This window comes from Scyliorhinus torazame, chromosome 21 (genome assembly GCF_047496885.1).
Source record: "Scyliorhinus torazame isolate Kashiwa2021f chromosome 21, sScyTor2.1, whole genome shotgun sequence".
NCBI classification, from domain to species: domain Eukaryota; kingdom Metazoa; phylum Chordata; class Chondrichthyes; order Carcharhiniformes; family Scyliorhinidae; genus Scyliorhinus; species Scyliorhinus torazame.
Window position 1 is genome coordinate 87,190,175 of NC_092727.1, and position 138,280 is coordinate 87,328,454.

Below are 138,280 nucleotides of genomic sequence, written 5' to 3' on the forward strand. Positions count from 1 at the left end.
CTGCCAGACCCTAGCCCATTCACCTAACCTATCCAAATCCTTCTGCAGACTTCCGGTATCCTCTACACTTTTTGCTTTACCACTCATCTTAGTGTCGTCTGCAAACTTTGCCACATTGCACTTGGTCCCCAACACCAAATGTAAATTGTGAACAACTGCGGGCCCAACACTGATCCTTGAGGGACCCCACTAGTTACAGGTTGCCAACAAGAGAAACACCCATTTATCCCCACTCTCTGCTTTCTGTTAGTTAACCAATCCTCTACCCATGCTACCACTTTACCCTCAATGCCATGCATCTTTAGTTTATGCAGCAACCTTTTGTGTGGCACCTTGTCATAAGCTTTCTGGAAATCCAGATATACCACATCCATTGGCTCCCCGTTATCTACTGCTCTGGTAACGTCCTCAAAAAATTCTACCAAATTAGTCAGACACGACCTACCCTTTATGAACCCATGCTGCGTCTACCCAGTGGGACAATTTCCCTCCAGGTGCCCCGCTTTTTCCTCCTTAATGATAGATTCCAGCATTTTCCCTACAACCAAAGTTAAGCTTACCGGCCTATAATTACCCACTTTCTGCCGAACTCCTTTTTTAAACAGTGGTGTCATGTTTGCTACTTTCAAATCCTCTGGGACCACTCCAGAATCTAGTGAATTTTGATAAATTATCACTAGTGCGTTTACAATTTCCCTAGCCATCTCTTTTAACACTCTGGGATGCATCCCATCAGGGCCAGGAGACTTGTCTACCTTTAGCCCCATTAGCTTGCCCAAAACTGCCTCCTTAGTGATTACAATCATCTCAAGGTCCTCACCTATCATATCTTTATTTCCATCAGTCACTGGCATGTTATTTGTGTCTTCCACTGTGAAGACTGACCCAAAAAACCTGTTCAGCTCCTCAGCCATTTCCCCGTCTCCTATTATTAAATCTCCCTTCTCATCTTCCAAAGGACCAATATTTACCTTAGCCACTCTTCTTTGTCTTATATATTTGTAGAAGCTTTTACTATCTGCTTTTATGTTCTGAGCAAGTTTACTTTCATAGTCTACCTTACTCTTCTTTATAGCTTTTTTAGTAGCTTTCTGTTGTCCCCTAAAGACTTCCCAGTCCTCTAGTCTCCCACTAATTTTTTGCCACTTTGCATGTTTTTTCCTTCAATTTGATAATCTCCCTCACCTCCTTAGATATCCACGGTCGATTTTTCCCCTTTCTACCGTCTTTCTTTTTTGTCGGTATGAACCTTTCCTGAACACTGTGAAAGATCGCTCGGAAGGTTCTCCACTGTTCCTCAACTGCTTCACCAGGAAGTCTTTGCTCCCAGTCTACCTCAGCTAGTTCTTCTCTCATCCCATTGTAATCGCCTTTGTTTAAGCACAAAACACTAGTGTTTGATTTTACCTTGTCATCCTCCAACTGTATTTTAAATTCCACCATATTGTGGTCGCTCCTTCCAAGAGGATCCCGAACTATGAGATCATTAATCAATCCTGCCTCATTACACAGGACCAGATCTAGGACCGCTTGTTCTCTTGTAGGTTCCATTACATACTGTTCCAGGAAATTATCCCGGACACATTCTATAAACTCCTCCTCAAGGCTGCCTTTACCAACCTGGTTAAACCAATCGACATGCAGATTAAAATCTCCCATGATAACCGCTGTTCCATTTCTACATGCATCCGTTATTTCTTTGCTTATTGCCTGCCCTACCATCCTGTTACTATTTGGTGGCCTATAGACTACTCCTATCAGTGACCTTTTCGCCTTACTATTCCTGATTTCCACCCAAATTGATTCAACCTTGTCCTCCATAGCACCAATATCATCCCTTACTATTGCCCGGATGCCATCCTTAAAGAACAAAGCCACACCACCGCCCTTACCGTCCATTCTATCCTTTCGTATAGTCTGATACCCTTGGATATTTAACTCGCAGTCGTGACCATCTTCTAACCATGTTTCAGTAATGGCCACTAAATCATAGTCATTCACGATGATTTGCGCCATCAACTCATTCACCTTATTCCGTATACTACGAGCATATGAGGAGATACGCAGAGGCCCCTGTGGAGGGATTACTTGGGGAAAGGCGACGTCTCCAGACGGAGTTTGATCTGCTGGCCACAGGGAAGGCAGAGGCACAGTGGAGGAAGGCGCAAGGGGCGACCTACGAGTATGGGGAGAAGGCGAGTCGGATGCTGGCACACCAGCTCCATAAGAGGATGGCAGCGAGGGAAATAGGGGGAGTCAAGGATGGAAAGGGAGTCACAGTGCGGAGTGCGACGAAAATAAACGAGGCATTCAAGGCCTTCTATGAGGAGCTGTACAGATCCCAGCCCCCAGCGGGGGAAGAGGGCATGAGACGATTCCTACACCAATTGAGATTCCCGAGGGTGGAGGAGCAAGAGGTGGCTGGTTTGGGGGCACCAATTGGGTTGGAGGAGCTGAGCAAGGGTTTGGGGAGTATACAGGCAGGGAAGTCCCTGGATGGGTTCCCGGTGGAGTTCTACAGGAAGTACGTAGACCTGTTGGCCCCGCTACTAGTGAGGACCTTTAATGAGGCAAGGGAGGAAGGGACCCTGCTCCCGACAATGTCGGAGGCGACGATTTCTTTGATCCTAAAGCGGGACAAGGACCCACTGCAATGTGGATCATACAGGCCGATCTCGCTCTTCAACGTGGATGCTAAGTTGCTGGCAAAAGTGCTGGCTACGAGAATTGAGGACTGTGTCCCGGGGGTGATCCACGAGGACCAGACAGGATTTGTAAAGGGCAGGCAACTAAACACCAATGTGCGGCAGCTCTTAAACGTGATAATGATGCCATCGGTGGAGGAAGAGGCGGAGATAGTGGCAGCTATGGACGCGGAGAAGGCCTTTGACTGAGTAGAGTGGGAGTACCTCTGGGAAGTGCTGCGTAGGTTTGGGTTCGGGGGAGGGTTTATTAGTTGGGTTAAGCTCCTTTACAGAGCCCCGGTGGCGAGTGTGGTGACGAATCGGCGGAGGTCGGAGTATTTTCGGCTGTACCGTGGGACGAGGCAGGGGTGCCCCCTGTTGTTTGCATTGGCGATTGAACCCTTGGCCATATCATTGAGGGAGTCTAGGAAATGGAGGGGGGTAGTCCGAGGGGGAGAAGAGCATCGAGTATCGCTTTATGCGGATGACCTGTTGCTGTATGTGGCGGATCCAGTGGAGGGGATGGTGGAGGTCATGCAGACTTTAAGGGAGTTTGGGGATTTTTAGGGCTATAAGCTCAATGTAGGGAAGAGTGAGCTTTTTGTAGTACAGGCAAGGGGCCAAGAAAGGGGGATAGGCGATCTACCGCTGAGGAGGGCGGAGGGGAGCTTTCGGTACCTGGGGATCCAGATAGCCAGGAGTTGGGGGCCCGACATAAACTGAATCTGACGAGGTTGGTGGAGCAGATGGAGGAGGACTTCAAAAGATGGGACATGTTACCGCTCTCGCTAGCGGGTAGAGTGCAGTCGGTCAAAATGGTGGTGCTTCCAAGGTTTCTTTTTGCATTTCAGTGCCTTCCCATCGTGATCACCAAGGCCTTTTTCAGGAGAGTAGGCAGGAGTATTATGGGGTTTGTGTGGGCGAATAGGAGCCCGAGGGTAAGGAGAGGGTTTCTGGAACGCAGTAGGGACCGAGGAGGGTTGGCGCTGCCGAACCTAGGGAGCTACTACTGGGCAGTAAATGTGGCGATGATCCGTAAGTGGGTGATGGAGGGAGAGGGGGCGGCATGGAAGAGGTTGGAGATGGCGTCCTGTAAAGGAACTAGCCTGGGGGCGCTGGTGACGGCACCGCTGCCGCTCTCGCCGTCAAAGTACACCAAAAGTCCGGTGGTGGCAGCAACGCTAAAGATCTGGGGCCAGTGGAGACGGCACAGGGGTGCAATGGGAGCCTCGGTGTGGTCCCCGACCAAGGGTAACCACCGGTTTGTCCCGGGGAGGATGGACGGGGGGTTTCAGAGCTGGCATCGGGCGTGGATTAGAAGAATGGGGGACCTGTTCATTGATGGGATGTTTGCGAGCCTAGGGGCACTAGAGGAGAAGTTTGAGATACCCCCGGGAAATGCTTTTAGATACATGCAGGTGAGGGCGTTTGTGAGGCGGCAACTGAGAGAATTCCCGTTGCTCCCGGCACAGGAAATTCAAGACGGTGATCTCGGGTGTATGGGTCGGGGCGGGCAAGATGTCGGCAATATACCAGGAGATGAAAGAAGAGGGGGAAGCGCTGGTAGAGGAGCTGAAGGGTAAATGGGAAGAGGAGCTGGGGGAGGAGATTGAGGAGGGGTTATGGGCTGATGCCCTAGGTAGGGTTAATTCCTCCTCCTCGTGTGCCAGGCTCAGCCTGATACAATTTAAGGTGGTTCACAGAGCGCACTTGACGGGGGCGAGGTTGAGTAGGTTTTCTGGGGTAGAGGACAGATGTGGAAGGTGCTCAGAGAGTCCGGCGAACCATGTCCATATGTTTTGGTCATGCCCGGCACTGGAGGGGTTCTGGAGAGGAGTGGTGGGAACAATATCTCAGGTGGTGAAAGTCCGGGTCAAGCTAAGCTGGGGGCTAGCAATATTTGGAGTAGTGGACGAGCCAGGAGTGCAGGAGGCAAAAGAGGCCGGCATTCTGGCCTTTGCGTCCCGAGTAGCCCGGCAAAGGATCTTGTTAATGTGGAAGGAGGCGAAGCCGCCCCAGCGTGGAGGCCTGGACAAACGACATGGCTGGGTTCATTAAGCTGGAGAGGATAAAGTTTGCCTTGAGAGGGTCTGCGCAGGGGTTCTACAGGCGGTGGCAACCGTTCCTCGACTATCTCGCGGAGCGTTAGAGTAAGGTCGGTCAGCAGCAGCAGGAACCCGGGGGGTGGGGTGGGGGGGAGAGAGAGAGAGAGAGAGAGGGAGGGGGGTTTGCCTATGGGCTGTTTGAGCAAGAGAACACATGAAAGATTTGGGAAACTGGCATGTACGGGAGGGAGCCAGTGTACAAAGCTCTGTAACATCGTTTTACCATGTATATATCTTGCTATGTGCGTTTTCTTTCTATTTTGTTACAAGGGGGGTGGGTTATTGTTTGTAAGGGTGAAAAATTGTGTTAAAAAACTTTAATAAATATATTTTTAAAAAAGACCCCATCTCCTGTTGACTTTTATACTATTACTCTTAAAAAGTTTGAGCCGAGACATCAAAAAATGTAATTACCTGTTCTACATATGACTGCAGCAAGCATGGAAATCAAATTCCTCTGGAATATACAGTCAGCAAGAACTGTTTTACCAAGTCAGAGAGAGATCGGAACGATATACTAAAAGGCTGCAGGAGCCATTTGTTTCCCTCCCTTGGAGCTATTGAGCATAGATATTGCAGAGTAACCACCCTAAGAGGAGGAATCTACTGCAAACCAGTCTTTTAGGGATAAAACATGTATATCTGCTCTATACAGCTACATCCAGGAAAACTGAACAGAATTGGCCACAACTTTGAATTACCACATCGAGGCCAAAGTACCAGTTGACCATATATTTCTTTGATCGTTTATTTTCACAAACTATAGTCTATCCGCATATTCTATCTTGTGTGTGTGTCTGCGTGTGAGGCCCAGGGAATGTGTGTGTGAGAGGTGTGAATGAGGGTCACCAGGGTCATGAGTGATATAGTAGGACTCCTGCCATATTGGCAAAGGGCATTTTCACTATAACCACAACTGAACCCCGTTACAACTGGACCTGGAGTGGTAAATTAAAGTAGTAAATTTTGACTCCTTCTCACTTCATTGCAACAGTATACATAGCAGGAACGGGTTGGCAGGCTAGGTCTCTTCGCTCGAAAATGTTTGGTTGAGGGGTGACTTGATAGAGGTCTTGAAAATTATGCAAGGCTTTGATAGAGTGGATACAAAGAGAACATTTCCTTTTGTGGGTAAGAGCATAACTAGAGGCCATCAATAAGATTGTCACCAAGAAATTCAATAGAGAATTCAGAAAAAACTTCAACCACAAAATGGTAAAAATGTGGAGTGCTTGAAACGAATAGTATGGATATATTTATGGGGAAACTAGGCAAGCAATGAGGGAGAAGGGAACGGATGGTTGCAATGGTAGATTTAGATGAGAAAAGATGGGAGAAGGCTCGAGTGGAGCATAAACACAGGCATGGATTGATTGGGCCAAATACACTATGCAATCCTATGTAGTGGGGACATGCTCAGATTATACCAAATATTGACAGGCAGGACATTAGTTGAATCCTTTTGTTAAGATAGTCACACACTTTTTTGTATTTAAATCAGAGTCCCAAACATTCTTTGCACATTTAAAAATCAAATCTTTAATGACAACATTCTGTTAAGAAAATAGAATTGTCTATCGAGTGAGTGTTTAGTAAATCTAGTCATGAACTCTGATTGCAATGAAAGCATAAAGTCTGTAATGCCAAAAACCTGATAATACAAAAAGAAAAGTACAAAATTTATTATTATATGGCTTCTTTGTCCTGCTATAGTTGGAAGACCACAGGAGCAAGTGATAATTTACAAACTTGTAACATGAGCTGCGTAATAAATCCAGGGTGGCTCCGATGCATCCAGAATTTTTTTGTAGTTTTGAATTTGTGTAATATACATTGCAGCTCTGCAAACCTTTGCTGATTCTGGATTTTTTTCCTTTACTATTAAACACGCACCAAGTCCAGATTTGTCTGCCAGCATTATAAACACTAGGGTTGATAGATTTGAACGCAGACAGAATAATTTGCACCAAGCTGCACACAAAACCAAGATGGTTCATAAACGCAAATGGTGCATCACAACAGAGTGCAACAACTTACATTTTGAATGTTCTTGGTATTATTAAGGATTTAAAAAAAGTTCCTACAGGTTTAGCACCTTTGCAACTATTTTGGGCCAATTTACGTAGGAAAGTAAAGTACAAATTCCCATTGGAAATAAACAATTTCTTGAAAACTTTAGGTAGAAAATATTAAATTTGTAATGATTCACGCAGAATGTTTAGAAGCTGGCATTGAAATGAATTGAGCTGCCTGCTGATACAGATGCATTTAGAATTATAATGATCAGTAACTCAAATAAATGCTGTCAAGTCAACTGATTTAGAAACTGATCGACTATCTGCATTACTGTTACTCTCTTAAAACAAAAAACAAAACAGATAAAAAAAGGTATGAAATCTCGGATTAGCGTCAGACATACCAAGAAAAGTGCACACACCCTTTTGGCATAAGTGTTAATATACAGTAGACACCCACCTTAATGTTGGAAGTTTAAATATTTTGTGCGTATTTACAAGGATTAGTTTGCAAAGTGCAATTCAAAGCAGCAAGGTCTAACAAATCTTTTTATAGCTACTTTCATCTGTGAATACCATATGTACATACTATACATGCGCTGTACATTCAATATTCTCAAACTGGTGATACAGTTTACATGTTTAATAAATCTATATGCACGAGTTGAAAAATAACCGAAGCATTTCCATAAAAATGGAACTGTACAAGTCAAACATTTTCGAGCAACATATATCAAATGGGTGAGGTTGAACTCCATCTGCAAGCGGCCTCTATGATAACAGATCCCATCTTAGCAGTGTCCTGATGTCTAAAATTCTGAATCTACATCACCCTAATCACAGAGGAAAAAAAGTCGCACACTTAAGTGTGAGGACTGATAGTTCTCATGAAAGGAAATGGGGGAGAGGTTTCTACCTTCAGGAGTGATTGTGAACAAGTTCATATCGCGCCAGCCCTTGAAAGCTGCAGGAATTCCAAAGACACTCAGTACAAAGCTCATCTCCTTTCTATCACACATACTATCTTCAATGTAGATCAACAGTTAATGCTGCATCTTGCACTCCTGGTATCTTTGTTTGCGTACACAACGAGGACACGATAGGACCCCATCCTTGCAAACCTTGTGGAAGACAGTCCTGCACTCTTTGCATCTGAGGAGTGAAAGGAGAAGTTAGGTCATTTGTGGGGCTGTCAACTAATTGCAATTAGCTTTTTATTGTTTTTCCAGACTGATGTTTTTAAACACCGAAATCAGAAGTTATAGAAATAAAACTGGAGAGGGGAACTGATATCCATCAGGGCACATAAAGGAAAGCAGGAGGGTAAGGAAAGGGAGTGAATGCTGAAAGAACTTTTGAGGGTGGACAGGCAATATGCGGAGGCACCGGAGGAGGGACTGTATAGGGAAAGACAAAGGCTACACGTAGAATTAGACCTGTTGCCCACGGGTAATACAGAGGCACAATGGAGGAGGGCACAGGGTGTACAGTATGAGTATGGAGAGAAGGCGAGTTGGTTACTGGCCCACCAACTGAGGAAGAGGGGAGCAGCGAGGGAGATAGGGGGGGTGAGAGATGAGGAGGGAGAGATGGAACGGGGAGCGGACAGAGTGAACGGGGTGTTCAAGGCATTCTATGAAAGGTTATATAAGGCTCAGCCCCCGGAAGGGAAGGAGAGAATGATGTGTTTCTTGGATCAGCTGGAATTCCCTAAGGTGGAGGAGCAGGAGACAGCGGGACTGGGAGCACAGATTGAGATGGAGGAGGTGGTGAAAGGGATTGGGAGCATGCAGGCGGGGAAGGCCCCGGGACCAGACGGATTCCCGGTGGAATTTTATAGGAAGTATATGGACTTGCTGGCCCCGCTTTTGACGAGAACCTTTAATGAGGCTAGGGAAAGGGGGCAGCTGCCCCCGACTATGTCGGAGGCAACGATATCTCTCCTTTTAAAGAAGGAAAAAGACCCGCTGTAATGCGGGTCCTACAGGCCCATTTCCCTTTTAAATGTAGATGCTAAGATTCTGGCCAAGGTGATGGCGACGAGGATAGAGGACTGTGTCCCGGGGGTGGTCCACGAGGACTAAACCGGGTTCGTGAAGGGGAGACAGCTGAACACGAACATACTGAGGTTGCTAGGGGTAATGATGATGCCCCCGCCAGAGGGGGAGGCGGAGATAGTGGTGGCGATGGATGCCGAGAAAGCATTCGATAGAGTGGAGTGGCATTATCTGTGGGAGGTACTGAGGAGATTTGGTTTTGGAGAAGGGTATATCGGATGGGTACAGCTGCTGTATAGGGCCCCGGTGGCGAGTGTGGTCACGAATAGACAGAGGTCTGATTACTTCCGTCTTCATAGGGCGACGAGGCAGGGGTGTCCCCTGTCTCCGTTACTGTTTGCATTGGCGATTGAGCCCCTGGCCATGGCACTGAGGGGCTCCAGGAAGTGGAGGGGAGTGCTTAGGGGAGGAGAAGAACACCGGGTATCTCAGTATGCAGATGATTTATTGCTGTATGTTGCGGACCCAGTGTAGGGGATGCCAGAGATAATGCAGATACTTAGGGAGTTTGGGGATTTTTCGGGGTACAAATTGAACATGGGGAAAAGTGAGTTGTTTGTGGTGCATCCGGGGGAGGAGAGCAGGGGAATAGACGATTTACCGCTGAGGAAGGTAACAAGAGATTTCCGGTACTTAGGGATTCAGATAGCCAGGAATTGGGGAACCTTACACCGGCTTAATTTAACACGATTGGTGGAACAAATGGAGGACGATTTTAAGAGATGGGACATGGTGTCCCTGTCACTGGCAGGTAGAGTGCAGGCGGTTAAAATGGTAGTCCTCCCGAGATTCCTCTTTGTGTTTCAGTGCCTCCCGGTGATGGTCACGAAGGCTTTTTTCAAGAGAATTGAGAAAGGTGTTATGAGCTTTGTGTGGGCCGGGAAGACCCCGAGAGTGAGGAGGGGGTTCTTGCAGCGCAGTAGGGATAGGGGGGGCCTGGCACTACCGAGCCTAAGTGATTATTACTGGGCCGCCAATATCTCAATGGTGTGTAAGTGGATGGGAGAAGGGGAGGGAGCGGCGTGGAAGAGATTGGAGATGGCGTCCTGCAAGGGGACCAGCCTACAAGCAATGGTGACGGCGCCGTTGCCGTTCTCCCCGAAGAAATACACCACAAGCCCAGTGGTGGTGGCAACATTAAAAATTTGGGGGCAGTGGAGACGGCATAGGGGAAGGACGGGAGCCTCGGTGCGGTCCCCGATAAGAAATAACCATAGGTTTGTCCGGGGGACAATGGATGGGGGATTTGGAGCATGGCAAAGAGCTGGGGTAGTGCAACTGAGAGATCTGTTCGTAGATGGGACGTTTGCGAGTCTGGGAGCGCTGACGGAAAAATATGGGTTACCCCAAGGGAATGCATTTTGGTACATGCAACTGAGGGCTTTTGCGAGGCAACAGGTGAGGGAATTCCCGCAGCTCCCGACGCAGGAGGTGCAGGATAGAGTGATCTCAGAGACATGGGTGGGGGATGGTAGGGTGTCGGATATATACAGGGAAATGAGGGACGAGGGGGAGATCATGGTAGATGAGCTGAAAGGGAAATGGGAAGAGGAGCTGGGGGAAGAGATTGAGGAGGGGCTGTGGGCTGATGCCCTACGTAGGGTAAACTCATCGTCCTCGTGTGCCAGGCTAAGCCTGATACAATTCAAGGTTCAACACAGGGCGCATATGACTGGAGCACGGCTCAGTAAATTTCTCGGGGTAGAGGATAGGTGTGGGAGATGCTCGAGCAGCCCAGCGAACCACACCCACATGTTCTGGTCATGGCCGGCACTACAGGGGTTCTGGGTGGGGGTGGCGAAGGTGCTTTCGAAGGTGGTAGGGGTCCGGGTCGAGCCAAGCTGGGGGTTGGCTATATTCGGGGTTGCAGAAGAGCCGGGAGTGCAGGAGGCGAAAGAGGCTGATGTTTTGGCCTTTGCGTCCCTAGTCGCCCGGCAAAGGATATTGCTTATGTGGAAGGAAGCCAAACCCCCGGGCGTGGAGACCTGGATAAATGACATGGTAGGGTTTATAAAACTAGAACAGATAAAGTTCGCATTAAGGGGTTCAGCTCAAGGGTTCACCAGGCGGTGGCAACCATTCATTGACTACCTCACAGAACGATAGAGGGAATGGGAAGGCAACAGCAGCAACCCGGGGGGGAGACCCGGGCGGGTTCTCAGGGATATCTCTGCATATGTATAGATATTTGTATTAGGTAATGTATATTGGATTGTTGGATTGTATTTTTGGAGAGTTATTATTTTTGATAAGGCAGTTGCCATTTAGTTTTTTGTTTATATATTATTTATTTATTTGTTAAAAACTGGCCACTGTTATTTATATTGCTTTATTGTTGTTAAAAAGGAAAAACTTTGTATTGTTATGTTTGGCCACAAAAATTTGAATAAAATATATATATTTTTTTTAAATGAAATAAAACTGGAATTAAAATATGAAAAAGGATCCCTGATGTTCCATACTTTATTTCTAAACACCACTAAAGCTTCTTTTGGCTTCAAATATTAAGTTATTCAGCCTCAGACACTACTGCTTCCCAGGTGGGGTGGGGAGACAGTAGCTAAAAGAGCAATGGTGCTTGCCACTGGTGTTTGGCAGAGAGGTGTATTTCTGGTCAGCTGACGAGACAAAGACACTAGCTTTATTTAGTTGGGGTAGAGAAGGGCAAAAAGCCATCCTTAAAAATGTGAAGATTAAAATTGTGAAGTAGATCAAAGCTGAGTGAGAAATCATGATTAAAGTGGATTTTAAAAAAAGTAAATTCAGAGTACCCAATTATTTTTTTTCCAATTAAGGAGCAATTTATGACCAATCCACCTACCCTGCACATCTATGGGTTGTGGGGGTGAGAACCACGCAGACACGGGAAGAATGTGCAAAATTCACACGGACAGTGACCCGGGGCCGGGATCGAACCTGGGTCATAGAATCATAGGCTTTACAATGCAGAAGGTCCTCGGCTAAAGTGGATTTAATATTCAACAGAATGTAAATGAATCGAAAAACCCACATCAAATCAAAATATTCTAGCGTGAAGTGTTAAAAATAACGGATTTGTAAATGTGATGTAATATTTTATAAATTGCATGTTTTATTTGACAGAAAAACCAGTATTCACTGAAAAAAAAAGAGTTCAAATGTTATAGAAGTACACTTCACAATAAAGTGTCTGAGTTTTTCTATACAAAGGAGAAGGAATGGCATTGCACAGCATGTGGTTGAATATTTATCTGAGCATATAGATAGTTTGAAGCACACAATTTTAAAACATACACGTCTCTGGGACTTGGGTTCAGATTGAACTCAAATTGATGGAATGCAAGTCTGTTTGTAAAGATGTTGAGGGAAATTATATTTCCAATCTATTTATTATTAGGTATAGGTTCAGAGCTCAAAACTAGCCCAAATTGAGCACTCATGTAGAAAAGTTGCACTCGAGAAAACATTGCGAAAATGTGGCAATTGGGCAACAGAGGGGAGTGTTTGAGAGAACGGGACTAAAGTAAACTGAAGAGAACAGACGTGTATTCTGCCATTAATTGCACTGCGCATTGACTTGGCACTGCCTCGAAGCCAGTGTGTGTTGAAACAGACGTCATCTGAAATCCACCTATGGGCCCCAGTGGACTGGTTTATCCCAATCCTCGATACTAACAGGCGAACACAGACTAGAAAGACGGCCAGAACACTTTAACCACCTCCTCAATCGGCCTTCACCCATCTGTGAAGAAACAATCAATAGGTTGCCACAGGTTACCATCAACTGCTTTCTTAATAATTCTCCCATGTTATTAGAACCAATGAGCGGAATCAACTTCCTATCTAGTGACAAAGGTGCTTTGACAAAAAGTCATCCAGACTCAAAGTTTTTAGCTCCCTTATTTTGCCAGAGATACTGTCAGACCTGCTGAGAATGTTCAGTATTTTCTGTTTTTGTTTCAGATTCCAGCATCCACAGTAATTTACTTTTATCCAATGACTACAAGTCTAACCTGTGCAACCTTTCCTCATAAGACAACCCGCCCACTCCAAGTATTAGTCCAGTAAACATTCTCTGAACTGCTTCTAATGCATTTATATTTTGTCTTAAATGTGGGGGGCAAAACTGTACACAGTACTCCAGATGTCGTCCCACGAGTGTCCTGTACAACTGAAGCATAACATCCCTACTTTTGTAACCAATTCCCCTCACAGCAATAATTTACTTTTATCCAATAACTAAGAGCCTAACCTGTCCAACTTTTCCTCATAAGTCAACCCGCCCACTCCAGGTATTAGTCCAGGAAACATTCTCTGAAGAAGCATTTACATCTTTATATTTCTTGCTATAATTCTTTCGTACTCTAATTTTTCATTCCTCATTAATCTTTGTGTTATTCTTTTCTGCTCTTAATAATCTGTTCAATCTTCGGACCTACCACCCACTTTTGCTCAATTAAATGTTTTTTTAAGTTTGAAGTTGTCTTTAACTTTTTAGTTAACTATGGATGGTGGGTCCTCCCCTTGGAGTTTTTCTTTCTCATTGGAATATATCTATTCTTTGTATTCTGAAATGTCGCTTTATGTCTGTCACTACATCTCTATGATCAATCACTTAATCTCATTTGCCAGTTCACGTTAGCTAGCTCTGATTTCATGCCCTCATAATTGCCTCCAATTTTAAAATACTAATCTTTGACACTTTTCTCTCGCTCTAACGGAATGTAAAATTCATCATGTTATGATCGCAGTTGCATAGTGATGCCTTTATTATGAGGTTATCAATTAATCCTATCTCGTTGCACAATACCAGGTCTCATAGAGCCTGGTGTAGCATGCCTGTCTACCTGGACAAGCGGAATGGAAATGGCCAATCTTGCGACAATCACAGACAAATCTTACTCCTCTCCATGGCTGGAAAAATCTTCACCAGAATCCTTCTGAACAGCTTAATGCAACATCTCAACCAGGATCTGCTGTCAGAGAAGTCAGTGTGGTTTCAGAAAAGGTTGACGAACCACTGATATGGTGTTTCCATGAGAAATACCAAGAACAGAACATGGATTGTGACACCACGTTTGTTGATCTGGCCAAGGCCTTTGCAGTCAGCCATTAGGGCCTTTGGAAGGTAATGGAGAAATTTGGCTGCCCTGAGAAATTCATCACGTGGTTTGACAGTTCTATATGCATGCATGCGCATCCTGGATGAAGGCGAGTCATCTGACCCACTGCCAATCACTGATAGAGCTCAACAGGGCCGCATGCTAAAACCAGCTCTCAGAGAGCATATTTTTCTCTGCAATGCTCTGATGCCTTCCAGGACGGTGATCTTGGCATTGATATCTCATGGATGGGAAGCTGCTCGATCTGAGATAATTCTAAGCAAATGCCAAGTACATCAAGAACATACTTCACAATTTCCTATTTGTAGACTGTGTACTAGCTGCCAGTCCAGAGTTGGACATGCAATGTGGCAATGACTTGCTTTCTAATGTATGCATCAAGTTTGGCCTTATGATCAGCACAAGGAAAACTGAAGTCATGTACTTGCCTGCTGCAGGAAAGCCTATCTTGAGCTCAAGGTTCCAATCCATGACCGGTCAGTCGTGGATAAGTTCACTTTATCTTCTCATCACACTCTCTCTCTCTCTCTCAAGCTGTCTGTATTGCTGACGAGACACTTACAACCATTGCCAAAGCTACTGTATCCTTTGGCAGACTTCGAACAGCAGTCTCGTGAAAAGAGGAGCATGTCTGTCTTCCAAAGTTAAAGTCTATATAGAGCCCACTGTACTCTACACATGCAAGACTTGGACTGATGCCAAGAAGCACAACCATTTTCAATGAAGATGCTTTCAAAAACTTCTGAAGATCAGGTGACAGGACAAAATATCAGGCATTGAGACGTTCCCCTGAGTTAGCATGCCAAGCATCCACACCACATCAAGACAGCGATTATGGAGTTGGGCTAGTCATGTAGCCTGAATGCCTGACATTCGCTTACTAAAGCGAATCTTCTATGAAGAGCTTGAGCGGGGTGCCCTCTCAAGATGGTCAATGGAAGTGCTACAAGACCACTTTGAAGACTTCATTTAAGAGCATTTATATCGGTTCAGAGTCCTGGGAGAAACTTCCTCGGGATTGCTGCACCTGACGTAGCCAGATATAAAATATTGTGGCTTCCTTTAAAAGCAAGGCCATTATCTGAGACACAAAGAAAAAAAACGCAACCAGTATCTCGTCCAAAGCTCACATGCGTTAACCTGCCCTATTTGCAGCAGAACGTTTCAGGCGCAGATTGGCCCGAGCATTCACCTGCGTTCCCACCTGAACCCTACCAAACACCCCATGAATAATAGCATTTACTTGATGAAGGGGAAAATTGTACAGGTATGTCCTGTCCACAAAATGTAGGGAAAATCTGATGAAGCCAATTACCCCCTCATCACTCTTCTCGCAATCATCAGCAAAATGATGAAAGGTATTGTCAACAGTTTGATCAAGCACCATTTACGCAACAATAACCTGTTCACTGTTGCTCAGATTAAGTTGCGCCAGGGCTACCCGGTTCCATGGTGTAAATAAACTTTTGTTTGCAAGTTCATAAACCTCCTGCCAATAATAATAATAATAATTGTTTATTGTCACACGTCGGCCTCAATGAAGTTACTGTGAAAAGCCCCTAGTCGCCACATTCCAGCGCCTGTTCGGGGAGGCCAGTAAGGGAATTGAATCCGCGCTGCTGGCCTTGTTCTGCATTACAAGCCAGCTGTTTAGCCCACTGTGCTGATTAGAAGCGTTCTGTGCAGGTTTCCAAATGTTCATACAGAAAGCAATTAGGATAATGCTTTATAACAAGAATGTTAAGAATATGTTTGCTTACCTTGAAGTTGATTCAAACTCAAAAGGAAAGATGATGTCATTGCTATTACAGAGTTGGCAGATGAAGCCACGCTGAGTGCAAAGGTCACACATATAGACATGATTAGTGGCATAGTGAATGGCGTGCTGCAAGAATGCTTCAAACACTCCTTGTGCTGTCTGCAAGATAAAAGGAACATTGGATGAACAGAACACTGAAATGCAAACATCTTTTTATTTGGGCACATCTTGGAGCAGTCTGATCGAAAAATGTAGTGAACACATTTGGCGACCGAAAAATGTTAATGATTCAGCTACAGCAAGAATTGCTGCTGCAGGGAGAGGATGGGTGAGTGAGTCAAAAAGAGATTGGCTGAGTGAGTGAGTGAGAGAGAGCATGGGCAAGTGAGTGAGTGAGAGAGAGGATGGGCAAGTGAGTGAGTGTGAAAGATGATGGGTGGGTGGTGAGTGAGTGAGTGTGAGCATGAGGATGGGGGGAGGGGTGAGAATGGGTGAGTGTGCGAGGAAGGGGAGAGGAGTGAGTGTGTGTGTGTGTGTGTATGAGAGAGAGAGAGACCGAGACAGAGAGCCATGTGTGAGATATAATATATATATATATATATATTTAAAATTTATATTCTACATACATATACATTATATATTCACAGCTGGACACAATCTCATCCTTTAACACCCTAATGGTCAGCATTGTTGATTACTCATTTTTAAAATGATTAATTTGTGTTTTTCTTTGATCAGCAAGTTCTATCTTTTCTTACATCAGCTTTTTATTTGAAATTCATGTTTAATGTTTTGCCAAATCTCATCTTCCATAATTGTGATCTTTTTTAACATTAAAAAATAAACTTTTGTAATAGACATTGAAAGTAATGCAGTACATAATAGAATATAACATGGAACATAGGTGGACCATGTTGTGAGGCAGTAATGAAGAAAAATTCAAATGCCAACTAGCTTTGCCTTGATTGTTTATCATCTGTATATGAAGCACAAGACCTGATTCTGTTCTGAAATCCAATTTAACTCATGCTTTATGAAATGAAATGAAAATCGCTTATTGTCACAAGTAGACTTCAAATGAAGTTACTGTGAAAAGCCCCTAGTCGCCACATTCCGGCGCCTGTTCGGGGAGGCTGTTACGGGAATTGAACCATGCTGCTGGCCTGCCTTGGTCTGCTTTCAAAGCCAGCGATTTAGCCCTGTGCTAATCAGCCCCTTATCTACTCAGGTCGATAGATTGAATGATTTGACTTTAGAAAATATTGCATGCTGTACAGTATAAATAAGTAGTTGGACAATATTAGGCACTAACCTGTCGAAGATCAGAAACACTGTATAGGTCAGGTGACTCCAGGAGATATTTTTTCTGCTCCAACCTGAAACAGGAGATAACAACAGTTTTCAAACAACTAACGTCAGAGTCCTTTGTATTGAAGAAACAAAAAAGTTTTTTTGTTTCGTCTGTGGCTACATTAATAGCTAGGGATAAATAATTTGCCAGGGCATTGGGGAGAGCTCCCCCACACTTGTTTGAAATAGTGCCATGGGATCTTTTACATCCTTCTGAGAGGACTGATGGGGCCTCAGTTTAATGCCTCATCTGACAGATGGTCCTCCAACAGTGCAGCATCTTGTCAGTACTATACTGGGGTCTGTCAAGCCTGGACTTTTGTGCTCAAGTTCTGGAGTAGAACTTGAACCCACAATCTTCGGTCTCTGAGAAGGATGCGACCAACCAAGCTACACTGGTACCAAGAAGTGAATGTACTTTGGAAAAACACTTGACAGGGTTATATCCCTCCATGAGCTTTTTCTTTTGAGGATGTTATATTGAGTATTTTGGTTAAGAATTGCAAAACATTAATCAGACTCTGGACAGTTTGCCATTTAGTCAGGAATAAAAGATCAACTCAGCAACACAAGATGGAAATTTTAAAAAAACCTCTATATTGTGTCTTGGATGTCTGCAGAATGTTCCAAAGTGCTTTACAGCCAATAGATTACTTTTAATTATGAAGCTGAATTACTTTGTTTTGTGAGCAACTGCAGCAGCAATTTGCATGCATCTAGGTCCCAACACTTGGACATGGATCAACTATATGGGGCGCGATTCTCCACTCCCACGCCGAAGTGGCTGTGCCGTCGTGAATGCGCCGCGTCATCTACGCCAGGCCTTGTCGCCCGCGTAAAAGTGGAGCCACATAGATGACGCGGCCGGCGCCGCATAATGGACGTCATCCGCGCATGAGCGGGTTGGCCGGCGCCAGCCTGCGCATGCGTGGGTGCCGTCCTGTCCAAATCCGCCCCGCAAGAAGATGGGGGATGGATCTTGCAGGGCCGCGGAAGGAAGGAGGTCCTCCTTCAGAGAGGACGGCCCGACGATCGGTGGGCACCGATCGCGGGCCACCCCACATTTCAAGTGAAGCCTGGTGCAGGATCCCCCCTCGCCCCCCCCCCACAGGCCGCCCCCCCAGCGTTCACGCACCGCCCACGACTGCAGCGACCAGGTGTGGCCGCCCCCGGGGGAACCCGCCGTTTTGGCCTGGCCGCTCAGCCCATCCGGGCCTCAGAATCGCGGGGGTGCCGGAGAATCGCCATTTTGGGTGTCTCCGGCGATTCTCCGGCCCGCAAAACTCGACCGGGCCGTTCCCGCCGCTTGGGAGAATCGCGGCGTCCCCGGAAATTTTGGCGGCCCAGGCGATTCTCCCAACCGGCGTGGGAGTGGAGAATCGCGCCCATGGTTTTCCTGATAATGGTTGTTGAATAAGTGTTGACTCCAATTCCAAAAGAAATCCACTGCTCTTCTTCGAATAGCAAAGGGATTCTTTGCATCAAGAGGCTTTTGATCTAACATTTCTGAAAGATGAGATCTGTGACAATGCTTTGTTCCTCAGTTGGACACTAAATAATGAATTTATTGCCAGCTTACAGAAACTTTCTTGAGCAGAGTTGAATTTAGGCAAACACATTTCCCCTTCAAGATAAGTAAAACCTATTGAATCAGATAATTATCAAATGCAAACACTCTGGTTTCATCAATTTCAGAAATTAGAACTGCAATGTTTTGTAATATATTGAGAAAGAAATGTCAATACATAAAACTAAAGTTATTTTACGTTCAAAGAAATACTCTTAACATGTGGGGAAGGTACTTTCAGGGTGATTTTCACATTAGTGGGCAAAAATTGGAATTCAAACACTGAGCAACTAGTGCATTGTAAACTAAAAACATTCACTGCTTACTTTTTATAAAACTCCTGGACTGCACCACTCCGACAAGTGAGAAGATAGTCTTCCAACAACTTCAACCGATCTCTGCTCCTGCGGGCCTGGGCCATTTGCTCAATATACTGGTTCAGACTTCCATTTACCACATTAATATCAATGAATGGTTCATTTTGGATCTGCTGTAGGAATTTTGCAGCCATATCAGAAACCTTTGTTGAAAAACAGAAAATGTTAACTCGAGTAAAGGCAGACATTTTTACCTTATTGTTCAGTATGCTAAAGCTTCATTTTCTCCAATAATGTCAGTGGCTTTTAGAGATTTTGCACCACATTATTATAGCGAAATTTCAAGTACTTTTAAATTACTTATACTATGGATGAAAGAGGTTTCTGAACTTTCTGGGAATGAGTGAGGAACTGATAAAGAAACATCAGTTTTCAAGTATCCGAACTGCTGAATGGAGAGATCGGTATCACTTAACCTTACTTTTAAAACATTTTTCATATAAGGCAGGCCACCAGTCTATCAGGGAAAGCACAGATGGAAAGAAAATAATCAATGCCTTGTCAGCCCAACTTCTTTCTTCTGCTGACAAAAAAAATACACGTTGTCTTTACCATGCTGCAAATCCTCAACAAGTGCTCCCATTGTCAGATTACTCAACCCTAAACTGGTGGGTTACCTACAGAGTGCACATTTTACACTGATCATCGGTCATGTAATGCAATTGCCCCACAAAACATAACTGGGTCCCATACCAACTCCTCTGGGTAGTTGCCATGCACACCCCACCCTACCTTTTGACCGCAAATACACAAAATCACTTGTATGTGCAGTGGGAGCAGTGCATTATCAAAGAAGCTAGAAACAAACACAACGGTTACTCACCCCTTTTTTCATCAGGTCCCAGTTATGGATCATTCTGGAAGGGATAATTATTAATGTATCCTGATGACACATCTCACAGTAGTAAAGGCCGGAATAGGCACAAAGCTTGGGTTTTCCAAAAGAAAATCCAATTTGTTGATGACATCCTTCAAAATAAAAACACAATAAAAAATAAACTGAAGATTATTTAGCCCATTTAAAAATAACTGAGACAGCACAATTGATAATTTTATAATACAACAGAAACATAGGAACATATTTCCCTGTTGCTGTGTCTGATGCTATTTGGTGGTCTGAGCACAGGGAATTCATGAAAGTCAAGTCGAATGCGTGTGCCTAACAGAGACTGTCCAATTTGACATCCTTTATTTTAATTGGATGGCATATGAGTGACTCCCAATCTGATTTGTGTTATTTGAATTCATCATTTGTACTTTTAAAACTCTATTAATCTATTCCCGACCACTTGAGCAAAGCCATGAAAAGTAAAGAGAAAATTAGAGTGTTCACTTTTCTTTTCCCAAGGTGGTTAACTATTGTGGTATGGAATTCCCATATGGCTGTGCTGGCTTCTTCAGCGCTCAAAACTGGCACAAAAGGTCACGCAATTTTAAGTGTAAATTATATTCTGTGCAATTCTGCTAGTGCAATATTTTGCACCAGAAGCTAGTGTCAACCAAGTCAGATTAGTCATCACTGCAAGATTCCATTAACTGCACTCATTTGCAGGCCTTCAGGAAAGCTCTAAAAATGAGCTATTGTCCTAAGGTGCCAAGATGCTAATAACTATGTTTCAACAACTTTTGAATACTTTCTTTTTATTTAAGTTCACTCACAGATTACAGTACACAAATATAACTAGGCAAATAGGTTTGTATTTTTTAACGTCATTTCAGTTAATCAGATTACTCAGAGGTACTGGGCAAGGCACCATTAAAAACACAGTTTATGGGGAACCATTTTCAGCTTGATCAATTAAATCAAGTCAATACTTCAAGGATATTTTGAAAGCAAAAATATTTTTAAAATTATGTTCTAAAACACTGTCCGATTACACTGGTTCATGGCAGATTTTACATTTAAGGATACGCAAATATTTTTCAGTGGAAATTCCAAGAAAAAGAAACTAGCACAACTTGGGATGCAATTTGCAGCCGGATCACCAAATGCACCTAAAGCTGAGAATCAACTCCAATGCTTCAATTTGAACGCCAACATGGAGGAGTCATTTGGATGATTTCCCTCAATAGATGCGCCGGCGAGGTCTTTTAAGTATTGTCACATAGCAACCATTGACAGGATGCGGTAACTCCATTTACATTTGGCAGGAATCTAATAACTACCTCGATTGACGCCATCTCACTACCCCCAGCCTCCTTTGGGAAGGACTCAGTAATGACAGACTCAGTAATCTAATATCTGAAACTGTCAGAGACTGGCTCCTAAAGAAACCTGGAAGGTAGTGTTGAATTCCTGACAGCCAGTTGGCAAAGGATGGAATAGGGCCCATCTTTACTCAGTTGAGATTTATTCACAGTGAAATATTAATTCAACACACTTCCCAGTGTCAGTAACTCTAACTTTATATGTGCTCAATCAACAACACAAAAAATGCCTTCCACCTTCATAGAGTTATCCACAATTGAGCAGAGTATTTCTTCTGTAGGAGTGTGCCTTGAATAGTAGTGCTTGGATTTCTCTCCCCATTCTCATAACATTTGGAGTATCTTCACTTTAACCTACACCAACCTATATCATGTGATAGCAAATGGCACCAATTGTATTTTCAAAAATATTTTATGCTCATCAAATAAGGGACATTAATACGGAGGAATGGAACACATCACTTTGGACACTAACCACAGCATCGGTCGCATGTCTGTTTTAAGCGGGTTTGGCAAGCAACGCTACAGTACCAGTGTGACATTTCTTTAATTTTCCACACTAATCATCATGTACCAAGAGCGAGATCTATAATTAGGGACAATTGTATTCAATGCTCATGAAGAACTGGACTGAGACTGACCAAATCCATCTCACATGGGACAGTTAGTAAACAGTGAAGACGTTTCATTCAATCAGCCTTGGCTGGATTTGAACCTTGGTCCTGGAAGTGAAAGGTTAGTGCCTAACCGTTTGGGCTATTCAGACCCTTTGAGAATTTACGTTTAGACCAAGGAGGGTAGAAATAGCATACCTGCGCATCGGAAATCTTGTGCATCCAGCCCTTTCTCTATGGGTACAGCAGTTAGGCATTGAAGCAGATCGCTGTGCTCCCCCAAGCCGAGCTCCACAAGGCGTTTCTCATTTTTCTCTATGCCCTCATTTGCTGCCAAGGCATCTTCTTCTGCTTCCAAGAAAGATGATAGAACTGCTCGAATAAGTTCACGCCATGATTTTGCCTCTGTCGCACTTTCTGCCTGAAGCCTCAGAGTGATGTTGGATGTAATTAATTTAAAGTAAGCCGGACCACCAAGTGCAGTATCAGGTATAACATCTTTAAATGTCTCAATTCTGTAGCTGCTGCAAAATATTTTTTGCTGCCCCTGAAACTGGAAATATTTCAGCGCTTCCAACGATAAAGAAAAGATATAGGGTGTCCAGTTTTTATCTGTTAATAGGTAAAGTACAGTTTCTTTAATAGCATCTAATTGTGGTTCTGCCTTAGTAACCCAATTAAACTCCTCCTGGAAGCCATTTTCTTTCTCATGGTTTGACTGTTCAGCAGATTGAGGGGCACAGAGCTCAGTCACATGATGTAGTTTCACGCTCACTGAATTCTCTTCATGCATTGCTTCCTGTTTTGGAGGTTGATGAGGCCGGCACTTTACTAAAGCTTCCCGAATCCGGTCAATCCAATCCTCCGCTTCATCTCGTGAGGGTGCACGCAGATACAGCCTCTTGCCAGCAAGAACTAACTCAAACCTTCCATCGCTGTGGGCCGATCCCACATGTTCACATCTTAATAAAGAGCAGTTGTCATAACAATTGCGGTCGTCATCATTCTGGTACAGTCGGAACTCAAATGGTGATAATTCACAGTAATACTCCTTCCAAATGCCAACATGGCCTCGTCTCTCTAAATTGCCCAATTTCAGAAGACCCCGGAATGGGTTTGAAATACCTGTTCAAAACACAGTAATTCCGATTAATAAATAGCACAAAATAAAATATTGTTAGGTTGCCAAATCTATTCTTAAAAATTAACGGTGACGTGGAACTATCACACTATGGGAGCCTACTTGGAGCTAGAATAATCCATTTTAATTATTCTGATGGTCTGGCAGATACATTTACTTCTTGATGCTGTGTTAAGCATGAAGGTTAGGAAGGGTCCAGGCTTCACAGATGACCATTATTGTCTTCTGTCACGGTGAATCTATTGATGCTACATGAGGACTTTGCTGATACATTAAACAGTCTTGCTGAGATTCACATTCAAGGCTTGCACACAGCTGGGGTATTGTAGGGCTGCTGATACTTGCAGAATCATAAGACAGTATGAATCAGCTGCGGTTCAGTGCTAGAGTCAGAAACCCATGGTTCAAGTTTAACTCCAGTCTTGAGGGCATAATCCAGGCTGACACATCAGTACCATACTGAGGGAGTGCTGCCAGATGTGATGTTAAATCAAGGGCTTGTCTAGCCACAAAGAGAAAGGTAAAAAAATGAATATCCCTTGTCAAGAAACATCAGGGGAGATTTCTCCAGTGCCCCATGTTCAACCACTGAAGCTTTTTCCAATTTTGTGTGCTAGATATTCTTACAGGTTCAGTGTTAATAATCAATCATGAGTGAATCTATGTCCCTATAATTTGGAATGGATCTTTACAATGAGGAATTGGATATACACTGTTTTGTTACACTTTTTGTTGCATGCACTGGCTACTGTCGTCAGACACATATCACTGTGCACCTTCGCATCTTTCTGATTGACAAATGGAAAAGCACTACCAGATAAGTCACAAGTGTGAGCCAACAGCTTGGTTATGTTAAATACATGAATGAACAGTTTTCACAGTATGATCTTCCAGTGCTTATTGTTCCATGAAACAATAAAAATGTAAGCCTTGTCATTATGATGCCAGAACTCACTTTCGATCTAGCTGGTTCCTTAAGTTTTTTTCTTCAATCTGGTACATCTGCCTCTTACAGACGTGCGAGTACGTGAGTAAGAGATATTGGATCTTAATCTTAAATCTGTGTGTAGGGGGACAGGCTTCTGAGATTTTAATCGAAGTTATCACTCTTGACTAAAACGTTTGCCTTTGATACAAGAAACCTCAGCATCTGACGGGGTGCTAAGCCACTGACAGGTACAATGGAAATATACCTAGCTGTTTACGTTTGTGAAAATCCATTCCACCACGAAAGTGTTATTACCAATGACACCCCCATCACCACCCCATCATCAAGGTCTCTATCCATAGTTTAATATCTACTAGCTAATGTGAAGTAAAAATAATGCTGCATTTCTTCTCGAGCTCATTGTTTGGATATTCTTCAAATCAAAGTCCTCCACAGGCCACTCAGCGCAAGATCCAAAATATCAAATAGCTATTGGGTTACAATTCTGTATTTGTATGCACAACAGCAGTGATTGGATTAGTTGATTTAAAATGAATCAAATACCATACTATTTGGAGGCAGTTCTTTCTTCAAACCATCCTACAAACCATCCTACCTGCCTTTCGGCGATGAGTCACTTTAAAAGACGAGTCCCTCTGGCCACGTTTACACCGAGGGAAATTGGAGGCGGACTGTCCATGCTTGGTCAGCTGAGTGTTATTTTCATTCACTGGTCTTGTGCTCACAGAACATCCAGGTGAACTTTCTGTTGTGCTTTTTGGGAGCTCTTTTCTTGGAGATGGTTTGCAGAAGTCATCAGCTGATATCCAGCTACTTCTTTTCTGAAATCACAAAGTTAGACTTTATAATAAATTGTCAGGAGAGAAACATGGAACATTTCCAGCAGTAATATCATTATAAAATGAGCACTGCTATATCAATGGCTTCTGAACACATTCAGAGTAGAGAACAAAGTCCAAATCACAAACCCATCAATCCAATGTTAAATTGAATTGAAAACAAGGAGGGGAAACAATAAATTATTTTGAAAGCACCCAAGTAGCTCTCCTTTTTCATGGTGCTGCATAATTCTAAAATGTGCTGTTTGAACCCACGTTGTAGCGTTTGAGAAAATGCTGGAAAATCTCAGCAGGTCTGGCAGCATTTGTGGGGAGAGAAAAGAGCAACGTTTCGAGTCCAGGTGACTCTTTGTCAAAGCTATAATACAGAGAAAGTGGGAAATATTTATACTGTGGAGTTGGAATGAAAGATGACTAATAGCCACAGAAACCCAGGGAAACGGGGTGCTATTAAATGGGGTGCATCCCGTTTATTAGCACCCCGTTTCCCTGGGTTTCTGTGGCTATAACTCATCTTTCATTCCCACTCCACAGTATAAATATTTCCCACTTTCTCTGTATTATAGCTTTGACAAAGGGTCATCTGGACTCGAAACGTTAGCTCTTTTCTCTCCCCACAGATGCTGCCAGACCTGCTGAGATTTTCAAGCATTTTCTCTTTGGTCTCAGATTCCAGCATCCACAGTAATTTGCTTTTATTTTGTAGTGTTTGAGCATCTTCAACATTGTATCTTGCACAAGTTCTCCCCTCCCCCAATATATTTGATTAAAGTGTTCAAAAATAATTTTTTTTACCAATGTGGCAGATTTGTCAAAGTGAGGGAAAACATAATTACTCAGGAGTACACACATAATTGAAAATCCCTAGCTCCTTTAATTATAAAATGACCCAACTATCTGATGCAAGAAAGCTCTTAGAAAATTATGTTTTCCCCCCCCTATTTATAGTCCAATGGCCCAAACAAAAACAAGGAAATTCTTATGTTAAAATGTGTTAGAAGAATAAAAACTTGCCAAGTTTGGTAAAAATGTCAAGACATTGAGGTTTCTCATTCTACTTGTTGAATTGGGGCACACGGACTGGCAAAAATGTATCCATTGTCCAAAAGGAACCGAACATTTACTTAAAGGAGATGATTTTATGCTTTGGCTCAAATCTGGAAAATCGTTGTTGATTTGGTGTTTATACACAGTGAATAAAAAATTAACATGGGCAAACAAAATATTAAATATTATGTTATTTGTTTAAAATCAATGAGCCATAGACCCAATTAAAGTGCTCCAGACTGTAAATTAATTAAATGCTAAAACTTCAATTCAGGAATAAAAGAATTATTATTAGCAGCAACTCTAAAATGTGGTCCAAGAGATTAGCAGGAAAAAAACTAGCAGATTCAGATTGAATAGAACAAATTAATTTGATGATACTTTCTCTTTTCCTTGTTCTCTCCATTTTTTCATGCCCATAGACACATGCACTGTTAGCAGAAAAGTTGAGTATCTCAACTTGATATAAGGGCTTTCAGAATAAATGTCACTTACTGATGCAACATGGGTGCAAGGGAGAGATTAAATGCCCTCTCCAATTTATTTTGGTACTATTTGTTTCACTCTCTCCATTGCGAATAACAGAATTGCCCAAAACTAATCCCACTCTCCACAACCCTTTGCATGTGATTGTATCTTTGCCTTTTAGGAACATAGTTCTGCTTAAGACACAAAAGCTCTACAGTAGGACCCTGAATAGTCTTGAGTGCTACACTGCGGCATTTTGGAAATCTAATCAATAGAGAAGTTCCCAAAGGGGGTTGCCAAATTATTTTCGCTCATTACAGGATGCACTTGTAAAATGTGACATTGTCAGACTACAGTCGGCACAAATGAATCAACTCACATGATTATCTCTTGGTTCAATCAAGCGATTGCTGGGCACAGAGGTAATTCCTTCCCGAAGAGAAACTGGTTCTGCTGCTTCAGCGTAATTTTGGTCGGTTTTTACTTCCTGTTCTTGGCATTGTACAGATTGCAAAGTTCTCACCGAGCTTGTGTGGGACAATCTTTTAGTGTGAACGTGATTTGCTATCTCATCAGCAACAGGAGATGTGGTCTTGATGTCAATTTCCTTGGCTGGACGACGCAAGGTTGAAGCAGGAGCACAGAGTGGCGGTGAGGGTGCAACTTGTGAATGGCTTTCTTTAGTCCTTGCATTTGTTTCTCCAATACTTGTATGCAAATCTACCACTTGTTCAACTGGCTGAGCATTAATTAGAGAATCTTCTTCTGGAGGCTTTGAGGACAACTCGGACTGTGGCATAGAAATATAAAAATTGTGCTTCATGGAAACTGGTGTTTGATCTCCTTCATTGCGTTCATCTGGTGTCCTTTAAATAGACAGAATAATTATCAGCAAGCTGCTTAGCAACAGCCCAAAGGTGGGGGGGGGGGGGGGGGCTCAATGCAAACCTATGAAATCTCCAAATATCATCAAAAGACACGAGATGCTGGACCTATTTCCCACATCAGTAATAGGAGCATCAGAACAGGATTAGGCCATTCAGCCCCTCAAGCCTATCCTGCCATTTAATGAGATCATGGCTGATCTGTGGCCTAATTCCACAGACCTACCTTTGGCGCATATCCCTCAATATCTTTGCTTAACAAAAATCTATATCTGAGATTTAAAATTAACTGTTCTAACTTCAACTGCTGTTTGTGGGAGAGAGTTCCAAACCTCTACCACCCTTTCGAGTGAAGAAGTGCTTCCTAATATCTCTCCTGAACGGTCTGGTCCTAATTCTTGGTCTAGGCCCCCTAGATTTAGAATCTCCAACCAGTGGAAATGGCTCATCTTTATCTACCCTGCCTTTCCCTGTTAACATCTTGAATACTTCAATCAGATCACTCCTTAACCTTTTCAATCCTAGCAAAAACAGGCCTAATTTGTGTACCCTCTCCTCGTAACAATCCCTCTAGTCCAGGTAACATTTCTGTAAACCTATGTTGCACTCCCTCCACAGCCAATATATCCGTCCTAAGGTGTGTTGCCCAGGACTGTTCACAGTACTTCAAGTGGGTTTTGTATAGCTGCAGTATAATCTCTGTTGAATGGTCTCAGCTAAATTATAGAGCAGGAATCAAAATAAAGAGAAAAACAAAGGAATGGACAAAACATGAGAAATACAAAGAGAAAGGTGAGACAACATAGTGTCATGTGAGAGTACCTTTAAGAAATGTGTGTTTATCAAATAGCTGCAGTGATGTCAGAGTGTGGGTGGAGCTGAGCTGTCTGTCTGGTTTTACTTTCGTTTTTGAACTGGCAGCTACAGAGTGCATTTAGTTTAGTTTTCAGAGTTGGAGCTGCATCCAGCCAAACAAGGTATAATTTTGATCTCTTTCTGCATGAAAGCTATGTCTTTAGATCACTTGCTAATTTAAAAGTGATAACTGATCTCAGTAGAGAATTTAAAACTGATGTCTTTGTTAAAGAGGGTATTTGTCTTATGGATGTTGCTAGGAAAGATTAAAGGGTTACTTATAGAGTATTGTATTCTTTGGGGGAAGTATTTGAGTTGATAGTTGCTAAGATGTTTACTGTGTGTTTATAAAATGCTAACTGGATTCATATAATAAACATTGTTTTGTTTTAAAAGTACTTTAGATCTTTGTTCCATCACACCTGTAAAGTGGGCTCCTGTGCTCCCCATGACCAAAATCTATTAAAAGTTGTGTGTCCGGTGAACTCCATGATACACTTTGGGGTTCTCTAAACCCAGGCCCATAATAAAGTGGGGGCTTGTCCAGGATAAAAGTTTATCTTTCATGATTATTGGCTTAGTGAACTTAAAGAGGGGTGAGCATATTTGTGGTTGCTTTTCAGGTGTGGTATATCAGTTTAAGTAGGGAGCGTGTTGTGGACGATGGCTCTTTCAGAGGCTCGGAAGCTTTTGGGGGTGGAGAAGGCCACACGCAGTACCTTACGAACAGAGACTAAGAAAAGGCTTTTAGGAGTTCCGGTGGCGGCTATGAGGGAATAAGTCGCACATTTGGCGGTTCCCGCTCTGGCCGGACTTTTGGACCTTTTTCCCCGACTTTTCTGCGGTTTTGAACACTGGCTTCGAAGGAGCGGATAATTTGGTACTGAAGCCACACATTGGTGTATGGAACGAAGAACCCCTAGGGATCGAAAAGGAAGAAATAAGAGGATAAGCAAGGGCTGGGTGGAGGCTGCCGACCCCTGCTGTGACGGCCCAACCATCAACGGAGGAGCTGATGCAGGTCATCCAAGAAGGCTTTGCTAGACAGAAACGGGACTGCCTTGACCCGATAAAGGAATCGATCGATTGGCTGGATGCCCAGGATCGGGCGATTCAGAAGCTGGAGAAAGCGCTGGCAGACCAGGAGGAGCACCAAACGGTGGTTGAGCTGGAGGTGGGGATGCTGAAGGATCAGCAAAAAAGGCTACTGGAGAAGGTAGAAGATCTGGAGAATAGAGCTCGCCGGCAGAACTTAAGAATTGTTGATCTCCCAGAAGGGGTTGAGGGGGCTGATGCTGGCGTGTTTTTGGCGTCATGTTTTAGAAGTTTCTGGGGGAGGGGGATTTTCCCCGACCGTTGGAGGTGGACAGGACATACAGGGCGATGGCGAGGAAGCCGCGGCCGGGGGACCCCCCAAGGGCGATGGTGGTCCGGTTCCACAGATTTTTGGACAATGAGTGTGTTCTCCAGTGGGCCAAGCGTACGCGGAGCTGCAAATGGGACAATAGCATTTTGCTTGTCAAAGAACAAAGAACAAAGAAATGTACAGCACAGGAACAGGCCCTTCGGCCCTCCAAGCCCGCGCGACCATGCTGCCCGACTAAACTACAATCTTCTACACTTCCTGGGTCCGTATCCTTCTATACCCATCCTATTCATATATTTGTCAAGATGCCCCTTAAATGTCCCTATCGTCCCTGCTTCCACTACCTCCTCCGGTAGCGAGTTCCAGGCACCCACTACGCTCTGCGTAAAAAACTTGCCTCGTACATCTACTCTAAACCTTGCCCCTCTCACCTTAAACCTATGCCCCCTAGTAATTGACCCCTCTTACCCTGGGGAAAAGCCTCTGACTATCCACTCTGTCTATGCCCCTCATAATTTTGTATACCTCTATCAGGTCTCCCCTCAACCTCCTTCGTTCCAGTGAGAACAAACCGAGTTTATTCAACCGCTCCTCATAGCTAATGCCCTCCATACCAGGCAACATTCTGGTAAATCTCTTCTGCACCCTCTCTAAAGCCTCCACATCCTTCTGGTAGTGTGGCGACCAGAATTGAACACTATACTCCAAGTGTGGCCTAACTAAGGCTCTATACAGCAAATCTATCAGGATCTGAGCGTGGAAGTGGCCAGAAGGCGGGCAGGCTTCAATCAAGTTAAGGCAATCCTGTCCAAGAAAAAGGTGAAATTTGGGTGCGTCTTTGGGTTACGCACGAGGACCAGCACCATTATTTTGCGTCGCCTGAAGACGCAAAGGACTTTGCCAAGAAGAAAGGGCTGGTGCTGAACTGAGAACTTTTTGTTTTAAGTTATAACTTTTCTGAGTGATGTTTATACGTTTTGATTGTTGTTTTTCTTCTGCATTTGAGTTTGGTTGAAGATGGGGGAAATAAAAGTTGTTCGGTTTCTATGGGTTTTCGGTGTTTTGGTAGGGGTGGCTGGTGGGGTTTTGTACTTTTTATTACTTTGATTTGTACTATGGGGGGTGTGGGGTTTTTCGTTTTGGGTTGTCTCTTATGGTAATTGGCCGATTGTTTGGGATCGGTTTGATGAGGGAAGTGGTTTCATGGGGGGGGGGGGGGGAGTGAGGAAACAATAGGTGGGAGACCTCTCGGCGCCGGAGGCGAGGGCCACCAGGCTAGCTGGATGATCTAGTCTATGGAAGCACAGTGGGGGGGGTGTATATGATCAATATACGGCAGGGGTTAGGTTACAAAGCGGTGTTGCTGGGGGGGGGGCTACCCTGCTGACGAGGGAGGGACTTAGGATTCGGAACAGAGAGGAGGTCGGGGGTGGGGGCTGCCAGGGGGTGGGCCGATGGAGGCACGGCGCATGGTCTGGAGGCAGGCCCAGGAAAGAGGATGGCTGATCAGCGGAGGTGGGGGGGCACGGTGCCCCCCAACTAGGCTGATCATCTGGAATGTCAGAAGGTTGAATGGGCCGGTTAAGAGGGCCCGTATGTTCGCGCACCTGAGGGTTCTGAAGGCGGACGTGGATTGCTGCAGGAGACACACCTGAAAGTGGCGGATCGAGTCAGGCTAAGGAAGGGTTGGGTCAGTCAGGTCTTTCATTCGGGGCTGGACACCAAGACTAGAGGGGTGGCGATTTTGATCAATAAGCGGGTGCAATTTCAGGTGCGCAGTATAGTCTCGGACGGGGGATGCCATTATGTCATGGTGAGCGACAAGCTCAAGGGGAGGAAGGTACCCTTGGTTAACGTGTACACGCCAAACTGGGACGATGTGGAATTCATAAAGAGGGTGCTGGGGAAGATACCTGATCTGGACTCGCACAAGTTGGTTATGGGAGGGGATTTTAATACAGTCATCGACCCTGGCCTGGACTGGTTGTGTTCAAAAACGGGGAGGGTGCCAGCTGCCAGCAATGGCAATGGAACTGATAGGGTTCGTGGAACAGATGGGGGGGGGGGTCAACCCATGGAGGTTTGGGCAGCCAACGGGGAAGGAGTTTTCTTTTTATTCGCATGTTCACAAGGTTTATTCCCAGATTGACTTTTTCATTTTGAGCAGGGATTTGCTGGCAGGGGTGGTGGACTCACGGTACTCGGCCATCACTATTTCAGATCATGCCCCACACTGGGTGGAACTGCAGGTTAGTGAGGAGTGCTTCCAGCGCCCGCAATGGAGGTTGGACGTGGGCTTGTTGGCGGACGAGGCGGTGTGCGAGAGGCTGAGGAAGTGCATGCAGAACTACCTGCAGGTTAACGACATGGGGGAAGTCTCAGCAGCAGTGGGCTGGGAGGCGTTGAAGGCAGTGGTGAGAGGGGAGCTGATTTTGATCCGGGCTCATAGGGACAGGACGGATAGGGCAGAGACGGAGCGACTGGTTAAGGAGATCCTACATATAGATAGGAGGTATGCGGTGACCCCGGGGGTGGAGCTTTTAAGGGAACGTCGGAGGCTGCAGGCGGAGTTTGGGGTGCTGTCCACAGTTAGGGCAGTGGAGCAGCTTAGGAAGGCGAGGGGTGTGTTCTACGAACATGGGGAGAAGGCCAGCAGAATGCTGGCACAGCGGCTTAGGAAAAGGGAGGCGGCCAGGGAAATAGACAGGGTGGTTGATGGGGATGGGAACTTGGTAGAGGAGGCGGCAGGGCTAAACAGGGCATTCAGGGACTTTTACAGTAGACTCTATCCCCCACGGTGCCTGAGGGGATGAGACGTTTTTGGACGTACTGACCTTCCCAAGGGTGGGTAGCGAGCTGGTAAATGGGCTGAGGACCCCGATTAAGGCCGAAGAAATAGTTGAGGGCTTGAAGGCAATGCAGTCGGGTAAAGCCCCTGGGCCGGATGGGTATCCGGTGGAATTCTATAAGACATGCTCGGGGATTTTAGGGCCGTTGCTGGTCAAGGTTTTCAATGAGGCAAGGGATAGAGGGGTGCTGCCCCCGACGATTTCACAGGCCACTATTTTGTTAATATTGAAGCGGGACAAGAACCCGGAGTTTTGCGGGTCATATAAGCCTATCTCACTACTTAATGTGGACGCCAAGCTGTTGGCCAAAGTTTTGGCCTCCAGGATTGAAGATTGTGTGCCAGACGTGATTGTGGAGGATCAAACCGGGTTTGTCAAGGGCAGGCAGTTGGTGGCCAATATAAGGAGGCTGCTCAATGTGATTATGATGCCCCCGGAGCGTAGGGAAGTTGAAGTAGCTGTGGGAATGGATGTGGAGAAGGCGTTCGAGTGGGATGTGGAGTGGGACTATTTATGGGAGGTGCTTGGACGATATGGGTTCAGTAGGGGCTTTATCGGCTGGGTTAGGCTGTTGTACCAGGCCCCGGAGGCGAGTGTAAGGATGAATAGGACGACCTCGGACTATTTTAGACTGTATCGGGGGACAAGACAGGGATGCCCCCTCTCCCCACTGCTGTTTGCGTTAGCTATAGAGCCGCTGGCAATTGCTCTGAGAGCTTTAAGGGGCTGGTTTGGGGTGGGGGGAGAACATAGGGTCCCACAGTACGCGGACGACCTGCTCTTATACGTATCAGATCCAGGGGGAGGGATGGGTGAAATTATGGCGATTTTGGGGGAATTTGGCCGGTTTTCGGGGTATAAACTGAATATGACAAAGAACAAAATGTTTGTAGTCCAGGCGAGGGGTCAGGAGGGTCGGCTGGGGGAGCTGCCGTTTAGTTTAGTGGTGGACAGTTTTAGGTACTTCGGGATACAAGTGGCACGCAACTGGAACCGGTTACACAAGTTGAACTTGATCCGGTTGGTTGAGCAGATGAGGGGCGAGTTCCGGAGATGGGATGCGCTGCCGCTGTCGTTGGCTGGGAGTGTGCAGACAGTTAAAATGACGGTCCTACCGAGATTTTTATTTGTATTTCAATGTCTCCCAATTTTCATCCCGCGGTCCTTTTTTTTTAAAGAGGGTTAACAAAATCATCCTGGGCTTTGTATGGGCAGGTAGGTCCCCGCGAGTGAAGGTGATGCTCGAGCGGAATCGGGAGGAGGGGGGGGGCTTGCCCTGCCGAATTTCAGTAATTTCTACTGAACGGCTAACATAGCCATGATAAGGAAGTGGGTGGTGGGGGCGGGGTCGGTTTGGGAGCGGATGGAGGCAGCTTCATGTAGGGGCACCAGTCTGGGGGCATTGATAACGGCACCTCTGCCATTCCCACCGGAGAGGTACTCCACCAGCCCCGTGGTGGTCTTGGCCTTGATGACCTGGGGTCAGTGGAGGAGGTACGTTGGAGCAGTGGGCGCATCGATCTGGTCCCCAATATGTGTCAACCACCGGATTGCCCCGGGGAGCTTGGAGGGTTTCGAGTATGGCGAAGGATGGGAATTGAGAGAATGGGGGACCTGTTCTTAGAGGGGAGCTTCCCTAGCTTAAGAGCGCTGGAGGAGAAGTTTGAGCTGGCAAGGGGGAACAAATTTAGATATCTACAGGTGCGGGACTTTCTGCGCAAGCAGGTATCATCTTTCCCACTCCTGCCACTAAGGGGGATCCAGGATAGGGTAGTATCTAGGGGATGGGTGGGAGAGGGGAGCGCCTTGGACATCTACAAAGAACTTATGGGGGCGGAGTAGACGCAGACCAAGAAGCTGAAGCATAAGTGGTAGGAGGAGCTTGGTGGTGAGATGGAGGATAGCTTATGGGCGGACGTGTTGAGCAGTGTCAACACGGCTACAACATGCGCCAGGTTCAGCTTGATCCAATTCAAGGTGGTCCACCGGGCCCACATGACAGTGGCCCAGATGAGTAGATTCTTTGGGGTGGAGGAGAGGTGTGTAAAATGTGTGGGAGGACCAACGAACCATGTCCACATGTTCTGGGAGCGTCCAAAACTTAGGGGATATTGGCAGGGATTTGCAGACGTCATGTCACGAGTATTGAAAACAAGGGTGGCAATGAGTCCAGAGGTGGCGATTTTCGGGGTGTCGGAAGACCCGGGAATCCAGGAGAAGAGGCAGATGTTCTGGCCTTTGCTTCCCTGGTAGCCCGGAGATGGATACTGCTAGCTTGGAGGGACTCAAAGCCCCCAAAGTCGGAGGCCTGGTTAACTGACATGGCGAGCTTTCTTGGCCTAGAGAAGATTAAGTTTGCCTTGAGAAGGTCACTGTTAGGGTTCGCCCAGAGGTGGCAACTGTTCATCGACTTCTTCGCGGAGAATTAATCGTCAGCAGGGGGGGGGGTTAGGGTAGCGTAGAATAGGGGGTCAATTAGATGGGTCTTGGCGGGATTGGAGTCGGTGATTGCACTATGGTTATTGTTCTTTGTACATTGTTTTTATACTGTTGCCGTTTGTAATGCCAAAAATACCTCATTAAAATTGTTTATTAAAAAAAAAAGGCTTTTAGATTTGGCAAAAACATTGCAATTTTCGTTATCTGACAGCACACAAAAAGAAGAGGTACTTATGGCGTTAGCTGAGCATTTAAAATTGCCTGACTCATTAGAAATGGCAAAAATTCAGTTACAAATCAAGCAACTTGAACAGGAAAAAGAATTAAAGCAGCTTGAATACGAAATGAGTGAAAAAGAAAGAATAGCCCCAGCAGAACAGAAAGAAAAAGAGAGAGAGGAAAGAGACAAGGAGAAAGGGAGATATAGATCTGGGAAAAAGAGAGAGAAGAAAGAAACAAAGAAAGAGAAAGGGAGGAAAGGGAAAGAGAGAGAGAGTTTGAACTTCAGAAAATGGCTGAAACATGACAGTCAGTTAAAATTGGCAGATGTAAAGGGAAACATTCAGTTGGAGAATAGTGATGAGGATAAAGAGAAAGAGCGTCATAGTCGAAGGCTTGGTGGGGATCGATTTAAATATGTCCAAGCATTGCCAAGGTTTGATGAGAAAGAGGTAAAAGCCTTTTTCCTTTCATTTGAGAAGGTGGCTAAACAAATGAAATGGCCAACGGACATGTGGGTATTACTGATTCAAACAAAGCTGGTAGGTAGGACTAGTGAAGTGTTTGCATCACTACCAGAGGAGGTATCTGGGACATATGAGGAGGTGAAAAAATCCATCTTGGATGCATATGAACTCGTACCTGCCTACAGTCAAAGGATTAGAAATTTAAGGAAAGAACCTGGTCAAACAAACATGGAGTTTTAAAGGATCAAACAGAGTAACTTTAATAGGTGGATAAGGGCTTTGAAAATAGACCAAACGTGAGAAGCACTCAGAGAAATTATACTTTTGGAGGAGTTTAAAAATTCAATTCCTGACTTCCGGTGGCAGCTATGAAGGAGTAGGTTGCACATTTGGTGGCTCCCGCTCAGGTCAGACCTTCGGACCTTTTCCCCCGATTTGTTACTGGACTTGATTTGGAAAATTGATGGTAGAGGCAATTGTTTATTGGATTCCCACATCGGAGCATGGAGAGGTGGGCTAGAAGTGCTCGCAAAGGAAGAACAGAGAAGGCTTGGGCTGAAGCTGCAGGGCGGGAAAGCATAGCGGATGACCGCAGTCCCGGCTTGTCGACCCAGCAGTCAATGGAGCAACTGATGCAATTTATCCAGGAGGGCTTCGCCAAGCAGAAGCAGGAATGCTTGGACCCGATTAAAGAATCAATTGCACGGCTTGAGCTCAGATTGGATGCCCAAAATCAGGCGATCCAGAAAGTAGAGAAGGCGCTGGCAGAGCAGGAGGAACATCAAACTGCGGTGGAGTTGGAGATGCTGAGAGATCAGCAGAAAAGGCTCCTGGAGAAGGTAGAGGACCTAGAGAATAGATACTGCCGGCAGAACCCGAGAATCATCGGTCTCCCGGAGGGGTCCGAAGAAGCGGATGCTGGGGCATACATAGCGACCATGTTCGAGAAGTTGCTGGGGGATGGGATGTTCTCCCGACCCTTGGAGGTGGACAGGGCTCACAGGGCGTTCGCGGGAAGCCCCCCCCCCCCGCCGAGGGCAATGGTGGTGAGATTCCACACGTACTTGGGACAAGGAGTGTATTTTACAGTGGGCCAGGCAGACACGGAGTGGTAAATGGGAGAACAGTATCCTGCGGATCTATCAGGACCTGAGTGCAGAGGTGGCCAGGAGAAGAGCGGGGTTCAATCAGATAAAGTCGACCCTTTTTAAGAAAAAGATGAAGTTTGGTCGGCTGTATCCGGACCACCTCTGGGTCACGTGCGAGGAGCAACATTTTTATTTCGAGTCGCCCGAGGAAGCGATGGACTTTGTGAAAAGGAAAGGTCTGGTGGCGGACTGAGGACATTGAACTTTGCTGCAAAGTTCACATCAAAAATGTTTCTTGATTTTCGGACGTTATTTGTAATGCTTTCTGTGTTGGGGCCAGTTGCAGAGCTGAGTGAGTTAAAGTTTACATTAGCACTGATGGGGGGTGGAGGTGTGTTTGTTAGATGCTGGATCTTCTGTTTGATCTTTTCTTTGTTTATCGGTTTTTTTCTAGGGCAATTGTGTTGGGACTGTTGTTTTCATTTGAGTATGTGTGTATGAGCGGGGGAGGGGGGGGGGGAAATTGGTGGGAGAATGTCTGGCGCCATGGGCGGGGGTCACCAAGTTAGCTGGGTGGGCTAGCTCACGGAAGTGGAGTGGGGGGGGGGGGTGAGCAGACGATATGCTTGTTGAAGGGGTCGGCTTACATTGTGCTGTTATTAGGGGGGGGGAGATGTTCTGCTGACGGGGACGGGACTGTTGCTGAGGGATAGAAAGGAGGTAGGGGGCGGAGGCTGCCTGGGGGCGGGCCGGTGGAGGCGTGGGGCGCGGGCTGGGGTCTGGCCCAAGAAAGGTGACGGCTGATCAGCGATTTGGGGGGGGGGGGGGGGGATCAGCCGCCCAACTAGGTGGTCACCTGGAATGTAAGAGGACGAAATGGGCCGGTTAAGAGGGCACACGTGTTTGCACATCTGAGGGGACTGAAGGCGGACGTGGTAATGCTACAGGAGACGCACCTTAGAGTAGCGGATCAGATCCGATTAAGGAAGTGATGGGTCGGACAGGTTTTTCACTCGGGGCTGGAATCGAAGACTAGAGGGGTCGCGATCCTGATTAATAAGCGAGGGATGTTCGAGGCGGGAAGAATAGTTACGGATGTGGGAGGCCGGTACATTATGGTCAGTGGAAAGCTGGAGGGGGTGCAGGTGGTACTAGTAAATGTGTATGCTGGGAGTTTTCGGGTACAAGTTGAACGTGGGGAAGAGTGAGCTGTTCATGGACCATGCTAGGGGCCAGGAGGAGAGACTGGGGGAGCTCCCGCTCAGGATAGTGGAGAGGAGCTTTCGGTACTTGGGGATACAGATGGTTAGGAACTGGGATGCCCTGCACAAGCTCAACTTAACCCGGCTTATGGAGCAGATGGAGGGAGATTTTAAAAGGTGGGACATGCTCCCGCTTTCCCTGGCGGGACGGGTGCAGACTGTGAAGATGACGGTTCTCCCCAGGTTCCTCTTCGTTTTTCAGTGCCTCCCCATTTTTATCCCCAAGTCCTTTTTTAAGCGGGTGAATAGGATTGTTACGGGATTTGTGTGGGCGAATAAAATCCCGCGAGTTAAAAGGGCATTCTTGGAACGTAGTCGGGGAGGGGGAGGACTGGCTCTGCCGAACTTTTGCAGCTATTACTGGGCAGCCAATGTGGCCATGATTAGGGAGTGGATGATGGAGGAGGGGGCGGCATGGGGGCCACGTCATGCAGAGGCACCAGCCTAGGGGCACTAGTCACGGCGCCGCTGCCGTTCTCGCCGGCGCGATACACCACAAGTCCAGTGGTGACGGCGGCACTGAGGATTTGGGTGCAGTGGAGGAGGCACAGGCAGGAGGAGGGGGCCTCAATGTGGACCCCGATACAGAATAACCACAGATTTGCTCTGGGTAGGATAGATGGGGGGTTCCAAGGCTGGTATAGGACAGGCATTAGGAGAATGGGAAAGTTTATAGACGGGACTTTCCCCAGCGTGCAGGCGCTGGAGGAGAGGTTCAGCCTGCCCCCGGGAATACGTTCAGGTACCTCCAGGTTCGGGGCTTTCTTAAAAAGCAGGTGGGGACATTTCCGCTGCTGCCCCCATGTAGGAAACAGGACAGGGTTGTGTCTGGCATCTGGGTAGGGGAGGGGACGGCGTCGGACATATATCAGGAGCTGCAGGAGGCGGAGGAAGCCTCAGTGGAGTAGTTGAAGGGCAAGTGGGAGGAGGAGCTGGGCGAGGAGCTGGATGAGGGCCTGTGGGCTGATGCCCTGGGCAGGGTAAATTCCTCCTCATCATGTGCCAGGCTCAGCTTAATTCAGTTTAAGGTGGTGCATCGGGCTCACATGACGACGGCGAGAATGAGTAAGTTCTTTGGGATGGAAGACAGGTGCGCGATATGTGCAGGGAATCCGTCGAACCATGCCCATATGTTTTGGGCATGCCCGGCACTTAAAGAATTCTGGCAGGGCTTCGCGAGGGCAATGTCTAGGATTTCGGACACTCGGGTGAAGGCGAGTCCAACAATAGCGATATTTGGGGTGTCAGAGGATCCGGGAGTGCAGGAAGCGAAAGAGGCCGAGGTATTGGCCTTTGCCTCTCTAATTCTCGTTTATTTTTGTTATGTAAAAACGTTGGTTGGAAAAAGCTTGAATAAAACATTTCTATTAAAAAAAAGTAAATGTGTATGCGCCAAATTGAGATGATGTGGAGTTTATAAAGAGGATGCTGGGGAAGATCCCGGACTTAGATTTGCATACGTTGGTCATGGGAGGGGACTTTAACAGTTATTGACCCTGGTTTAGAGCGGTCAAGCTCAAAGACGGGCAGGGTGCCAGCAATGGCAAAGGAGCTAAAGGGGTTCATGGAGCCGATGGGGGGGGGGGGTTGGACCCATAGAGATTTGGGCAGCCGAGTGTGAAGGAGTTTTGCTTCTACTCTCACGTGCATAAAGTGTACTCCCGGATTGATTTCTTTATTTTGAACAGGGCTCTACTGACGGGGGTGGTAGACACGGGGTATTCGGCGATCACAATCGGAGATCATGCCTCGCACTGGATTGACCTACAGGTTAGCAAGGAGAGTAGCCAGCGCCCGCACTGGAGGCTGGACGTGGGACTTTTAGCTGACGAAGAGGTGTGCGGGCAGCTGAGGAAATGTATTCAGAACTACCTGGAAGTCAACGACACGGGTGAAGTTTCGGCAGCGGTGGTCTGGGAGGCATTGAAGGCGGTGGTTAGAGGGGAGCTCATCTCGATACGGGCCCACAAAGAGAAGGTAGACAGAGCAGAGACGGACCGACTGATAAAGGAGATATTGCAGGTCGACAGGAGGTATGCGGAGACCCGAGAGGCAGGGCTTTTAAGGGAAGGACGGAGGCTATCGGGGAGTTTCGCTTGTTAACTACAGGGAGGGCAGTAGAGCAGCTGAGGAAGACGAGGGGGCGATCTGAGCATGGGGAGAAAGCCAGCAGAATGCTTGCACGGCAGCTTAGAAAGAGGGAGGCAGCCAGGGAGATAGGGAAAGTAAAGGATGGGGACGGGAGCCTGGTTGGGGACTCAGCAGTGGTGAATAAGGCGTTCAAGGAGTTTTACAGTGGGCTGTATGGGTTGGAACCCCCAGCGGGGCCGGAGGAGATAAGGCATTTCTTCGGGGGGCTGAATTTCCCGAAGGTGGATGGGGGGTTGGTAGAAGGGCTGAGGGCCCCGATCGGGTTGGAAGAGATAGCGGAGGGTCTGAAGGCCATGCAATTGGGTAAAGCACCGGGGCCGGACAGGTACCCAGTGGAGTTCTATAAAAAGTTCTCTGGGATATTGGGGCCGCTGTTGATGAGGACATTCAATGAGGCAAGGGAGCGTGGGGTGCTTCTCCCGATGATGTCACAGGCCACAATCTCATTGACCCTGAAGCGGGACAAGGACCCGGAGCTGTGTGGGTCCTATAGGCTGATATCCCTATTGAATGTGGGCGCCAATCTGCTGGCCAAAATCTTGTCCTCTAGGATTGAGGATTGTGTCCCGGACATTATTGGAGAGGACCAGACGGGGTTTGTTAAGGGAAGACAGTTGGTGGCCAATGTAAAAAGGTTGTTAAATGTGATCATGATGCCCCCGGAAGGTAGGGAGGTGGAGGTAGTGGTCGCAATGGATGCAGAGAAGCCTTTTGATCGGGTAGAATGGGAATATCTGTGGGAGGTATTGAGACAGTTCGGATTTGGGCGGGGCTTTATTGACTGGGGCAGGTTGTTGTACCAGGCTCCTGTTGCGAGCGTAGGGACGAATAGGACAACATCAGATTATTTTAGGCTGCATCGGGAGATGAGACAGGGATGCCCCCTCTCCCCACTGTTGTTCACGTTAGCCACAGAGCCGCTGGCAAATGCGCTGAGAGCCTCAAGGGGCTGGAAGAGGCTGATCCGGAGGGGGGTGTGGGTGGAACACAAAGTCTCACTTTACGCAGACGGCCTGCTCCTGTATGTATCGGACCCTTTCGAGGGGATGGAAGAAATTATGAGGATTCTGGGGGAATTTGGCCGGTTTTCGGGGTATAAACTAAATATGGGGGAAAGTGAGCTGATTGCGATCCAGGCAAGGGGGCAGGAGAGGCGATTGGGGGAACTGCCGTTTGGAGTGGTAGGGGGAAGCTTTCGGTACCTAGGCATCCAGGTGGCGCAGGAATAGGAACGGCTGCACAAGCTTAATCTGGCCCGACAAGTGTGGGTGGGAGAAGGGAGGGTCTCTGGCATTTACAAGGAACTCATGGGGTCGGAGGAGATGCAGACTGAAGATTAACATAGGATTTACAGTGCAGAAGGAGGCCATTTGGCCCATCGAGACTGCACCGGCTCTTGGAAAGAGCACCCTACCCAAGGTCAACACCTCCACCCGATCCCCATAACCCAGTAACCCCACCCAACACCAAGGGCAATTTTGGACACTAAGGGCAATTTATCATGGCCAATCCACCTAACCTGCACATCTTTGGACTGTGGGAGGAAACCGGAGCACCCGGAGGAAACCCAACGCACACACGGGGAGGATGTGCAAGCCGGAATCGAACCTGGGACACTGGAGCTGTGAAGCAATTGTGCTATACACAATGCTACCGTGCTGCCCAACTGAAGCTAAAGAGCTGAAGCCCAAGTGGGAAGAGGAGTTGGGAGGAGAGATAGAGGATGGTCTCTGGGCAGACGCATTGAGTCAACGCGTCCACAACATGTGCCAGGCTCAGCCTGATACAATTCAAGGTCGTACACCGGGCTCACATGACAGTGGCCCAGATGAGCAGGTTCTTTGGGGTGGAAGACACGTGCGCAAGGTGTGCGGGAGGACCAGCGAACCATGTTCACATGTTCTGCACCTGCCCGAAGCTTAGGGGATTCTGGCAGGGGTTTGTGAATATCATGTCCAAAGTATTGAAAACAAGGGTGGCAATGAGTCCAGAGGTGGCGATTTTCGGGGTGTCAGAAGATCCGGGATTCCAGGCGGAGAAAGAGGCAGGCGTTCTGGCCTTTGCCTCTCTGGTAGCCCGGAGACGGATATTATTAGCTTGGAGGGACTCAAAGCCCCCAAAGTCGGAGACCTGGCTCTCGGACATGGCTAGCTTTCTCTGTCTGGAGAAAATCAAGTTCGCCTTGAGAGGGTCAATGTTAGGGTTTGCCCGGAGGTGGCAGCCATTCGTCGACTTCTTTGCGGAAAATTAACTGTTTTTAAATAAAAAATTCAATTCCTAATGTAGTGAGAACTCATGTGGAAGCGAAGAGGGTTAAAACTGCGAGGTTATCAGCAGAAATGGCAGATGCTTATGTATTAGTTCATAAATCAAAGCTTGGTTTCCGACATCAGTTTCAGCCTGTGTAGGATAGAAACTGGGTAAAAGAGAAATACCCAAGTGGTAGAGATAAAGGAGATCTGATGGGAGATAATAAGGAGAGTGTACCTCAGATTAAAAAATAAATCCAGGAGAGTGGAAGAGAAATGAAATGTTTCATTTTCACTGTAATAAACTAGGCCATGTAAAGAGTGTTGGTGATTGAAGAAAAGCACTGGGAAGGCTGATGTGGTAAAACAGGATAAGACAGTAGGGTTTGTTAAAGTGGTAAAGGAAAGCCCAAGTGAAGCGAAGGAGGTGCAAAAGATTGTACAGCCTGGTGAAGAGGTGATTGATAAGAAGGTGCCAGATCTCTTTAAAGAATTTACTTGTGTGGGTAAAGTTTACTCATGTGTACCAGGAGGAGCAGGTGAAGAAGTCAGAATTTTAAGAGAGACAGGAGCTAGTCAATCTTTAATGGTCAGAGATAAGGAGTTACGTAGTTTGGGAAGAATATTGCCAGAAAAGGTGGTGATATGTGGAATTCAGGGTGAGAAGAGTAGTATTCCATTATACAGGGTAAGGTTGGAAAGTGAAGAGTGGTGAAGTGGTAGTAGGAGTAATAGAGAAACTATCTTGTCCAGGAATACAGTTTATCTTGGGGAATGATATAGCTGGATCGCAGGTGGGAGTGATGCCTACTGTGGTTGATAAGCCAGTGGAAAATCGGCCAACTAAAGTGTTGAAGGATGAATATCCTGGGATTTTTCCGGATTGTGTAGTAACAAGGTCGCAAAGTCACAGATTTTTTTTTTTTTTTTTTTTTATAAATGTTTTATTGAAAATTTTTCCCCAAACAACAATTTTTCCCCTCTTACAAAGCAAACGCAACAATAACAATACAGAAATTTTAAACAATACACAAGTAACAAAACCCCTTTATCTTTGACCTAAACTAAACCCCCCCTCCCCCCCCCCCCCCCCCCTCCCCCTGGGTTGCTGCTGCTGGTCATCTGTCTTCCCTCTAACGTTCCCCTAGGTAGTCGAGAAATGGCTGCCACCGCCTGGTGAACCCTTGAGCCGATCCTCTCAGGGCAAACTTTATCTGCTCCAGTTTAATGAACCCCGCCATATCATTTACCCAGGCCTCCAGTCTGGGCGGTTTCGCCTCCTTCCACATAAGTAGGATCCTGCGCCGGGCTACTAGGGACGCAAAGGCCACAACGTCGGCCTCTTTCGCCTCCTGCACTCCCGGCTCTTCCGCAACTCCAAATAGAGCTAACCCCCAGCCTGGTTTGACCCGGGCCTTCACCACCCGCGAAATCACTCCCGTCACTCCCTTCCAATACCCTTCCAGTGCCGGGCATGCCCAAAACATATGTGCGTGGTTTGCCGGGCTCCCGCCACACCTCCCACATTTGTCCTCCACTCCAAAGAACCTGCTCAATCTTGCTCCCGTTATGTGTGCTCTATGTAGCACCTTAAATTGAATCAGGCTAAGCCTGGCGCATGAGGAAGAGGAATTTACCCTGCTTAGGGCATCAGCCCACATACCCTCCTCTATCTCCTCCCCTAGTTCTTCTTCCCACTTTCCTTTTAGTTCGCCCACCGACTCCTCCCCCTCTTCCCTCATCTCTCGGTAAATCTCTGACACCTTGCCCTCTCCGACCCACACCCCTGAAAGCACCCTGTCCTGTATCCCCTGTGTCGGGAGCAATGGAAATTCCCTCACCTGTTGTCTAGTAAATGCCCTCACCTGCATATATCTCAAGAAATTTCCCCGGGGCAACTTATACTTTTCCTCCAATGCTCCCAAGCTCGCAAAAGTCCCATCTATAAATAAATCTCCCACCCTCCTAATTCCCAACTGGAACCAGCTCTGAAATCCTCCATCCATTCTTCCTGGGGCGAACCTATGGTTGTTCCTGATTGGGGACCCCACCAGGGCTCCCCGCACCCCTCTCTGTCGCCTCCACTGTCCCCAGATATTTAATGTTGCCGCCACCACCGGGTTCGTGGTAAACTTTTTAGGTGAGATCGGTAGCGGCGCCGTCACCAGCGCCTCTAAACTCGTCCCTTTACAGGACTTTCTCTCCAGTCTTTCCCACGCCGCTCCCTCACCCTCCATCATCCATTTACGTATCATTGCCACATTGGCGGCCCAATAGTAATCGCCCAAGTTCGGTAGTGCCAATCCTCCTCTGTCCCTACTACGCTGAAGGAACCCCCTCCTTACTCTCGGAACTTTCCCTGCCCACACGAAGCTCGTGATGCTCCTGTCTATTTTATTAAAAAAGGTCTTAGTGATTAGGATAGGGAGACATTGAAATACAAATAAGAACCTCGGGAGGACCATCATCTTAATTGCTTGCACCCTGCCCGCCAGCGATAGAGGCTGCATGTCCCACCTCTTGAAGTCCTCCTCCATTTGTTCTACCAACCGTGTCAGATTAAGTCTGTGCAAGGTTCCCCAGCTCCTAGCGATCTGAATCCCCAGGTATCGGAAGTTTCTTTCCACTTTCCTTAGAGGCAAGCCTTCTATCTCTCTACTCTGGTCCCCTGGATGTATCACAAATAATTCACTCTTCCCCATGTTTAGCCTATACCCCGAGAAATCCCCGAACCCCCTCAAAATTCGCATAACCTCTATCATTCCCCCCGCTGGGTCCGACACGTATAACAATAGGTCATCCGCATATAACGAGACTCGGTGTTCTTCTCCCCCTCTAATCACCCCTCTCCATTTCCTGGAGTCCCTCAACGCCATGGCCAGAGGTTCAATTGCCAACGCGAACAACAATGGAGACAGCGGGCATCCCTGTCTTGTTCCCCTATATAGTCGGAAATACTCCGATCTATGTCGACCTGTAACTACGCTTGCCGTTGGAGCCCCATAAAGAAGTCTAACCCAGCTAATAAACCCGTTCCCAAACCCAAACCTCCTTAACACTTCCCATAAATACTCCCACTCCACCCTATCAAATGCCTTCTCTGCGTCCATTGCCGCCACTATCTCTGCCTCCCCCTCCACTGGGGGCATCATTATCACCCCTAATAGTCGTCGCACGTTAACATTCAGTTGTCTCCCTTTTACGAACCCTGTCTGGTCTTCGTGCACCACCCCCGGGACACAGTCCTCTATCCTCGATGCCAGTACCTTTGCCAACAATTTGGCGTCCACGTTCAACAATGAAATGGGTCTATAGGACCCGCACTGCAACGGATCTTTATCCCTCTTCAAAATTAACGATATCGTCGCCTCCGACATCGTCGGGGGTAGAGTCCCCCCTTTCCTGGCCTCATTGAACGTCCTCACCATCAACGGGGCCAACAAGTCCACATATTTTCTGTAATACTCCACCGGGAACCCGTCTGGTCCTGGGGCCTTCCCTGCTTGCATGCTTCCCAGTCCCTTAATAACCTCGTCCACCCCAATCGGTGCCCCCAGGCCTACCACCCCCCGCTCCTCCACTTTCGGGAACCTCAATTGGTCCAGGAACTGCCGCATCCCCTCCTCTCCCTCTGGGGGTTGAGACCTATACAGTTCCTCATAGAAGGTCTTGAACACCTCATTTATCTTTCCTGCCCTTCGCACCGTGTCTCCCCTTTCGTCTCTAATTCCTCCTATTTCCCTCGCTGCTGCCCTCTTTCGCAATTGATGAGCCAACAGGCGACTCGCCTTTTCCCCATATTCATACCTCCTCCCCTGTGCCTTCCTCCACAGTACCTCCGCCTTTCTGGTGGTCAGAAGGTCAAATTCCGTCCGGAGTCGTCTCCTCTCCCTGTACAATTCCTCCTCCGGGGTCTCTGCAAATTCCCTATCCACCCTTAAAATCTCCCCCAGTAATCTTTCCCTTTCCTTGGCCTCTGTTTTCCTTTTGTGGGCCCCAATGGAGATCAGCTCTCCTCTGACCACCGCTTTTAGTGCTTCCCATACCACTCCCACCGGGACCTCGCCGTCGTCATTGACCTCCAGGTATCTCTCAATACACCCCCGCACTCTTGCACACACTCCCTCATCCGCCATCAGTCCCACATCTAATCGCCAGAGTGTTCTCTGCTCCCTTTCCTCTCCTAATTCCAGGTCCACCCAATGTGGGGCATGATCCGAAACCGCTATGGCTGAGTACTCAGCTTCTTCCACCCTAGAGATCAACGACCTTCCCAAAACAAAAAAATCTATCCGGGAGTACACTTTATGGACATGGGAGAAGAAGGAATACTCCCTAGCCCTAGGTCTAAGAAATCGCCATGGATCCACTCCCCCCATTTGGTCCATAAACCCCTTAAGTACCTTGGCCGCTGCCGGCCTTCTTCCGGTCCTTGAGCTGGATCTATCTAGCCCCGGGTCCAGCACCGTATTAAAGTCCCCTCCTAAAATCAAGTTTCCTACCTCCAGGTCCGGTATACGCCCCAGCATCCGTCTCATAAATCCCGCATCGTCCCAGTTTGGGGCATACACGTTAACCAACACGACCTCCATTCCCTCCAGCCTGCCACTCACCATTACATATCTACCTCCGCTATCTGCTACGCTGTTCTTTGCTTCAAATGCGACCTGTTTCCCCACCAAAATGGCCACCCCTCTATTCTTTGCGTCCAGTCCTGAGTGGAACACCTGTCCCACCCATCCTTTCCTTAGCCTAACTTGGTCCGCCACCTTTAGGTGCGTCTCTTGGAGCATAACCACGTCTGCCCTTAGTCCTTTCAAATGCGCGAGCACTCGGGCCCTTTTTATCGGTCCGTTCAGGCCTCTCACGTTCCACGTGATCAGCCTCACTAGGGGGCTACCTGCCCCCCTCCCGTGTCGACTAGCCATTACCTTCTCTAGGCCAGTCCCATATCCCGCCTCCGCGCTCCCGCTCGCTCCCCCAGCGTCGCACACCATCCCCGCCCACCCACTCTTTAGCCAGCAAAGTCACAGATTAAGACAAGAGGAGAAATGAAAGAGTGAAGGTGAAGTTGAAGTTCAATTATCGGAAATGATTTTGGATCAGATGGTTGGAAAAAAACAAGAACAGGTGGAGGATGAGGCTGATATTTTTAGTTCAGGAAAATTGGCGGAGTTACAACAGAAAGTTATACAAATAAAACGGATGTGTCAGAAAGCATACATGGAAGAGGAATCTGAGTGTATACCAGAATGTTATTACCGTAAAACTGTCTTGATGAGAAAATGGAAACCTTTACATGTGTAGACGGATGAAAAGTGGGCAGAGGTTCATCAAGTGGTATTGCCAGTAGGGTTTAGAAAGGTGTTGCGAGTAGCACATGAGGTACCAGTGGGAGGTCATTTGGGAGTAAGGAAAACTCAAGCTAAAATCCAAAAACATTTTTATTGGCCTGGACTACATAAAGATGTAGTTAAATTTTGTCGATCGTGTCACACATGTCAAGTGATAGGGAAAACTCAAGCAGTGATAAAACCAGCGCCCTTAATACCCATTTCAGCATTTGAGGAACCTTTTACAAGGGTTTTAATTGATTGTGTAGGACCGCTTGCTAAAACAAAAAAATGGGACTCAATATCTTTTGACTATAATGGATGTACGTAATGTTACAGCTAAAAAGATTGTGTAGGAGTTACTTAAATTCTTTACTAGATATAGACTACCCACAGAAATACAATCGGATCAAGGATCAAATTTTACCTCAAGGCTATTCAAAAAAGTTATGGATTGCTTAGGAATAAAAAAAACAATTTAAGTCAACTGCGTATCATCCAGAATCATAGGGAGCGTTAGAAAGGTGGCAACAGACATTAAAGACAATGTTTACAGCATATTGTCACGATTATCCAGGGGATTGGGAGAAAGGAATTCCATTCGTATTGTTTGCAATTAGGGATGTACCTAATGAGTCAACCAAATTCAGTCCTTTTGAACTAATTTTGGGTTATGAGGTAAGGAAAAATTCGCGAGTGAGCAGTCGGAACTTACATTATTGGATTACGCGTCAAATTTTAGGGAAAGATTAAATAGAGCAGGGGAATTGGCTGGGCAACATCCAAGTTGCACAAAATGTGGAGATAAAGTTTTAGTATTATTACCAGTGGTAGGTGAACCTTTAAAAGCAAGGTTTTGTGGACCTTATCAGATTGAAAGGAAATTAAGTGAGGTGAATTAGGTGGTAAGAACGCCAGAGCGAAGAAAAACGCACCGACTGTGTCATGTGAATATGCTTAAAAGATACTTTGAAAGGGGAGAGAAAAAGGAGGTGGTTTTAATGATTCTAACTCAAAGTGACGAACCAAATCCAGATGACTTTGAATTTGACATCCCTCAAATTAAATTGGAAAACGAGAATGTTCTTAAAAATTGGGATAAATTGTTGAGCGGAAAAACAAACTGACCTGAAAGAGTTATTGATATCACATGGGCAAGGTTGTGGAGATAAGTTGGGAAGAACTAAAATGGCTATACATGATGTAGATGTGGGAAATGCTGTTCCAATTAAACAACATCCATATCGACCTAACCCTTTAAAATTGGCAGAGGTTAACAAGGAAATTGAAAGTATGCTTAAAACAGGCATAATTGAAGTGGGTTGCAGCCAATGGAGCTCATCATTGCGATGGTCCCAAAACCGGAAGGTACCCAATGGTTCTGTTTGGACTATAGAAAGGTTAATGCAGTTACAAGAACGGACTCTTATACTATCCCACATTTGGAGGATTGCATTGAGAAGGTGGGACAATCAGCTTTTATTTCCAAACTGGATTTACTTAAAGGTTACTGGCAGGTACCTTTATCCGAAAGGGCGAAGGAGATTTCAGTTTTTGTGACTCCAGATGGTATATACCAATTCGAAGTTATGCCATTTGGCATGAAAAACGCCCCAGCCACATTTCAACAGTTAACTAACAAAGTTGTTTCAGGATTACCCAATTGTGCGGTATACGTCGACGATCTGGTAATTTTTAGTCAGGCATGGAAAGAACATTTAAAGCACCTGATGGAGTTATTCGATTGACTTCAGGAGGCGGGTTTGGTGGTAAATCTAGCCAAAAGTGAATTTGGAAAAGCCCAAGTCACTTTCCTTGGCCATACAATCAGACAGGATGGAATGGTCCCACGGGATGTGAAAACAAAAGTTATTGGGGAGTTTCCGATACCCTCAACGCAAAGGGAAATAATGCGATTTCTTGGCATGAGTGGATTCTACCAGAAATATGTGCCAAATTGTCGCAGCGTGGTTGCTCCACTGACGGACTTGCTAAAGAAGCGTCGCAAATTTAAGTGGACAGCAGAATGCCAATTGGCATTTGACTACCTGAAGGCTGTGTTAGCCAATGCTCCTGTGTTGTAGAATTACAAGTGGCTCTGTGATCGGATTGAACTACAGTATCTGACTTTAAAGAGAAATGCTGAGGCGTAGAGAAATGGATGGATCGTGCAGAGACCTTCTTGTCCAAAGTGACTGTAAGTCAAGAGGGATTCCAGTTGGAGGAAGAAGAACTAAAATCGACTATGTTATTATAAACGTTTGCTTGTTTTGCTTTGTTAAAAAAAACAGATATTCACTGACAATATTTTTTAAATGAAAGTGAAACGGTGAAAAATGAAACCATCTTGAAGTTGATGGGGGTTTTTTTCTTGGTGGGTGTGGTGGTGTCATGAGAGTACCTATAAGAAATGGGTGTTTAGCAAATAGCTGTAGTGGATGTACCTTTAAGAAATGGGTGTTTCTAAAATAGCTGCAGTGATGTCAGAGTGTGGGTGGAGCTGGGCTGTCTGTCTGTTTTAACTTCTGTTTTTGAGCTGGCAGGTAGTGTGTGTTTAGTTTAGTTTTCAGAGTTGGAGCTGCATCCAGCCAAACAAGGTGTAATTTTGATCTCTTTCTGCATGAAAGGAATGTCTTCAGATCACTTGCTAATTTAAATGTGATAACTGCTCTCAGTAGAGAATTCAAACCTGATGTCTTTGTTAAAGAGGGTATTTGTCTTATGGATGTTGCTAGGAAAGATTAAGGGTTACTTATAGAGTACTGTATTCTTTGGAAGAAGTATTTGAGTTGATAGTTGCCAAGATGCTTACTGCGTGTTTATAAAATGTTAACTGAATTCATATAATAAACATGGTTTTGTTTTAAAAGTACTTTAGATCTCTGTTGCATCACACCTATAAAGTGGACCCTTGTGCTCCCCATAACCAAAATCTATTAAAGGTTGTGGGTCAGGTGAACTCCATGATACACTTTGGGGTTCTCTAAACCCTGGCAACTGTTCTTCTTCAAACCATGCAGGTACCACAATATCCAGTTCATTGCAGTAAACAGGAGCTGTTTTTTCAGAGGGAAAGGATCAACTTGCATATCGGAGTTCATCCTATGAGTACTCTTACTCTCCCTGCATAATATATATAATATAAATATTATATAATTTTAAAATTACAACTCAATTCTGGAATTTTTCCATGAACTGGAGAGGGGCCCATGTGGTGCCAATGTTCAAAAGAAGGCAACAAGTCAGAATTGGAAAATTACAAAACAGTAAACTTGACTTCTGTTATCGTTACATTCCAGAGGATTCATTGGAGATGTTTTGCATTAGCACCTGGATGGAGGTGTGGCATGTGCAGGCTTTCAACATGGCTTCTGGAAAAGGTCATACTTTACCAACCATCTGGAATGTTTTTCAGAAAGTTACTGTGTAGCAGGTACTGCGATGTAGGCAGCCCAGTTAATACAGTATGCCTGAATTCTCAAAAAGCTTTAGACAATGTGCCATGCATCAGACATCCAAACTACTTCTGTTAGACAGGCAAACAGATTTGAGTTTGAATAATGAATTGGTTGCTTTCACATAGGCAGAGATAGTGGACTCATTGTTGTAATCTTCCAAAATTCCCGAGATTCTAGAGAAATCCTAGCAGATTAGGAAATCGGAAATGTTAACACCTTTGTTTAAGAAAGGAGGGAGCCGGAAATCAATACAAGAGCTATTGATGTTGGTGGTGATATATTAGCATGGATAGAGGATTAGCTAATTAACTGGAAACAGATATTGGAATATCGGTAATTTTCAAGATGGCAAACTGTTAACTAATGGAGTGCCAGAGGTATCAGTGCTGAGGCCTCAACTATTTATGATCTACATTAATGACTTGGGCGAAGTGACCTAATGCATTGTATCAGCAGCAAATTTAGCTGCAATGATATCTGGAAAGCAAGTTGAGAGGATTGTAGAGTCTGCAAAAGTATATAGATAGATTGAATGATTGGCAAAAATTCAGCCGTTTATGTATGTGGGAATATATGAGATTGTCCATTTTGGCAGGGAGAATAGAAAAGCAGCAAATCATTTAAATGAAGAGAGATTTCAGAATGCTGCAGTACAGAAGGTATCCTTGTATGAATCCCAATGTCAACAAGCAGATACAGCAAGTAATTAGGAAGACACGTGGAATGTTGACCTTCATTGCAACGGAACTGGAGCATACAAGTTGGGAAGACCACAAGACGTAGGAGCAGAAATAGGCCATTCGGCCTGTCAAGTCTGCTCCATTATTCAATGAGTTCATGACTGATCTGATATGATAATTCTCAACTCCACTTTTCCACCTTATCCCTATAATCCTCGATTCCTGTACAGATTAAAAATCTGCCTATCTCAGCCTTGAACATACTTAACGACCCAGCCGAGGTCATGCTGGTCCCCAGCCAGGGAAGTCTTACTGCAACTATATAGGACATCAGTGAGGCCACACCAAGACCATGGTGTGCAGTTTTGGTCAACTTCCTTGAGAAGGGACATACTTGCATTGGAAGCAGTTCAGTGATGGTTCACCAAGCTGATTCCAAGGGTAGGGCATTATGAGGCCTAATGAGGAAGAATTGAACAGATTCAATCAATACTCATTGGAAATGAGAAGGATCAGGGGTGATCTTACTGAAACATACAAGATTCTTAGGGGGTTTGAGAGCACTGATACCTCTGGCACTCCACTAGTTAATGTGAGAATGTTCCCTCTATTTGAGGAATCACAACAAGGGGGCAAAGTTTACAAAAAAAGGATCTCCCATTTAAGACTAGTCTGATTCTCTTCCTCAGCAAGCAGCGGAGGCTGGGTCATTGAATATATTTAAAGTGGGGTTGGACAGATTTTTGATTGGAGGGATTTCAAGGGTTATGCGTGAAAGACACAAAAGTGTAGTTAAGACCACAATAAGATCAACCATGGTCTTATCGTACAGCAGGGCAGGCTTGATGGCTGGTCTTCTACCTTTTCCGCGCTTTCAATTTGATCCCTTTAGCATCCAAAAATCTGATCAACGACGTCCACAATGCATGAAAGAATAAGAAAAATGACTGAACATCCACACTCTGGAATAGAGATTTCCAAAGTTTCATAACCCTAGGTGAAGAAATATCTCTTTACTTCAGTCCTAAATGACCAACCCTTTAATCCTGTGTTTATGACTCTTTGTTCTAGTCTCTGACCAGGGAAACAGCATCTCAGCATCTAACTGGTGAAAAATGTAATACATTTCAATGAAATTCTTCTAGCTCTTCTAAATTTCAGAGAACATAGGATTATTCCATTCAATTTCTTCTCACAAGAGAACCTTCATCCCAGGAATCAATTTAGTGAAAAAAAGCAAAATACTGCGTATGCTAGAAATCATAGAATTTACAGTGCAGAAGGAGGCCATTTGGCCCATCGAGTCTGCACCAGCCCTTGGAAAGAGCACACTACTAAAGTCCACGCCTCCACTCCATCCCCGCAACCCAGCAACCCCACCTAATCTTTTGGACATTAAGGGGCAATTTATCATGACCAATCCACCTAACCTGCACATCTTTGGACTGTGGGAGGAAACGAGGGCACCCAGAGAAAATCCACGTAGATATGGAGAGAAAGTGCAAACTCCAGTGAAATCTGAAATATAAACAAAAAATACTGGATAAACTCAGCGGGGGTCCGGCAGCATCTTTGGAGCCTGAAACAGAGTTAATGTTTGAAATCCATATGACCCTTCTACAGAACTGAAGAGGGATATAATAGGGAAAATCAAGAAGAGCGTCCTGCAGTCAGCATCGCAGTGAAGCAGACCGGGAAGTCTGTCCTGGGGTCAGCAATGCATAAAGCAGACTAAGAAGAGCATCCTGTCGGCAACAGCAAAGTGAAGCAGTCTAAGAGAGCCCTGCAGTCAGTTCTGGTTGACAAAAACAGAATATAACAGGAAAAACATTGGTTGGTGAAAAACTGTTTATGATTGTCTGCAAATTGCTGTAAATTAGAAAAGCGTATATACTTCAAAAGAGTAGCTGCACTTGGATCTAACTGAGGAAGTTCGGGCCAATACAGTACGGTACCAAAAGTAGCATAAGGGAAACAAAATTAAGGTCTCCAAAGACTTATAGTGGAAGTATTGTAGCTGGAATGTTCTGAATGAAACAAGGTCTCTAGTGTAATTAAGGCGAGTAACTAACAAGCTTAATCTAAAGGGAAGTCATGGCAGCAGAGTTTGGACCCATGATGTGCTCCTCCTGTGCTAGGTGGGAAGTCATGGACACGTCCAGTGGCCCTGGAAATATTGGATGCATTGGTGGTCATCTTCCAAAATTCTGAAGACTCTGGAGCAGTTCTTACAGACTGGAAGAGGGCAAATGTAACACTCTCTATTTAAAAAGGGAAGATTTTTTTTAAAATGGAGAATTACAGACCAGTTAGCTGGACATCAGTAGCGGAGCTCTTTGAGTATGTAACCAGTAGAGTAGATAAGGGAGAACCAGTGAATGCGACGTATTTGGATTTTCAGAAAGTTTGATAAGGTCCTTCATAAGAGGTTAGTGAGCAAAATCAAAGCACATGGGATAGGGGGTAATGTATTGGCATGAATTGAGAATGGGTGTTTTTCCGAGTGGCAGGCAGTGACTCGTGGGGTACTGCAGGGATCAGTGCTTTGGCCCCAGCTGACTCAAAATTAGAGGGGAATTTAGAATTGTGAGTAGGATGAAAGGAAACATCAAGGTAATTTAAACATGGCAGATGTTGCACAACATGGCTAAATGTGAATTTGAACACTTCGGTGTGAAAAGCAGAAAGGAAGAGCTTTGTTTACCGTTTATCGTTAGACTAAGTAGAAAAGAAATATATTGAAAACGCATGTGGGTTGAAAGCAGCATTTACAAAGGTTTATCAAATAGATCTTTACTGTACAACGGACGGTACTATACGAAGGACAAAAGCCCGCAAAGTAGCCGATGACATCACATATCACGTGACTCTGTTCTTAACAAGATAGTGCACACAATTACAATAACCCACATATATATCAAAGAGTATTATTTAAATGGTGATATATTGGGAAGCGAGGATATACAAATGGATCTGGGTACACCAGCCAATGAAAGTGGAGAGGCAGGTGCAGTAAGCAATTAGGAAACCAAATTGTATGTTCGCCTTCATTGCAAGAGGATTGGAGTTCCAAAGTAGGGATGCCTTCCTGCAGTTACACAGGCCTTGGTGGGACCACACCTAGAATACTACATGCAGTTTTGGTCTCCCAACCTAAGAAAATATACACTGGTCACAGAGGGAGTCCAGTAGAGGTTCACTAGGCTGATACTAGGGTTGGCGGGAGTGTCCTCTGAAGAGAGATTGGTTTGATTGGGTCTGTATTCACTAGAGTTTAGAAGATCAGAGGAGATCTGAACGAAATGTATAAATTCTAACAGACAAGATGCAGGAAGGATGACGCAAAGCTGGATGAGCTGCGAGGAGGATGCAAAGATCCTTCAGTGTGATTTGGACAAGTTGAGTGAGTGAGTGAGCAAATGAATGGCAGATGTAGTATAATTTGGATAAATGGGAGGTTATTTGGATTGACAAACATCTCATGGGCATAAGACCTGGGTGTCCTCAGAAACCAGTCATTGAAGTAAACAAGAAGGTGCAAAAGGCAGTAAAAAAGGCAAGTGGTTTATTGGCCTTCATAGCAGGAGGATTAGAGAACAGGAGCAGGGATGTTTTGCTGCATTTATACAGGGCCTTGGCAAGGCCACACCTGGAATAGTGCGCGCAGTTTTGGTCTCCTTATCAGGGGAAGATGTTCTTGCTATAGAGAGAGTGCAAAGAAGGTTTGCCAGACTGATTCCTGGGATGGCAGGACTGACATATAAGGAGAGATTAAATCGGTTGGGATTGTATTCACTGGAGTTCAGTAGAATGAGGGAGAATCTCATAGAAGCCTATAAAATTCTAACAGGACTAGACAGGGTAGATGCAAGGTGTATGTTCCCAATGGCGGGGGTGCCCAGAATCAGGATTCATAGTCTGAGGATATGGGGTAGACCATTTAGGACTGAGATGAGGAGAGATTTCTTCACCTAGAGAGTGGTCAGCCTGTGGTATTCACTACCAAAGAGAGCAGTTCAGGCCAAAACACTGTTTTTAAGAAATAGTTAGATAAAGCACTTGGGGAGAAGGCAGAATCAGGCTATTAAGGTGGATGATCAGAATGAATGGTGGAGCAGGCTCGAGGAGCCGAACGGCCTCCTCCTTCTCCTATATTTTCCTTGGTTGGGACTCTAGAACCAGGGGCACAGTCTCAAGATATAGGTTAGACCATTTAGGACGGAGATGAGAAAAAATGTCTTCACTTAAAAGATAGTGAAACTGTGGAATTTGCTACCACAAAAGACTGTGGAGACCAAGTCACTGAATGTATTCAAGAGATAGATAAATTTAGATTTTACTAGCATAAAGTGGTATGGGGGGGGGGGGGGAAGCGGGAATATGGCATTGAGATAAAGGATCAGCCATGATCATAATTAATGGCAGGGCAGGCTCGAAGGGCCACACATGCCCCTAGTTTCTATGTAAATATGATGGGTAATATAGTGGGAGAGGGGAGGGGCTGAAAGGGAGGTCAGGGGTAGGTCGGAGCTAAGAAGAGATTGACAAATATATCATGGGCATAAGATGAAGGGGGTGTTAATGGTGGCATTAAGGGCTGAGGAAGTGCTAATAGTGTTATAATTTTATATCAATTTAGTAAACCTTAATGCACGGCCAAAACTGTAGAGTACTGCAGATGTGGCCTCACTAAAGCCCTACGTAATTTCAGCAAGATTTCCTTCCTGTCATACTCCAACTCCCATGAAATATACCACTGATTTTCTGAATTGTTTGCTGCACATAAACGTTCTTCAGATAAAGTTTTACAAATATGTTTCCAATGTTGCCACACATTGCAAGCTCATGAACTTCTACTTCAGTGGTGTGATAATGCTGTGCAATAATGATTATCTATCAAAACTTACTGAAATCGAATGACGATTATGCAAGGGTGCTGAACCTCACCCGTGAAATGTCACATGCACATGCTGATTTATGAGGCAATGGACTAATATTGAGGAAAAACTGGGTTATGAGGCAAGATTCAGATTCAGGCTTCTGAAAAAGCAGAAGGAAGGAGGCCAAGGGAAAAAATTGCTAAGGTCAAGAACATTTATAATTCCGGAGATGTAAATAAGCCGAGTTCAAATAGACAAAAATAAAGTGCATAAAAAGAGGAGACTGAAGAGGTGCAGAATGGCAAAACAGGTCAACCTAGATACCAATTTTGATCATGATGTTTCACGTTCTTCATAGCATGCAAGAAGCAAGATTAGCATACAAAATATCAGGGTGTAAATAGAGTCTTTTGGGACTATAAACAAGGCAGCATATGATAAGAAATAGGAGCAGTAGCCGGCTAGAGCCCCTCGATCCTGCTCTCTCATGAAGTTAGATCAACGATGATCCTCTACCTCAACTCCACGTTTCCTACATTATCCAATGATTCCCATAGAATCATAGAATGGTGTCTCTGCAGGAACAAATCAACCAGCTCCATTCTCCTGCCTTTCCTCTGCAACACTAATTTATTTCTGCTCATAATGATCTAATTCTCTTTTGAGAGTCGTATTTACATCTTGCCTCCACCACAGTCCGGTAGTGCATTCCAGCTCCTAACCACTCACTCCACAAAAAATCTGTTCCTCAGGTGGCCTTTGGGGTCGCCTTTGGTTCTTTTGCCAATTACCTTAAATTGGTGGCCTCTGGTTCTTGACCCTTCCATCAATGGAAACAGTTTCTCCCCATCTACTCTGTACAGACTCTCATGATTTTGAACACCCCAGTCAAATTGCCTCTCAACTGAGGTTCTCCAATCATCAGGTACCACCATTATCTAAAAAAGATTGCAAGATTATGGTCAGTGCCTCTAAATTCCAACCTTACTTTCCTCAATATCCTTGTTTGTAGCAGACTGGTGACTACAGCCAGCCTTTCTAATACTTCTTCTCTATCAATTGCAGTCCATCCACTGTCTCAAGTACCTTCCCTTTCAGCATTACTTTGCATCTGTCTTTACCAAGAAAGGAAATTCTGCCAAAGTGCTCATTAAGTGCCTCAGCCATGCCCTCTGCCTCCTGGAGTAAAACCCTTTTTAGGTCCCTAACTGACCCCAATCCTCAGTTTTCTACCAATATACCTGTAGAAGGCTTTTGGATTCCCCTTTTTGTTAGTTCCTAGTCTCTTCTTATGCTTTCTTCTACTTATTTCCTTTTTCACATCCCTTCTAAACTTTCTACCTTCAATCTAACTCTCACTTGTATTATCAACCTGACATCTGTTGGATGCATGCTTCATCTGCTTCATCTATCTCCTTGTCATCCAGGGAGCTCTGGCTTTGTTTGTCATACTTCAGCCCTTTATGAAAATGTACTTTGATTGTACCCGAACCACCCAGTCTGTAAAGGCAGCCGATTGTTCCACGACAGTTTTGTCTGCCAATCTTTGATTTCAGTTTACTTGGAGATCTATTTTCGTCCTCCCTGAAACTAGTCCTCCCTTGTTTTTATTCTTATTCTGTACTTTTTGTTGTCCTTTTCCATTGATAACGAAGCCTTATGATACTATGATCATGTGCCCTAAACTATCCATTGCAGCCATTTGATCCAGTCGGCATGGTGGCACGGTGGTTGGCACTGCTGCCTCACAGCTCCAGAGTCCCGGGTTCAATTCCGGCCTCGGGTGACTGTGTGGAGTTTGCACTTTCTCCCCCTGTCTGCGTAGGTTTCCTCCCACAGTCCAAAGATGTGCATGTTAGGTGGCCATGCTAAATTGCTCCTTAGTGAACAAAAGGTTAGGTGGGGTTACTGGAATAGGGTGGAGGAATAGGCTTAAGTAGAGTGCTCTTTCTAAGAGCTGGTGCAGACTCGATGGGCCGAATGGTCTCCTCCTGCACTGTAAATTCTTTGATTCTATGCCCCACTTCATTCCCCAGAACCAGCAATGCCTCTTTGTTTGGATAGAATATTTTGTTCTCAAATTCTCTTGGGCATTTTTCAGAAATTCTGCCCTATCTTTTTCCTTTATCCTAATATAGACTGGGATAGTAATTGTGTAATTCAAGTCTCCCATCATAACTACTTTATAATTTTTGCACTGTTGTGTAATTTGCAAATTTGTTTACATTAACACTGCAATGAAGTTACTGTGAAAATCCCCTAGTTGCCACACTACGGCGCCTGTTCGGGTGCACTGAGGGAGAATTCAGAATGTCCAATTCACCTAACAAGCACATCTTTTGGGGCTTGTGGGAGGAAACCGGAGCACCCAGAGGAAACGCATGCAGACACGGGGTGAACGTGCAGACTCCGCACAGACAGTGACCAAAGCCGGGAATCGAACCTGGGTCTCTGGTGCTGTGAAGTCCATGTGTTTACATACATGCGTGGTAAATCTAACTTAGATGCTAATGCGGTCATTCTTACCCTGACCTCAAGGAATATCTTGTTCTTTCATCGTCTTGTGCTGTGTCTCCTAATTTATTGTGCATTTTTCCAGAATGTTACATCCCGATTCCCATTAACAACCAATTTGGCTTAAACCCTCCCCAATAACACTAGCAGCCAGTTTTACAGCACAAAAAGAGGCCCTTTAGCCCATTGTGTCCGTGTTGGCCATCAAGCACCTATCTATTATAACCCTAATTGATCCTGGTTCTATGGCGGTGTTCAAAAATCTATCTACTTCAATTATACTCCATGACTGAGTATCCACAACCCCCGAGGGTTTGATTGCCATGAATAAATTTTCTAGAACAAGTACAATTTAGATGAAATTACCGTATTCAGGAGTGACTGCTACAGATCCAGAGTCTGGATTTTTTTTTTAAAACATAGGATAAAAATGGAATTAAGGTACAATGGTCTGAATTATGTTAGTGGACTTAGGAGAATCAAATCAGATGTCTAACCCAAGATGTTGTAAACCATTTTGGCCAAAAGGTCAATCACAAGAGCCTAGCCATGATCAAGTCGCAGTGCTCCACCATATTTATGGAGGGATTTCCAAATAAAGTAAATGGCTACAAAGTTATACAATGGAAAATCTAGATGTCAATCTTTCAAACAGAAAGTTAAATTGAGGTATACTGGACTCCCAAACCGAAAGGCTCCAGTCAAGTAAAGGTATTTTTACTCATTCAGAATTCCCGAGAAATCTCACAGGAAAAATAGCCACTCAGGGCCAGTGTTTATGTCATCCATTTATTTTGAAGTTGTGCAGAACATTTTCAACTTAAAAAGTAACAGTACTCACACTAACAGCGTAAGACAGGAGACAGTTATAGAAATATATTGAAGCAACCACATTATAAATTTTAAAGCACCAGAGCTGTAATATAGTCTGATCTATATTGCAACTAACGTTAGCACCATCCAATATCAGCCAAATCCAAGTGATAGTTCCTAAAATGAAATCCATGCGGGGCTAAAGAAAACTAGCTTCCTAAAGGTGGATTGTGAAGCATAAATTGCCGGTTGTATTATTTGAAAGATTGTGTACCCAGCAAAATAAAACGTGAAAATTAAAGACTGCTGTCAAAAACTGTTCCTTAAAATGGTAAGAGGTTCTTAAAGACAAATATGTCAATGTAGCCAGTTTTATAAATAAAGGCAAAATGGTGCATATTCCAACACTGAAAGGTACAGGTGGACAAAAGAAATAACACTTACTCTTGCAGAGATTTGTTGGAACTCTCTGCACTTGCAATGCCCTTGTCTGTATCACATGACCACAATTCCTCAGTAGCTTGATCAGGGCTCTTCATCCCATTTGACTGAAGCAGGCTATCAGAGCTCAGACTGGATGAGAGTTGGGATGATCCAGTTGTTTCTAAACTTAGAGTAGAGGATGCAAGTTTTAATTTTCCAGAGTGCTGACTGCCCTGTGCAGTCGTAGAACTGGAGTGAATAACTTCAATGATATCAGACCCAGAGGACTGAGAAGCCGAATCCCAAGATCCTTTCCTCCTGCCATCAGAAAAGGCAGGCAACAAGCGTTCTGGAAGCTCTGATGTTAAGCATAAACCTGCCAAAGCCAGGGGAGAGGTGGTCCATTCGTTTAGTACAGCTGATTTATAAGAGAGTGCAAATGAAAGCGCTGATAGACCTTGCAGATAGCTCAGTAAAACTTCACTGTCCTCTGAATCAAGCAGTAAGGCCACAGGGTGATAAAAGTCACACAGGTTGTTCTTTTCACGGAACAGAGATACTAGATAACATTCCATCAGGCCATCATTCAGTGCAAGCCTGACCCACGCACGACACCGTCCAACATCAGTGTTAATAAAGTTCAAATTTTCTAGTTCGGTCACAACATTCCTGGAAGATTTAAAATAATGAAATCAGCATGCTAAAGATATTTAATAGCCAAATTTTTGAAAAATACAGGAAAATGAATTGCATTCCAACATTAATAATGTAATCCATTGCTGATGATTCCCAGATGAATAAAGCTGACTATTATATTTTTATATCACAATGCACTCCTGAGTGCTGTGATTGGTTCCACTTATACCAACATCTTTGCACCTCATCCAAGCAGCCACTGATTAACCATGAGCATCAACTGATCTACCATGGGGGAACCTCCAGTCGGTGGAGCCACCGAGAGTGTCGACGTGGCTGGAGGATGTAACAGAATTCCTTGCGTTGGAAAGATTAAGTTCCCCATCAGGGGCTCGGAGAAGGGCTTCTGAGTGAGATGGAGGTTGTTTTGGGCCCTGTTTGAGGACTTGTTTGTTGCCAGCAGGTAATGGGGGGGGGGTCAAACTGTGGAGATTGTGTTATGTTAGCTGAATGAGAGGGCAACACAGTGGTGCAGTGATTAGCACTGCTGCCTCATGGCACCGAGGACCTGGTTCGATCCCGGCCCCGGGCCAGTGTCCATGTGGAGTTTGCACATTCTCCCCATGTCTGCATAGGTCTCAACCCCACAACCCAAAAAGATGTGCAGGATAGGTGAATTGGCAACGCTAAATTGCCCCTTAATTGGAAACAAAAAATGGGTAGTCTAAATTTATTTTAACAAAGTTTGTTGAATGAGTACTTGTTTAAGTATGCTCTGGTTTGATTAAAATTAGATTTTTTTTTTTTTAAAAAGACTCAAAGTGAAACAGCCTGCTTGCTAGGACAGTGTTCCCAGCTTTTGTATTTTGGAGAGAAGCAGCCAGGCTCCTTGGCACCAAGTGGATCTTAGGATTTGCAGGGAGTCAGTTCAATTAGTTACTGGCAACCAGTGGGTTGGCCAGGGACAGTGTTCTGTCTGACAATGGTCAGGGATTGGTTCCTGCATGATGCTTTCTGAGAGAATGTGGCAGAAGTGATTAGATTTTGGAAGTGAAAGGAACCATCTCTCACTCTCTCTCCTACTTGCTGAAGTGAATGAACGGCTCCATTGCGCTGAAAGCAGCGAATGCCTGGCACATCGTTTGCTGTGAATCTGAAATGATGCTGAGTCTGCAGATAAATTAGACAATCGTGCCAGAGAAAACCATCACAAGCCTAGAAGGAAGTACCACCAAAACGAAAACCTGAACTTCAGAAAGACATTGACCGTAAGTCATCCCAGTGCAAATATCCTTATCCTTTTCTTTATATTTTCTTTCCCTGTCTACCACCCTTTCCCCTCCTTGTTTGTCTTCGCCTGTGTGTATCCATATATTGAGAGAGTGTGGCAAGTTAGAAAGGGGGTGTTGGGAAAGGATAGTAGATAGTCAGGTATATGGTCTGTTCATTTAATTATAATACTGTACACAATAAAAGGTTACTTGTGTTTTAAAAATACAAACATGGTGACTAGTTTATTGGGATCAACCAGGGGTATTTTAAATAAAATCAAATTTCATCTATGTTGCGATTCTGGGTTAAATTGGGCTAGAATTGACCGCCCACTAGCCCAGGGTGCCGTGACATTGGATCGTGGGATACTAGACGTATGACTGAGATGTGCATTGGGATCCTGTGTAAGTCCTGACACGCTGACCAAGATGGGAACTGCCTTCAACTTCTGATGAGTAATTCCCCTGCTCCACAGGCCCTCCATGAATGTGTCCAATTCTGTGTTCGAGTCAGAAACTTTGAACAGTTCCTATGTACTTATTGGAGTTACTCTGGAAACACTGTACTGATTAAAGCCCAGTATAACTCCTAGTTAACTACAGAATTGACCTCTTATCACTCACACTGACCTCCCTGACCAGCCAACTGCTTTCTTGACCTTGCAACCAACTCCCTCCCCAACACCTCGTCCACTTATCTCATCCCCTGCCACCCTAACCACCTACCCATTCATGCACTTATCCACTCACCCCTCCATTCACCTATTCACTAACATTCAAACTGGACTGTTACACTTACCAGACAGCAACTAATGCCATAAAGGAGGTGCGTCCTGTCTTCCCCGACTCTACGCTGTTGCGACAGAACTAGCCGAGAGCTGCTGCACTCCTCTTGTGGGAGAGACTAGAACTAGGGGACACAGTTTAATAATAAAGCTCCCTCCCATTTAAGACAGAAATGTGAAGAATTTTTTTCACTACACGGTCGCGTTTCTTTGAAATTCTATTCCCCACAGAGTGGCCAAGGCAGGGTCAATGAATAATTTTAAGGCAACGGTAGTTGCAGTGTATGATAACACAGCAGAAAATTAATAAGTTCTACAAAATTGCACACAAACTTACCGGTGAGTAACAGTTTTGAGCAGGGTCCAAAAGACGGGCTGTGGAAGAGGTACTCTATTTCGCCCCCGCTTTCCTACATCAGTTTTGACATACTTTGATTTCAAGCCGTGTACAAACACCGATTCCAGTACACAGCACAGCACATTTGCATCACTGTCATCACTGGTTACCACACAGTCTGAGTTTACATAACGCTTCTGTAAGCACTTCAGGGAATTTGCCAGTTTCCTCTTTATCTGCTAAGAACAAAAGCAGGTATCCGGTTATTTAATTTTAAATTAATTAAATGTTGATATCACAAAAATCAGCTACAGACAGAAAAAGGCATCAATCCCAAATTCAAAGCTGCACCTAAAACAAGTAGTCGATGTACTAAAGTGGAATTCAGATATGGAAACCTTGCATGTTCGTGGGAATTTTCTTCTCCTTCAGAGATCTGAAGGATATTTCTCCCAATATTTCTGTAGCCATCAATCTGCTAATTATCCCTCCAGCTATAATGACCTTTGTCCCCTCAACCATTGTCACAGGCTGAACCAGAATGTAGGGTTAATATCCCGTTCGACCTCGAGCTGAGCTTCCAACCCTATAATACTTTCCATCAGAAAGAGCATCGGCTTTCACTTCTGTAACATCATCCACTTCCACCATCAGCTGATGAATTCCTCGCCTGTGACTCTAGACCTAAATATACCAACACTCTTCTGGGAGGTCTGCTTTTTCCACTCCCGATAAATCGCAGCTCATTCAAAACTCTTCTGCCTGTATTCAATAGCACACAAGGTCACAATTGCCAGTCACTTCTAGCCATGCTGACCTACAATGGAGGCACTGAGAGACAGGTAGCCAATTTAAAATTTGCCCTTAAATGATGCCACCCCTATCATTCTGTTTTACAGTCCAACCCAAACTCAAGTTTCTTAGACTCTGGCCAATCACTCACTCTCTTTGCCTAATCATTGGCTGCCATGCCTTCAGTTTGTCTAGGCTCCACACACTAAAACTTCCTATAAATCTTTTCACCTCTGCAACTTATACGTCCTTTGTAAAACCCGCTTCTTTAACCATACTTACAGGCACACCTCCAAATAGTTCTTACTGTGTCTCAAGGACGTTTTTGTCCGATTACATCTCTGAACCACTTGGGAACATATTTCTACCTTAAATGCATTAAATAAATGCAATTTGATGTTGTTCATTCTGAAATCAGTGATCAACTGATTTAACTCCAAAATATGTAAATATAATCAAATATCACTTGATTACAACAATTCCAAATGTGTTCTATTTCAACTGTGCAAAAAGCAGATCTCACCCGTCTCATTTAGGTCAGTTTCTTGCCTCAATACATATTCTACAAATCATAGCTTTATGATTATTTGCTGAATGAGACTTACTTTATACTTCATAAAACTTAACTTTACCAATGACAATGCAAAAGCAGAAGTACAACCTCTATTTTAGAACTGTATTAATATTTTACTTCCTCTTACCTGTTTAACTTCTCTGGGTGCAACTGAGTTTTCGGATGTGTGTGTAGAAATCATCGTGCAGAAGAACCACTTACATAACACCTTTAGATAGGGGAATGAAGAAATGTTTAGGAGCACAAAATGAATTCTCGCTTTGCACAATTCAGTTGTCAAGAGACACAGGATTCAAATCCATCACACCATTTACTTTGTGGACAGATATCACACTAACCAGAACTAGAAAAAAATACAAAGCTTCTGTACGGTGCACGATCACACAGCTATGAGGAGACGATAAGGGCATAAAAAACCTACAGTACAAGGTTCAGTTTATGCACCATAGATTTAATGTCCAGATATTCTAGAAAAAACAATCCAGGTCTTGTGTGTGTGTGTGCCTGTCTGTCTCTCTCATCCCTTCTCTCGGAGAAAGTTCAGGACTTCACAAGACACAATAACACCATTGAGAGAATATGCAAAAAAAATTCAGCTGCATGGCAGCAGAGGGAGATTTCTGCTCATGTATCACAAATCAGAACTGATGAAAGAGGGCAGCACGGTGGCACAGTAGGTTAGCCCTGCTGCCTCACGGCCCCGAGGTCCCAGGTTTAATCCCGGCTCTGGGTCACTGTGCATGTGGAGTTTGCACATTCTCCCCGTGTTTGCGTGGGTTTCGGCCCCACAACCCAAAGATGTGCAGGCTAGGTGGCCATGCTAAATTGCCCCTTAATTGGAAAAAAATGAATTGGGTACTCTAAATTTTTTTTATTTTTTATAAACTGATGAAAGGTCATCGACTGTGAACTGTTTATCTCTCCACAGATGCTACCAAACCAGCAGTGTATTTCCAGAGCTTTCTGCTTTCATTGTTGGAGCAGATGGCTGTGGACTTGAACGGCACATAATCGAGGCTAATGTTCTGGTACTGTACTGAGGCTGTTGCAAACATCAGAGATAGCATCCTACGCATGAGAAATTGAACCAAGGTTCACCTTCCATAATCAAGTGGTGCCATCCAAAGCAGAGTGTCCTTATCAACATTACTCGCAATCTACGACCACCAAAACAGAACTGGTCATTTATCTCATTACTGGAAGATGTCGCTGGTGAAGAATGATTGATACTTGCCAACTAACACCGATCACTGCATTACTAAAAGTAATTCATCCTTGAAGCGCTTTCAAACACTGAGGTATGGTACCTACCAGGATTAGTGGTAGACAAGGCGAGTAGTTCTTGTCATATTGTTAGTATTATTAGTATTATTACACAAAGCACGGTAGTATTGTGGATAGCACAATTGCTTCACAGCTCCAGGGTCCCAGGTTCAATTCCGGCTTGGGTCACTGTCTGTGCGGAGTCTGCACATCCTCCCAGTGTGTGCGTGGGTTTCCTCCGGGTGCTCCAGTTTCCTCCCACAGTCCAAAGATGTGCAGGTTAGGCGGATTGGCCATGATAAATTGCCCTTAGTGTCCAAAATTGCCCTTAGTGTTGGGTGGGGTTACTGGGTTATGGGGATAGGGTGGAGGTGTTGACCTTGGGTAGGGTGCTCTTTCCAAGAGCCGGTGCAGACACGATGGGCTGAATGGCCTCCTTCTGCACTGTAAATTCTATGAAATTCTATGATTGTGTAGAAAATAAATTAAGTTATTAAAACATCTGCTATATAAATTTGAATTTCCAACCCATTTCCAAAAAATGTTGTACCTTTAACCGAGATGGAAGGCAAGAGACTATTGTTGGTGACAGCTAATCCATAGTATGCAGTAGTACTGTCAGAATCTGGATAGAAACCATTCCAGCACCAAGCATTTAGGCTGCAGCTTTTACACAGTGGGACTTTAAGTAAATCTGAAATAATTATGTGCTTAGCAATCCAGAGACCCAATGGACCAATCTACAACCAGCAAACAGTACATCAGACCATACCGATGTGAATGCTTGTACATGATTTGGCCAGCCAAACAAGTATCTGAACGGTGTCCATATCAACAGACATATGCTAACATCAGAGAGGCCAATTATTCCTTTGGCAGATTAATAGGGTGAATGAAAAATAGCATGATATTGTGTCATCAAGAAATATGCATTTGCCCACAGCTAACAAAACCATTGCCACATTGTCAAAGATATCCACACATTTCATTTTGCTGCCTCAGATTTAATGTGCCTATTAAATCTCTCCCTCTCTCCTGTCCAAAGATGAAGGATTACTGGAAGGAGGTGTTTAGGCTAATCTCTAAAGTGGTGCACGTGAAACTGGATCCGGGCCCTCGGGAGGCCATATTCGGGGTGCCGATCAGCAGGGGTTGGAAACGGGCACGGAGGCAGATATTGCAGCCTTCACCTCATTGATCGCCCGAAGGCGGATCCTGTTAGGGTGGAGATCAACCTCTCCAGCCTGTGACCTGGCGTGACGGGGGGACCTGCTGGAATTCTTGACGTTTGAAAAGGTCAAATTTGAACTGAGGGGAAGGATGGAGGGGTTCTACAATTCATGGGGGTTATTCATTATGCACTTTTGAGAATTGGATCACATCGAACATGTGGTGGGTGGGGGGGGGGGGGGGGGGGGGGGGGGGGGGAAGACGACCTGTCTGTGTTAATGGTGACTATGGGTGATTCCTTTTTGTCATTTGTTTATGTTAACATGCGGGCTAATGTCTGGGGTTTGATGGGAGGATGGGATCGTTGTTATTGATATGGGGATTGACATTACATTCGTTACTGATTATTGTTTATTGTTGGGTGTAAATTTGGGAGAAAATGTGAAAAAGGAGAATAGATAATATATTTTTTAAAATCTCTCCCTCTCTCCATGTGGATTCCTCATAGATCCAGGGTTGCTATCATGGCTAATGCCAGGATACCACTACAGGAAATGCAAGGAGGCAGGTCACAATAAATACTTCAGCAGCAGAGGATTGAACCCATGCTGTTTGCCTTATTCTGCACCAGAATCTAACCATCTATCCAATTGAGATAACTGGCCTCCAAATCTATCACCAAAATGTGAAAAGTCAAATGCTATGGAGGCAACGTTATCTGAAGCTTAGCTCCACAGAATGGAACACAGCAATAGTTTAATGATGTAGTAGTCACCACAGAACCCCAGAGGGGGGCTCAAGTCCCACTCCATAAACCCAAACACAAAACCTAGGTTGATACTACAGTCCCCTACTGAGGGAGTTAATTGGACACAAGTGTCAACTTTTGGAAGATGCTAAAAGGTCTTCTGGAGGACATTTAAAAGATCCCATACCATTATTTCAAAGGTAGGGGAGTTAATCCTTGGATCCTAGCCAATATTGATCACCCAAACAACCAATACTATTGCAAACAGATTATCTCGGTATCATCACATTGATGTATGTGATAGTGTTTTGTGTTCAAATTGACTTCCACATTTTCTACATTAGAAAAGGGGATACTCTTTTAAAAAAGCAGTTGTGCTGCAAAGCATCTTGGACTGCCCTGATGGAGTGAAAGTTGAAATATAAATTAAAGTTATTTTTCTAAAACATGTTGTTCAGGTCAATGGGCAGCTGTTCTCTATATAACAAACACAAACACCATGTGAGAGGGAGCATTTGAAGAACATACTGATGGAAAATGCATTTGGTATGGCATTGACAAACTTGATGGTTCAGGATGTTTTTCAACAATTTGATACATAGTGAACAACTTAGATTGCAGCACTGACTACAGCAGCAAGGAAGTGGTGACTACTGCAAAAACAGCCTCAACAGGAACAAGTGAATGACTGAAACCGATACCTGCACCGACTGTGGTGAGCCAAGTACTTCACCGATTGGATAACCCAGACACAAGAAAGTTGACAGAACCAACCACTTCTCTGACCGGAGGAGCACCAAGCCAAAAGCAATGGGGCAGATTACACTGTAAAAGGAGATGTAATGTTCAACTTACTCCTGCAGCTTTCAGCTCAAAACCAACTTGCCCAAGAAGATGCTGCGAGTGATAATGACACAGTGAAGAAAGCAGGGCACCTGGGACTTGAATCTGAACAGAGCAACCAATCGGGTTTCTCTGCAGCCAGGTTTTAAGATTGGGAAATGGATACTGGAAAGACCGGGTAAGAGGATAACATTGGATCGAGAGGAAAAAGAAACATGAGAATGGGTTAGATTTAAAATTACATTTTTAAAATCTCTTTTCCAAAATTCAAAACCCAAGTAAATGCAACTCTAAATTATAAAGGTTAATTTTCAGTACCTGAGCGGCAATAACTGACAATAATCATATCAGTAAAAGAATAGTTATGCTAGGAATTACCAGCCTTAAATACTTGAGGTAGGATTAGCCCATATCTATTGTACAAGTATAGCAATTTCATGACACTTAACGCACATCACTGGTGAGCCAAACCATGAAATACCGTTTCACAAAGTTAATGGTGGAATAGCACAGCCTGAACAGCAATGTCTGGATATTTGCATTTAAACGATGATTTTCCCCTCACCTGAAGTTACTATTTACACACAATTGAAAGTACCACTATTTTGACAGCAAATTCTGATTCACTAATATATAGAACATAGAACAGTACAGCACAGTACAGGCCCTTCAGCCCTCGATGTTGTGCCGCCCATTTATCCTAATCTAAAATCAACCTAACCTACACCACTTCAATTTACTGCTGTCCATGTGCTTGGCTAAGAGTCGCTTAAATCTCCCTAATGACTCTGACTCCACCACCTCTGCTGGCAGTGCATTCCACACACCCACCACAATCTGTGTACAGAACCTATCTCTGACATCTCCCCTATATCTTCCTCCAATCACCTTAAAAAGATGTCCCCTCGTGACAGCCATTTCCACCCTGGGGAAAGGTCTCTGGCTATCCACTCTATCCATGCCTCTCATCACCTTGTACACCTCTATCAAGTCACCTCTCTGTCTTCTTCGCTCTTGTGAGAAAAGCCCTAGCTGGATTGGATTTGTTTATTATCACGTGTACCGAGGTACAGTGAAAAGTATTTTTCTGCGAGCAGCTCAACAGATCATTAAGTACTTGGGAAGAAAAGGGAATAAAAGAAAATACATAATAGGGCAACACAAGGTGTACAATGTAACTACATAAGCACCGGCATCGGATGAAGCATACAGGATGTAGTGTTAATGCGGTCAGTCCATAAGAGGGTCGTTTAGGAGTCTGGTAACAGCGGGGAAGAAGCTGTTTTTGAGTCTGTTCGTGCGTGTTCTCAGACTTCTATATCTCCTGCCCGATGGAAGAAGTTGGAAGAGTGAGTAAGCCGGGTGGGACGGGTCTTTGATTATGCTGCCCGCTTTCCCCAGGCAGCGGGAGGCGTAAATGGAGTCAATGGATGGGAGGCAGGTTTGTGTGATGGACTGGGCGGTGTTTACGACACTCTGAAGTTTCTTGCGGTCCTGGGCCGATCAGTTGCCATACCAGGCTGTGATGCAGCCCGATAGGATGCTTTCTATGGTGCATCTGTAAAAGTTGGTAAGGGTTAATGTGGACATGCTGAATTTCCTTAGTTTCCTGAGGAAGTATAGGCGCTGTTGTGTTTTCTTGGTGGTAGCGTTGACGTGGGTGGACCAGAACATATTTTTGGAGATGTGCACCCCGAGGAATTTGAAACTGCTAACCATCTCCACCTCGGCCCCGTTGATGCTGACAGGGGTGTGTACAGTACTTTGCTTCCTGAAGTCAATGACCAGCTCTTTAGTTTTGCTGGCATTGAGGGGGAGATTGTTGTCACTGCACCACTCCACTAGGTTCTCTATCTCCCTCCTGTATTCTGACTCGTCGTTATTCGAGATCCGGCCCACTATGGTCGTATCGTCAGCAAACATGTAGATGGAGTTGGATCCAAATTTTGCCACACAGTCGTGTGTGTACAGGGAGTAGAGTGGGGGGCTAAGTACGCAGCATTGCGGGGCCCCGGTATTGAGGACTATTGTGGAGGTGCTGTTGTTCATTCTTACTGATTGTGGTCTGTTGGTCAGAAAATCGAGGATCCAGTTCAGAGTGGGGAGCCAAGTCCTAGATTTTGGTGCTTTTGATATGAGCTTGGCTGGATTATGGTGTTGAAGGCGGAGCTGTAGTCAATAAATAGGAGTCTGATGTAGGAGTCCTTGTTGTCGAGATGCTCTAGGGATGAGTGTAGGGCCAGGGAAATGGCGTCTGCTGTGGACCGGTTGCGACGGTATGCGAATTGCAGTGGATCAAGGTGTTCTGGGAGTATGGAAGTGATGCGCTTCATGATCAACTTCTCGAAGCACTTCATTACGACTGAAGTCAGGGCCACCGGACGGTAGTCATTGAGGCACATTGCCTGGTTCTTCTTTGAGCTCCCTCAACCTTTCTTCATAAGACATGCCCTCCAGTCCAGGCAGCATCCTGGTAAATCTCCTCTGTACCCTCTCCAAAGCATCCACATTCTTCCTATAATGAGGCGACCAGAACTGGACACAATATTCCAAGTGTGGTCTAACTAGGGTTTTTATAAAGATGCAGCAAAACCTCGCGGCTCTTACAAGTTATGTCGGTAATACTCAAATGGATCTTATAAGTGATTATGAATGGTCATGACTCTTTGAAAAAGCAGTTTTTTTCAGTAACCCATTGTCTTTTTAAACCAGAACAAGCAACAAGTCAGGCAACAAAGAGTTCAACAATGAAAACAATGATGCAACCGAAAGAAAAACTAGGGCCCTAACGAGAAGGTCCTTATATAACAGAAAAAACAGTCAAGTTGTTGTTGCTCTTCAAAATTACCAATGTTGTATAATCCCTACAGTGCAGAAAGAAGCCATTTGGTCCATCGGGTTTGCACCAACTCGCTGACAGAACACCCTACCTAGGCCCACTCCCCCCGCCCTATCCCCACCTAACCACTGGGCACGAATTTAGCATGGTCAATCCACCTAACCTGCATATCTTGGGGCTGTGGGAGGAAACTGGAGTACCCGGAGGAAACACATGCAGACACGGGGAAAATGCACAGACTCCACACAGTCACCCAAGATCGGAATCAAACCCAGATCCCTAGCGCTGAGGCGGCAGTGCTAACCACTGTGCCACCCTTTGTTAAAGCTCACTTGCTCAGCAAGTGTTCAAATCGGAAACAAATATGTTTAAATGATCTGGTCAAGACAATCTTTGCTCTATTGATGCCTCACCGACTTGGTCCAGAATTAAAGTGCCATTGGCCTGAACAGACAAAAACAACATGAGATGCGTTCAAAATAAAGCACAACGCACAAATGTTAGGGCAGTAGATGGCCGAACTTTGATGACTATATGCTTTTTTCTCACCTTCAACACTTGTGTCCGCTGTTTTAAATGCAGCTAAGGATGTATATTTTATGTAATTTTCACTGACAGGAAAAAAATGCAAGCTGAAAAATAATTGGCTTATTGCAAGACTTAACTTCTGAATCACAGCTCACGCTTGTCTCCCTAAATTATTAAAATTATTCTCCCATGTACTGATCACAAACGAACTCCTGTAATATTCTCCAGTGTGATTCATGATCTCGTGCTGTGAATACCATTGCATGATTCAATTGGCATCAATATTGACAAGCTTTTACACCAGCTCACTGAAGTTGTCAGGCACAGTGAAACACAGTAGAAGGCCGGACTATTCGATCTGCCTGCATGCATGAAGCGCAAACAACCTAGATACCTGGAAATGCTGTCTATCTCATACATTGCTGACTGCTCCTTCATCATCAAAAGCACATCTTCCATAAAACATGCAGAAAACCCTTCCTCAATAAAGTCAAGAGATTTTCTTTACAGGGTGTTGGAGGATGGATTTTCAGATAACTATCTTCTGATTGTACAAAATTCGAGCCTACAGGCATCAAATAAGCTCTGTGATTTGTTTCAAATTCTAACTTTTTTTTTCATAGAATTTACAGTGCAGAAGGAGGCCACTCGGCCCATCGAGTCTGCACCAACTCTTGGAAAGAGCACCCTACCCAAGGTCCACACCTCCACCCTATCCCCATAACCCAGTAACACTGATCTGTTCTCCAGGGCATTAAGCTGTTTTTAATGACGAGAGAGGTGCCCGAGTCATTTGATTCCAACACACGAACCTCATGTGCCGAGCAGCAAGCAGCACCAGTTTCCAATGCACAAGGCTCTACTCAGGCTACTTTTTCTTGCTATCAACTTTGAGGATTCTTTACTTCTGAGGTGTAACATGCTTTGCAAGGCTTGCATGTCAGCAGCCAGTTCCACTAAAAGGAATATTCACACAATATATAAAAGCAGATGTAGTTCCTCATTAATTAAGGACATTTAACTAAGACATTGGCATTTAAATAAAATTGACGCTCCCTGTTCTTGATAAAGCTCTGCAGGAACTTGTCAAAACAGCTAAGAGGTTCTGAACTCATTTGGAAAACAACAGCTGAGTGGCAATTCAGATTTTGTTTAATATTTAGCAATTCTGTCGTTTTATATTTTAGTTTTTCCTTGGAAATCTGATTCTGCTGTCAGGATAAGGGGACTGATTTTCAGCATTTTAACATAGGGAACCTAAGTGAAAAATGCCCATTACTGTTGTGCAGCTACATTATCCCACCTTTCCACATCAGTGCAGTTGGAATGCTGTTCTGTGCACTTAGGCACTTTCATAGCATAGGAGTGCAGCTAACAAGCTCACACATGAGACTCCTTCAAATGGTTGCATCCCACAGTGTAAACGAGCCCAACATTAAGCAGCAATGGCATCACGGTTCCAGCAAAAATGAGATCTCTAATTCGATCGGCAGGAATGAAACTGTCTTAGTAACGCGAATACCACCTGTTTGCCATCTGTGGGATTCAATACAAAATGGAGCCCAATGCATATTCCTCAGTCTGAGAGTAATATCAGGAAAGGGACATGCAGATATTACTCGCCTGACACGGGATCCACCGTTTAATAGTATCCTCAGAGTAATTTTCCAGTCTACCAGTAAACTATAGACGAGGCTTCAGTAAATTGAAGTTGAGCATGACAATGCACAGTACCTTTAAAGGTAATAAAATGCTCGGTGGGACTCCACAGGAGGTTTACAAAATTTGACACGGAGCCAAATAGGGAGATACCGAAGGGCATGTACTGTTCTATGTTTTATATCAGGTCAGATGACCAAATGCTTGGTCAAAGAGGTGGGTTTTAAAAGGAGCGTCTTCATAGATTTTACAGTGCAGGAGGCCATTCAGCCCATCGAGTCTGCACCAGCCCTTGGAAAGAGCATCCCACTTAAGCCCACGCTTCCAACCTATCCCCGAAACCCAGTAACCCTACCCAACCATTTAGGACACTAAGGGCAATTTAGCATAGCCAATTCACCTAACCTGTGGACTGTGGGAGGAAACCGGAGCACCTGGAGGAAACCCACGCAGACATGGGGAGAACGTGCAGACACCTCACAGACAGTGACCCAAGCCGGGAATCGAACCAGGGACCCTGGCGCTGTGAAGCAACTGTGCTAACCACTGTGCTACCGTGCTGTCTTAGAGGAAAGTGAGAGGTAAAGTGGCAAGGAGGATCACAAGGGAATTTCAGAGTTTGAGGCCTTGGGAGCTGAAGACACAGCTCCCAATGGCAGAGCAATCTTGGTATGAAGAATAGGAAAGTCACTTGTTACTGGAAAGATGCAAGTTGAGGTGGGGTAGAGGAACAAAGGGATTTTAGAGTACAAATACATCAATTTGTAAAAGTTGTATCACAGGTTAATAAAACCATAACAAAGCAAACCAAATGCTAGGTTTTATTTCCAGAGGGATAGAACTGAAAAGAGAAGCTATGTTAAACCTTTTTAGAACCATGGTTAGACCACATGTGGAGCACTGTATCCAGTTCCAGTCGGCATTTTTAAAAAGGAGATAAAAGCACTGAAGAAGGTGCAGAGAAGAATGATACCAGAAGTGTGTGGGTATGCATATCAGGAAGGGATTGACAAGCTGCGTCTATTCTCTCAGATAAAAAGGCAGCTGAGAGGTGGCCTAATGGAAATCTTTAAAATTGTTAAAGGTTTTGGTAGAGTGGATAAACAGAGAATGTTTCCTCTTATAGGGAAGAGCAGAACTAGGGGCCATCGACATAGGACAGTCACCAAGAAAACCAATAGGGAATTCAGAAGAAACTTCTTCACCCAGAGTGGTAAGAATATGGAACTCGCTACCACTGAGAGTGGTTGAAGCAAATAGTATTGATGCATTTAATAAGAAACAAGACAAGCAGATGATGGAGAAGAAAATAGATGGTTACGTAGCTCAGAACTAATGTACATCAACAAGCATAGGAGTGAGGAATGAATCGGATTTGGTATAAGTTAGGGCATGGACAGCAGAGTTTGACATGACTTCAGGTTTATAGAGAGTGAAAGGTCCAGGAATTGTCAAGCCTAGGAGTATCAAACGGCATGGATGAGGGATTCAGCAGATGAACTGATTCAGGCAAGGGTGTGGAAAGATTCATGTGATGTTCGAGGTAGAAACAGGTGGTCTTAGTGATGGTGAAAAGATGTAGTTGGAAGTTCAACTTGGTGAAACACAGTGCTTGGATATTATCAGCCTGGTTCAGAGTGACAGGGAGACAGATGCAACCAGCAGTTAGGAAACAGTGTTTGCAGCTGCAACCACAATTTTTTGGCTTTGATCTTCCTGTATCTTATTTGTGGAAGTTTTTGTTCATCCAGTTGGATAAGTAGTCTAACTTTTAATAGCAGGGGGTTGAGAAAGGTGCTGGTGAGGTGAAGTTAGCTATTGGCAGAGTACAAATCCAAACTGATGCACTATGGGGATGTGGTAGCATAGTGGTATTTTAATTGGACTAGTAATCCAGAGACCCAGGATGATGCTCTGGGAACCTAGGTTCGAATCCCACCATGGCAGATGGTAAATGCAATATTAAGAAAATCTGGAATTAAGAGTCTAATGATGATGATGACCATGAAACCATTGTTGATGGTTTCATTAACATCCATTAGGGAAGGAAATCTGCCATCTTGACTGTGTCTGACCTATATGTAACATCAATTAGGAATAGGCAACAAGTGCAGGCCTTGCTTGTGATGCCCACATCCCATGAAAGAACACAGAAAAAAAAACCTGGCCGGCCGACAGTAGAGGCGCGTTGGCGGAGAATGACGTGGTCAACCATGTCAAAGGTTGCAGACATGTCAAGATATTCAAAGGGTCAGGGCGGCATGGTGGAGCAGTGGTTATCACTGCTGCCTCATGGCGGCGAGGACCCGATTTCAATCCCAGCCCCGGATCAATGTCCACGTGGGGTTTGCGTATTCTCCCCTTGTCTGCATGGGTCGAAACCCCACAACCCAAAGATATGCAGGGTAGGCGGATTGGCCACGCTAAATTGTGCCTTAATTGGAAAAAAAAGAATTGGGAACTTTACATTTTTTTTTAAAAAGAGACAGACAAAGAGGGATAATTGTCATATGCAATGTAATTTGTGACTGATGAAAGCCATTTCGTTATTGCAACACCCTTAGAACAAAGTAAAGACTGTATACCAACCCTTCTTTGACCCTTATTGGAAGAATGAAAGTAGGCTCTTGCTTTTCACCATTACTAAATTACAAAAGTTCACTTCAAGCATTTGAGCATCTTGCAAGTGCTTACTCAACTGGGAAGCCTTGGGTAGTAGCTGTCCTTCCCGTTTCTGTAGAGAAGCATGCAAGAAAAATTGACCTGAACAGGTTCTTTCAATCTTCAAATTTTAGCCACTTACCAGATGTAAACTCGGGTTTGGCAACACAGATTTTAGCTTGATTCTCCAGCAAGAATTGCACAGTGTTCAGAACAAGCAGTTGGAGCCTTGGAGTGGATTTCCAGAAGGCATTTGATAAGGTGCCAGATAAAAGGTTGAGGCAGAAGATAAGAGTTCTCGGTTTTGGAGGTGATTCATTACCAAAGACAGTGGACTGGCTAACTAATAGGAAACGGAGAGTCGGGGAAAATGGATCATTTTCATGGCAAACTGTAGCTATTGGATCAGTGCTGGAGCCTCAGCTAATTACGATCTAGATTAATGACTTGGATTAAATTTGGTTACAATATAAAGTTAGGTAAGAAAGCAAACGAGGTGGATACACCGAGTCTGCAAAGGGATATGGACAGATTAAGTGAGAGGGCAAAATATTGGCAGATGAAGTATAATGTAGGAAAGTGCAGTGCAATCCACTTTGGTATGAGGAATAAAAAAGGAGAATAATATTTCAATAGAGAGGGATAACAAAATTCTGCAGTACAGAGGGAGTCTGGGTGTATATGAATGACAAAACGACAACATACAACTAACATGCAATAAGGATGGAGTACAAAAGCATGGAAGTCTTGCTGCAACTGTACAGGACATGAGTGAGACCACACCTGGAGTAGTGTGTACAGTTTTGGTCTTATTTAAGGAGGGATCAACATGCATTGGAAGCAGTTCAGAGAACACTCACTCGTGTGATTCCTGGGTTGAACGGTTTGTCTGAAGAAAGGGTGAGCAGGTGGTCCTCTTGAAGAATGGGAGCTGATCCTATTGAAACATAAAATTCCAAGAGGGCTTGACAGGGTAAAGGCTGAAAGGATGTTTCCTCTCATGGTGGAGATTAGAACTATGCTGCATTGTTTAAAAATAAGGGTTCACCAATTTAAGACAGAGATGAAAAGGAATTGCCTCTCTGACAGACGTTAGTCTTTGGAATTCTCTTCCCCAGAGAGCAATAGAGGCCGGGTCATTTAAGGGCGAGTTTAAACAGACTTTTGATTGACAAGGGAATCAATGATTATGGGTACAGGCAAGATAACGGAGTCAAAGCCACAATCATAGCAGCCATTATCTTATTGAATAGTGTAGCAGGCTGGATGGGTTGAATGGCCTTCGCCTACCTCTATTTCTTATGATCTTATGAGCAGGGCTGCAGAAGGTAAAAGGGCAAATAACAACATTCATACTTTGCATGTGGAATTAATTATAATGGTTAGTTAGAAAAATCAAATTATAAACTCGACTTGGGAAGAAGTATTTTTAAAAATCTAAACTTGCAATTGTGTTTATTTCAGTAGTCTGTGGTTAATACTACATGAATAAAGCCCTTCCTGATGTTCAAATCTTTTTTCTTTTGGTGTTGCGTCACAAGAACTGAAAGCAGTAAAGTTGGGCCAAGGGATCAGAAATTCTACCGATCAGTTCGAAAGTACAGGTTAAAGGAAACTACACAACTTAATTTTTTTAATCTTCTAAAATAAACCAGCAGACAACACTTAGCATAATATTTCACAAACAAGACACAAACGTCAGCCTATTTTGATTGCAATATGATAAGCTTCAAGTTGTCAGTAATCACAACCCAACAATTAAAACAGTCAACCCCTCAAAGGATTGACTAACAGTACTATTTTAATAAAATAGTTTGCTATTTACCCTTTGAAATTTTGTTGCCCAGTTAACCTCCTGCTCTCCCAAAGTGTTGCCAACTTGCTGAGGCAGCGATCCACAGGCAGACTGACAGAAATTGGCCCCCCATCAACCATCTGCGAACTGGATGTAGTCATACTTCCCTCGACATCTACACAAGTGCTAAACAAATGCATTCCCAACTGGGTGATGGATAGATCAGTGATGAGAATCATATCCAATGTTCTTTTCCCTAACACAGGGCCACCAAGGCCAATTATGGCAATTACCTCTACAGAAATCAGCTAACTCAGCAATGCGTATTCCCAGTAAAAATGACTGAACCTGGAAGATTCCCCATCTGTAGTGAAGGCAAGAAATTGGGAAATCTGGGCAAAACAGCATTCATCACATGATACTTTCTTCCCAACTTTTCAGACCGTTAATAAAAGTTGAACAAAAAGGAAAGAGAAACTTGAGTTATCAAGGCGAATTAAACTTTAACTGACACAGCCCACATTGCACAATAAGTAGTTTAACATGGAGTGGTTCCAGCGAACCGTCATTAATAAAAACAAGTCGTATTGAAAAGCTTAGGTGGGATAGAAAAATAACAAAGGATTCATTGTAACCTTAAGGAAATATGAACATTTCCCCAAACCCTTTGCTTGACGAAACAACACTTTGCTTCTGTTGAGAAATTTGTGAGGCAGGGTTTCCAAACAAAGTTGCATTGGCAAACTGATTCCTGTTATATTTCTTTCAAAGGAAGCTCGATCTCAAGGGTGGCAGATAGTGCAATGTAAAGATTTAAAATCTTCCCCGACTCACCCGTCCCCCTCCCCAGTCCCCTGATTCACCTGTCACCCTCTCCAAACCCCGACTCACCCGTCTCCCTCCCCAGTTCCCCGATTCACCTGCCACCCTCCCCAAACCTCGACTCACCGGTCTCCCTCCCAGTTCCCCGATTCACCTGTCCCCCTCCCCAAACCCCGACTCACCTGCCCCCACCCCCCCAGTTCACTGATTCACTTGTCACCCTCCCCAAACCCCGACTCACCTGTCCCCCTCCCCAGTTCTCTGATTCACCTGTCACCCTCCCCAAACCCCGACTCACCCGTCTCCCTCCCCAGTTCCCCGATTCACCTGTCCCCCTCCCCTCCACCCCAAACCCCAACTCAGCTGCCCCCCCACCCCCCACCCCCAGTTCCCCGATTCACCTGTCCCCCTCCCCAAACCCCGACTCACCTGCCCCCCCCCACCCACCCACCCACCCCCCAGTTCCCTGATTCACCTGTCCCCCTCCCCAGTTCCCTGATTCACCTGTCCCCCTCCCCAGTTCCCTGATTCACCTGTCCCCCTCCCCAGTTCTCTGATTCACCTGTCCCCCTCCAGTCTTCGGACTAATCTGTCCCTACCCTAGTTCCCGACTCACCTGTGCCCCAGTGACACCACCTACCTCCCACCCCCCACTTCCCCCTTCGTTTAACTCGGTCAAGTTGCCGCGCTGCTCCCCCTCCCTCGGCCAGTTGCCTCTTACCCTCACGGACTTTCATAGTGTTCCCACCGTCGGCGTCTCCCCTGGGGCTCCGGCTCCGCTCATCGGCGCCCTTCTCCAACCGACAATCCAGCCACATAAACAACCTCCTGCCAGCGACTCCGCCAATATCCCAGCGCTCACCGCGCAAACAAACTTTCTCTTCCCATGCCAGTCCGCCAGTATCCCAGCACTCACCGCGGGAACCGCTCTCCGGTCGGATTTCCCTTCCCGGCAAGCGGGCTCCACCTGGCGACGGATTGTTGTCAGTACAGCATTTCAAATTTGGCCCGACGACCGTCGTAGGTTTATCAACTCTCTGGGATTGGAGTGAAATCTCCAGGGATTAAAGGCGGATTTGAAGGAGCAAAATCATAGGCGCATTTTACAAAAATAAAATGTATTTTCGTTGATCACTTTGATTTGCAAGGCGTAAAACAATTAGAGATGGGAGAAAGAGCCTGCTTCACTGTCAATCAAGTAGCAAACAATAGAGTGACCAGATATTCAAAGTTCAAAACTGGGACACATTGAAAAACCGTGGGAAAGCGGGGCTTCATGATGATTAACATCTTGAGTGACCAATGGCAGCAGTTCACAGAATTGTTGCAATGCAGAAGGAGGCCATTTAGCCCATCCTGTCTGCACTGGCCCTCCGAAGAAACAACTCATGGAATGCCATCACCCCTTCTCCCCATAACTGCACATTATTCCTTTGCAGATTACAGTCTAATCCCCTTTTGAATGTTTACAGGTGGCACAGTGGTTAACACTGCTGATCACAGGGACCTGGGTTCAATTCCAGTTTTGGGTGACTGTTTGGAGTTTGCACTTTCTCCCCTTGTCTGCTTGGGTTTCCTCCGGGTGCTCCATTCCTATGATCCTGCCTCCACCACATTCCCAGGCTGAATATTCCAGAACCCCAACCACTCATAGCATTAAAAAGCTTATATTCAAATTCTCACTATTTCTTTCACTAAGTGCTTTAAATCTATGCCCGCTCATTCCTCATCTCTGGAACCGTGCTCATGAACATTTTCTTCTGTTGAAGTCATGTGAGGGCATCTCTTGGTATATATCGAGCCAGAGTCAGCAATCCTATTCCATCGATCAGTTAGTAGGTGTTATCAGCAACGGAGCAGTCAGTGCCAAAAGGTTTGTGACAATTCCCTTCGAGAGGACAAGGGGGCCGTGGGGGGGGGGGGGGGGGGGATACAGATCCACTGTATGCAATGTGAGGTGTGGTGGGTGTTCACAAGAAGAAGGAAACATTTCACACAGATCGGCAAGTTTATTTTTGATGAAGAAGGGAAAAGGTGAAAATCAGGTCATCTGAACAATGTGTAGGAAATTTGTCAGAACACTGGGACATTTAATGAAACGGGGACATCTGACCACCCTACCCAAACAGGTAATAAATTGGGTAACAACTGGCTTTCCGATTGGCCATGGGAAGATGGGCACCGCAAGGATGGACCAGGAGTGTGGCAGAGGTCAGTTGGAAACAGGAGGTCATATGATGACCCTCTCCAGGAATATGTCCAGCCACAGTTCCATTTCCAAACCTTCCTCCCATTTCCAACCCCTCCTGGTATGTCTTTTGGTTCACAGAATAATCACACTTTTAGACTCAAAATGCTGGATATTCATCGAGTGTATTCCTTACTCCTCTCCATGTGACTGGTGGACTGATATATTGTTATTTTACACCTGACTACAGTAAGGGCATTCTGGATGTCAATTTGCGTAGTAGTTAGTTCCTAACTCTTTGCAAATAGTCCAACAATAAAACAACCTTTTCTTTTAAAAGGTGCCCCTATATTATTGTAACTGTTCCAATCATTAGCTTTATACGCAAGTATATTATATGCATTTATATACATGTATATTACATCCAACTAATGAAAGTGAACAAGCGGATTTTGTAATTAAACTGAATACCTTTAGAGTCTGTTATACCTTGTTTTCTTTTCTCAAAACATTATTCACAACATTGCTTAGATGGTAGGAAGTTATGTCTCTAATAAATTTGAAAATAGTGTTGAGTTTGCATGTTGCATTGGCAATGTTGCGCATGTTGCTCCTGGTGTTGTAGGAGTCATGCTTGATGTTGCTAATGGCCCAGATCTTCCAGTCATCATTAGAGGGGATGTGACTAGCCCTGATTACAATTTAAACTGCCCCCGTACCATTTTATTCTGGATCTGTTGCACCTTCTGATGCCGGTTACTGCACGGATGAACAAACCAGGAGGCAAATATTCCACCCCCCCCTGCAAGTCCCATGGAATCCCTACAGTGCAGAATGAGGCCATTCGGCCCATTGAGTTACCACCGGCCCTTTGAATGAGCATCCTACCCATGTCCACCACGCCGTATTCTCGTAACCCTATAATCTAAACTGCACATCATTGGATAATTTAGCATGGCCAATCCACCAAACCTGCACATTCTTGGGGAGCACCCGGAGGAAACCCACGCAGACACGGGGAAAATATACAAACTCCACACAGTCACCCAAGGCCGGAATTGAACCCTGTCCCTGGCACTGTGAGACAGCAGTGCTAACCACTGTGCCACCGTGCCTCCTCCTCCGTCACTTGGCTATCGATCTGATGTCAGTCAAGGGTGGAGCCAGATCTGGAGTTGTGAACTGGATCGGAGACTGTTACATATCTGGCGATACAGTCTTGCTGGTTTTGCGTCATGTGATGTGTAGTGCCATCAGCAGACAAGCTTTGAGCAGATCAGCATCTTGATTGTATTGAGAAACACTCTTAATAAACCTCTCATCGTGTTTCACAAAACTCTAGAATGTGGGCACCACCATATCTTTTCTCTTTGTGGCAACCAGGAAATATAACATGAGAGAAAACTGGCGAAGAGTATTGAGGCAGAAAGATTGCTAGGAAGAAGGTTTTCTTTGAATAATTGTGGGACAGCATAGTGAGCAACGGACGATTCACGGGACTGGACTCGAACACATATCGAGGTTGGGCGACGTACTACTGTCGACATTAAAGTTTAGCAAAAGGTTTTCGACGGCAATGTAAGTAAGTAAACGGACGTTCAGGGAAGACTTGATTGTGTTGAAGTGAGTGGAGTCTGGGCTGCAGGGACTACGCACGTGGCAAGGCTACACAGGCTGTGGGGAAGGGAGATTTCGAAGTGCGGTGACTGCACGGGCCACTATTCGGGAGAAAAGTTCAAATACTCAGGCAAAATAGAGGAAAGATTTCCTAGTTGCTCATTCAAGGGATTGTTTGTGCTGGGCGGATGGTCCTAAGAGCCGGGGTCCAAAAGTGGCGAGAAAAATGGGCGCCATGGAAGCATTTGATTAGGTTATGAAACATGGAATTCATATGAAGAAAGATTCCAATTGTTTTTTACTAGATAATTAGAGACTGGAGGACCTAAAGGTTGCAACATTTCTCAGCTCAGTTGACCACGAAACGATTATGCTGCTACAGAATCTTGTTCACCCAGGAAAACCAACAGGTAAGTCCTTCAGTGAATTAATGAAAAGTTTAGAGGATCATTTCTATCCTAAACCATTATTGATTGCAGAAAAGTTTCAGTTCCACCGCCATAGTCAGAAAGGAGGTGAAGCCATTTTACAGTTTGTAGCGTATTTAAGATGATCAGCTAGATAGAACATAGAACTGTACAGCACAATACAGGCCCTTCGGCCCATGATGTTGTGCTGAACTAGTCTGAAACTACTCCCAATCATTCTAGTGCACTCCATATGCCTATCCAATAACTGCTTGAAAGTTCCTAAAGTGTCCGACTCCACCACCATAGCTAGGAGTGCGTTCCACGCCCCAACCACTCTCTGAGTAAAGAACCTACCTCTGACATCCCTCCTATATCTTCCACCATGAACCTAATAGTTATGCCCCCTTGTAACAGCTACATCCACCCGAGGGAAAAGTCGCTGAACATCCACTCTATGTATCCCTCTCATCATCTTATACACCTCAATTAAGTCACCTCGCATCCTCCTTCACTCCAATGAGAAAAGCCCTAGCTCCCTCAACCTTTCCTCATAACACCTACCCTCCAATCCAGGCAGCATCCTGGTAAATCTCCTTTGCACCCTTTCCAATGCTTCCACATCCTTCCTATAATGAGGTGACCAGAACTGCACACAATACTCCAAATGTGATCTAACCAAGGTTTTGTACAGTTGCAGCATAACCTCACGGCTCTTAAACTCAATCCCCTGTTAATAAATGCTAACACGCTATAGGCTTCCTTCACGGCTCTATCCACCTGGATGGCAACTTTCAGAGATCTATGGACATGAACACCGAGCTCTCTCTGTTCCTCCACATTCTTCAGAACAATGCCGTTAACCCTGTAATCCTCATTCTAATTTGTCCTACCAAAATGAATCACCTCACACTTATCAGGGTTAAACTCCATCTGCCACTTTTCAGCCCAGCTCGGCATCCTATCAATCATAGATTATCATAGATTATCATAGAATTTACAGTGCAGAATTTTACAGTTACAGCAATGTCTCTTTGCAGCCTTCAACAGCCCTCCACATTATCCACTACTCCACCAATCTTGGTGTCATCAGCAAATTTGCTAACCCAACCTTCAACTCCATCATCCATGTCACTGATAAAAATCACAAATAGCAGAGGACCCAGCACTGATCCCTGTGGTACACCGCTGGTGACTGGGCTCCACTTTACCATCTACTGCCACCCTCTGTCTTCTATGTGATAGCCAGCTACTGATCCAATCGGCCAAATTTCCCTCTATGCCATGCCTCCTTACTTTCTGCATGGGCCGACCATGGGGCACCTCATCAAATGCCTTACTAAAATCCATGTATACGACATCAACTGCTCTACCTTCATCTATGTACTTAGTTACCGCCTCAAAGAATACAATCAAACTTGTGAGGCAAGACTTACCCCTCACAAATCCGTGCTGACTATCCTCGATTAAGCTGGATCTTTCCAAATGATCATAAATCCTGTCACTCAGGACCCTTTCCAATAATTTACCTATGACCAAAGTGAGATTAACCAGCCTATAATTCCCAGGGTTATACCTATTCCCTTTCTTGAACAAGGGGACAACATTCGCCTCTCTCCAGTCTTCTGGCACTATTCTTGTAGACAGTGAGGACATAAAGATCAAAGCGAAAGGCTCTGAAATCTCATCCCTCGCCTCCCAAAGAATCCTAGGATATATCCCATCAGGGTCAGGGGACTTAGCTATCCTCAGGCTTCTCAAAATTTCTAACACATCTTCCTTCCGAATATCTACCACCTCCAGCCTACCAGCCTATATCGCACTATCCTCCTCAACAACATGGCCCCTCTCCTTTGTGAACACTGAAGAAAAGTATTCATTAGGGCCCCTCCTATATCTTCAGACTCATGCACACGTTCCCACTACTGTCCTTGACCTGCCCTAACTTCACCTTGGTCATTCTTTTATTCCTCACATAAGCGTAAAAAGCCTTGGGGTTTTCATTGATCCTACCCGCCAAGGACTTCTCATGCCCTCTCCTTGCTCTCCTAAGCCCTTTCTTGAGCTCCTTCTTAGCTATCTTGTATCCCTCAAGTGCCCTAACTGAACCTTGTTTTCTCATCCTTACATAAGCCCCCTTCTTCCTCTTGACAAGACATTCAACCTCTTTTGTAAACCATGGTTCCCTCACTCGACTATTGAATTTTGAATTATTGAATATTCGATTATCGAATATTGTGAATTTGGTGAAATCCTTTGAGACAGTCTGGTTTGTGGGTTAGGGAATGAAGCAATTTTGAGCAAGCTGCTCACCGTAAGTGATTTAACTCTGAAAACTGCTGAGGAAGTTGCCACATCTATGGTGCTTGCTACAAGAGAAACTTCACAGTTGGGGTTGGAGTGAAGATCCACAAAATGGATACCCAAGGAACAGAGTTGCAAAGGTGCAACCATGTCACCCATGTACATAGACTGGGCACTCAGCAGGGGAATGCTGGACTAAATCAAATGCATGCAAGAACTGGTAAGAAGGGCCACATTGTCAAAGCATTGGGCTCAGATAACGTTGTTGCAAAGATGCCCACGGTGGCTTCTTTTTGACTGCTTCACATACTCTGCAATGTTTCACTGTGTCTTCCATGCCCTTACCTAACCCTGGCTACTAAAGATAGCTTCTTGCTAGACTCTTTGCCATTCACCCCTGAGTGTTGATCATAAAGATCACGTAGCAATTGCGATCTATAACTTCCAGGAATTATAAGTCTGGCTCCCCTCATGACACTCTTTATCAATTGACAACTCATTCTTGTGCATAAAAACAGGCCTGATTTCTAAATTTAGTGTCTGTGCTGTCATCCATTTGTGATGTAGTTGTATGCACTTGCCAATACAGTGTCCCTGTATGTTGCCCTACCAATGTTGTTTCCTGTGACTGGCAACTCAGCTATGTGTGGGAAAAATATATATCATCGCAGATGGTAATCTAGACATTGCATCGGGATTACAATGATCTTCCGATTGTCAGTATTGAATGTCATGCTGATAAACCATAAGACCATAAGACATAGGAGCGGAAGTAAGGCCATTCGGCCCATCGAGTCCACTCCACCATTCAATCATGGCTGATTTCAACTCCATTTACCCGCTCTCTCTCCATAGCCCTTAATTCCTCGAGAAATCAAGAATTTATCAGCTTCTGTCTTAAAGACACTCAACGTCCCGGCCTCCACCGCCCTCTGTGGCAATGAATTCCACAGACCCACCACTCTCTGGCTGAAGAAATTTCTCCTCATCTCTGTTCTAACGTGACGCCCTTTTATTCTAAGGCTGTGCCCCCGGGTCCTAGTCTCCCCTGCTAATGGAAACAACTTCCCTACGTCCACCCTATCTACAGACAAAATCAAAGCCCATCTCTGTATTTGGGCTGAAGCTAATGTGGGTACTGGAGACTTTGGATTCAAAATAGTTGTCAGTGGCGAAAGATCAGTTTTGATTCTGAAACTACAACTGTAAAAATATTTGTTAAATCTTCTTACTCTGACCATTTTCCCATTCAATTTGAGCATCATTTTGTTCATGGCCCTGAGGGGAATGCAATCATTCTCTCCTCACCATTATCCAGAGAGATCACAGCACCTACTCTGTATGGATGGGTATCCTGACTTAATCTTTTTAGACACATTGACCCATAATGCCCAGCTACCAGCGGAAAGCCATGGACCGCCGGAAATAGAAGGATTGTTGTGTAATTACCTCTATTGAAAAATCCCAATGGAACTCCTGATAGGAGCTGCAGCCTTTGGCCTGCGATGGGACAGCCTCCGCAGGCCCGAGCGCAGTGCAGGAAGAGTGTAACCATGGCCTCTTAAGACAGGACCAGTTTGGGAATACCCATTGAGGACATGCTGTGAAAGAACAGTTTTATAAAGTAAAGACAGAGACTGCCAAAGGATTCCCTGCCAATATTAAGGTCTGTTGAAGCTTTTTGCCATTTTGTTTTGTCATTTTTAAAACAATTAACGCTATTGTTGTCGGGTCATTTAAAGTGTAATTTTCAATTTTAGTTTTTATGATTTTAAGATGATTATTATTCAATATTTATATGTGAACGTGTTTTATTATTTGTTTTACATCTATGAAACTACTACATAAATCAGCAGTATATTATTATCTAACTTTATGTCTGGTGTGCTTAAAAGTATTTGTATGTTTTAATTTAGAATATGGCAACTCATAATTTGGTTGTGAACAAGAGAAGTCAGGACTTCACAGAAGACGAGTTGGGTACAGGGTGTGTATATATTGTAATAGATAAAGTAATTGCTAAAACTTAAAATCCTAATTTCTGACTGTAAAAGTTAAGAAAGGGAACAATGTTCTGCCTATTCAGTTTTTGATGCATCAAATGCAATCTTAATAACACAATAATGTCTGTTTGCTAACTCTCTGAGGGTGCAAAAATGCAGTAACATTGGTTATGCTATGAAGTAGCTCATCCAGTATAAATAAGACTGTCTCTTTGCTAACTTTTTGAGGTGTCATAAAATGCTGTTAGTGAGGAGATGGTTCTGACCTGGTCATAAGTGTTATAATGGAAAAAGCCCCCTAGGGAATAAGCTTTTAGCTTTCTCTGTGCTTCAGGACATGAAAGCAAGATTTTAAAAATATATTTCCATTTCTTTCTGCAGGCAAAACAGGTCCATAATGACCAGGAGTGTTCACTGATTGGAAGGGGGCTGGCGTACCATCCCTTTTCCTGTGCATGCTCCATTTTTCAATTGTTCTGTGCAGCTGTCCACCAACTTGATGTAAAATGTATTTTGTAACATTTTTTTTAACGATTTGTGTTTATCAGTAGCATCTTTCTGCCTTGTTTACTTCAGATAAGTTGTTCAGTTTTTGTTAATTTAAAATATGTTATTCAGTTATAATTATCTCATATTTAAATGCTGTGTTTTGATGTTTGAATAAGTTGGTTAATAGAAATTTGTAAAGTTTAATAGAAAACATTTATTAACAAAAATAAGGTTATAAATACAAAACATTGATACCATGTTAACATTTAACTTCATTTAACTTAACAACTGTAGTATGACATTTCATGTAATAACTACCTCAACCGTTCCAAATTTCTTGCAATAAAATATATTTTTTCACTTTCGCACAATGATCAATAATTTATTTCACGTTAACACAATGTTTTTTTTTTGTCTTATTGTAAATAGGGCAGGGAGGGGAGAGTGGGGAGGGGTGGAGGGGAGGAAAGGGAGGGGGTGAGGAGGGGAAGGGAGGGGAGGGACAGGGGAGAGACGGAGAAATGGTTCAATGTACAAAAACAGCAGTTGCCAGATGATCTCGAACTGACCTTGCATCACCTGGAGCCTGGGCTTTCTATTCTGCACCAGAAAATATGTCGGCGTCAGGCTCCATATTGCCCTCCTCCAGATCCTCTATTTCTGGTGGCGCATCATCTTCTGGGTGAATTCTCAGTCCATGCTGAAGGGCAAAGCTATGCAATGCACAGCATAATACAACTCATGAGTTTCATTTCCACTATTCAGGCACTGCAGCAGTTAGATTTCAGCTTCAGGTCTTCAACATTTCACAAAGACATCACATTGCCTCCTTGCTGAAGTGCAGTCTCCTGGCGCACATCTCCTTTGGCATCATTTCATATGATGTCCTTTGTCTGTACACGCTTAGGGGTGGATAATTGATTTGCTTCCTCGCCAGGCGGAGATGATGTCTGACTCTTCTCTCTGCACATGTCAGCGCCTCATAAGAAGTTGAAAGATGTTAAGAAGCAAAGCTATAGGTATGATGCCCCAGCGGAGGTGAAGCATGACTACAGATTTGGAATCTGCGCTGGATTCCGCAATGTCTGTCAGAAATAGTTCACATCACCTTACAGGAAGCTTTCATATGTCAGGTAAGGCATTAAACTTTTCTAAAGCATTTGAAGTAATCAGCATTACATCAGTGAAACTCTTCAACAACACAACATAAAATACATTGCAAAACCCAGATGTACTTTAGCTGAAGTTTATTAGATGCACTCCAAACCTATACATTGAAGTACTTTTGAATGGAATTAATAGCCTCACAATAAACCAGAGTTTAAAAAAAATTAAATATATACTTCTTTCACTTTATGAGCATTTCAAACATCTTATAAATACTATTCGAAAAGATTAACCCATCTAAAAAATCTTCTTCGATATCTCCTGCCTCTGCTCACTAATCCTGGAAAAGAGGAAAAAAATGCAAATAATCAGCCGTGAATACTTAGCTAATATCGAGGTGAGCAGGTCCAGTTAGTGCTGTCCCGTAGTGCTGTCCTGTGATTTAGCATTCAGCTGTCTCAGCGCAGTGCTTGCAGCAAAAGACTTTCAAAGAACAGATTGAAATTTGTGCGCTTTAAGTGTTGCTGTTGCTTTTGAAAGCTCACCACTATTCTTAGAAGTCCCCCTATACCAAAAAGGGCCGACATTCTAAATGGTGATCAGGGATTCTCACTCCCCGACTCCAATGCAAGCTTCAGTGGGTGCTATTCAGGTCAAACTATGTTTTCATGTTATCCCCCGGTATAACCCATACTTTCACCGAAGATTTCATCTACTTACCACTTAGTAGCATCGATCCTGGGTCCCGCATTGCTAAGTAAATAAAGTAGACTTTGCAATAACCACTATTTCAGGTTATATTAAGTTATTTTATTATTATATTTTTTCTTTTAAAAGCTGCAATTACTGTCTTTACAGAAAGGTAAAAAGATCTTGCTTCTGGATCCTTCTAGTTGGTTGAAGGGACCTTCAGGCCCAACTTGACAATCAATCTTCTTTTTAAAATCTGATTTTCTTTAGATGTATTCGCTGATGAGCTCGGTTGCTTTATCCTATCTTTCCCATGTACCGAGGTATGAGAGCTGACTCTGCTGGCTATCTCTGAGCTGACTCTGAGCTGAATCTGCCTACTCTTTAAATTCTAGTCTTCCTTAGATGTATTAGCTATTTTAGCTCGGCTGCTTTGCGCTGTCTCTTTCCCATGGCCGAGCTGACTGTAATCTGACTTTAACTGCTTGTTCCTTCTCTGCTTCTCTCTCTCTCCCTCTGAGTTCTGATTGCCCTGGTCTCTAGGTTTATATTCTCTTTTTTTACAGTTATTAAGTTTTTATGACGTCATTGTAAAGTAACTCTTATTTTCTTTGATTGTAAAAAGTATCTTTGATCCAAACCTTTTAATCCAACTAAGTATTCATTTTGACATGACTTCATCTCATAGATCTGATTACATTGTTTCCTTTGTGATGTTCAAAATGCTTTGACTTCAAGAGGTGTTACTTTTAATTCCTGTCATTTCTATAGTTTTATTTTCCAATTGTGTCCTCAGCTCATAATTTTGACTTTGATTTTGGCTTTGAATTATGTTTCTCGTAGACTGATAGTCTCCAGTTTTCTTTAATTTACCTGGTATTAGCAAATTTTCACACCTAGAACCTCATCCTTTCTTTTCCAGCTGCTAACTAAGATAGTTAATTTCAATGAGGGTGTGAGCCATTGTTTTTGGCTTCATTCAAAATTCTGTTTGTCTTGTTTGCTCAGCCTGCTTGACCAAGGATATCTGCATTTTACAATCCTGCTCTGGCAGCTGCTGTTAACCCTTTGTGGGATCTTTCCCTGTATCCTCTCATGTTTCTCTCAGACCAGATATTGCCAGACTTCCATGTTTCAAATGACACATCTTTCCATATTTTCTTTTTTTTTTTAAATAATTTTTATTAAAGGTTTTCATAAAATATCAATAACAAAATGAGAAAGAAAAAAGAACCCAACAGGGTTAAGTACAAAACACAATCTAAAAAAGCAACCCCCAAACCCCTCCCCCCATACCTAAATAATAAATTAACATTAACACCCCGACTTAAGACAACAGGTGTATACACCCCCTCAGACCCTTCCAGTGTAAATAACATAAACATAAACAAAAATAAAGTAACCCCACCACCCCCGAGCTGCTGCTGCCATTGACCAATGTCTATTGTTCTGCCAGAAAGTCTAAGAACGGTTGCCACCGCCTAAAGAACCCTTGTACCGACCCTCTCAAGGCGAATTTCACCCTCTCCAATTTAATGAACCCTGCCATATCGCTGATCCAGGATTCCACGCTTGGGGGCCTTGTATCTTTCCACTGAAGGAGAATCCTTCGCTGGGCTACCAGGGACGCAAAGGCCAGAATCTTTCCATATTTTCAATAACACTGTGTAGTCTATGCGCCAGGACGAAGCACGGAAGTTATGGGCCAGTATAGTGTACAAGTATTTTACCATCTATCAATTTACTTTTCCACAACTGGAATGCCTAGTCACACTCCCTTGTCCAAATCCATTGAATAGCCTTCCTAAAGAAGGTGGCAGTGACATAGTGATATTGGCGCTGGACTAGTAATCCAGAGGCCTGGAGTAGTGCTCTGGGATCCTGGCTTTTAATCCCATGTTGGAAGATTGTGAAATTCGAATTCAATAACAAATCTGGAATTGAAAGATAAATAATGACTATGAAATTATTGTCCTAAAAACCCATCTGGTTCATGGCTTTAGGCAAGGAAATCTGCTATCCTTACCTGGCTGACTCTTAAATGGCCTAGCAAGCCACTCAGTTCAGGGGTAATTTGGGTTGACCAGCCAGAGACATCCACATCCCATCAATGTTACAGCAGCGTTTGGGGAGGCAATGGTGTAGTGGCATTGTCACTGGATTACCATTCCGGAGACCGAGTGTAATGCTCTGGGGACCGGGTTCGAATCCCATCCATGTCAGATGTTGAGATTTGAATTCAATAAAAATGTAATGATGACCATGGAGCCTTGTCGTAAAAACCCATCCGATTCACTAATGTCTTTTCGGGAAGGAAACCTGCCATCCTTGCATGGTCTTGCCTACATGTGACTCCAGACTGGTTGGTTCCAGACTGTCCTCTGACATGGCTGAGAAAGCCACTCGGTTCAAGGGCAGTTAGGAATGGGAACAAATGTAATCATCCCATGGATGAATACATTTTAAAAAACTAATGGATGCAATAAATGGTTTGAATTTACATGATAATTCACAAAACATATGGGACTGAATTCTCCACCGTCGGGGTTCTCCATTTTGCCGGCAGCCCGGGGGTTTCCCGAAGGCGTGGGGCTGCCCCACAATGGGAAACCCCATTGACCAGTCGGCGGGACGGCGAAACCCGCTCATGGTGTGGTGAATTTCTTATTGCTTGTCACAAGTACTCAACAAAGTTTTGAATCATTTCAAATTTGTGTACCTTTTCCTGAATCCCATGCTTTTCCAAATGTTAGACTAGATCTTTCAGCCTTTCATACAGTCTGCCTGTTTGGAGCTGAAATGGGAATGTCATCCAAATAATGGGAATGTCATCCAAATGAGAATCTCATCCGATTACAGGGCGGGATTCTCCCGCACTTGGCTCGATGGCCCGACGCCGGCGCCAAGAGCGCCGCGAACCACCCCGGCACTTCCAGGGCTAGGCCGGCGCCGGAGGGGTTGGCGCCACGCCAACCGGCGGCGAAGGGCCGCCGTGGTCCCGCGCATGCGCAGAACCACCGGCGTGTTCTGGCGCATGCGCACAATCGCCGGCGTGTTCCTGCACATGCGCACGGAGGTTCTTCTCCGCACCGGCCATGGTGGAGCCCTACAGAGGCTGGCGCGGAGGGAAAGAGAGCCCCCCATGGCACAGTCCCGCCCGCAGATTGGTGGGCCCCAATTGCGGGCCGGGCAACCTTGGGGGCCCCCCAGAGCCGGATCCCCCCCGAGTACCCCGCTAGACAGCCAACAAGCCAGATCCCGCCATGATGGACCATGTCCATTTCACACCGGCAGGACTGGCCGAAAGCAGGTGGCCGCTTGGCCCATCGGGGCCTGGAGAATTGCCGGGGGGGCTGCTGCCAATCCCCACTGACTGGCGCAGCGTAAGCCCCGCCCCCGCCCGAAAACCGGCGCCGGAGAATAAGGCAGCCAGTGTCGGAATGGCAGGGCGGGAATCACGCCGCCCCCCCGGGGATTCTCCGACCCGGCCGGGGGGGGGGCCGGAGAATCCCGCTGTTGCTCTATTTATTTCTCTCGGTGAACCACAAGCCTTTCCCTTATATCGATCAAATGACCACACAACCTGTTAGTTAGTTCAAAAGATGGTTTATTTACATACACAAGAGTTATCTCAACATGCAAACACAATATCTACTACGAGTTCAACTACACCTAGTAGCTACAATAACCTATAGTTAACTTCAGGGCGACCGGCACTGTGCAAATGGATAAAGGCCTTTATCTGGATTTCACTTGGCTGGTTCGAAGAAAGTGGCTCTGTCTCTGCTGGGCTCATCTGTCAGGTCACGATCGTTAGTCTTGAACTTAGCTGGCTGTTCCTGCTGCAATTGGGTGGCACAGGCCGGATCCAAGAGAGACAGAACACATGGCTGCGCACTCTTTTATCCTCCTGGGATTTTGCACTCTTTGGGGCGGTCCTTAACCTTGGACCCAATAGTTCGCCAGGGCTCTGATCACTCTCTTCGATTTCGGACAATAAAGGGGTGGGTGCCTTGGTAGCTGGGCGGGTCCTTAGCTGTCCTTGACCTTGGCAGTTGTGCTTTCTGAGCAAGGGAGTGACGCCGATCAGTCTGTGGTTGTACCCGGTTGCTTGATTGGAGTTCTATTGTCCTGGGAAAATGGGCCATTGAAATGTAAACGAGCGAGGGTTTTGGTCAGCTCTGGTTACCTGTGTTTTAGATACACATAGGCTGTGTATCTGTCTGAGTCCTGGGTTGGCCATAATTCCCATGGTCCTTTGCAGGTAGCCGGCTACATTCACAGTCCTGCAGAAACATACATAGAAAATAGAAGCAAGAAGAGGTTATTCAGCCATTAGAGCCTGCTCTGCCATTCATTATAATCATGGCTGATCATCAAGTTCAATACTCTGATCCCGCGTCCCCCACATCCCTTGATCCCTTTAGCCCCAAGAGCAATATCTAATTCCTTCTTGAAATTACTCAAAGTTTTGGCTTTAAATACATTCTGTGATAGTGAATTCCACAGATTCACCACTCTCTGGATGAAGAAATTTCTCCTCACCACAATCCTAAAATGTTTACTATGACCCTTAGCTCTGTACTCCCTGCCATCGGGAACATTCTCTCTGAATCTACGCTGTCTAATCCTGTTAGAATTTGATAAGTTTCTATGCGATTCCCCTTCACTCTTCTAGACTCCAATAAATATAATCCTAACCGATTTTACTCTCCCCTCATATGACAGTCCTGCCATCCCAGGAATCAGCCGAGTAAACCTTCACAGCACTCCTCCATAGCAACAACATCTTTCCTCAGATAAAGATAAAGACACCAAAACTGCACGCAATACTCCAAGTGTGGCCTCACCACTGCCCTATACAATTGCAGTAAAACATCCCTATTCCTATACTCAAATCCTCTCGCTATGAAGGCCAACGTACCATTTGCCTTCTTTACTGCCTGTGCGCTTACTTTCAGTAACTGATGCACGAGGACACCAAGGTCTCACTGAGTATCCACCTCTCTCAGTTTACATCCATTCAAATAATAATCTGCCTTCCTATTTTTGCTACCAAGTGGGAAATCGCATATCTGCCATTATATGCCCACCCACTCAGCCTATCCGAATCCCGCTGAAGAATCTCTGCATTCTCCTCACAGTTCACCCTCACCCAACTTTTTATCATCTGCAAATTTGGGAATACCACATTTAGTTCCCTCATCTAAATCATTAATATATAATGTAAACATTTGGGGTCCTAGCACAGATCCCTGTGGTACCCCACGAGTCACTGCCTGCCAATCGGAAAAAGACCCATTTATTCCAACTTTTTACTTCCTATCTGGTAACCAGCTTTCTATCCATCTCAAAATACTAGCCACAAACCCATGCGCTTTAACTTTACATCGTAATCTGCTATGAGAGACTTTGTTGAAAGCCCTCTGAAAGTCTAAATAAACCATATCCACCGCATCTCCCTTGTCAACCCTACTAGGTAAATCTTCAAAGAACTCCAATAGATTTGTCAAGCATGATATCTCTTTCATAAATCCATGCTGACTTTGTCTGATTACACCACTGCTTTCCAAAAGCTGTTCTATGAAAAACTTACTAATGAACTTTGGCAACTTCCCTACTACCGACGTTAGGCTCACTGGTCTATCGTTGCCTGCTTTCTTTCTACCTCCCTTTTTGAATAGCTTGGTTATATTAGCTACCCTCCAATCTGTACGAACCATTCCAGAGCCCAAAGAATTTTTGAAAATAACCGCCAATGGATCTCCTATTTTTAGGGCTACTTCTTTAAGTAATCTGGATGTAGATTATCAGGCCCTGGAGATTTATCTGCTTTCAATCCCATTAATCTCTCTAAAACCATTTCTCTACCAGTACTAATTTCCTTCAGCTCCTCTAAAACTTGTGTTTCTGGGAACCTCCATAAATTATTCATATCTTCCTTTGTGAAGGCAGAAGCAGAGTACGAATTTAGTTCCTCGGCCATTTCTTTGTTCCGCATTATGAATTCCCCCGCTTCTGACTGCAAGGGGCCTACATTCGCTTTTATCAATCTTTTTCACTTTACATATCTATAGAAACTTTTACAGTCAGTTTTTATGTTCCCCACTAGCTTACTTTCATATTGCTTTTTCCCTTTCTTAATCAATCCCTTGGTCTGCCTTTACTAAATTTTAAACTGTTCCCAACCCTCATTCTTGATAACCTGTATGTCTTATCTTTGAATCTAAGCATTTTTGATTAAAGAAAATATTGATAAAATATTCAGGAACAATATTAGCACAGACGATATGGAATCTGTATAGGTTGAGTTAAGAAACACCATGGGGGAAAAACATTCATGGGGTGGTATACAGGGCACCAAACTGCAGTGGTAATGTTGGGAATAACATTAGACACGAAATCAGAGATGCATGTGTTAAAGGAATATCTGTTATTATGGGTTACTTTAATCTGCAAATAGATTGATTGATTCAAATTAGTCCTACTATTGACCAGTCCCTACTATCTTTTACAGTGTTGTTATCTGATACTGGCCCTTGGTTTCCCTGCCTATCACTTTTCTTATTCCCCTTGCTGTGTTTTTCTCTTGCTCTTCATTCCCCTGCTCTGAATCCTTATGTCGGTTCCCACCCCCCTGCCGTATTAGTTTAAGCCGTCCCCAACCACTCCTGCCCAAGTGTATCCCATCCAGTTTGTACAGGTACCAATGCCCCAAGGATCTGAAACCCTCCCCTCACACCATCTCTTCAGCCACGTATTCATCGGATATATTCTGCTATTCATACTTTGACTAGCATAGGGCACTGGCAGTAATCTTGCGATCACTACCTTTGAGTTTCGACTTTCTTCCTAACTCCCTATGTTCTGCTTTAAGGACCTCATCCCTTTTTTACCTATGTCGTTGCTACTGATGTGCACCAAGATCACTGGCTGTTCACCCTCCCCCTCCAGAATGCCCTGTAACTGCTTCAAGACATCCTTAACCCTATTACCAGGGAGGCAACACATTAACTTGGAGTCTCATTTGCAGCTACAGAAACACCAATCTATTCCCATATAAATGAATCCCCTATAACTATTTCATTCCCACACTTTTTACTGCTCCCCTCTGCAGCAGAACTAACCATGTTGCAATGGGCTTGGTTGGTGCTGCTTTCCTCTGAGAGGTCATTCTCCTCAACAGTATCCAAAGAGGTATATCTGTTTTGCAGGGAATGGCCACAGGAGATTCCTGCACTGCCTGCCTAGCTCTCTGCTTTGCCTGTTGGTCACCCATTCCCTGCCTGCTTGTGGATTTTGAGCCTGCGGTGTGACCACCTCCCTATATGTGCTATCCACAATACTCTCTGCCTCGCGGGTGCTCCACAATGTCCCCAGCCGCCTCTTCAGCTCTTAAACTTGGACATTCAGGAGCTTCAGCTGGAGACACTTTCTGCACACATGGTGGTCCTGAGAACTGGAAACATTCCTGGTCTCCCACATGGAACCAAGAAGAGAAGACCACTGCTTGGAGCTCTGCTGACATGTCTTACCCTTTAAATTAAATTAATCCTTTTAATATCAAATAATATTAACCAATATAAACAAATATTAACTAGGGTCCTTCTTCTCTACTCCTTGTTATTCGAGAATATATAAATGTACTCACCCAATCAGCTCTTTTGATTTCCTGGTTCGGATTTCAGATTCAGTTCTCCTTTATCCTCTAAGCTTGGTTCCCTAACTGTTAACTTTTTCAGTGATTTAAGTTTGAGCTATTTAGACACAGTCTCTAATAACAGTTATTCACTGTGGTAGTCGGTATTAGGGGTATTACGGTACCTAGGTTGAGGCTGTAAGATCATTGGTGTGGGAGGTACCTGAGACAGGAAGGCCATTGGTGAAGCCTGCCTGCTGGTTCCGCCCAGGAAGGCAGAGTATTTCTGTATTTCTCACCCAGATTTCTGAACAGGGCCTCCTCGGAGATTGCCTGTTCTGGGAGCCCTTCTTTTGTAGGGCAGGAGCATCGGGGAAAGCCAATCCATCTCCCATCAATCCACAGCTCCAGGGTCCCAGGTTCAATTTCGGCCTCGGGTGACTGTTTGGAGTTTGCATTTTCTCCCCGTGTCTGTGTGGGTTTCCTCCGGGTACTCCGGTTTCCTCCCACAGTCCAAAGATGTGCAGGTTAGGTGGATTGGCCACGCTAAATTGCCCGTAGTGGCCAAAAGGTTAGGTGGGGTTACTGGGTTATGGGGATAGGGTGGAGGCGTGGGTTTGGGTAGGGTGCTCCTTCCAAGGGCTGCGCAGACCCGATGGGCTGAATGGCCTCCTTCTGCACTGTAAATTCTATGATTCTATGATCTCTCCTTTATATGGCACCAACTGGACTTCCAGTGGCGAAATGTAGGTGGAGATCTACTGTTTGGTAGTCTCCCACCAAAGTTCTTTTTTTTGGCCCATTTCACCCAGTTTTGGGGGGAACGTTTAGGTGAACTGCCTTCAATAACGTTGTGGGTGTCGAAAACCCAACGGAAGAATGCAGCATGAAAAGGAACAAGCGCTAGTCCACCACCAGGCCTGGGTACGGTGCGGAGTTCTGGGGGAGAAAAGATGGTGGGAGGCAAGCTCGCCGGGCGGGGCTGTGCCCATTGCGGTGAATACGCTGGCCAAGGTGATGGCGGTGGAGTTTGAGTGGCAGTTTGCCAAGCTTTTTGAGCGGCCCGGGAAGGAAATGTTTGGAACACTCAAACAGTAGGTGGAGGATTTGCTGGTCCCGATAAAGGAGGCTCTTGGAAAGCTGTTGGAGACAGTGCGGAAGCATGATGAGGTGTTGAAGGGGGTGGAAGAGGCATTTTCGTGGCACAGCAACCAGCTCACCTTATTGGGAGAGGAGCTGCTGAAGGTGGAGGAAAGTAAAAAAGGGCTGAGAGCCAATGTGGAGGAGCTGGAGAACAGGTCACGGCAGCAGAATCTTTGGATCATTGGGCTGCCTGAGGCGCTGGAGGGCCTAAGGCTGATGGAGTACTTTTCAGGGATGTTCATCAAACATTGCTGGGGGAGACACCCAGTCTAAATGATAACCTGGAATGTGCAGGGGTTGAGTGGACTGGTGAAGCGGGTGAGCTTCAAGAGCATTTAAAGAGCTTGAGATCCAATGTGGTGCAGCTACAGGAGACCCATCTGAGGGTGAAGGACCAGGTAAGGCTTCAAAAGGGTTGGGTGAGCCAGCTGTTTCACTCGTGCTTTGATAGCAGAGCCAGGGGAGGGGGGGGGGGGGGGGGGTTGCTGGGGGTAGCGGCACAGTTACGTTAAGAGAGTTAGGTTTCAGATAGAGAAGGTGGTGGCAGATCAGGGTAGGAGATATGTTATAGTTCGCCGCTTTGGTGGGGAGGTTGGTGGTGTTGGTAAGCGTGTATGTCCTGAATTGGAATGGTGTTGGGTTTCTGAAGAGGATGTTGGTGGCCATCCCGTGCCCGGACACAAATCAGTTAATTTTAGGTGGGGATTTAAACACAGTGTTGAATCTAAAGAAGTTGACCTCTTCAGGTGGAGCAAGGGTGTTGGCAGTTTTCATGAAGGAGATGGGGGGAGCGGACCCATGGCAGTTCTTACATCCAGGGGGTAAAGAGTATTCCTTTTTTTTACCAGTGCATAATATATATTCGAGGATTGATTTTTTTATTGTGGGGAGGTTGTTATTGTCAGTGGTGAGGAAAGTGGAATATTCGGCGATCATTATTTCAGATCATGCTCCGCACCTGGTAGATGTGGAAGTGGAGAAGGGGCCTACACAGAGGCCAGCGTGGAGGATGGATGTGGGGCTGCTTGCAGATCCGGGTTTAGGTGTCAGGATGGTAACGATGATTGACGAATATGTAGGGTTTTTTAAAAATGGGGTGGTCTCCTCCTAATATAGGAGGTATTGAAGGCGGTGGTAAGGGGCAAGATCATCTCGTACAAGGTGGGTAGGGAGGCAAGAGAGGAGTGGTAATGGCTGATAGTCAAAGTATTGAAAGCTGATGGTAAGCATGTGGAAGATCCCACTCCAACCATTTGTCCAGCAGAAAGGAACTGCAGACAGTTTGACCTTTGTCCAATAGGAAAGTGGACCAGTTGAGGCAGGCGAAGGGTGTGGTGTACGAGTACGGGGAGAAGGCCAGTCGGGTACTGGCAGGGTAGCTCCTCCAACAGGAGATTGTTCAGGTCCGGGATGGGGTTGGGGACTGCTGACTGTGCCTGAGCAGGTGAATAGGGCATTTGAGGAGTTTTATAAGAGGTTGCATAGGTTGGAACCTCCGGGAGATGAGCAGGATATGAGGGAGTTTTTGGGAGGGGTTGGAGTGTCCAAGAGTGGAAGGGGAGGTAGAGTCGTGGGGATTGAGGAAGTTCGGACGGCGATCGGGAAATTGTAAATGGGTAAAGCACCGAGGACAGATGGGTTCCTGATGGAATTTTATAACAAATTTTCAGACAGGCTGGCTCTGGTGTTGGTGGAAATGTTTGAGGATGCGGTAGCTAAGAGGCGGTGCTCCCAGAGATGATGGGACAGTCATCTATTTCGCTTGTGTCAAGAAATGATAAGCACCCAGTGGAATGTAGGGCTTATTGGCTGATATCCCTGTTAAATGTGGGTGCCAAGATTCTTGCCAAAGCGTTGGCGCTAATGCTGGAGGAGTGCCTCTCGCAGGGGGTTGGGGAGGATCAGATGGGATTTGTAAAGGGTAGGCAGATGTCCTTGAGTGTCTGACAGTTGCTAAAAGTGATACTCTCCCCTTCTCAGGTGGGGGAGCAGGAGATGGTGGTGGCGTTGGATGCGGGGAAGATGTTTTCTTTTTTTAAAAAAAGATTTATAATTAAGGGGCAATTAACCTACTCTGCACATCTTTGGGTTGTGGGGGTGAGACCCATGCAGACACAGGAGAATTTGCAAACTCTGCATGGACAGAGGCCCAGGGCTAGGATCGAACTCGGGTCCTCAGTGGCATGAGGCAGCAGTGCTAACCACTGTGCCACCATGCTGCCCATGGAGAAGGTGTTTGATTCGGTAGAGTGGAGTCATTTGTTTGTAGTATTGGAACAGTTTTGGATTGGGCCTAAATTTGTGGCGTGATCAAATTGTTATATCTGAAGGCAAGTGTTGATACGAATGGGGTGAACTCGGGATATTTTCAGCTGGATAGGGGAACAAGACAGGGGTGTCCCACGTTCCCCCCACCCTCCTTTTGTTTACGCTGGCAATAGAGCCCTTGGCCATTTTGAGGAGCTCAGATACGTAGAGAGAGATTGTGAGGGGTGTGGGGAGGGGTGTGTGGGGGGGGGGGGGGGGGGGCGGTGCGGGTGCAGCATAGGATGTCCCTGCATGCCGCTGACCTTTTTCAACCCGGTTCCCATGATGGGCGATACAATGGGGCTGCTCAAACTTTTGGGGGGTTTTCGGGATACAAATTGAATTTGGAGAAGAGCGAGTGCTTTTTGGTTTACCCACCAGGGAAGGGAACGGGCTTGAGGGAATTGCCATTGCGTATGGCGACTACTCACTTCAGGCATCTAGAGGTGCAGGTGAGTCGAAATTGGGACCAGCTCCGTCAATTGGATTTTGAGAGCCTGGTGGGCTGGGTCAAGGTGGGACAGCCTCTTCCTATCATTTGCAGGTTGGGTACAATCGGTAAAGATGAATGTTTTGCCGCCGATTTTTGAGCAGTGTGGGAGAAACCCAGTCAACCTCTCCTGTTCGATGTTGGAGAAGTTATGGGGTTTTGTCTTAACCACCATGTCAGCGATTTTGCACTTGGGCATTGAGCCCAGTCCCTTGGGGGCCAGACTTGGGGTGTTGGAACTACCGGAGCTGCAGAAGGTGGTGGGGGCAGATGTTTTAATCTTTGCCTCACGGATTGCTTGCAGGCCTGACCTGTTGGGGTGGAGGTTGGCTAGGTGTTCAGCAGGGAGGTAGTTGAGAGTCTGGGAGGTAGTTGGGTGGTCAATAGCATTAGTCAGTTGATCTAGTGGAGAATCAGGGGTCAGTTGGATAGTGACCCAGGAGTTAGAACTTTTCTTGGGTAACTCTTCTGGTAAGTGAGTCGAAACCATCCAAAGTCTCTGACTTTACCTCAGAGTTTCAGTGGGTTTGAGATTCAGGGGAATTACCCAGTATGAATCCAAACTTCCCCAGCAATCCCTGCGTGATCAGTGCATGCCTCCCCCAAAGCATCTTCAGAGGGTATCTCCAGGAAACTACCACCAGGAAATCAGACGTTCTGGGCCGTTGTTTCACCCAGTTGGTTATTGCAATCTGAAAGGCTGGTGGCAGAAAATTTAATGGTAAGATGCAAAGCAAAAGAGAATTGGTTAAACACTGGAAGGGAAAGCTTCGAGATCTATGAAGAAATAACTGGATTAACTAGAGACCTTTACCAAATCCCTGGCACGTGCACAATGAGCCAAAGAACATCCTGTGTTGTACGTACCATTCTGTGATTCTATGGTGGAAAGAATCTTCAAATCTCCAAACTATGTGAAACTTCTTAGTTTTGTAGCTAATAACATGAAGGAAATCTCAGCTTTTAAAGTATTTTTGCCCTGGAGGGTCAAAATGATAGAAATGAATTAGTATGAAGGGCTGCATATTGGAGTAGTTATATAATGAACTGGGGGCAGGCGGTTTCCTAGCTTTTCAATATGCGGTCGCAGATCAGAAACATTAACTGTGCTTTTCTCTCCACAGATATTGCCTGATCAGTTGAGTATTTCCAGAATTTCCTGTTTCGATTTGAGATGTCCAACTCACTCTAGTCTGTACAAATGCTTGAATTGTGCACCTTTCCAATACCTACATTAAATGCATAAAGGTGAATCACGCCCAGCTAATTTTACAGATAGGGCAACTGCCCATTGGAGTCCAAAGTTTAGTTTGCCTCTTTGCTTAAGTGTCCAATACACTCTCTAGACTTAAATCTCTGTAAGCTTTTTTTGCTTTTCCAATTAAGGGGCAATTTAGCATGACCAATCCACCTACCCTGCACATCTTTTGGGTTGTGGGCGTGTAGACCCACGTAGACACAGGGAGAATATGCAAACTCCACACGGACAGTGATTGGCCCGGGATTGAACCCAGGTCCTCGGCATCGTGAGGCAGCAATGCTAACCATTGTGCCACCGTACCGCCCCTGAAATCGTTGTACGCTACTGGTATTTGTAGAATCTGCTTTAAGCTTGTGGCATTTTAGTATGAGTCATTGAACAGGAATTGAAAGTGAATGCAGCCTCTTGCCATCTCGCGGTTCAAAGTGCAGTATTGTGATGAGGCTTATAAGGGGAAGATTGAGAAGAACGGATTACAACTTCACTGCCTGTGTTCTCTTTCTCCTGTGGGGAAAAGACCAGCCTCCCACCTGTGTGCAACAGTCAGTATATATGTTAACTATTCTGCATATTGTGTATCACTGAGAAATAGTTTCAGCTTGGTTGTGACTCAGACGTAGCTGATAAAGAAACCAGACTGAGTTCAGGTTTCTGCAGCTGATGTGAGATGGGCTCCGGGAGGTAACATTGCATCATGTCATCTTCACCCTGAAGATCAGCTATCTCCCTCAGGGGAATGCCAAGATACATATCTCACTGGAAGAAGCAATGGTCAGGGTTGCTGAGGATAATTTTAGTGCTTCATCTGCCCTCTCTCAATAGCTCACTGCATGTCAGGCATTGAACTTGGGTCTGCTGTTTTCTATGTCTTTGTGCAATGCCTACACCCAAGTTGTTCAGAGAGATGATAGTTTTACAGCAATGATTAAAATATTCACTGATGCAGGAGAATCATGAAAATCACCCAGAAATGGCCAAAATAATGAGAGAAGCACACACTAACATACCACGTCACTTAAATACAGATACTAAACAAAATATTGACTCTAAACATATATTGAAAGCTTTGCTCTTTTAGTTTTTATTTTGTTTCTGACATTTTACTATGTAACAAGTCAGGCAAAAATACAATTTTACAGGAAAACTTTAGTTGGTAGGGTTTCACGTTAGTGTTTATAGATAAACAAGGTGTAAAATGATTCTCAATTGAAATAACTTGCAAACATTTCAAAACAGCTCCTTATAGGGATGGGGGTTGTGTTTCAATGGGCATGAATTCTTACTTGGATTATTAATACATACACATATACACATACTGAACAAAGTACTTTGGGTTTAAATATCATTAAATATTATTTTAATAAATTAACACAGATTATTTATCTTAGAAACCATATACACCCTACAGTCCAGAAGGAAGCCATTCGGCCGATCGAGTCTGCACCGACCTACCGAAAGAAAACCCTGCCTGGGCCCAAGCCCCCGCATTATCCCTGTAACCCCATCTAACCTTTTGGACAAGGGCCAATTTAGCATGGCCAATCCATCCGATTGCACATCTTTGAACTGTGTGAGGAAAGCAGAGCACCCGGAGGAAACCCACATGAACACGGGGGGAATGTGCAAACTCCACACAGACAGTCACCCAAGTTTGGGATCGAACCCGGGTCCCTGGTGCTGTTAGGCAGAAATGCGAACCACGGTTCCAGCGTACCGCTCTTCATTTGATTAAAGAATGCATAGCTTGCCAGTCCTAAACTTAAGGTGAGCCTTCAAGTTGATGCCTGTTGGAGTTGCATCTACATATGTTGTAACAACCAAACTCTGGATTATCTTTATCCAATAGGCCATTAGGGATACTGATCTATCAAATTTGAGACATGAGGCATTACAAGAGGACGGCAAGGTGGCTAATTGGTTGGCATTGATGCCTCATGGCACCAGGGACCCTGGTTCAATTCCAGCTTTGGGTGACTGTCTGTGTGAAGTTTGCACTTTCTCCCTGAGCCTGCGGGGGTTTCCTCTTGGTGCTCCAGTTTCGTCCCACAGTTCAAAGATGTGCATGTTAGGTGGAATGGCCATGATAAAAACAATTGCTCCTTAGTGTCCAGAGATGTGTAGGTTAGGTGGGGCTGTGGGGATAGCGTGGGGGAGTGGGCCTAGATAGGGTGCTCTTAGGTTGCTGTAGACCCGATGGGCCGTAAGCCTCCCTCGGCACTGTAGGGATTCTATGGTTGTATTCCAGGGATCTAAGAGACCAGTGGCCTGCAACCTTGATTTTCCATGAAGGTTCTGTGGAGTTCGCATGTTCTTCCTGTGTCTGTGTGGGTTTCTTCCGGATGCTCCGGTTTCCTCCCACAGTTTAAGGATGCGCAGGTTAGGTGGATCGGCCATGCTAAATTGCCCCTTAGTGTCCAAAGATGTGCAGCTTAGGTGGGGTTATGGGAATATAGTGGGGGAGTGGGCCTAGGTAGGGTGTTCTTTCGGAGGGCCAATGTAGACTTGATGGGCTGAATGGCCTCCTTCTGCACTGTAGGGATTCTATGGAATAAATTAATGGATGGACAATCACAGAGAGCATAGCCATGATTTCCCACAGTACACTTCTGGCAAGTGTTAAGCCCCAGTCAGCTATTGGAATTTTGGAAGCAGTCTTCTAATTTATAAAAATTAACTAGTATAAAAATGCAACTTCAATTTTAGTCAACTTCTGATACTAAAAGAGATGATACATAACTCTTGGTAACGTGAATAAAAACAAATCGGAATCTGGAAAATACTCAGCAAGTCAGGCAGCATCTGTGGAGTGAAAATCCAAGATAATATAGGTGTATGGTGGCAGTGTGGTTATGTTACTGGACTAGTGATCCTGAGGCCTAGGCTAGTGACTAAGAGATGTGGGTTCAATCCCCACCTCAGACTTTGCGGAATTCAGATTTAACTAAATCAAGCAGCAGTAATGGAGGACATTGGTGTAAAACGTTACCTGGGTTCACTTGTATCTTTCAGGGAAGAAAATTGGCAAGTAGCACAGTGGTTAGCACTGTTGCTTTACACGCCAGGGACCCAGGTTCAATTCCCAGCTTGGGTCACCGTCGATGCGGAGTTTGCACGTTCTCCCCGTGTCTGCATCGATTTCCTCCAGGTGCTCCGGTTTCCTGACGCAAGTCCCAAAAGACGTGCTTGCTAGGTGATTTGGACATTCTGAATCCTCCCTCAGTGTACCCGAACAGGCGCCGGAGTGTGGCGACGAGGGGATTTTCACAGTGACTTCATTGTAGTGTTAAGGTAAGCCTACTTGTGACACTAATAAAGATTATTATTATTAAATCTGCTGCTCTTACTCAGTTTGATCGATATGCGACAACAGATCCCACAGTCGTGTGGTTGACTCTTCACTGACCGTATGAAATTATTAACAAGCCATTTAATTGCATTCAAGAAGGTGGTACATCCCGACCCTCTCATGGTCAATTAGGAATGGGCAATAAATGTTGGCCTTGCCACTGACGCCCACATGCTGTGAAGGTCAATGACCTTTCAGCTGACCTCTTGAACCTGAAACGTTTTACCTCCCACAAAAAATACCTGACTGACCAAGTGTTTCCCAGCATTTCCTGTTCTTAGTTCAGATTACAAGCATCTGGAATGAAAAGATCATCGACCTCAACCGTTGGTGGGAATTTTCCAGCCCCTCCTGCTGGCAGGATCTTCCGGTTCCACCGATGTCAGCGGGCATTTGAATGGCTCACTGCATCCGTCAAAAGGGAACCCACCGCGCAAGGCCAGAAAATCCCAGCCATTTACTCTGTTTCTCTCCCCACTGATGCAGCTTGACTTGCTGAGTACTTGCAACATTATCTGTTTCTATTTCTGCAGTAGTTTGTTTTTACCCTCACTGGCTTGTCAGATTAGTAAAATATAAATAAGTAAGTGATCCTAGTTATAATGGCCCAATTCAAGATTTTGCAAATTTAAAAAAAGCAACCATAGCAGGAATTTTGCAGGACTTAATTAGATTATCCCAGTAAGTTTATGGCTTGTTCCAAGTTTCTTCTGCTTTCAAAGCGAATAATTTCCCAGGCACATCTATGGTACCCCTGAAAACAGAATGAAAATTAATGTTGAGGAGATTATATACTGTATTCACAGAATTAGGCAATTTAAAGGCTTTTAATTGGTTTCTTTGGCCAGAGGTATGAGGAAATATAAATATACCTTCTTCTGTAGAAACATTCTCCGTTTTCTGAAATATTTGCGAATTTGTTTCTTCCCAGCCATCTTGGAGTCTAACCGTTGTCCTCCTAGGTCTTGACTCAGTTCCTTAATTTGTTGATAGAGAAGTGTTTCAAAATTTTCCATTCCATTTTTGTTCCACGTGTTGGGGCAAACGTTTGTTCTGTAAATCTTGCTGGTATGATGCAGTATTTGATAGAAGATCATAATTTTGTCTTCACACTGTAGAAAGCACACAACACACTACTCAGCCAGAAGCCTGAACTCACTACCAGATGGAATGCTTGAAGCAAATAACCTACATTTATTCTTCTTTTTTCATGGGATGTGGGCTACCCTGACTAGGCCAACCCTAATTGCCCTTGCCCATCCCTAGTTGCCCTTGTTTAGAGGGCATTTAAGAGTCAACCACAATGCTAGGGGTCTGGAGTTACATGTAGGCCATAGACCAGGTAAGGGCAGCAGATTTCCTTCCCGAAAGGGCATTAATGAACCTGATCGATTTTTATAACAATCCAGATTTATATTTATTTGAATCCAAATTTCACCATCAGGCATGGGTGGATTCGAACCTGAGTCCCCAGAGCATTACCCTCGGCCTCTAGAATATTATGTCAGTGACTATACCATTCGGCCACCACATCCCCTTTGTGCGATGGATTTGAGAAGAAGCTGGATACCTCCATGAGGAGAAAGGAATAGAAATATATGATGGTAAACTGAGGTGAATTAGGTGGAAAGATGTTTATGTGGAACATGAAGTCTGGCATGGACCAGTTGGGTCAAATCACCTGTTTTTTATTTGCTCTAATATTATAAGCAATACATTCTTCTCACAGTTGCCAATCCCCCCATCTCAATTTTCCAATCCCTCTTTTTCTGCGGTTGCTGCCACTCATCAGGATACAGTATCACAGAGACTGGTGGAAAGTTGCATGTCTGAACCTTGATGATGAATGTTGGAGGAGAGCTGGTTTTGCAGCATCGCAAAAGAGCCAAACCATCACAGATTTTTCAGCAAAGGTCACTGAATAAGTATTTGAAGCAGGAACTGTTTTCCTTTTGCTTTCAGTTATTATTGATAAATGCAGTGAAGATAATTATGTTTGGCATGGATGGACAATGCTTTGCACAAAACAGAAAATATAATCAGTCATACAACCTACATTGATTGTAAAGTTATTTTACTCAATTTGCATCATAACAATTCCATATTATGGAGGAAGAGTAAAGTTTTTACACTGTCAGGACAGGAGTTTTAAGTTAGTGCAAGGGTGAAGGGTGAATCTTTTTCCTTTCTGCTGGTTGGTAGGCCGATAAGTGAAACGCAATCAAAACATACCCAACTCACAGCATTAGGTAAAACTTCATAGAAAAGAAAAAAAAACAAATATATGAAATTGACACAAATTTTAATGATTTACTCAGAAGGTCCATAAGGAATACTGATATGGGAATTGGAAATATCACACTGGTGCTACAGGAATACTTTACCGGGTTGCACAGGTGCCATTAAAGCAACCTTAATCTGCCTCTAACTTGATGTATCCCTTCCTTGAGTTTTGAGCTTAGACCTTGTAAGATCTTCCTGGAACTTTGCATTCTTGTTCATTCTCTCAGGTTCCTACTCCCTACATTGTCATTGTGTTTCAATCAGGACACATTATATTGTCGCCCACTTTTGTGCATTCAAAACTGTCAAACATTTGCAAGTCTTATCATCTTCCTATTAACTATACATTTAAAAGCATAAAATTCCTACAGTGTAGAAGGAGGCCATTCAGCCCATTGAGTCTGTACCAACCTCTAAAAGTGCACCCTACCTAGGCCCACTCCTCTGCTCTATCCCCTTAACCCCATGATGCCACCTATGGCTAATCTACCAAATCTGTACATCTTTGCCCTGTTGGAATAAAGCAGAGCACCCGGAGTAAACCCACGCAGACAAGGGGGAAAAGTGTAAACTCCACACACAGTCACCCTAGGCCAGAATTTTACTCAGGACCATGGTGCTGTGAGGCCGCAGTGCCAATGACATCTAAGATATCAATTTGCCGTGTCTCTTTTCCACTTTGTTTTATGCCCTAAACCTGGGCAAGTTGGTCTTGCCCCTTCATCTCAACTTCTCGATATTGAAAAATCGCCTCATCTAATTTGAAAGAAGAAGTAAAATCTGATTGTCATTCCCCAGAATATCACTTATCCACTTTGCAACTCACACTGGCAACATAGGAGGAATTATAAACTTACCAGTTTCAATTCTGAGTGCCGTTACCTGTCATTAATGGGGCAAAAAACAGGTTCAAAATAGGTTGGTTGCCTTACCGCCTGATTTTCAGGTTAACTGACCTCTCTGGTGGATATAAAAAGATTCCTCAGCACCAGGGGTCTATTGCTGCTGGGGTGCATCGGAGTGCTGCATCAACACCCTCTATATATAGGCTTTAGGGCGCGATTTAACCAAATGGGAACTACGTCCCATAGAGAGTGCCGAGAAACGCAATGCTATCTAACGCAACTCTGGTTAGATATGGGGCCTCAGCGGGGAACACAAGGCCACACTTAGTCCCATTTCCTGCACTGAGCAATCCCGCTTGCCGCAACTCCTCAGTGCAGGGAGAGATCGGGACGCAACCTCCGAATCCCCCCAAGCCCCAACTCACTGTAAGGGGTTTCCCAAGCCCCCTCTCCCTTCACTCTTCCCCCCCCCCCCATCGGACAAACCTCCCACCCGAGCACCACCATGCAAAAATTCCAGCATGGCAACTTGGCAGTGCCAGCCTGGCACCATGGCAGTCCCCCTGTTAGCACAACCAGGGCACCTTGGCAGTTCCAAGCTGGCACCCATATGGCACTGCCAGAGTGTCCAAGTGGCACCAGCAGTGCCAGGGTACCATCCAGCCCAGAGGGCATGGACCTGGGGCCTCCAGTCCCCTGGGAGTCCCTCAAAAGTGTTGTTCCGTCGGTCCACATTTGTGGAGACCAGTACTGAACGGCGCTCGCCCAAGGTCTCCAAAGTGAAGGGGATAGATCCCAGCGCCTTGGTTACCTCAGGGATATTAAAGTGAGACTAGCTGTATCGCTCTAATATGCAAATTTGTCAAAAGGTGATTCCACCCACAAAGGCTGGGCTTCACATCGTGACATCTCAAGAGATCGCATTACATCCCGCGAGACGTGGCAAGCCAGAAAGATCCCGGGAGCAGGGGCCCTGACATTTACCGGCCACGTTGCACTGTGGCGCACTGCTTTCCAGGTGCAGCGTGGCCAGTAGATCACACCCTGCTGGATGGTAAACTCGCCTTTGCTGACTGGCCATTCGTTATACACCCCACTTTATTTTTCTTTCCACTGATCTCTGTGGGATCCACTCCATTAATTGTCTGGTTGGATTTTAAATCCTCACTGCCTCCAATGCTGAAGTTATTTGTTCCCAGTAGTAATAGGGAGAGGGATATGGCTCATTGATGGCAACAATCAAAACTGGAGCGAAATCTTCTCACTACCACATGGGGCAGTGTGACTTGTGATGCAGAGGCGGCCGACAAGAGGACCTTGTTGATTGAATTCTACCTGTGATATTACGTGAGGATCAAAGACAAATTTGGCCATGGGTTCCTGGAGTTTGAGTTCAGGCTGGACAATCAGAGTTGACCAGAATATCCGGAGCTTGTGGTGTGGCTATGAATCCAGAGTCCGGCCTCGCGCTGCTGTTGCACGTCTCTAATTCGGTGTACAGCAGCAGCAATAGCAGCAGCCACCCTCCGATGCAGTTCCTTTATAACTGAGTTTTCCCATAAACAGGCATTTCAGGGTGCTTAAAGGTCAAGGTTCCTGGGACTATAACCGCCCCCCCCCCCCCCCCCCTCCCCGTAGTGCGTTTTGCACCAGCGGAGGAAGGCCGCTGTTGGCAGGCAGCAGGTTCTTCTGCTCCCACTGCTGTCAACGGGTTTTTCCGTTGTTCGCACCCTCCGCCGTGGTGCAACCCACGGCAAGGGCTCGGCGGGACCGGCTGGCGGGTTGGCGGAAACAGCTAAAAAATGTTGGCCAGCATCAATATTCCAAACACCCTGCTGCATTTGCTTTTAATTCCTTAACTGTGATGGCTCGAGTATGTGAAATGTGGTGTACTGTTTGTATTCCTTGCTTTACATAGAATTTACAGCACACAATTTATAGCACCGAAACTAGCCATTTGTCCACCTCATCTATGTTGCTGTTTATGTTCTACATAAGACTCCTCCCATCCTTCCTGATCACACTAGCGGGGTATCCTTCAGCGTCTTACCAGAATGGTTACTACACAGAAGGGGCCATTCAGTATGTTGTCTGGTCAGGTGGGCAGAGCAGTGCAAATGGAATTCAACCCGGAACAGTGTGAGTTAATGCAATTGGGGAGGGCATACAATGCAAAGGATTACAGTATGAATGGTAGGACCCTGAAAAGTACTGAAGATCAGAGGGACTTTTGAATGCATATTCACAGATCCCTGAAGGTGGCAGGGCAGGTAGATAAGGTGGTTAAGAGTTCATTATGGATACTTGCTTTTATTTTTCAAGGCATACAATACAAGAGCAGGGAACTGCACAGAACGCTGGTTAGACCACAACTGAAGTACTGCATGAAGTCTAGTCACCACATTAAAGGAAGGATTTGATTGCACTGGAGAGGGTGCAGAGGAGATTTACCTGGATGCCGCCTGGGCTGGAGGGTGTAAGTGATGAGGAAAGGTTGAATAGGCTGGAGCTGTTTTCCTTGGAGGAACAAAAGTTGAGAGGGGTCCGAATAGAGTTGTATACAATTATTAGGGGCATAGATAGGTTGGAATGGGAGGCACTTTTTCCATTAGTAAATGAGTCCATAAATTTAAGGTAAGAGGTAGAAGGCTAAGAGGGGAGTTGAGGAGAAGTATTTTCACTCAAAGGGGGGTGGGAGTCTGGAACTCACTGCCTGAAAGGACAGTTGAGGCAGAAACTCTTGTAACATTTAAGAAAGCATAGTTTTAAACTAGAAAGAATGCAGAAACGATTTACTGGGATGCTACCGAGACTTGATGGTTTGAGTTATAAGGAGAAGCTGGGTAGACTGAGACTTTTATCCCTGGAGCGTAGAAGGCTTAGGGGTGAACTTATAGAGGCCCATAAAATAATGAGGGGCATAGATAAGGTAGTCAACATCTTTTTCCAAAGGTAGGGGAATCTAAAACTAGAGGGCATAGGTTTAAGTTGAGAGGGGAGAGATACAAAACGGTCCAGAGGGGCAATTGTTTCACACAGAGGGTGGTGAGTGTCTGGAACGAGCTGCCAGAGGCAGTTGTAGAGGCAGGTACAATTTTGTCTTTTAAAAAGCATTTAGACTGTTATATTGGAAAGCTGGGTGTAGAGCGATGTGGGCCAAATGCAGGCAATTGGGACTAGCTTAGTGGTTAAAAACTGGGTAGCATGGACAAGTTAGGCCAAATGGCCTGTTTTCATGATGTAAACGTCTATGACTCTATAATAATAATAATAATGTTTATTGTCACAAGTTGGCTTACATTAACATTGTAATGAAGTTACTGTGAAAAAACCCTAGTCTTCCGGCGCCTGTTCGGGTACACTGTGGGAGAATTCAGAAGGTCCAAATTACCTAACAGCACGCCTTTCGGGAATTGTGGGAGAAAACCGGAGAACCCAGAAGAAACACAAGCAGACAAGGGGAGAAGGTGCCACCTATGCACAGACAGTGACCCAAGCTGGGAATCGAACCTGTGAACCTGGAGCTGTGAAACAACAGTACTACCCACTGTGCTCTAAGTATTTAAATATTCACTTATGCTTCCGTAACCTCCATGGATATGGGCCAAGCACTGGAAAATGGGATTAGTGCAGCCAGATCTGTATTGACTAGCATGGACATGATGGGCCGAATGGCCTCCTTCTGTGCTGTAAAGGTTAATGAATCTATTGTATTTGTGTCAGCTCTCTGCAACACCACCTCAGCGGCTCCCACTCCACAACCTATTTCCCTGTAGTCCAGTAACCTCTGTCTCTTCAGATAATTAGTCAGTTACTTTTTGAAAACTGAAATTGAATCTGTCTCCAACCATTCATTGCATCTCACTTCTGGTTCTTTCGTTAATCTCCTTAAGGCTCACCTTTCTGCCACTGGGAACAGTTTCTTCCATTTACCCCCACCAGGCACCTCATGATTTTGAACATATCTGTCAAATCTCCTCTCAACCTTCTCTTCACCCAGGAGAGCAGACCCAGCTTTACTGATCTACTACCCACTCAACTGAAGTGTCTCATGTTTGGCGCCATTCTCATAAATCTCTTCTTTTTTAATTAAAATAAAATGTTTCCAATTAAGCGGCAATTTAGCCTGGTCAATCCACTTACCCTGCACATCTTTTGGGTTGTGGGGTGAATCCCACGCAGACACGGGGAGAATGTGCAAACTCCACACAGATAGTGACCCAGAGTCAAGATGAAACCCGTGTCCTCTCATAAAGCTCTTCTGCACCGGTTCTAAAATCTTCCCATCCTTTCCATTGAGGCTGAACCAGTTTTTATGAAGGCTCATAACTTACTTGCTTTTGTATTCTGTACCCCTCATTCATAAAACTCAAGTTTGGGGCAGCATGGTGGGGCAGTTGTTAGCACTGCTGCCTCACTGTGCTGAGGACCCGGGTTTGATCCCAGCCCCAGGTCACTGTCCGTGTGACGTTTGCACATTCTCGCAGTGTCTATGTGGGTCTCACCTCCAAAATGTTGTGGGATAGGTGAATTGGTCACGCTAAATTGTCCCTCAATTGGAAAATATGAATTGGACACTTAAAATAAAATGCAAGATTCAGTATAATTTGTTAACTGCTTAAACGAACTTCAAAGCCACCTTCCTTCTTTGGTAGCCCCTACCTTCGCCCGGATTGCGGGCTCATCCAAGGAAAATTACTTTACCTTTGCATTTGCTGTGATCCCAGTCAGGTCGAGGCTGTCGATTCTCATTCCTTGCGCCCTGCAATCCACGGGAAAGGCGCCCCCCTGAAACAGAGGCGAGATTTTGTTAGTGTGTATGATACGCTGCGTTAGGCGGGGGGGGGGGGGGCTTAACTTACCACTGCGTCCAACATTTGCAGAGCATCGCTGTTGAACCTCCGCTGCAGCTGCACGTTCACCAGAAAACGACACAAGGCGCCGGGCAACAGGAGAAATGGGAGAACAAGTTGCCAGATTCCAGCCCAAGCCATGAACGTTCCCAAAAGCAAATCCAACCTGAAAGATCACAACAGTGAATAAAAGATCCACGTTCAGCGTCGAGGTAGACAAGAAGTGAGGGGAAAAAAAACATATAGGATCTGCCTCTCAGCTAAGCGATAGATATCAAGAGACTCTCTTACCGGCTGGTGGTAGAATTGTGTGCAGTGAATAACTGGGCAGAAATGGGAACAGGTCCCCCAAGATAAACCGCATTTCGGATACTCAACTGTTTACATCACAAAAGTGAAAAAAAAAAGCCACATTCATTTTCAGGTCTGAGATGACAAAAAGTAATTTCGAGGAGGAAAAAGTACCGAACGCACGTCATGTGTAATCATGAACAATTAGAAAGTACCGGACGATCAGGTTTTTTTTATGAGATTGGACATGTGTCGGTCTAAATGATTCTATTAGAAAGTGCCACAAAACAAAATCAGGCTAGCAAGGGGTGAGTAAAGGTTCTCCAAGTGGAACCGGACCTCCAAAGGACTGTACCCGACTTGGGTGGAGTTTCGGAAGTGGGAAACCTCTGCTCCACTTTCCCCTGCTCTTTACGGAGCGAGTGAAGGCTGATCAGAGAGAATTCACGGTGAAGGCGGCATGTTTTTTTGTTGCGGAGGGGAGGCGGCCGGTATGGGGAGAGAAATGTGTCCTTTCGTCTGCGGTCGGTGTGGGGAGAGAAATGTGTCCTTTCGTCTGCGGCCGGTGTGGGGAGAGAAATGTGTCCTTTCGTCTGCGGCCGGTGTGGGGAGAGAAATGTGTCCTTTCGTCTGCGGCCGGTGTGGGGAGAGAAATGTGTCCTTTCGTCTGCGCAGACGATGCAATACTGCGGTGTGGTTTAACAGAAACTAACAAAGTTAGAACGCTGAATCATACTAGCATTGTCTGCATCAATCAGCTCTACATTCACCGGTTCGGGAAATAAGTTAAATGTCCTGGCCCAGGCGTGACTTTGTCCCTGTTTCTCACAGGAAACCTGAGTGCAGTGGCCAGGCGGCAGAACTCCTCAATTCCTCTGGGTGGCGATCTACCTTTACACTCGGGAACATTGCAAGGGAAGAACCAATCATTTTGCCTGTTAATTCGCCAATTGGTTTTATGCTGTGAAGATAATGGAGTTGTTGGCTAATTGTAGCAACCAGTCACTTTCAAATATCCTACAATTGACATGGGGGTGAGGGGAAATCGCAGTTGTAGAGATCTTTGGGAGATATTGATCCAAAGTAAACTTTAATAATAATCTTTATTGTCACAAGTAGGCTTACAGTAACACTGCAATGAAGTTACTGTGAAAAGCCTCTTGTCGCCACATTCCGGAGCCAGAGGGAGAATTCAGAATGTCCATCTAACAAGCTCCTCTTTTGGAACTTATGGGAGGTAACCGGAGCACCCGGAGGAAACCCACACAGACACAGGGAGAACGTGCAGACTCCACACAGACAGTGACTCAAGCCGGGAATCAAACCTGGGACCCTGGAGCTGTGAAGCAACACTGCTAACCACTATGCTACCGTGCCCCCTATTGAACGCTCTCCATGGTTTGTTTGTGGGTTTACTCATTAACAGTTCATTCCAGTTTACTGTAATTTCTTAATCTATTATGGTCTGTTTTCTAGTCAATTCCAAAAATCTCATTCTAGTTAAAAAAAACTGTCCCGACTTCATAATCAGTTCAATCAAACCTAGATATTAGCAGGAAATAAGCACATTTGACAATCTCACTGCATAGTGCACAAAACTGAGGTTTTGTAAAGGTCATGTCAAACTGAATGATACATTCAATAGAATCAGTACTATTCAACATGGCTTAGGGCATTGCTCAGCTTGTACTGGTTAATACAAACCTCAAAGAATCTAGCCATGAATTCTTCCAACTCCCAGCCAACCATAATATTTAACAAATATTATTCTTAAATTACAGTTCATTCAAATTTCAAATGTACAGCATCTCAAAATATATATATTTTTAAACCTATATAATTTGAATTCAAATGAATCAATGCTAACAGTTTCCATTGTTTTGCTAACAGCCTGTTGCTGTCTACCTCTGTACTGAAATATTGTTTCTACAGATTCGTTTTGCAATTGCTCCCTCGAAGGTCAGATCATGTCCTGTCATTTTATTATTCTAGAGAATGGGAAATAACTTCCCATTTCTCAACATTACCTAGCCCCTTTGAAGTCTTAATGGCAATCACAACACTCTCTCTATTCTAGTGAGAACGTGTCTAATTTAGATAATCTCTCCTCGTAAATGCAGTTCCTCCATCCAGTCAATCATCCTGGTTTCACTTTTTTTGCTTGTTGTCTGGCCTCCACATGCCCAATAGAGTTTAGCCTGTTCTGTTGGAGTTACCAACCCTTTGTGACTGCAACAGTGTGCTGGAGTACTCCTTGTGACTAGTCTTGTCCAGGTTGTTTGACAGGAATCGCCATTCCATACTTTCCATCATCCCTCATTTAAATTTCAGTTTATCGACCCTTTCCCAACTTTGTTCCACTCTCGCCTATCCCAAAGTAGTCAGTGCATCTGCAATGGCCCCTCTTCCTTCTCCTGCACATCAATGCATTGTGGTCTTCTGGCAATCTCTGCTGTGGACTCCTCCATTGCCACCCATAGGCACAGAGCTGGCCTTTAATTGTGATCAGGATGAGTGAAATGGGATCACTCTCATCTCTGAGTCAGAAGCTTGTGGATTCAACCCCCAAACAAGGAGTTACAAAAGTAATGCAGGTATGTAATCACACGTTATTAATTGCTCAATGCCAGGCTGACACCTCTATGGATTAGTGAAGGAATGCTAAATTTTATGAAAATATCACCCTTCAGATCAAATATTAAATTAAGGCTTGCTTCCTTACTCAGATCAAAAAATATACCATGGCATTCATCAAAGAAGGGAAGGGAGGTGTCCCAGTGCCCTGGTGCTCATTTTACCTTTAATCACATCACCAAAAATGAACATTTATAACTCTCAAGCTGCAGGCTGTGACCATCTCCAAGAAGACAACGACTCACCATCTCCCCTCAATATTCAATTGCATTCCCATCATCAAATCCCTTATCTTAAATATTCTGGGAGTCACAATTAACCAGAAATTTAACTGGACCAGCCACATAAACACTGTAGCTGTGACTCGGTCAGAGACTGAATATTCTTTAGTGAATGAATAAGCTCCTGACTCCCGAGAAATCTGTTCAGTACCTCCAGGACAGAAGTCCAGACTCTGGTCAGAATTCTCTGCCATTCGCTGGTGGCGGAATTCTTTGGTCCCATGTGAAGTAGAGGCAGCCTGAGTGAGAAAGCCCGAGTGGATTCCATAGATAGATTTCACAGTGCAGAAGGAGGCCATTCGGCCCATCGAGTCTGCACCGGCTCTTGGAAAGAGCACCCTACCCAAGGTCAACACCGCCTCCCTATCCCCATAACCCAGTAACCCCACCCAACACTAAGGGCAATTTTGGACACTAAGGGCACTTTATCATGGCCAATCCACCTAACCTGCACATCTTTGGACTGTGGGAGGAAACCGGAGCACCCGGAGGAAACCCACGCACACACGGGGAGGATGTGCAGACTCCGCACAGACAGTGACCCAATCCGGAATCGAACCTGGGCGCTGGAGCTGTGAAGCAATTGTGCTATCCACAAGGCTACCGTGCTGCCCTCAAGGTGGAGGTTTGAAACTTGTTAAATTTGGGGAAGTGTGGTAATTAAAGAGGTAAGTGGTGAATTTAATGTTCCTGTTTTTCAGTTAAAAGTTAAATGGCCTAGTTATCTAGAGCTGCCCCCATCCTAATTGCTGAGTGGCAGTTATCTGTCAATCGCCTGAAGCCTGATTAGAGGCAAAGGTGTAAATTGCATTCTTCTGTTTGAAACTTAACTAGTGTGAGTCATCTCAGTTTAGCTGGGCTCTATATAAGTGAGAGGCATAAAGCGCACACTCAGTAAGCTTTGCACATGTGAAGTAGAGACAGCCTGAGTGAGAAAGCCTGAGTGAGGATTGAAACTTGGTCATTTGGAGCAGTATGGTCATTCAGTGCACAGTGGGAGGAGGTGCTTCTTCCCTTTCGTTTTGTTTTCTTTCTTCTGGCTTTGTAACTGGTAATCTGCAGGGGGAGATCCAGAGAACATCCTGGGAAGGTAAGTGATGTAAAGACCTTTTCAAATTGTGGGGGGAAAACAGTGAAGTGACATCACAGTAAAGCTGTGACCTGATTGGCTGGTAGGGAACCTGTTAAATTTGAAAAATAGATAACATTGAAAAAACTAATTAAAACTAATTAATTAACTAGGTAGAGGAGTAACTAAACCTGAGGGCAGAGATTAGTATTTAGCATTTATTGTATAGTAAAAATCTAGCGCCAGGGCCATATAGTTAATTGTAACTTAATCTAATAACAATTTAATATTTATTTTGAATTAATTAACTAGTGCATAAATGTCACTCAGCGGGGTGCAGTGCTCTAACTGTGAGATGTGGGAGATCCATGACGCTTCCAGCATTCCGGTCGATTACGTCTGCAGGAAGTGTAACCAATGGCAGCTCCTCACAGACCGCATGGTTCAGTTGGAGCAGCAGTTGGATGCACTTAGGAGAATGCAGGTGGTGGAAAGCATCACAGATAGGAGTTATAGAGAAGTGGTCACACCAAAAGTGCAGATAGATAGATGGGTGACCGCTAGGCAGGGCAGGCAGTCAGTGCACAAATCCCCTGTGGCTGTCCCCCTTTCTAACAGGTATACCATTTTGGATACTGTTTGGGGGGGGGATAGCCTATCAGGGGAAAACAAAAACAGCCAGAACAGTGGCACCACAACTGGCTCTGTTCTTCAGCGGGGGAGGGAAAAGGTGCAGGAGAGCAATAGTTATAGGGAACTCCATAGTAAGGGGCACAGATAGGCGGTTCTGTGGACATGAAAGAGACTCCAGGATGGTATGTTGCCTCCCTGGTGTCAGGGTCAAGGATGTCTTTGAACAAACACAGGACATCCTGAAGGGGGAGGGTGAACAACCAGAGGTCATAGTACATATAGGTACTACAAGGAGTTAGGTAGTAAGCTAATAAGCAGGACTTCTAGGGTTGTAATCTCATGATTACTCCCTGTGCCATGTGCCAGCGAGGCTTGAAATAGGAGGGTAGTGCAGATTAACACATGGCTAAACTGGAGGTGTAGGAGGGAGGATTTCAGATTTCTGGACCATTGGGATCTCTTCTGGGACAGGTGGGACCTGGACAAGATGGACGGGTTGCATCTAAACTGGAGGGGCACCAACATACTGGCTGGGAGGTTTGTGCTGACCAGGCGACTCGGGGCTTTTCATAGTAACTTCATTGCAGTGTTAATGTAAGCCTACTTGTGACAATAAAGGTGATTTATTTATTTATTTATTTATTTAGAGTCACTCTGGAGAATTTAAACTAGTATGGCAGGGGAGTGGGAATCAGACCGTTAGCTTAGAAGGTGTCTTAACTGTTGAGAAAATAGAGAACAAAAATAAGAGAACAACATCACCCTCGGGTAGAGCAAAGCAGATGACAAGTGTGAGAGGGGAGTTGGTCAATGCAGGATTGAGGGTGTCCTACCTAAATGAATGCAGTATATGGAACAAGGTAAATGAGCTTGTTGCGCACGTTGAAATTGGCCAGTACGATACTGTGGGCATCACAGAGACGTGGCTGCAAGGGGAACAGGGCTGGGATCTAAATATACAAGGATATGTGTCCTATCGAAAGGGCAGGCAGATGGGTAAATGGGGATGGGGTTGCATTGTTATTAAGGAATGAAGTTAAATCGATAGCAAGGATAGGAGCGATATAGGATCAGAAGGCATAGAATCTCTGTGGGTAGAGTTGAGGAATCGCAAAGGTAAAAAGACCCTGATGGGAGTTATGTACAGGCCCCCTAGCAGTAGTCAGGATGTGGGGCAAAAATAAATCAGGAGATAGAAAAGGCATTTAAAAAAGGCAATATTACAATAATCAAGGGGGACTTCAATATGCAGGTGGACTGGGGAAATCAGGTTGATAGTGGACTCCAAGAAAAGGAATTTGTGGAATATCTAAGATTTTATTTGGAACAGCTTGTGACAGAGCCTACAAGGGAACAGGAGGTTCTGGATTTGGTGATGTGTAATGAGGCAGACTTGATTAGGGAACTTAAGGTGAAGGAACCCTCAGGGAGCAGTGCCCACAATATGATAGAATTACCCTGCAGTTTGAGAGGGAGAAGCTGGAATCAGATGTAACAATATTACAATTAAATAATGGTAACTACAAAGGCATGAGGGAGGAGTTGGCCAGAGTTGATTGGAAAAGAAGCCTAGCAGGGAAGACAGTGGAACAGCAATGGCAGGAGTTTTTGGGGGTTATTCAGGAGGCACAACAGAAATTCATTCCGAGGAGGAGGAAACATGCGAAGGGAAGACAAGGCATCCATGGCTGACGAGGGATGTCAAGGACAGCATAAAAGAAAAAAAAAAGCATACAAAATGGTGAGGATTAATGGGAAGCCAGAGGATTGGGAAGCCTTTAAATGCGAGCAGAGGATAACTAAAAAAGCAATAAGGGGGTAGAAGATGAAATATGAGTGCAAGCTAGTTAGTAATATAAAAGAAGATAGGAAGAGCTTATTCAATATATAAAAGGTAAGAGAGAGGAAAAAATAGACATTGGACCACTGGAAAATGTGGCTAGAGAAGTAATAATAGGAAACAAAGAAATGACAGAGGAATGAATAGTTACTTTGCATCAGTCTTCACGATGGAAGAAACCAGTGAGATGCCAGAGCTCCAGGAGAATCAGGGGGCAGAGGTGAGTGTAGTGGCCATCACTAAGGAGAAGGTTCTGGGGAAACTGAAAGGTCTGAAGGTGGATTAATCACCTGGACAGGATGGACTATACCCCAGGGTTCTAAAAGAGATAGCTGAGGAGATTGTGGAGGCATTGGTGGTGAACGTTCAGGAATCACTTGAGGCAGGAACCGTCCCAGAGGACTGGAAAGTGGCTAATGTAACAACACTGTTTAAGAAGGGAGGGAGGCAGTAGATGGGAAATTATAGGCCGGTTAGCCTGACTTTGGATCATTGGTAAGATTTTAGACTCCATTATTAAAGATGAGATCGCGGAGTACTTGGAAGTGCATGGTAAAATGGGACTTTGTCAAGGGAAGGTCATGTCTGCCAAATCTGTTAGAGTTCTTTGAGGAAGTAACAAAGAAGTTAGACAAAGGAGAACCAGTGGATGTGATTTATTTAGATTTCCAGAAGGCCTTTGACAAGATTCCGCGTAGGAGACTGTTAAATAAGTTAAGAGCACATGGTGTTAAGGTAAGATCCTGGCATGGATAGAGGATTGGTTGACTGGCAGAAGGCAGAGAGTGGGGATAAAGGGGTCTTTTTCAGGATGGCAGCAGGGGCCAGTAGTGAAACTCAGGGGTCTGTGCTGGAACCACAACTTTTCACAATATACATTAATGATCTGGAAGAAGGAACTGTTGCTAAGTTTGCAGATGATACAAATATCTGTAGAGGGACAGGTAGTATTGAGGAAGCAGGTGGCTACAGAAGGACTTGGCTAGGATAGGAGAGGGGGCAAAGAAGTGGCAGATGGAATACAATGTGGAAAAGTGTGAGGTTATGCACTTTGGAAGGAGGAATGGAGGCACAGACTATTTTCTAAATGGGGAAATGCTTGGGAAATCAGAAGCACAAAGGGACTTGGGAGTCCTTGTTCAAGACTCTCTTAAGGTTACTATGCAGGTTCAGTCGGCAGTTTGGAAGGGAAATGCAATGTTAGCATTCATGTCGAAAGGGCTAGAATACAAAACCAGGGATGTACTTCTGAGGCTGTATAAGGCTCTGGTCAGACCCCATTTGGAGTACTGTGAGCAGTTTTGGGCCCCATATCTGAGGAACGATGTGCTGGTCTTGGAAAGGGTCCAGAGGAGGTTCACAAGAATGATCCCTGGACTGAAAGGCTTGTCGTATGAGGAACGGTTGTGGACCCTGGGTCTGTACTCGTCGGAGTTTAGGAGGATGAGTGGGGATCTTATTGAAACTTACAGGATACTGCAAGGCCTGGATAGAGTGGGCGAGGAGAGGATGTTTCCAGAACCAGAGGACAAAATCTCAGACTAAAGGGGCGTTACTTCAAAACAGAGAAGAGGAGGAATTTCTTCAGCTAGAGGGTGGTGAATCTGTGGAACTCTTTGCCGCAGAAGGCTGTAGAGGCCAAATCACTGAGTGTCTTTAAGACAGAGATAGATGTGTTCTTGATTAATAAGGGGACCAGGGGTTATGGGGAGAAGGCAGGAGAATGGGGATAAGAAAAATGTCAGCCATGATTGAATGGCAAAGTGGCCTAATTCTGCTCCTATGTCTTATGGTCTTATGGGGTTTCCCGATGGCATGGGGTAGCTTCAATGGGAAATCCTATTGACAAGCGTCCAGGCGACATGGTGGTACAGTGGTTAGGGATCCGGGTTCAATTCTGGCTTTGGTGACTATGTATGGAGTTTGCATGTTCTCCCCATGTCTGCATGGGCTTTCCACTGGGTGCTCGGTTTATTCCCACAGTCCAAAGATGTGCAGGTTAGCTGGGTGGCATGGTTAGCACTGTTGCCTTACAGTACTGAGGACCCAGGTAGGATCCCTGCCCTGGTCACTGTCCGTGTGGAGTTTGCACATTCTCCCTGTGTCTACGTGGGTGCCACCCCCACAACCCAAAGATGTGCAGGGTAGGTGGATTGGCCATGTTAAATTACCCCTTAGTGTCCAGGGATGTGTAGGTTAGGTGAGGTTCTGGGGTTACGGAGATAGGCAGGGTGTGGGCCCAGGTAGGGTGCAGTCTTGATGGGCTGGATGTCCTCCTTCTGCACTGTAGTGATTCTATGGGGTAAGTAGTGAAGCGCCTCTGCAATCATCCAGCACCATGTGACCTATTTATGTCCAATGGCAAAGAACGACTGATGCAAATTAATTTAATCTTTGCATCAGCTTCATATCTCTTAATGCTGAAGATAATAATTCACACTGTGAAATTTTGGGGCAAGGGCTTTTGTAATATTGCAGAAAATGGAGTGTTTATTATGTTGCATTTCATAACTCGGACCACTGAAGGAATCATATCAGAACTTTAGGAAAATATATAAATCTCTTGAGTAACATTACGTTCAAACAAGTAATAATCACATTTGATTTGGATTTGTTTATTGTCATGTGTACCAAGGTACAGTGAAAAGTATTTTTCTGCAAGCAGCTCAAACAGATCATTTAGTACATGAAAATAAAATAAAATGAAAAGAAAATACAAATAAGACAACACAAGTTACACAAAGACACCGGTATCGGGTGAACCATACAGGAGTGTAGTATTAATCAGGTCAGTTCATAAGAGGGGTATTTAGGGATCTGGTAACAGCGGGGTAGAAGCTCTTTTTTAATCTGTTTGTGCATGTTCTCAGACTTTTGTATCTCCTGCCCAATGGAGGAAGTTGGAAGAGTGAGTAAGTCGGGTGGGAGGGGTCTTTGATTATGCTTTTTCCAGGCAGCGGGAGTCAATGGATGGGAGGCAGGTTTGTGTGAGGACTGGGCTGTGTTCAAGACTCTCTGAAGTTTCTTGTGGTCTTGGGCTGAGCAGGTGCCACACCAGGCTGTAATGCAGCCAGATAGGATGCTTCCTATGGTGCATCTGTAAAAGTTGGTAAGAGTCAGTGTGGACATGTCGAATTTCCTTAGTTTCCTGAGGAAGTATAGGTGCTGTTGTGCTTTCTTGGTGGTAGCATCAACGTGGGTGGACCAGGACAGATTTTTGGTGATGTGCTCCCCTAGGAATTTGAAGCTGTTAACCATCTTCACCTCGGCCCCGTTGATGCTGACAGTACTTTGCTTCCTGAAGTCAATGACCAGCTCTTTAGTTTTGCTGGCATTGAGGGATAGATTGTTGCTGTTGTACCACTCCACTAGGTTCTCTATTTCCTTCCTGTATTCTGACTCGTCGTTATTCGAGATCCGGCCCACTATGGCCGTGTCGTCAGCAAACCTGTAGATGGAATTGGAACCAAATTTTGCCATGCAGTCATGTGTGTACAGGGAGTATAGTAGGGGGCTAAGTACGCAGCCTTGCAGGGCCCTGGTATTGAAGACTATAGTGGAGGAGGTGTTGTGTTTATTCTTACTGATTGTGGTCTATGGGTCAGGAAGTCAAGGATTCAGTTGCAGAGTGAGGAGCCAAGTCCTAGGTTTTGGAGCTTTGATATGAGCTTTGCTGGGATTATGGTGTTGAAGGCGGAGCTATAGTCAATAAATAGGAGTCTTATGTAGGAGTCCTTGAGTCCTTGTTTTCAAAATGCTCTAGGGATGAGTGTAGGGCCAGGGAGATGGCGTCTGCTGCGGACCGGTTGCAGCAGTATGCGAGTTGCAGTGGATCTAGATGTTCTGGGAGTATGGAATTGAAGCGTTTCACGGCCAACGTCTCAAAGCACTTCATTACGATTGATGTCAGGGCCACCGGATGTAGTCATTGAGGCACGTTGCCTGGTCATTTAACACCAATGTCTTTTTGCTAATTTGATGTTGTAGCTCATAGCTAGTAATGATGGGCCTTCTGTAGTTGGATAAAACTTAATAGTTTGGCCTTATGTAGCTCATTTGCGGAAGAAAGGATGTGTTTTAAAGGTGATTAAAGCTTGTAGATAAACATGGCATTCAGCACACAATATATTCTGCAAAGAGCTGAGAAAAGAGTGCCTGATTAATCGGGATTGGTGATGCCAAGGGAAGGATGTTGGCCAGGGTACTGGGAGTATTTGCTGCACTTCTTTTCAAAAAGTAGAAACTTTGGAACTTTTATATCACCTATTCAGGCAAAGGAAACCTGGCTACAATCTAGATTCATGGCAGAAATATGAACATTCTTATTCTGCATGAAACCTGCACCATTATATATATTTATATAGATATAGAAGTTGAAGGAAATACTGCTGATTTTTCAGGAACCAAATGAAAACATTTCACAGTCTCCTCATTAATAATACATTCATCTTTTGAATTGCTTTTCGTTATTATTATTATTCATTTACCAAAACAGGTTCAAGATTTAGCTTTCAGCTGTCCTAAACTTCATTTAATGTTATGACATAATCTTTCCACCCTGGCATCTGTTGAAATATACCTTTTAAGTGGTATCAGCATGCCATCAGCAAAATATGACCCAGTCTTAGTTTCACTTTTGCTTTGAGCAGAACACACACACACACAGCTCTGATGTCTTCCAGTTTTATCCCTATGTATAACTGTTCTTGTGTGCCTCATCTTAATAAATGAATCCACAACATGTTTACCCAATAGCTTATGAGTGCTTGGTGCCTTTCATCTTGCACAGTAAATAAATCCAGCGTATTATATTATAATAACACAGCATCATAATTTTATATTACACCCTACTTTCTACTCTATTATGTTACAGAGACGGGTAGCTAATAATGTTAATAATATTGTTAACGGAACAATCTTACAAGAAATATAATTGTATAGCCGAATGCAGCAATGGATAAAATGGTGAGGCAGATGAAAAGTTGCAAAAATGTTTTATTAAAGCACATTGTTTTGAATACAAAAAACCTTTTAAACAATAGTTGTCTGATCCAGTTATAAAAAATAATTTAGTGAATAAAACGTCCTTTTAACTTACTTTCCTCCCTATGCAACACTAACAAAATATATGGATATAATAAATAAAAATAATTTAAAGTAACCGTTACATGATAATTTAATGACTGTTTAACATCACCTTATGGACATAATAAATAAAATTAATTTAAGGTCACCATTACACGATTATTTAATGATTGCTTAACATGATCTTATGAACATATATAAAATTAATTTATGGTCTGATATGACAATTTAATGATTACCTCTGGCAGTGAGAGCTGTAACAGCGATTGTTGTCAATAACAAATAGATGGAATTACAAAAATGAAATGTAAAATGATCGTTCCGTGGTCATTTCAGCTATTTGGACGTCATGGTTCTCACTACGGCCGGGATCATCTGTAAACTGGCCCTGGTGCGAGATGCGATTAATTTCCAGGCACAGGCACTAAATCTCTAAAAGGCAGAAATATTGAAATGTATTACCAGGACTATATCGTGTTTAACTGAGATGCTTTCTTTAAAAAATCTACATACTATTTTAAAGACACTCTATAGTTTTCTCATGCGGGGGTATTAGTATTAATTTGGTCTCAGGGATTTGGGAAATTGCAAATATTTTCCTGGTGAATTGCTGCAAGTGCGTTAGTGTTAAATGATTAATAATTCCCGTCCAGGTTCTCAACATTTCTCATGAAACCTTTCTAAATATACTTCTGCTGCTTACACGCAGTGACTGGGGTGATTCTTACCCCGGGTATTTACAGGATGGGGACTTTGTGCTACAGGGGTGCTATTCACATAGAACTTGCCGAAGGATAGACCCGTCAAACATGAATTGCCATACCTCCCGTTCTAAGATCTTCCTCAACTCCTGGAAGTATTGCTGAATTTCCTGGTTCGTGAAGTCTGACACGGGTTCTCTGGCACATTCGTTTAGCTCATCCAGCTGTGTGTTCAAGTGAAGCCGAAATATTGCCAGCAGATCAGGGTCCCAGGGCGCCGTGTTAAGGTTCTGACTGAAAGTCTTGTTGATTTGATCCAGTGTTTGACGGATAACCTGCGCCTTGCCCTCGACCTGTTAGACACAGAAAATTAGTTCGCGGGAAATCAGTCGAAACGCTTTAAAAAAAAAACCAAAATAATTCATTAGATGCTGCACCAGCATAAATTGCCCATCCCTAATGGCTTAACTTGCTATATATCAAATATAGGCCGAGATGACAGATTTTCTTCCCTAAAAGACATTGTTTTTAATTGAAGACAACTTCACCACATGCTGTGTTGGGATTCGAACCAAGATCCCCAGAGGTCCCTTGGGCATTGGATCCATTTTGCAACACCACTCCCCCCGGCCCGGGAGCCATATAGAGGATGGCACTGTGCCTCAATGTGGTTCAGACATTGAAAAGGCCGAGTATTGGGATAGTCCCAGCTATTTTCTAAACTTAATACTTACATCCAAGTTGGCTGTTAGGTGGACGGGAGAGATGCGGGGGATCTGATGTGTTTCTGTGTTCATCGCACAGTCTAAGGTCAGTCCGCCTTCCTGCAACTGAGGAAATGCCGGGTAAATCAATTTCGCCACATTTAACAAACCCTGGCAAATTTGGATGGGGGGAGATCAGTTCAAACTCACCATTCTTCTCAGTGTGACGCGGGTCGCTCCATTGTGAACGATCAGCCTCTCGCAGACCAGGCTGAGGGCCCCTGACAGCAAGATCAAAGCTGTGCAAAATCTCCAGATGCACGGGAGAGCCATGGGCAGCCTAGGGCAAGGATCTGTAACAAATGCAACCATTAGAGGCCAACAACAGGCAAAAGACACTCAACACTCCCCCTCCCCCAGCAAATGAACTCCCTCCAACAGTGACAATTACCTGTTCAAGATGAATCTTCCGTCAGAGGCACACAGTCCTTCTCAGATTCGACAGTGAAGTTTCAGAGAAGCCGGCGCCCTATATAAAGGATTTGCTGTTGACATGATTAAAGTGAGAAAAAAAATGGATTTTCATTGTCACCAGAATCTTTCTGGCCACATTCATTTTTCAAATGCGAGGAATTCACCGTAGAAAATTTGACAAATAAAAGGTAAAGCAAGTAACTCGGCTGTCGCCTGGTAAAAGCTACTCTCCGATTTTCACTTTCAACCAAACCGCATCCGCGAACTGCGGTGCTGAGCGCTGATAAAGACATTTCTCATTCAATCTGAATCAAAAACAAAAGTGCACTGGCTCAATGGGAGATTCCTCCCTCCACCACCATCTTTTATTGTTCAATTCGTCCAAAAATAAATTAAAATAATTAGTTTTTCCTAACTTCGGAAGAAGCTGTGGAGGATCGGATAGGGACATTATATTATCTAACCGCTCCATGAAAACCTTATCTCCTCATTCATTCTGATCGCTCAGGTTCCTCACTGTCTCCGACCTGCTGGTGCTCCAGGTGTTGCTACTGCACCAGAGCTCCATCACCCCCAGCTGCCCATCACAAACTCCGCTCTCTAGCTCGATTCTTTATTGCGGTCTGGATCAATAGGAAACCAGGTGGATAGAGTTAAGAAAGCCCTTTGCTCCCCGCCCACCCTCCCTCCTCCCCTGTCGTTGTATGATGTAAGTTCGAAACTCAACCCTTCCTCCTGATTCAGTGAGGTCCCTTTCCCGAGGACAGCGGTGCTCCTGCATTGAAAAGTCTGAAGTATTCACAGGTAAAACGTGAACTTGTCTCTCGGAAGTGGTCGAGTTGATGCACATTTGCAACGTTTCCTGGTTTGGCGTACTCCCAGAGGTGAGAAAGAAAGGCTGGTGTGCTTTTGCCAGCTGATAGTTGAGGTAGGAGCCATTATCTCTCTTGAGACCAGTATGGATACCTACCTTAAACTCAAGGTGCTGGCGGTAGAGCAGCATTAATTCTGTATTGTTTCAGCAAAGATACAGCACATTAGTGTTAGGATATAAGAAATATGGCTTGGGTATTTTATAAACAAAGCTTTATTAAAAGAAAACAATATTTGAACTTTTACTCCACAGTTTTAACATACATAGCAACATACATAGAAAATAGAAGCAGGACAAGGCCATTCTGTCCTTTGAGTCTGCTCTACCATTCATTATGATCATGGCTGATTGTCAAGTTCAATACCCTGATCCTGCCTTCCCCCATATCCCTTGATCCCTTTAGCTCCAAGAGTTATATCTAATTCCTTCTTGAAATTACACAACGTTTTGGCTTTAACTACTTTCTGTGGTAGTGAATTTCACAGATTCACCACTCTCTGGGTGAAGAAATTTCCCCTCACCTCAGTCCTAAAATGTTTACTACTTATCCTCAAACTATGACTCCTAGTTCTGGACTCCTCCACTGGGAACATACTTTCTGAATGTATCCTGTCTAATCCTGTTAGAATGTTGTAAATTTGTATGAGATCCCCTCTCACTATTCTAAACCCCAATGAATATAACCTTAACCGACTTAGTCTCTCTTCATATGACAGTCCTGCCATCCTAAGATTCAGCCTGGGAAAACCTTTGCTGCACTCCCTCCATAGAAAGAACATCCTTCCTCAGATAAGGACACCAAAATTGCATGCAATACTCTAGACGTGGCCTCACCAATACCCTATACAATTGCAGTAAAACATCTCTATTCCTATACTCAAACCCTCTTGTTATGAAGGCCAGCATACGGACTTCCGGTTGCGGCGATGACCAGCTAAGCCGCACGTTTCGGCGGCTCCAGCTCGAACGGACCTTCGGGCTCTTTTAAGAGCCCCAACGGGGAATTTCTTCGGGACAAAACCCGGTGTGGGGTGAGACAACAGTGAGTCCCCCCCCCCCCCCCCCAGCGAAAAAGAAAAATATCGGCAGCAGCGGCCAGATCTCGAAGAATCCTCGAGGGCAGTGGCAGAAGGAAGAAAGGAGCAAGATGGCGGCGGAGGGAGCCCAGGCGACATGGGAACCGGACCAGGATGAATTATTAAGACGGTGTGTGGAGCTGCTAAAAAAAGAGGTGCTGGCCCCGATGCTACAAGCAATTGAGGGGCTTAAGGAGACACAAAAGACCCAGGAGATAGAGCTCCGTGTGGTGGAGCAGAAGGTGACTGACAATGAGGACGAGATCCTGGGCCTGGCGGTCAAAATACAGACGCATGAGGCGCTCCATAAGAAGTGCATCGAAAGGATTGAAGTCCTAGAAAACAGATCACGGAGAAAGAACCTCCGGATCCTGGGTCTCCCTGAGGGAGTGGAAGGAGCTGACGGCAGGGCTTATGTGAGTACGATGCTACCCTCGCTAATGGGAGCTGAGGCCCCCTCGGGCCCCTTGGAAGTGGAAGAGGCCCATCGGGTCCCTGCGAGGAGACCAAAGGCGGGAGAACCACCTAGGGCGATGATCGTGCGATTTCACCGCTTCAATGATAGAGAGACGGTTCTGAGATGGGCCAAGAAGGTACGGAGTAGTAGATGGGAGAATGCGGTGGTACGAGTGTATCAGGATTGGAGTGCAGAGGTGGCGAGAAGGAGGGCGAGCTTCAATCGAGCCAAGGAGGTGCTGCACAAGAAGAAAGTGAAGTTCGGGATGTTGCAGCCGGCGTGACTGTGGGTCACGCACCAGGAGAGGCATTACTACTTCAAAACGGCGGAAGAAGCATGGACCTTCATTCAAAACGAGAAACTGGATCAGAACTGAGGGACTGATGTTGGACGGGAAACGACAATGCTGATGTATATAGAAATGGAAATTGGGGAGGGGGGGACATTGAGAAATGTGGGCGCCGGTGGGGGGGAAGAAGCGACTCAGGCGGGGGATGGGGAATGGGAGTGGGGCGGCATAGGGAGCTGTGCCACGAGGGGCGGGACGGCTCTAGAGAACACAAGGTTTCTTTTTCTTGTTCCCGTGTCAGAAAGATGATGGCGGGATGATAGGCGCAAGGTGGATGGGAGTTCCTCACACGGGGGTGCCAAGGAGAGAGCGGGAGAAGCCAGGGTCAGTTGAAGTCAGCTGACTTTCGGAAGCAATATGGGGGGAGTAACCATGCTAGATGGGGGTTTAGCGGGGGGGGGGGGGGGGTGCGGAAGGGGAGGGAGGGGGGTATAACTGGGTTGCTGCTGCGGAGATTGAGAAGGAACTGGTAAAAGAAAAGGTGGGCGGGGCGGGAATGCACCGCCTGGGGGACGGGTGGGTGCGCGGAACCGGGACGTGGGACTGGCCCAGAGAGGGTGATGGCTAGTCGACAGGGGAGGGGGGCGGGCAGCCCCCCAGTCCGGCTGATCACGTGGAACGTGAGAGGCCTAAATGGGCACTTTAAGAGGGCCCGAGTGTTCGCGCACTTAAAAGGACTGAAGGCAGACATGGCCATGCTTCAGGAGACGCACCTGAAGGTGGCGGACGAGGTTAGGTTAAGGAAAGGATGGGTGGGACAGATGTTCCACTCGGGGCTGGACGCAAAGAATAGGGGGGTGGCCATATTGGTGGGGAAATGGGTGTCATTCGAGGCTAGGAACATTGTAGCGGACAGCGGTGGCAGATATGTGATGGTGAGTGGCAGACTGCAGGGAATGGAGGTCGTGTTGGTTAATGTATATGCCCCGAATTGGGATGATGCGGGATTTATGAAGCGGATGCTGGGATGTATCCCGGACCTGGAGGTAGGAAACCTGATAATGGGGGGGGACTCCAACACCGTGCTGGACCCAGGGTTAGATAGCTCTAGAGCTAGGACCGGAAGAAGGCCGGCAGCAGCCAAGGTGTTTAGGGGGTTTATGGACCAAATGGGGGAAGTGGATCCGTGGCGATTTGTTAGGCCGATGGCAAAAGAGTTCTCCTCTTTCTCCCATGTCCATAAAGTGTACTCCCGGATAGATTTCTTTGTTTTGGGAAGGTCACTGATTTCGAGGGTGGAAGGAACTGAGTACTCAGCCATAGCTGTTTCAGATCATGCCCCACACTGGGTGTACCTGGAACTAGGAGAGGAGAGGGAGCAGCGTCCACTCTGGCGACTGGATGTGGGATTATTGGCGGAGGAGGGAGTCTGCAGAAGGGTGCAGGGATGTATCGAAAGATACCTGGAGGCCAACGACGATGGGGAGGTCCGAGTAGGAGTAGTATGGGAAGCACTAAAAGCGGGGGTCAGGGGAGAGTTGATCTCCATCAGGGCTCGCAAGGGGAAAACGGAGGCCAAAGAAAGGGAAAGACTACTGGGGGAGATTTTGAGGGTAGATAAAAAATATGCGGAGGCCCCGGATGAAGGACGATACAGGGAGAGGCGACGACTCCAGACAGAGTTCGATCTGCTCACCACAGGGAGGGCAGAGGCACAGTGGAGGAAGGCACAGGGGATGAGATATGAATATGGGGAAAAGGCGAGTCGCCTGTTGGCCCACCAGCTGCGAAAGAGGACAGCGGCGAAGGAGATAGGGGGAGTTAGGGATGAAACGGGAGCCACGGTGCGGAGAGCAGGGAAGATAAACGAGGTGTTTAAGACCTTTTACGAGAGGCTATATAGGTCCCAACCCCCGGAGGCAAAAGAGGGGATGCAGCAGTTTCTGGACCAACTAAGGTTCCCGAAGGTGGAGGAGCAGGAGGTGGCAGGCCTGGGGGCGCCAATTGGGGTGGACGAGGTGACCAAAGGGCTGGGGAACATGCAGGCAGGGAAGGCCCCGGGACCAGATGGGTTCCCGGTGGAATTCTATAGAAAATATGTGGACTTGTTGGCCCCGCTGCTGGTAAGAACCTTTAACGAGGCCAGAGAAGGGGGGACCCTACCCCCGACAATGTCGGAGGCGACGATATCACTAATCTTGAAGCGAGATAAAGATCCGCTGCAGTGCGGGTCCTATAGGCCTATCTCATTGCTAAATGTGGACGCCAAGTTGCTGGCAAAGGTGCTGGCAACGAGGATGGAGGATTGTGTCCCGGGGGTGGTGCACGAAGACCAGACAGGGTTCGTAAAGGGGAGACAATTGAATGTCAACGTGCGACGGCTATTAGGGGTGATAATGATGCCTCCCAGCAGAGGGGGAGGCAGAGATAGTGGCGGCAATGGATGCAGAGAAGGCATTTGATAGGGTGGAGTGGGAGTATCTATGGGCAGTGCTGAGGAGGTTCGGGTTCGGGGAGGGGTTTGTCAGTTGGGTTAAACTCCTCTATGGGGCCCCAATGGCAAGTGTGGTCACAAATCGGCAAAGGTCGGAGTATTTTCGACTACACAGGGGAACAAGACAGGGATGCCCGCTGTTGAGCAGGTTCTTCGGAGTGGAGGACAAGTGTGGGAGGTGCGGGGGAAGCCCGGCGAACCACGCACATATGTTTTGGTCATGTCCGGCACTGGAGGGGTATTGGAGGGGAGTGACGGGAGTGATCTTGAAGGTGGTGAAGGTCCGGGTCAAGCCAGGCTGGGGGTTAGATATATTTGGGGTAGCGGACGAGCCGGGAGTGCAGCAGGCGAAAGAGGCCGATGTTGTGGCCTTTGCGTCCCTAGTAGCCCGGCGTAGGATTTTACTCATGAAGCGAAACCCCCCGGCCTGGAGACTTGGATAAACGATATGGCAGGGTTCATAAAACTGGAGCGGATGAAGTTTGCGCTGAGAGGATCGGGTCAAGGGTTCACCAGGCGGTGGAAACCGTTCCTCGACTATCTAGCGGAACGTTAGGGGGAAGATAGATAGCCAGTAGCAGCAGCCCGGGGGTGGGGGAGGGGGGGGGGGTAAATTGTTTGTGTTCTCGATGGGGAGAGGGGGTGGGGGAGCATTACTTCATGTTATTTGGTTAGTTTACTATATTATTTAAACAGTGTTATATAGCAGGTATCATGCTACCATTTTTGTTGATTTGTAAGGGAAAAAATTATGTTTGAAAACTTTAATAAAATATATATATTTTTTAAAATGAAGGCCAGCATACCATTTGCCTTCTTTACTGTTGTACATGCACGTTTACTTTCAGCAAATTATGCACGAGGACACCAAGGTCTCGCTGAGTATCCACCTCTCTCAATTTGCACCTATTCAAATAATAATCTGCCTTCCTATTTTTGCTACTGAAACGGATAACCTCACATTTATCCACATTATACTGCACCTGCCATGCATATGCCCTCTCACTCAGTCTGTCCAAATCCCACTGAATCATCTCTGCGTCCTCCTCACAGCTTACCCTTCCACCCAACTTTGTATCATCTGCTAATGAAAACATGGGTATGGTGGACCCATGGCGTCATTGTGCGAAAACCGTGGTTTCGAACTGAGGGAGGATAGATGGCATGTATAGGAAGTGGAGAGGTGGGGCTGGTTAGGATGAGGGATCTGTACCTGGAAGAGGGTTTGTCAGTACAGAGAAACTGAAGGAGAGGGTAGAGATCCTGAGAGAAAGTAAGTTTAGGTACCTGCAGATAAGGGACTTTGTGCGGAATGTTTGGATAGCGTTCCCCAGGTTATCGAGGTACACTCTGTTGGAGCTTTTGCTGCTTCCAGATGTGGAAGGAGAAGGCAGGATCGGGGACATTTACAGGTGGCTGGGAAACCAGGGAGATGAGTAGGTGGTGAAGATAAAGAAGAAGTGGGAGCTGAGAGGCGAGATAAACTGGCGAGTACGGAGTGAGGCATTCCGAAGGGTAAATACGACTTCCTCGTGTGCAAGAATGAGCCTGATACAGTTTAAGGTGGTATACAGGGTACATATGACTCGGGCAAAAATGAGTGCCTTCTTCCAGGGGATGGCAGACGAGTGTGACAAGTGTGGGCAGGACCAGTGAATCATGCACGTATATTCTGGGGCTACGACATGTTGGAGAGATTCTGGGTGGGATTCTTCATGATGCTAACAAGGATGGTGGGGGGGGGGGGGGGGGGGGGGGGTTTGAGCCGGACCCTTTGTTAATGATACTTGGGATATCGGAGAAGCCGGAGCTGATGGAGGAGCCGACGTTGTGGCCTTTGCCTCTCTGATTGCCTGGTGAATCATTTTATTGGAGTGACGGTCAGCAACGCCACCGAGGGTAGCGACCTGGCTGGGTGACTTGTATTACTTTCTTCGGCTGGAAAAGATCAAATACGAATTGGAAAATTTCCTCCAGATCACCAACCCCTCACAATTCCTTTCCACAATTCCGATAATCAGTTTTTAGTTTAAAGTGAGTGCAGAAATCGGAGGATAAGGCAGAAGAGTGTGTTGCTGGAAAGATGGTGCAGGAGGGAGAGTTTTAGATTCCAGGGAAATCGGGACTGGCTCTGGTGGAGATGGCACCTGTACAAGCCAGACAGGTTGCACCTGAGTTCCTTGCCCATGCTCCTTTGGGATGTTTTGCATGTGCTGTCAGGTGGACTTTGAATAAACTCGACGGGGGTGTGGGAACAAAGTGGAAATATCAGAGAGGAATACCAGGACGCACAAAACACTGGGAGGCAGAAAGAACTAGCGTAGAGAATAGTAAGTTGATAGGTGATTGGAGTAAGGAAGAAAGTAATGATATTTGAGTCAGGGTTACTGTGCATGAATGTGAATGTACAGAATGTAGTAAATAGGAGTTTAAGGTACAGATTGCTCCACCAGCACTCTCAAAGCTCGACACCATCCAGGACAAAACAGCCTGCTTGATTGCTCCCCCTTCCACAAGCATTCAATCCGTCTACTACCGACGAACAGTGACAGCCGTATGTACCATCTACAAGATGTACTGCAGAACTCACCAGGTTCTGTCTAACGTTCCTTAGACAGCACCTTCCAAACCCACAACCGCTACCATCTGGAAGGACAAGAGCAGCAGATGCTTGGGAACCCCACCACCTGGAGGTTCCCCTCCCAAGTCACTCACCACCCTGACTTGAAATTATATGGCCGTTCCTTCACTGTCGCTGGGACAACATCCTGGAACTCTCTCCCGATCAGCACAGTGGGTATACCTACACCTCAAGGACTGCAGCTGTTCAAGAAGGCAACTCACCACCATCTTCTGAAGGGCAACCAGGGACGGTCAATAAATGCTGCCTAGCCAGCAACGCCCACATCCGGTTAATGAATAAAATAATTTAGGAAAAGGGCCCGATCGAACCAAATGGGAACAGAATCATATAGCGAGCGCGTTTAGCCACCTGTTTCCTGGTACTTGCAGCAATGAGAAACACAACACTATCTAAAGCAGCTCTAGTTAAATGCAGGGCCTCAGTGGCGAATGCATGGATGAAGCTACACCTAGTCTTGTTTTCTGCAGTGAGGAGCCCCGCCCACTGGAACTCCTCAGTGCAGGGATAGACCGAGACACCATTTTTGAATGACATGGCCCTTAAACCCTCCCCCCCCCCAAGCCCCAACTCACCTACAAGTGGGCCCTAGGACACCCCACATCCCACCTCATGTGCACATGGCAGCCCCAGGGCTCGCTCTGCCAGGCTGGCAGTGCCTGAGTGCCAGGCTTGCAATACCAAGGTGTCAGGCTGGCACCCGCAGTGCCAGACTGCCACTCTGCCCAGAGGGCAAGCACCTGGGTGCTTCCAATCACCTGGGAGACCCCCACGAGTTCCATCCTGCCTGCTGCCTGTTTGAGGAGACCAATACAGAATGGCACTTGCCCAAGATCTCTGAGGAGAAGGAAATAGAAACTAAAGCTCAGTTACTTCAGGGAAAGCATATTAGAGTGAGACTAGCTGTCTGATCTTGCGAGACATAACGAGCCTTCTATCAGCATATATATCGTAAAAGGAGTAATAGGACCAATTAATGACCGAAAAGGGAATTTAAACATAGAGGCGGGGAACTTGGCTGAGGTATTAAATGAATACTTTGCATCTGCCTTTACCAAGAGGTAGATGCTATCCAGACTATGTTGACAGAGGAGTTAACTCTGTCACTAGTCAGGTTCAAAATTGATAAGAAGGAAGTGTTGAATAAACTGTCGCTACGTAAAGTTGACAAGGCATCTGGTCTGGATGAGACGCATCCATGCATAATGAAGGAAATGAGATTGGAGGTTGCAGGGGCACTGGTCATATTCCTCCAATCTTCTCTTGACTCACGGGAGGTACCTGAGGACTGGAAAATTGCAGACTATTACACCCTTGTTCAAAAAAGGTTGTTAGGATAGCTCCAGCAGTTACATACCAGTCAGTTTAACTTCAGTGGTGGGGAAGCTTCTAGAAATAATTATTCAGGATAGAATTAGTAGTCACATGGAAAAATGTGGCTTGATTAGGAATAGCCAGCAAGGATTTCTAAGGAGAAATGATTTTTAACTAACTTGCTAGAATTTTGAAGAGGTAACACAAAGGGTTAATGAGGGTAATGCTGTTGGTGTGGTGTACATGGACTTTCAAAAGGTTTTTGATACAGTGCCGCACAACAAACTTGTGAGAAAAGGTATAGGTCATGGAATAAAAGGGTCGGTAGCAACGTGGATACAAAATTGGCTGAATACTTGAAAGCAGAGAGTAATGGCCAATGGATATTTTTTCGACTGGAGGAAGGTTGGACCAGGGATTCCCTAGAGGCCGGTATTGGGACACTTGCTTTCCCTGATATATATATATATATATATATTTTTTTTAAATATGTTTATTCAAATTTTCCAACAAAATTTTTAATAATAACAAAAAGAAAGAAACACAAACACAACAGTCAAAAATTGTACAAAACTTACACATTGGGTTTCCCCCATATGCAGTAACCCCCCCATATAACATTCAAAGGTACCCATATTCAAAGGTACCCATAGGGAAGCCCCCCCCCCCACCCACCCGAATTCCCCCCCCCCGGCGAAAGAGATCCCCCTCCCCCCCCCCCCCCCCCCCCACCCCCATTGGGTTGCTGCTGCTGCTGACCTCCCTCCTAACGCTCCACGAGATAGTCTAGGAACGGTTGCCACCGCCTGAAGAACCCCTGCACAGACCCTCGTAAGGCAAAACTTTATCCTCCAGCTTAATGAACCCTGCCATGGTCATTTATCCAGGCTTCCACACTGGGGGGCTTCGCGTCCTTCCCATAATAGCAAGATCCTCCGCCGGGCTACCAGGGACCGCAAAGGCCAGGATACCGGCCTCTTTCGCCTCCTGCACTCCCCGGCTCGTCCGTTACCCCAAATAGTGCCGACCCCCAACTCGGCTTGACCTGGACTTTCACCACCTTGGACATAGTCCTCGGGAAACCCCTCCAAAACCCATCCAGTGCCGGGTATGACCAGAACATGTGGACGTGATTCACCGGGCTTCCCGAGCACCTCCCACATCTGTCCTCCACCCCAAAGACGCTACTCAACCTCGCCCCTGTCATATGCGCTCTGTGAGTAACCTGGAATTGTATGAGGCTGAGCCTGGCGAGGAGGAAGAATTAACCCTACTCAGGGCATCAGCCCACAGGCCCTCATCTATCTCCTCCCCAAGCTCCCTCCTCTCACTTGCCCTTTAACTCCTCTACCAAGGCCTCCTCCTCTTCTTTCAGCTCTGGTAGATCGCCGAAACCCTGCCTTCTCCAACCCATACACCCGAAATCACCCTGTCCTGAGTCCCCTGTGCCGGGGAGCAGCGGGAATTCCCTCACCTGCCGCCTCACAAACACCCTCACTTGCATATATCTGAAAGC

At 45.2% G+C, this 138,280-nt stretch overlaps 1 protein-coding gene across 3 annotated transcripts; it reads right to left on the reverse strand.

Annotated features, from left to right (window-relative positions):
* Window positions 1-6,301: 6,301 nt before the first annotated feature.
* plekhm1 (pleckstrin homology domain containing, family M (with RUN domain) member 1) lies at window positions 6,302-79,790 on the reverse strand. Of its 3 annotated transcripts, none has more exons than XM_072487026.1 (12): window positions 79,657-79,790; window positions 64,735-64,815; window positions 63,242-63,477; window positions 60,234-60,881; window positions 26,662-27,148; window positions 24,524-24,749; window positions 22,037-22,963; window positions 19,840-19,985; window positions 18,966-19,159; window positions 17,035-17,098; window positions 15,724-15,881; window positions 6,302-7,956 (listed from the first exon to the last, which is right to left on the reverse strand). In XM_072487026.1, the coding sequence occupies exons 2-12, from the start codon at window positions 64,786-64,788 to the stop codon at window positions 7,848-7,850; spliced, it is 3,249 nt and encodes a 1,082-aa protein (XP_072343127.1). In that variant the 5' UTR covers window positions 64,789-64,815; window positions 79,657-79,790; the 3' UTR covers window positions 6,302-7,847. The 3 variants fall into 3 exon arrangements, with proteins under 3 accessions (XP_072343127.1, XP_072343125.1, XP_072343128.1); XM_072487024.1 differs by having other exon boundaries at window positions 63,242-63,480; XM_072487027.1 differs by lacking the exon at window positions 60,234-60,881 and having other exon boundaries at window positions 63,242-63,480.
* Window positions 79,791-138,280: the final 58,490 nt, after the last annotated feature.

Coding starts and splice junctions, on each gene's coding strand:
- plekhm1 (XM_072487024.1), bottom strand. CDS start 64,788: ATGATTTCTACACACACATCCGAAAACTCAGTTGCACCCAGAGAAGTT. Junction 24,750..26,661: donor TTGAACCAAGAGATAATCAT/GTGAGTTGATTC, acceptor TTGTGATTTCAG/AAAAGAAGTAGCTGGATATC. Junction 17,099..18,965: donor GTCCAGGAGTTTTATAAAAA/GTAAGCAGTGAA, acceptor CTCCTGTTTCAG/GTTGGAGCAGAAAAAATATC.